The sequence below is a fragment of the Triturus cristatus genome, chromosome 5_1 (assembly GCF_964204655.1).
Source record: "Triturus cristatus chromosome 5_1, aTriCri1.1, whole genome shotgun sequence".
Classification (NCBI taxonomy): Eukaryota; Metazoa; Chordata; class Amphibia; order Caudata; family Salamandridae; genus Triturus; species Triturus cristatus.
The window spans coordinates 989645614-989789792 of NC_140587.1; the positions used below are offsets into that span (position 1 = coordinate 989645614).

The following is a 144179-nucleotide window of genomic DNA, read 5'->3' on the forward strand; positions in this document are numbered from 1 at the left end:
AGACTTCTATCCCCTTGGACACATCCCCAATGTTGTTGGTGCTATTGATTGCACCCATGTCGGGCTTGTGCCACCACAAGCCAGTGAGCACATTTTCAGGAATCGCAAGCATTACCACTCCATAAATGTGCAGGTGATGTGCCTGGCAGATATGTTCATCTCCCACGTGGCTGCCAAATTCCCAGGCTTGGCCCATGACTCCTACATCCTGCGGAACAGCATAGTGCCCCAGCTGATGGCTAATCTGCTTCCCGGGCGTGCATGGATTGTGGGTGAGTATGCCTATTCGTATTGCATGCTGGGTGTGTGGGTTGCTACCCTCAGCCTCAGCGACATTGCAATGTCTATTTGTGTTTGTCATACATACCTAGGTGACTCTGCATATCCAACCGTCCTTGGTTGCTGAGCCCACTGAGGAATCTCAGGACCCCAGCTGACATCCGCTACAATAAGGCACATGGGAGGTCCACCGAGCTGGCGCGGTCAGAGGGTAGGAACGAAGGCATTCGGAACCACGGATTGCCAACACTGCACTTTTCAGTGTTTTTCTCAACGCCATCTCGTTGACACCAGAGACCTGGGACACCAGGGCGTATGATTTTATAGCTTAAATTAACCACTTATTAGGGTGCTGTATCGGTGGTAAGTATTAGTTGCTACCACTACCAATAAGTGTGTGAACTTTCTGGTCCTGAAGAATTGCGGTCAACCTGACCGATGCAAGAAACATGTTGACCATTATTCACTAGAGCGTAATTCAGACACCCTCACTGTAAGATTGCGCATGTTATTGTTCTTAATTAAGAGTGGGACCTTTCTTATTAAAACTTGTTTTCTAGGATCTCCACTACTTATTTTAAACACACCTAGTCTCACACGCACATCACAATAGGGCCCTCACTTGCACTCACCAACCGGCAATGAATGGAATAAAGATCTCCACTAAAAGGCGCCTCTAAGGTCGCCGATCGGGGATTGCAGCGCCGCCCCGATTCGGAGCAGACCTGATGATGATACTTGACATCTGGGCCACCTGCTGACGATACGTGACAGCTTGTTTGCCGGATGTGTGAGGGTCTTTTTCCAGAAGGAGAGACCTTCTCCTGACCTACTTCTTTCCCCAATCTTTAACAGCCTCTCTAGGAACAGCATACCTTCGTATTTTCATTCTCATTTCTGGGCTCAGTATGCTGGACCTGTCTTAAAATAGCCCCCTGTTGCTCCACTTTTGTTACATGGGAGGACACGTCATGTGGTGGAGCGTACTTTTGGTCTGCTCAAGTCACGTTTCTGCTACCTGGACAAGACCGGAGGTGCACTGGCATACTCGCCCGGGAAGGTGTGTCAGATTGTAGTGGCATGCTGCATGCTCCGCAACCTAGCCATTTGCAAGGAGATTCCCCTGCTCCTGGATAATGGTGAGGACCCAAGGCCCCAGCCTGCAAACCAACCTGTGTCCAGTGATGAGGACAGTGGAAAGGAGGAAAGTGTTGACCTGCATCAACAGCTCATCACACGCTACTTTACTTGAAGGTGGGTGACAATGTGCAACATACCCATTGTCTGCTGATATTGCTGTTGTCGTGAAGGGGCATGTGAGAATTGTAACAGCAGCCAGTTGTAGACCCAGCGGTGTTTGGCAAATTTTCTGGGACAGGTCATTTGGGAACATCTACAGGACGTGTATGTTGATACTTGTTGCACATTGTGACGTGTGCATGTTGGGTTATCCTGATGGTAGGGGTTGTGTGATGTCTGTGATGCCACACCCAGACCAGTGAAAGTAGTTCTGTTGTGTTTCCCTCGGTGCCTTCAACTTCTCCTTGCCTACATGCAGCCCATGCTCCTGGTACATTGTGATCATGTTGAAGGCTGTACATCCTGCAATAAAGACGGAGCAGACACGACAACATGTGTGTAAGGATATTTTATTTGCAATGGTGAGATGCGAGGGGGTGGACATTTCCATTGGGGTTCGGGTGGAGCAGTGAGTTGACAGTTGTGGTAGATGAGATAACCGAGTACTCACTACATTGATGTGGTGACCCAGTCCACCAGACAGATGCCATTCACAAGGCAGTGTGGGGAAGGACAGTCCAAAAAGTGAATGAAGTGGTGGAGAGGGTTACCATCATGGCTGGCTCCGTGACTGGCGTCTGGCAGATGCTTTGCCTCCAGATACTCCCAGGGTCTTCTTGGGATGGCCCCTTTGTCATTTGGCAGGGGGGGGCCTTGCTGCAGGGCCAGTGGGGTCTGAGGACTCACCCCTCTCTGTGGGTGCAGGGGAGAATTGTGAACTGTCATCCTGCGGCCCACCAGAGGGAGGTGGAGGTGTTGTCTGTGGTGCATGCCTGTCCCTCAGTACCGCCACTTGCTGGCCCAAGAGGTCTACGATTTGTCCCATACGGGTGTTGATGGACCTAATCAGCAGGATGAGTTCATGCGACAGTTCATCCGACCAGCCCGTTCGTCCCTGGGCCTGTTCATATGTGCCCAGGACTCTGGTGATGTGTTCCAGGGATTGGGTCCCAGCCTCCTGGTGTCCGTGGGTGACCCTGCCCCTCCCACCTGCCCTGCTGCCACGGACCTGTTGCCTCACCACTCTGGGCAGCCGCATCCTCTCACTGCCCTCCTTTGTTGGTGGTGTGTACTGGTCATCCTCTGGGACAGTGAGGGTGTTGCAGTGGTGGTGGTGGTGGCCGCACAGGCCATGACAGCAGGGATCTACTGTGAAGTTGTTGTTGCCGCAGATGTGGTGGGGGGCACGATGGGGTTCTGGGACCTGTTGCTCCCTGGCACACCAGATGGGCCAGCTTCAAGCTCATCGTTCATGGAATCCTGGGTGTCAACATCCGAGAGCCCATGTACCGGGGGGGGGGGAGACATGCTCTGCAGGTTGCTAGTGTTGTCCTCTGCAGTGAGTTCTTGGTCACCTGTGGGTCAGATGGGAAATGGTCATTGTAGTGCATCCTGCAAGCTTTGTGTTAGCTGTGTCTCATTCACTTTTTGTACACTGCACAATTGACAGATCATCACATTGTTTACTATGTGCACTACTGTGCAACCTGACATGATGCAGTGGTACATGCATTACTTGTCCATGGTGTGAGGTGTCAAGGCATACCATGCGACCTGTGCACAATTAAGGATTACAAGGACTTGTTGCCATCTAGGGCCTGGCACAACATGTGTGTAATTGAGAACTCATTGTTGATTTGTCTGACCTGGCAGAGGTCACATCTGGCTATGGACTGGCCATTGTCATCTCCTGCATAACTTTGTCCTGTCATGTGCATATCTTGATTAGTACCACCACACATGCTTTCAGGTTTTTTGAATGGTCCTTGCTGCACTTACCCCATGGCAATGCACATGTAAATAGGTGCTGTGCATGATTGTGCCCTGACTTTCTTCTACTGGTGCATTGGTGTGTCACACTTTGGTAGCTAGTGTTTCCCTAGATTACCTGTGTGCACACTGTGCTTGGCAATGGGTTAGGTGTGCCTCTTTGTGCAATGAGAGGTATGGTGTTGTCATATGGCACCATTTAATGTGTGACGAATGGGTGGGTGCACATACAGGCTATTTATCTGTAATGTGCCCACATTTGGGTTTGTTATGTCACACATGTGTGTGTGTGCATGGTGGTGGCTTACATCCTGTTCAGTGGAGTCACGGTCCAGAATCATATGTCTACCTACCTGTAAGTTTGTTTGGTGTACTGCAATGGCTTCCAACTGCTTCTGGGTGGGTGGGGGAGGGCTCCATCCTGCTGAGGTAGGGGGCAGGGGGCATGGTGGGAGTGGTAGTGCAAGCCTCCCACCCCCAAACACCCTCACTGTGAAGATGGCTACCTACCTGTTAGTTTGATGAGGGTAATGTGATGGATGCCACATGCTTCTGGGTGGGAACTATTGCTCCATCTTGCTAGGCTGTGGGACAGGGTGTATGGTGGGAGTAGGGGTACAGGCCTCCCACCCACAAAACCCCTCACTGTGAAGATGGCTACCTACCTGTAAATTTGATGTGGGTTGTGTAATGGCTGACACATGCTTCTGGGTGGGTTGGGGGAGGGATCCATCTTGCTAGGCTGTGGGACATTGGGAATGTTGGGAGTAGTGGTGCAGGCCTCCCACCCCCAGACAACCTCACTGTGAAGGTGGCTACCTACCTGTTAGTTTGATGAGGATGATGTAATGGCTTCCAACTGCTTCTGGGTGGGGTGGAAGGCTCCATCCTGCTGAGGGGGGGCAGGGTGCATGGTGGGAGTAGTGGTACAGGCATCCCACCCACAAACACCCTCACTGTGAAGATGGCTACCTACCTGTAAGTTTGATGTGTGTTGTGTAATTGCTGACACATGCTTCTGGGTGGAGTGGGGGGGATCCATTTTGCTAGCCTGTGGGACAGGGGGCATGGTGGGAGTAGTGGTGCAGGCCTCCCACCCCCAGACACCCTCCCAGTAAAGATGGCTACCTACCTGTAAATTTGTTTGGTGGACTGTGATGGCTTCTAACTGCTTCTGGGTGGGTATTGCTCTATCCTGATCAGGTGTGTGACAGAGGGTATGGTGGGAGTAGTAGTGCAGGCCTCCCACACCCAGACACCCTCACTGTGAAGATGGCTACCTACCTGTTAGTTTGATGAGGGTGATGTAATGGCTTCCAAATGCTTCTGGGTGGGTTGGGGGGAGGGCCACATCCTGCTGAGGTGGGGGCCAGGGTGCATGTGGGAGTAGTGGTACAAGCCTCCCACACCCAGACACCCTCACTGAGAAGATGGCCACCTACCTGCAATTTTGATGAGGGTGATGTAATGGCTTCCAACTGCTTCTAGGTGGGGTGGGGGGAGGGCTCCATCCTGCTGAGGGGGGCAGGGTGCATGGTGGGAGTAGTGGTACAGGATTCCCACACCCAGACATCCTCACTGTGAAGATGGCTGCCTACCTGTTAGTGTGATAAGGGTAATGTGATGGATGCCATATGCTTATGGGTGGGAGTGAGTGCTCCATCTTGCTAGGTTGTCGGACAGGGTGCATGGTGGGAGTAGTGGTACAGGCCTCTCACCCACAAACACCCTGACTGTGAAGATGGCTACCTACCTGTAAGTTTGTTTGGTGTACTGTGATGGCTTCCAACTGCTTCTGGGTGGTGGAGTGCTCCATCCTGCTCAGGTGTTGGACAGAGGGAATGTTGGGAGTAGTAGTGCAGGCCTCCCACACCCAGACACCCTCACTGTGAAGATCGCTATTCAGCTATTAGTTTGATGAGGGTGATGTAATGGCTTCCAACTCTTCTGGGTGGGGTGCAGGGAGGGCGCCATCCTGCTGTGGGGGTGGCAGGGTGCATGGTGGGAGTAGTGGTACAGGCCTCCCACCCACAAACACCCTCACTGTGAAGATGGCTACCTACCTGTAAGTTTGTTTGGTGTACTGTGATGGCTTCCAACTGCTTCTGGGTGGGGGAGTGCTCCATCCTGCTCAGATGTGGGACAGAGGGAATGGTGGGAGTAGTAGTGCTGGCCTCCCACCCACAAACACCCTCCCAGGAAAGATGGCTACCTACCTGTAAGTTTGATGAGAGTAATGTAATGGCTGAAACATGCTTCTGGGTGGGGTGGGTGGAGGGCTCTATCTTGCTGATGCTGTGGAACAAGGGGGCCTGGTAGGAGTTGTAGTGCTGTCTGCCTGTACACATGCCCCCATGGTAATGTTGTTAGCTATGTTTGCGGTGAATGGGAGTGGGTGAATGTTGGATCTGTTAGCCATGTTTTTGTGTGTGTGTGGTGCAGATGGATGGAATTTGTCCTAGGTGGTGTAGCTTTGTAGTTGTGCAAAACAGTACATAGCAAAGTGGTGGTAGTCATTTGTTTGTCCTTACCAGCCTCCACTCCCCCGGCTACTCCTGTGAGACTCTCTGGATGCAGTATGGCAAGCACCTTCTCCTCCCATGGTGTGAATGGTTTTTGTGGAATGGGAAGCCCACCGCCAGTCCTCTGAGCCAGCTCACTGTTCTTGCTCCTCCTCTCCTTGACCACCCTCTTCAGATCATGCCACCGCTTCATGATCTCCTTTTTTGATCTTGCGGTGATCCCTACTGCATTGACCCTTTGGACTATCTTTGCCTACATTTGTGTCCTTGTGGCTAATGGTGTCTGTTGGACCAGGCCACCAAAAAGCTGTGGTTCCACTCTATCTCATCTACCATGACTGTCAACTCACTGTCTGGGAATTTTGGCATTTTCTGTGTGGCCATGGTGTGTGGTGTGCAAAGTGGTTGTGGGTGCAGGAGTGTGAGTGGTGGTTGTGGTTGTGATGTGTATGGTGTGTGTTGTGCAGGGGGGGTAGTTGTGCAGGTGTGGAAGTGGTGGTGGTGCTGTGTGTGGTGTGGCTAGTGATGTTGTGTGCTTTGCCTCTCCTGTCAGCTGGGGTGTGTGTCCCTTCTCTCATGGAGTATTGCAAAGGATTGTGGTCAGGGAAGGGGCTGGTTTTATACTCAGCTATGTGGGTGTGTCCAATTGGGTATTGATGTCAGGTGTGTTGTCCTGGGATTTGTATGTTTCTTTTTGCCATGTAGTTGTGTCATTGGGGTGTGTTTTGTGCATTTGGGGGGCATGGCAAGTTTTCTGTGTGCACTTTTTGGCCTTCTTGTGGGTTTTTTGCTTCGTCCGCCATATTTTTTACGGATCGTCCGCAGAGGTGGCTGTGCTTCAGCTCCTCCGCTGGCTCTGCCATTCATCCCATTGTGCGACCGCAGCGGTCTGAGACGGCGGTACATACCGTGGGACCGTCGGGGATATCCTAATTTCCTGTGCCATGTCTCCGCTATACTTGCGGCGGGTTGGTGTTTTTCCACCGCGACTCCGACCGCCGCAAACTGATTTTGGGCATCTCCGCCCACTACGGGCGGTTTTTCTTGGCCCAGTTCCACCGCGGTCGGTGTTTTTTGGCGGGTGATCCTAATTTGTCCGCCAGTTTTCCCACGGTGCCAGCGGGTGGTTGTTTTCCGCTTCCGTGGCAGTCGGGGTGGTTTTCCAGCCACTATCCTAATAGGCACCTAAGTGTTATTTGACACCACTGTCTTTGGAACAGCAGACTTAAGGTGTGTGAGGGATGCCAAGAAGGGGCACACATGCTTAAGTGCCCATTCCCACTTTTAACACCACAACGTAGAAATGTGTGCTGCTCCTCTTGAATGGTGTGTGTCAAGTCACACATAGTCATTCAAGAAATGTTTTCAATTTTAATTCTTTAAAAATAATCTAACTGGCTACATTAGTCATAATTGTATATAGCGTCAAAATAACTTTTTTTGCGCCATTTGTGCATAGGCAATCCACGTATATTAGGTATTAAAGGGATCCTTTTGTGCATGCAAGGGCGACAAGAATACTCTAAAGATAACAAAAATAGCTCCATCATGCACACCAAGAAAATCTGGATCCTATTAAATGTCTGCCCCCGGCTCCACCCCCTATCCCTACCCCCTAGCCCCCAGCCTTACTTGATGAGTTCCTGCAATTATTTGTTTCCTTTTAAAGCACTGGGTAGTAGTGCAAATCAGCAATTGCTTTATGCTACCTAGCAGTTATGATAATCACTCAAATGTAACTTTAAAATGAAATAATTATTTGGCCATTATAGATGCAGAGATAGCACATTCATTATGCTCGTGTAATAGCCACTGGTTTACCCTGCTGTAAAGTGGCATTAGCAGTTAAAAATCTGGTAATAATGCCATTGTAATGCAGTAATATCTCATACCTTTAAACTGAATAACAGTGCTGTAAAACACTTGGCAGGGGTGTCACTGTGCTATTTGCAGACTGTGACCTGTAAGCGAAGAAGTTTATGATATTGCAACATGTTCAATTAAGTTTGCATATACATTCCAGTGAATGTGCTCTTCGCCAAGTGGCATTTTCCAATAATTATCTGTTTGTTACTTATCTGTGTGTTTTACCTGCGCGAATAGTATTGGTGCTAGGGAACACCACACTAAATAACTGCTGATGTTCGCTGAGAAATTCTCTCCAACTTTATCGAGCTGCTGAACTGCTGAAGAAAAAATCAATTGCAGTATTTATAATGGAGTAAACATTCAGAAAAAAAAGCAATCAAACATTTATTTTCTTTGAGAAGTATTGCCCCACAATATTGTGCAGACGAACAGAGTAAAAATGAAATCTCCGTATCATCCCCTGATTCAACAACACTTTTGTTTTAATGTTCTTTGATTTCCAGATATGTGCTTTATTCGTTATAGTGGAAGACATATTTTTTTGTGAGAGTATTCGAATCGGCTTTCCAGAGCTACACTGCGGTATACAGTAATACATTACAAAGCATTCTAAAACTAGGGTCTCTTAACAAATCAGTTGATATTAACAGTAAGGAAGGACAACTTGCCAAATCAATCTTACCTGACTTTTACTCTGCATGTTGTAGCAACTACATCATTATTTGGGGCCTGGTTTAGAAATTTGTAGTGACATAGGGCCTCATTACGACAGCGGTCAGACACGCGTCCGATAACCATTGCTGCGGGATGGAGACCCCCGACACCTAGTCACCGGTTCCACCCGCCATATTATGATACGACCACTGTGTAAGTGATTGGAAACATGCAGTTTACTATTGGGGCTTGTGCTACGACCTGGAAAAGGGCCACAACACAAGCCACAGTAGTAAAAGGCATGTGCATAAACATCCATGCACCATGTGCCAGGCACCATGTGGTGCCTTGCTCACGGTGCACAGAAGTTTTTGGGAGACACCACAAATGCCCCCCTGGCCATAAAGCAGAGTCCCACGGAGGAAGGGGGCCCTGCTAGAGGACCTCAAAGTCACTTACCAACAGTACGGTACCACCATGAAAAGTCTGTGGGAAATGTACATCGTTATCCATACAGGGGTGCCTGCGCAGGCATCACCTTGATTGTAGGGATTACCGTTCGACCGCTGCCCCAATGGGCTCCTTGAGCCTGTCAGAGTTGGTGGTCTGTCCCTCTGCCCGCTGTGGTCTGACCGACTATATCGTAATGCGGTAGTTGTACCGCTATCCTGGATGTCGGTGGGACCGCAATCAATGGCCTGTCATTATAATAAGGCCCATAATTCTTATACAATTTTCTAAAATCCTCATATAAAGAAACAGCCTACAAAAATGGTGCTGGTAAACTGCCTGCAAAAATCACATTGGTCCAATGTCTGGCAAATATAAAATTTACTACATCTTTCCAGAAAATACAGAATTATTTTCGTTATTTTGATCACATGGTTTCAGAACAAAAGCTTTGAATACATACCTGCAACCAGTGGCGTAACACAAAACGAAGGGGCCTACTTACAGAATGTGATGCAGGCCCCTGTGTCTTCCATATCTCAAAGTTATTCTTTGATCTTGGCCTCAATGTGGGCCCCTGAATGGTGGAGGACCCCCTGTGGGGCAGGGGCTGGAGGGGGTTGTGTTATGCCCTTGCAAGCAACTCCTAGCAAGTGTGAGTTAGTAACCTCTTGCTCAAAATGTTTTGCTGTATATTCATAGGAGCAATTTAAAGGACTTGGTGTGTCTGTGTGTTTGTGTCTGTGGGTGTGCATTGCATTGACACAGAACTGAGGAAAGAGCCATACATTGATCCACATTTAATGTTTGCCGAGTACAGACTAGTCAGTTCAGTTCATTTCAATTCATTTAACTTTATTTGATTTTATGATAAAAGTATAAAAGTGAACAGCACATACAACAGTAGATCTAAAAGTAGACAGCTCCATATATAGCAGCAAAAATATATAATAAAACCTCAGATAAATTACGTCAAATATAAAAAACAGTTTAGAAAACAGTTAAAATAAATAGATCAAATAAGATCCATATTAACCCAATGGTAACTAAATGCCTGTATTGCAGACTTATTGGCTAGTTGAAAGGACACTAGAAAGAAAACATGAACCAAAAAAACATACTTTTGGCGATGCTAGCAGTTGTAAATAAAGATATGCTAGTCTGATTTGTCTAAAGTGTGCCTGGACCAACAGAGGCTTGATATACTTGTGACGTAAGTAGGAAAACAGTTGAAACACAAGTACAATATACATGGAGTCACAGATCGAAATATTATCTCAACTACAAACACGCAGATTGGGTAATTTATACCAGGCCCCCTTTGGGAACAGTTAAAATATATAGATCCAATAGTACCCATATTAACCCACCGTCGACCAAATCCCTGCATTGCAAACTTATTGGATAGTCGAAAAGACACCAGAAAGAAAACAAGAACCAAAAAACATATTTTTGGTGAAGCTTGTAGCTGTAAATCAAGATATGCCGGTCTGATTTGCCTAAAGTGTGCCAGGACCAACAGAGGCCTGATATACTTGTGACGTAAGAAGGAAAACATTGGAAACACAAGTACAATATGCATGAAGTCACAGATCGAAATAACATCTCAACTACAAACATGCAGATTGGGCATCTTGTACCGGGCCCCCTTTGGGAACAAAAGCTGATGAAACATATATAGCCTTAAAAATGTTAAAATACATTGTTGCCTATTTGACATATTCAAAAGGAGATAGTGCTCTAATCTACTTACAGATCTAACCGGGACATACTTCTGAAAGGTCTGTTTTGTCAATGGAGAATTTTCCCTTTCAGTAGTCACCCTTTGGCAAAAAGTCTGTTGTGTCATGCAAGTTCCTTTTTTGTTATTCCACCAGGGTTAGAATATAGGCCTGGATTTCCTAATTCTTTAAACAATCTATTTAGGTATTGTAACCATGGAATCAGAACTGAGGGAATCAGAGAGAAGTAGGTGAACCCATAGCTGAAGAAGCCAGCCCGTTGTTGCAGAAAGATGTCCAATACATTAAGAAATCAGGTTATTAATTTTGAAGAATGTGAGTCCTGCACAAGTAGTACATCTGCAATTGCCTTTTTACTAGGACCCAAGCTCCTAATTGTAGCACTTGGTAACTCTCAGGGTATTTAAACAATGCAGTACAATGCCTACTTTGAGGAAGTGGTGTGGAACGGTGGTCCCAATTTTCTGGCAGACATCGGCAACACACAATAAGTAATTGTCCAGGCACTGCTTTTTCTTAAATGGAAAAGTACATGTATTGCACACATACTACTAAATACTATGCATTAAATTACTAATATGTATATCAGGTAGATGGAAATACCTTTGGTGACACCCTCATAACACATTCACCCCCAATGAGTGCTAAACCCCATAAACATAGTGCTTCCCACCAATATCGGGTGTAACAGCACTTTACAATGGGGTGTCATTATATCCGAGGCAGCCTATTGTCTTTGTCATGGGTCACCCCACCAATATATATATAAGGCAAGCCTATTGGTTTAATCAAGGGATCACCACATCAAGATACATAAGGCAGATCTACAGTCTTTGTCAAGGCATTACAGCTTTACTAAAACAATAATTCTAAGTTAAGTTTCAATATTAAAACCAATGGGAACAATTATCATAGTCAAATGCAGTCATTAAAGCATATGCATTGTGATGTTTATCAATAATATTTCAATAAAGAGTTAATGTTCTAAACAATCAAAGATATGTGTGGAGTCTTTATTTTACACCCCTCAGGTCACAATGTGCAGCCCACCACTCAGGAACCCTGCACTCCAGAGCTGAGGAGCGAAACCTTCAGCCCAGGAAGTACTTTGAAAAAATGAGCACCTTTACTAGGAGTTGTGAATTTCGTGTGCCTGATCATCTTTTTAAAAATAATTCTTGGGTTCTGGGGGGGGGGGCTGCTGCATTCCCTGCAACCCCCTACAACCCTTTTATCATTTGTTGGTGGTGCCTCTGCAGCTCCTTGGGGCACCACAAAGCACAAGGAATATTTAAATGAGTTCTTACATGGCATTGTAAGGGGATCAAAGCACAAATAATACATATTTAAATAGCAGGACCAGGTGGATGTAAGTGACTTCGCAATTAAATTCTTGTTTCTGTTTTCTCCCCTATTTTTGGCTGCCCCAGTCCCAGCCGGGGCACCGACAGCCCGCTGTTTTGTTGGGTCAGAAAAGAGACTGCAATGTCACCCTGCCCTGCTGGCTCCCCACCTGGCTGATATTGTCCCATGTCAGTGCGTGAGCCAGTGCGTTGGCCGGCGTGCTCATTTTCTCCTCTGTGGCATTATCCCTCTGCTCCTGCTGTGCCTCCCATCTCCACTCAGTTTTGGCCACCTTGAGGGGGAAGTGTGACACTCCCCTCCTCTTCTATGTCCCAGGTGACCGGGCTCCCGGGGCATTTTAGGTTTTCAATTCAAAATAGCTTTATTTCGACGGTTTTTGTCATAAAAAGCATTGCAACATAAAATACAATATTAACAATAAAAGATTTTTCTATAAGGCATGAATGTTCATTATAAAAAATATCAATTCATAGAAAAAGCAGTTTAAAAGTTGAATCATATGATTAAAACACCGGGGAAAAGCGAGTGTAGATGATAAGAACATTAACATAGAAAAGGGGCCACGACGGAAACAGCCAATGAGTCCTACAGATGTCAATATCAATTTAACAAGAAACCATTAATTAAAGCTGGGTCATGTGGATTAAAACACCAGAAAACATAACTAATGTAAACATTTCACATGAATGGACAGCACCAGGGTTCGGCAAAAGAGAAAACGTATAGCTAGCGCCCATAAGGAAGCAGAAGTAGAATCATAATACATACAATTTGAACACATCCATTAACTATGGAGAAGTCACATCCTATCATTGGTACAATAGCAGCCAGCGAGAATTAGTTAATGTGCAAATTGCAGTGGGTGTACAAGACCTGAACTCAGAGGAGACAATCTAGTAGCACCCCAGACAGGTAAATGTGATGCCGAAGTTGTTGTCAGCTGTCAGTTCAAGCCGTTGACTTTACATGCTTAGTTGGTCTAATTTGCAACAGATTTTGATCTTATGCACCACATCCACCTTAGAAATTTCTCTAGGGGGGTTGCGTAGCAGGAGGAGGGGTTCATCGACAAAAGTCTCAGGGCAACACTACTTTGTCTGGTACCCAAATTCTTGCAAGTCTGCGCTAGCCAGACCTTGCGGGGAGCTGCATAAGCAGGAATGACAGACAGAATATGAAAGTAGGTTTCTGCGTGCACGATGCATATGTGGCATTTATTATCTCCCCGTGGTGACCATTTAACTGTAAAAGTTTTTAGAGGCAGGATACCCAGTCTAAATTGAAAGTAAAGTCTGCGATCAAGGGGTTTTCTTATAATATCCCAATAGAGTTCAAAATGAGGACAGGGTGTTGTTGAAATAAAACTCCCAGTCGATGTAGTACTAGCACTTGTTTGAATAATATTTTGCCTCACCGTTTTCCAGTATCTTTTCTTCATAGCTTCTTTACATAAGGGCTGCGTACTAGATGGTTTATCTCACAGGTTACACAAGCCCATGACCATCAGTGCCCCTAATAAGGGCATGCCATAAATTTAGTTCAACAAGGAGATAATCAATTCGGCTGAAATGGTGGCCATTATTGAAGGTGCTAACCCTTTTCCTGTCGGAGATGGTTCTGCCATTAGCCACCCTAATACCGCTTTCTAGGCAGAATGCTTTCAGTTGTATCCCTGCTTCTGTCCTTCTTTTTATAAGGGATGTCTCTAGATTAGATATGTCCCATGCAACGTCTTTCTCAGCTGCCTGATCGCTGTCCTCACAGTCCAATGGCTAAAAGGTTACATTGAAATCTCCAGCTAATATAACTGAAGATTCACCTGCTCGTTTTTCCAAGAACTCGTCTACGGCCGCTATGATGTCAGATTTTCTCCCACCTCTGACGCCTCTTGCGTATATGTTATAGAAATCAATATTACTATGGGGTCTGTTCAACAGCTGAATGGCGATGATATCTGGACTCTCTATCGGGAGCTCCCGTATCTTAAGACCAATGTCCTGGCAAATCCAGATAGTTAGTCCCCCTGATGGACGACCCTTACTACCATGCCGGGGCATAGTAATTCATATAACCTAGGCTAAAAACTGGGACTAATGACCATGTTTCCTGGAATAGGCAAATATTATGTTGTTCTATAAAGGCATTCCAGTTCGAAGAGGCAGTCTTGGACCTTAGCCCTGCGATATTCCATGACAGTAGGGATATTGGTGCAAACCGTGGTGTGTTACTGATGAAGTGCCAACCCCAAAGTCTGAGTTCCCCGGTACGGATCTCGTCAGACTCCTCCTTGTATTAGCGCATGTTGTCACTGGGCTGGAAGATGCGAACACTAAATGAGTGGTGGGACTATCTATTTGTGCCAGTTTTGGGGCCTGATTGGTTTTGAAAGAGGGTGAATGTAGCTGTCAATCTATTTCCCTTAGAGGCAATGGCCTTTTAACAGATGGCAAAGGGAGGGAGGCGTTAGCCAGTGAGGTTATCTCAGGGAGCTTATGCTTGAGACGGATATTCGATTTTATTAGATGAATTGTACGTAGATCAAATGTCACCAGATTCTCTACTATGTCTTGTTGGTGAAATGTGAGTGCTAGTGTCCTAGGAAGCCCCCCTAAGGTGCATCTGCTAGCCCCTTTAACATCATCGCTTATGACCACCCTACAGCCCCTTATAAGGTTGAATCCATTGGATACTCTTGTTTATTAAAGAACCCTCATCTTCTCTGGATGAATTGGGCGGGGGTTTGGAACGCTGGTTTGATCTACTACCTTTCCCTTATCAAGAGCCCTAGCTGTATTTTTTAAGATGTGCGATGGGTTTATCGCCGGTTTAGGGGAATCTGTCAGGGCTGGTTGAGAAATGTTAAGATTGACACGATGCCGTTGGCCTACTTGTATATTTACAACCCTACTCGAGTGAGTAGGCAGCGAAGGGCCACCTTTGCTACATAATGTAGAATGATCTATACCCCCACCCTTAATGCCATGCCTAATATTCGCCTCTGCTAACACGCCCTTCTGTCCCAGGCAATCTCCGCCCGTGTGCCCATACAACACAGACAGGTTGTTTCCCCATCTGTTTTTTCATGTGGTGGATCTCCAAAAGTGCCATGGTTAAGGCGTTAGAAATACGACTGACAAGAACTTTGAGATCTTTGACTTCCTGAACCAAGTCCAAGATCCGAGATTTAAGGGGCTTTTGGGGCTATTCCCCAGCAGATAAATCTTCTGTTGGAGAGCTAGGGTGCTTGTCTTTATTTGCAGGTGGAATTATTCTTGGAGGGAAGGGTTTGGTTCCCAAATATAGCTTCTGACTTGTGTTAAGTGTGCTGGTTTCCCGACCCTCAACAACTACAAGGCTCCCTGGACTATTGGAAATATCCTGAGTACCAGGCTGGCCCTGAAGAGCTATGAACCTATTGCTGCAGGGAAAATCGTCAGAGAGCAATAGAGCAGTATTATCTTCATTGGTGGGGCTGACAGGTGGCGCATGCTAGGGTGTCGGCTGCTTTCCTCTGCTCTTAGCCTTCTTGTACATGGCCGGTATCTGCCTAGTGTTGACGGGACTGCAAGTGTCAGGTTTGGAATTAGGTTTTGAGGGTTTGCTCGTAATAACTGGGTCAAGGAGATCCTCGCATTCAGACAATAAGCTGTCTGTGTGATCCTGTACCCCTTCTCTAGCTACCCGGCTCAAAGTTTTCTTTTCAGATTTCTTTTTTGGAAGCGTCACTCAACCCAGCCTTAGTAACTTTCCGCTTCCCCATAGTGGCTAAAATGTTGCGGAACAAATTACATAAAAGTACCTTTTATTTTCACTGATCAATCAAAGTCCTCATTAAAATAAAATATCAGAGGGATGCAGGGGAGGCCATCCAACCAAGCCTCTTATGTGCTTTAAACTCAAGCTTCTCTAGCTCTGTTTTGCACTGGAATTGCAGAAAAGAGTACTTAGGAGTCCGTGTGTCATCAATTCATCACCAACGATTCAAGCCTTCTTGGTGCCCCCATTCAGATAACCAAGGGATGGTAAAAGATTCCAAGAGAGGCGCAAAAATATAACAAAAAAATTTACAAACTGCAGGCCAAACCCCTGACGGCTTCTGAGCAAGACTTTGTGAGTGAAAGCCACTGCCACTTCAGGCTCTCCAGCAGACTATTTCCAAGGTGAGGCTGGAGCCCTCCTGTGACCTTTGTTGATTCTGTGATTGCTCCCTCGATGCATTTTCTGGGCCCACCAACCAAGAGAATAGGCCCGGCCACAAACGGCCGCAGAATGGCCGCAGACCTGGCTGCGGGAGGATGCCGATGGCTTTGTGTGGGTAGGCTCCTCCCTCTGGAACAGTGGTAGCTGCAGTTACCGAAACCCACCCCAGCTGCAGGAGAGCAGGAGAACAAACAAAGCAGCACTAGCCCGGTAACCGCGTTTTAGGTTTTCGTCAGTCTCCTGTCTTCTTGTGGCTATTTTGTCTTCCCAGGGGATGGGGTCCCTAGGTTGTGTTAAACCTCATGATATGAGATTACCGGGGCCAAAGTTTATTTAGGAGATGAAACTCCACATGTCCCCCCTCTAGGGGATAGTTAAATAAATAAAGAATAACGGACACCTGGGAGCTTTCAAAGGTAATGCAGGGCGGAGAACTCTTCACCCGTTTTCTTCATCTTCATGTTTTAAAAGGGCAGCTTTTTAAAAATGTATAACTCTGGCACTGATGGGCCAACGCTGACAATCTTTGCTTCTTTTTCTCCAGCTGGCCAGACGTAGCCACCAGAAGCATTTTCAACAGGCGTCTTGGCCTCTTAAAGGCACACATTCTGTGGGCAGCTAGATTTACTGCTCCCAGTCCTCCTCTGTCTAGGTCCTGGTGCTCCTCATTTGCTTGTGGGGCAGCCAATCTGCTTCCAGCTAACAGAGCACCTTCGTGCCCACAATTCCCATGCCCCAGAGACTCCTGTCTGTCTTAAATGGCACTCGGGATGGCACTGGAGTTCAGGTCTTCACCAACTGGTACTCAGGGGGCATAAGGGGATCAGCGCCACTCTCCCTTTAGAGACCCATCCAAGTCCTGGTGTTAGCTGGATTCAATGTCCTTAGTTCAGCTTGGCAGAACACCAGGTGTCTTTTCTTTGCAGCTGGCCATTCTTCCACTGTGGTCATCTTCCAGGTCTTGGATCCTCTCCCCTGTCTCTCCCTTGTTCAGTGTTTTTTGAGTGGAGGTGGAAAGTTCTAGATTCCAGACACCCATGACCAATCCCAGGATGCCAAATCTTCTTCCCCCCCGCCGCAACTCTCCTGCACTGCATTCTGATACAATCAAATATTGCCCCGTACATTTTTCCCTGCAAAGAGCTCCTATGAGGACCTTATCTCTGTCCCTAGCTGACATCAATACCAGATCCCTTTCCACTAAAACCTTTAAGGCGAGCCCCTGCTGTGGTGGCTGTAGGTGTCTAAGATTCCTCCTTTGTTCAGTGTGCCTGGGCTGTCCTAGCCCAGGTGCAGAGTGACCAGTTAATTATCAAATGCAGATTTTCCTCCCCACCCTTCCTTCCAAGGAACTGAGCCAATCACTGATATTCTCTCCTTTTGTGTGAGGTGGCTTCTGTTTCCTCTGCTAGGGAGCAGAATAGTTAATTTGGCCTAGTAGGGGAAACAAAGGACTGGAATCTGATAATGAGCTGAACTAGACATATGACAATTCCCAAAGTCCCATACAATGTTGATTTAGTGTGTTGGGGACTTCAAAATCAAATCTGCCATGCATGCTTTATCTCAGTTTGACCCTTTGCTAGACGGTGTAGGCAAAATGGAGCCAAACTGCCCTTTAGGACAGATTTCGCATATATGTATAATACAGAGAAATCACTACAGGTTTTCCAGTTAACGCTACTGACCTATCTGTGAATGTTCACTAATATTACAAGGCCAACCTCAGGTCAGCACCAAACCTTTCAGAGTTCCTTCTGCACCAGACTACCTGTATGCAATTACTGGGCTTTGCACAACAGTAGTTTCATATGCGCAGGTGCACACATTTGCACATTTTCAGGTTTATCCAGCTGAGTGCCTTTAACCCTAACTGAGCTGCAACAGCTCCATCTAAAACAGCGGACAGGGGGTAGTAACCATGCTCAGTACAATTATAGTGAAATTGCTTTGAGTGAGACTCAGCTAGTGAGACTCACACACAGTAAAGTTCCAAAAACCAGGTAGTGAAAAGTGAAACATTCTAGTGGACTAAATGGAAAGAACCCAATTGCTACAACTGCCCACACTTCCAGGTCTGGGAATCATCTCACACATTTTTACAGCTGTTTGTGGTCATGTGAGGTGAACCAATCCACCTCTAAAGGGATCCATAGAGACTAAATTTTCATGAATAGTGGATGGTCTGTCCTGCATCCAAATGCTAGAGCCACATTGGTGATGAAAAAACTCCACACATCACAGGAGAGAACCACTAGGCTTCTCTACCTGATCACTAGCAGTTTGTCCATATAGAGGACTGCAGTGAACAGAACTGTTGAAGTTATTGTCACCCCTGATGTGAAGTAATGATTTTTTCTGGGACCAGACAACCCTGGTGGATTGGTCCTGAAGATTGGCTTAACAGACAAAGTTGCTCACATCCGAATGGATGAATAGATCTGGTGCAGAGCTAAAAATAACTTTCCATTCAAGACTACCAAACTGAATAGCCATCAGCACTAGATCACAAGCATTAATGATCGAGAGCGATGTATTTATATATGTATTTAAGCATGTATATGTATTTCTATAATGTGAACCTAGCCAAATTGTTGGGGAGCTCCACACAGGGCCAAACTCAGCATAAAGTCAACAAGTGATAGGTGAGGTAGCTGGGTTGCGCATAGTTAATACATTGTGATGTAGGGTCATTTAAAGAGGCCAGTCTTCAACTCGTTCCTAAACTGGACCAAAGTTGGGCAGTCCTGATGAATACAGGGATTATGTTCCAGATCCTTATACTTTCACTAAACACTTTATGGTTTAAAATGGTCATTCTGATTGAGGTTTGTCTGGATTTGGGTTGTCTCCGGTGGGGGGACTTCAGTGTCCAGTCTAGCAGTGGCCTGTGGCTATGGTGGTGTTGGTGAGATATGGCTCAGGATTTGGGAAAGATATGGTGGGGAAGGGAGGTATGTGGGGGCAGGGGCAGTGGGTGATTTGGGGTGGCGGGGTCAAAGTATTGGTGGTGGGATCACTAGGAAGACTGTAGAGACATTCAGAAATGGGAGAGAAAGACTGGGCATCAACAAAAAGTATGCACATCATACACAACTAGGGGTATATCCCACCGATGGTGGGTAGGAGGGTGTATGTGGCATCAAGTGTGGTTTAGATGAGGATGACGGCTGAGAGAGAGACTTGTAGTGTCCAGCAATTGCATACTTACCTGGAATATTAATGGTATGAAAACTATCAATAAGTGTAAACTGATAAAAGAGGAGCTGTGCACTCTTAAGCCACACATACTTTGTATGCAGGAAACACACCTGTCTGGGGGTCAAACCCAGTTGCTGAATGAGCTTGGTTATAGAGCACTGGGCTGTCTTGCTTTAATTCGGCTAGCAGGGGTATGGCAGTACTAGTCAGTGACTCCAGCTAGTCTGTAGTTAACATTAAGGCAAATACTGGGGTCCGACGGCGGATTACAGCAATGGAGAGAGGAGACTTACTGTATGAATAGTCTATTGGCCTAACAAGGATGATCCCTCTATGTTTGACTATCTAACTGGCTGAGCTGTATCATTGGCTGCAGCCTTTGGTCTATGTGGGGATTTTTAATGTTGCCCTTGTCCCAGGGGTAGATTCCATGTGTAGGGAGCCTGTGAATGCAACAATAGGGGGAGTAGGTAAGAAACACTTCAGAGGGGCATTGTCGCTATCATTAGCTCTTATTCTTTGGTGGATATTTGGGGGGCCGTGTAGGTTATCGGATCCAGGTTTTAGCTTTTATTCAATATCACAGCGGTCCCTGTCTGGAATCGATATATGTTTTTAGTGAGTCACTCACTTCAAGCTCATGCTAACATTCACATGAATCCACGAATAATATTGGATCATAACTCTCTGTCACTCTACATTGGCACAGACCTGCTATATCAACCTAGAGGGTCCGGCAGCTGGTCTTTTGATTGGAAACTGCGACTAGAGGAGGGATATTTCCCGGCTATGGGTAGGGCCCTTAGAGAATTTTAGATAGTAATACCGGTTCTGCACCCACAACTGTAGTGTGGGACTCTCTTAAAGCCTTCTGCAGGGGACAGACATCAACCTACTCAATACATCAGCCTAAGGAACAATGTTTCATCATGCTTCCCAATCCTATTAGGTTTTACCTAAGTTAAAACCAGCTATGTAAGAGCATGATTAATTAAGTTTAAATAATATGCTAATTTATTCAGTGCCTCACAGCACTCCTTATTGAGGCTTAATGCTTGAAGTTGGAACTTCATAGTTCTGCATCCCCTTCAGCAACCTGCCTGTATATATACCCCCACCCCTGCAGCAAAACCTTGCATTTTTTTCTATGCTTGGTGTTCTGTGGAGGGGGGTGGGTTGGTTCATGCTCAGCACCTGCACAATTATATTTCACCAGTGCCTCTTGTTCATGGAAGTTGCGCATGGAAAATTTACCGCTACTTTTCTACCCCCTTTCTGCTGATGGAACACACAAGGTCATCTTCCTATCGTTCAGCAGCCATGTTTACAATCAATATATGAATCTGAGAATGGACATTTTCCTTCTTGGTCCTGTTAGCATGAGTTAGGGAACACCATGACAATTTTTGCTCATATTTATGAGCTGAATAAACAAGCAAGCATTTTGCAATGCAATCGGTCTCACATTTGGGAGAGTTAAAGCTATTGGCATTGTTAATGACAATGTCTTTGTCCCATGTGTTTTAGCTTGGAATGGATGTATGTGGTTTGGAGTGGAATTCTATGGGTTGAATTGGAATTGTTAATTATGGGGTGGAATTGTGTGGTGTATAGTGTATTTGTGTAGTGAAATTATGTGGCATGGTGAATAGATCGGGGTAAGAGCTGCAAAGAATAGATAGAAAGGAAGATAGCGAGAGATAGGTAGTTTGTGCACTAAGTGGTGAATGAACTCCATACAGAAGAGCAGAAAGAGTGTGTGAGAAAGAAAAAGAAAGAGAAAGGAAAAGCAGGCCACAGATGCATAAAGAGGGTGCGCCTGTGTACGCAGAAGACATCCCAAGAAGAGGAGGAGAGCATAGGTTTGAGGGAGGGAAATCTTGAGAAGGCACAGACACAGGAAATAAACTTTGCTTGAAAACCTGAAGTGAACCTATGTGAGAGAGGCGAGAAGAAATGAGAGATGTGAGAGAGAGAGACAGTGGGTGGGAGGGACACCCAGAGCACGCCACAAGGAGGTATAGGACGGTAACATGTCTGTACCTCTCCATGGGTGTATTGCGCAATGTGAATTATGCGTGCTGAGAAGCAGAGAGCTGAGGAATGTCGGCATTTTACAGCCCCTTTAATCTCGGAGTAGGATCTCGCATTTTGACCATTGGGAGCCAAAAACAAAAAGACCTTAGTACAATTGAACGGCCCTATTAAAAAAAAAATTAAAAAAAGAATAATATTCTTGTAAAGTTCCTATATTGTCATACTTTTAGAGGGAGAAATTAACGTGTATAAGGATAAAGGCGAACACACTCCTCAAAAAGAAGTTAGATCAGAAATTGCAAAGACACACCATTGAGTATGGAACCACATACATGCGAGATGGAAACAGAGTTTTATCCTGCTTGAGCCAACAAAGGGTGCTGCTTCAGACCAGATACAGAGTAATGCGATTCACATGTGAAAAACAGATGGTGCAACTCCCAGTACGGAAGGCTATGAGAAGTTATTATTAGTGGCCAACTGGTGAAATGACGCACAAACCCAGGAACAGCGTAGGTGGTTGAATAAACCAAAAATAAAGTTGAAAGTGCTCGCTCCCGTTTATTGCATGCTCTAAACACAAAAATGGTGCGTGCGAATTACTTAACAAAGGGCATAGTTAGTCGATATTATATGCGCCACGTTGAAAGAACTGAAATGGCCATCATATAATGTGCTATTAATACGAAACCCGGCGTACTCATGCAATATGTATAATATAGTATGTTGTACTGCTGACTATGTCAAATTCACAATAGTTGAAATTAATAGTACGGCTGCAGCAAGGAATCGGTTAAAAATTAAATGGTAAGTGTGTCCAGATTTAGAATTGAGGTGGCAACTGTCGGAAATATTCAAGTACCGGCATGACAACATACCTGCTTAAAACTTTTTACTCCGTGTCTTATGTGTCCCCACCCCCCTTTAACAAAGGGCAGTTAGCAGTTCTCAGGTGGACTTCCTAAAAAGCCCCTCCTTGGTAAACCGATGCCTCTGAAAGACAAAGAAACGGTCACTGTTCATATATGCTCCTTCCTGGTCATCAACAATGGTTAGTTTACACATGCTATTTGTTGGTGCCAAAAAAGGCTATTTCAGGTGATGGGAAGACAGGTGAAGTGAGTTCAACAGTGAGTTAGGAGCTATGCTAATGGACAGGTACATGTGTAAATTGTAAAGTACAGAGGGGCAGATTTACAAGCCCCTTGCGCCACTGTTGCGTCATTTTTAACATGGGATAAGTGACGTAAGGGTGGCGCAAGGGGCTTGTAAATAAGCCCCCTAGATCGGTACCTTTAACATTTAGGGCAGGTGCTCATCCAATTTCTTTGTGATAAGTGGATGCTGAATGGGGAGAGGTGAAAGTAAAGTCACTGGGATGAAGTAAATGTTGGATAGATATGCAAATGTTGCTAAAGGACAATCTGATGCCGACATAGGGTTAATGGATAGCAAGGTGGGGGAAGGTAGGAGTCCTGTTGCTGTTTGGGGATGTGGCCTTGGTGTCTTTGCCAGAATTGTCTACAGTGCTTCATAATTGTGTTGCTCATGTGTGTATAAGATGCAGGCTATGTGTAGGAATGGGTTGTGTGGTATTGTGGGTATTGTGGGTACAAGTGTGCTTCGGGAAGATTTATATGTGAAACAGTCCGCTTACACAGGAGGGCACAAAAAATCATGACCCTGTGCCAAAGACCGACCATCACAGCCTAATGCCATCCGAACCAACCGAGTATAAAACATACTCTCCAAACTCTGTCCACAAGAGAGGATTTTATCCAAACAACCTCCTGAATTCCATTGTGGAGGAAACCTCAGAGGATTTCGCCATCAGGTGAACGTCCAACAGTGTAACTTGGCTAGTGCGTTGTAACCAAAGTAAAATAAAATACAATAATAAAAACTGAAACAACAGTGCTCGAATAATATCAGAATTCTCTCCTGCACCATGCGAGCGTTACTGAACAATCTTGGCCCTGCATGTTCATGCTCTCAACATGTCCGAACTGTTACTAGCGCTTTATAAACCCTTCTTCCTCCAAGATGAAGTATATAAGAGTCACACTGTAGTGATGGATGAATGATGAAGGTCCAAGTAGTTGCTTCAAGAAGTAATTTATTGGAAGTAAGATGGTACAAGGTACGATTAAGTATAAGTAATAGTCAGTAATTAAAACCCCACCAGGAGCAGGATCATCTCCGCTCAGCCCCCAGGTCTCAACTGAACTCAAATCTGAGACAGCATTCTATTACATCATGACAAGGTAACATTCCAATAAGCAAAGCAGAAGAGATTGCAATGAAGAAAGATGCAGAGGTCACTACACACACCTTATATTAAGACCTTGTTTTTTTTTAAACAACACATGGGTCTTTGAAAGTCCATAGTGGCAGAGTTCCTGCGGGTGGAGTTTGATACCTTTTCTTTAAATGTGCACCCCCTCGGGCCCCTAGCACCAAGCAATCCCTGCAGGAGCCGGGCACTGCAGCCAAAACTAAAAGCCTGAACAGGAAACTTCCTGCTGTCTGAACAAACACAAAGAACGCAGGGGGAGGGGACATAGAAAGGAGGAGGCTCAGGGCTTGAGTCGGGGTACCACGTGGGTGGACGGCGTCCCCCCACTTACATTACCAGGAGCTCAATAACTGGAGCAAATGGAGCCACACATTCACTCTTTGGCCTCTCTGGGGCAAGATCGAAGCTCATTCAGAACGCTGCTCACGTGCTGGCTTCTCTGATGCAATCGCATCTAAGGGGTGAGCGAGGGGAGGCAATGAGTCTGATAATAATAATAGTAATAATCCACATTTGTAAAGCGCAAACAAATCACTCGTAAGGGTCTCTAGGCGCTGGGGGCCATCGGGAAGATTAAGCAAGCTATTGCCCAGAGTCACATGGTGATGGGCTAATCTGCCGCCGGCGATTGAACCGTGATCCCCAGATTCCGGAGTCAGTCGCCCTTACCGCGGCGCCACACCTCTTCCTTGATGGTGCAAGCCACCTTTTGTGACGTCACTTCCTGTCGCGACGTCAGCGTCCCCCCACTTCTTTTTTTAGGACTTGTGCCCTGAGGAGGCTGGTGAGGAGGCCTGGGAGCAGACATGTATGGGCCAAGAGCGAGAGAGGGTGAGCACAGGGAGAGGGGAGGAGATATGCACAGGACCAGAAAAATAGGCACAATGAATATTGGAAGTGGAGTCCAGAATCGATTATTTTGCCAGGTGAGGTCCATGGGAGGGCTCAGCTGCTCAGGCGAATACATGTTATTGTAGAAACACAGGACTCCCTCTGCTCATACAGTCACCACTGTGCTGGGTGTTAAGGACACCCAGCTGATTACCAGCTGCTTGAGACGGAAGAAGGTCAGTATTGTATCAAGGCTTTTCTGTTATGCTTTTTAAGTGAACTGCACTAACTCTCAGATTCTTATCAAGATTGCTGCACTTTAATGGAACATTGGCTGAACTTCTTGGCACTCTTTCTATCAATTTACTGTCAGAAGCTGTTGTGTGTCGATTTAGATACCCTATATAGGTTTCCCGATTTATGTCCTTATATAGGCACAATTCGCATTGCCCATATTTAGGCATAGAAATCCTACCCTTATTCAGGCATTATCCATGCTAACCAAATACAGGCATTGCCACCTACATCCGTTCATCTACGTCACAACGAGTTCTTGGAAAACCAGACTCTTAAGCCTTTAGGACTTCCCCTTGCTTGGATATTGATTTCTCCAAGAACTCATTTATTATGCATGAACATCTATTCCTTAGGGGTTCATTCATGACGTTCTTCTGCCCGACCTTTACATCAATACTGGCATTCCTATAGGGGCACGGGTGGAAGGGGGGAAGCGGTGGAAAGGGGAGCACGGGTGGCGCTGCAAGGGGGAAAAATTCAAAAAAATATCCTAATTCTCAAAGAAATTTGGTAATAAGTAAGCAGTGTTCGGAACATCTGAATAAAGCTTTGATAAGGGGCAATTACAATGAATGGAAGTATTAACTTCATTTCGTGGAATGTTAACGGACTTAGATGCCCACAGAGGCTTAGATTGGTTATGAAATATCTTGAACAAACCGGAGCTCAGGTCTTCCTCCTCCAAGAGTCACACTTGAGTCTCTTGGAAAGTAGGGCTTCTTTTAGTAAATTCCGGTGGGTTGAGTCGTTCTATTCATCTGAACAAGTAGGCCATACTAAAGGGGTGGTAATTTTAATTAGAACGGGTACTGGAGTGAATATTAAATCAGTCTCTTCAGACCAGTCTGGTAGATGGATTACTGCACAGATTGAAATAGAAGGGAGGGAGCTAACTATAGCATCATTCTATGGCCCAAATCTTGATGACCCAGCGTTCATTTATAAACTACCGGCTAAGTTAACAGAAACTACCTCCCCAATCATCATTGGAGGTGATTTTAATGTTCTTCTTAACCCCACTCGGGATAGATCTAATAATAGCCACTATGTTGGAAACCCCAATATCCGCCGTGGGATGATTAATATGATGCATGAGCAGGGATTGGCCGACGTGTGGAGGGCAAAGCAAGGAGATAAGACAGGTTTTACCTTTTTTAGCAAGAAATATGGTCACTCTTCAAGCATTGACTATTTTAAAAGGAATCCAAACTGGCTAGCCAGTTTGGATTCCTTTTAAAATTTGGAGATCCCAAGTTCTTTAAAAAAATTAAATTGAAGATTCTATTGGGGATGGCAAGGACTTGGGCCCAGGTTCTAAAAGCTATTAAAAGAGGGTATTATGGCTGTAGGACTCCCTTATGGGATCTGCCCGATAATCCGCCCTGGTTGGGTGATTCACTTGCAATACCTATCAGAGAGGCAGGGTTGGAGGTTTGGGGAGACCTATTTGTTGAGGGGGAATTGCTTTCCTGGGAGTGTTTGAGTAGGAGGATTGGCCCTGGCCTAGCTAGGCTAAAATACCTGCAGATGTCCAGCTGGTCTCGATCTTATACTGCACGGCCCTCTCGGAGAAGCAAGTTCCCACTAGGTGGTTATAGTACCCTTATAACTTTGTTGATTGACAAACCCCCTGCCAAGAAGGAGATTTCGTCTTGGTATAATTTGATCTTGGAGGAGATGGATGGGGTATTCTTGTTACCAGATGAGCTTTGGGGGCCTGATATAAGCAATACTAACGTGCAAGAGCTATGGAGTACATCATGTAGAATGATGTGGGATGTTGTGAAACCGGCGTGGTTGCGCAGGAACCACCTTTATACTATTCACAGAGCTTACTACTCTCCCCTTCGACTTTCTAAATTTACTCAGGGGAATATGGTGGTGTGTGCTAGATGTGGACTCTTGGCAGCCTCGGATATCCACATGTTTTATGAGTGCCCTCTTTTGTTGCAGTTCTGGGAAGCTATTTGCAAGATTCTGTTGTCCTCAGTAGACTTCAACATAATATTAGATCCTCAGTTAGTGATTTTCGGAATCTTAGAGGGGGTTTCCACATTGGCGAAAAAGTTAGTCCTCTACGCTATACTACTTGCTAGAAGGGAGATATGCAAGAAGTGGAAGGACTCTTCACCCCCTTCTGTCAATGAATGGTTTGCTTCTGCCCTGCAGGTCTCCAAGCTGGACTTGGCCAGAATAGGGAATCCTGATAAAAGATCTTTTTGGCGCCTCTTGAAATGGGATCATTGAGAGACTGGGGTTTTTTTTTTTTCCCCAGGTCCAATGATTAAGCCATCGATTTCATTTCTGGGTAAAAGCAGTGCTTTGATACTCTTTCAGTATTCTGGCGGATTTCCAAAATCCCCCTTAAGGTTACGCTATGGTGATCGCAGGTATGTCAAGCTCTATCGCTGTGGGACGAGGTCCTCGCTCCATGTCTGTCCCTTCCAGTTGGCATGTACTGAGGCAGCATATCGCTTGCTAACCTATTGATCGCGCATATAGAACCTTGGTGGCATATGAGGACAAAAAAAATAAAAAAAGAATTGTCTATTTATTAATCGATAGGACTGTCCTGGAGAATGTTCTTGATATTTTGATTTTACCCACCATTCTCTCGGATCATGCTCCTATTTTTCTTTCATATGCAGGGGGAAGGTGTACCCCTAGTCCTAGATGGACCTTAAAAAGGGCAATGCTTTCCAACGTCGATATAATTAATGCTCTCAAACCTCCACAGCGGATTATTTCCTTCTTAGTTTGGGCTCCACTTCCTTGGATTTTGTCTGGGACGCTTTCAAAGCAAACCTACGAGGTCAGCTTCACAGTCTGATTTGCTCAAAAAATAGAGAAGAGACATTAGTCTTTAAAAACTTGGAAAATAATATAAGCAAATTGGAGGAGGAAAGGACAAATAATCCCCAGTATTCTAATGAAAAAATGACACAAGTCCATAAAGATCTTGAATACCTACGGCAGGTTTATAGAGGAAAATTAGAGACAAAAATTAAGGCACAGTGGTCGGTCCAAAACATGCAACACTTTGAATATGGCGAAAAGTCAGGGGCTATTTTAGCTTGGAAGGCAAGGACAGACCGAGCTAAAAATAACATCAGTGAATTAATAATAGATGAGAGTGGTGGGAGCTCAGGGAAATGGGGGGACATGCAGAGATGTCTTGTCTCCCTGTTTTCAGATCTATATAGAGAGGAGTCTATACCAAACTCAGAGAATATCCAAAAGTGGTTGCAGCTTAAAAAACTACCTGTTTTAACTGAAAGCAGCCGACTCTCTCTAGATGCCCATATAACAGAGTCAGAAATAAAATTATATATTAGCAAGGTTAAGAACAATAAAGCTGCAGGGACTGATGCCCTCCTGGGTGAAGTATATAAAATACTTCAGAATGAGTTAGTCCCAGGGATGTGTGAATTATTTAATTCTATATATTGTCCAGGAGGTAGAGTTCCAAACTCCTGGAAGGAAGCTACGATTGTTCTTGTTCTAAAACCAGGCAAAGATCCCCGTAAAGCTGATTCATATAGACCAATCTCCCTGCTAAATGCTGATTATAAGATCTTTATGAGTATATTGGCAGGGAGATTGGTCAAGGTAGTTCCCTATTTGATAAATGGGGACCAAAAGGGCTTTATCCCTGGCAGATTTATCCAGGAGCAGACTCTGCAGTTAATTGGCAGTATTGATCTAGCAATAGCAAAGCCGGAGCCCTTGGCCGTCGCAGCATTTGACGCAACTAAGGCCTTTGACCGCGTTTGTTGGATCTTTCTATGGGAACTTCTGAGAACAATGGGTTTGGGTTTAATCTTTATTCAGACTGTGACCAACTGCTACCAGGGTGCCTCTGCTACAATTCTGTTAAATGGCCTGTTAACATCTAGCTATGCAATAACTAGGGGGACAAGGCAGGGCTGTCCCATCTCGCCCCTGCTATTCGATCTGTATATAGAGCCTTTGCATCAAGCCATCAGATTAGACAAGTCAATCACCCCCTTTAGTGTTAATCTATATAGTAGCAAGGTAGGCCTCTATGCGGACGTCTTGTTGATATATACCAATAACCCCAGCGAGGCACTCCCTAGAGTAGAAATACTCTTGGAGCAATTTGGCGTACTTTCAGGCTATCTTGCCAACTCCTCCAAAACGGAGGTGATGTGCTGGAACATCGATAACTGGGTTGGTTCTATAAGTAAGGAATTTAGATACCTCGGGATTACTATAGTAAACAATCTAGATGATATCCCGAAGATTAATCTGAAGAAGGTGTCTAAAGAGATTGATCATTTATTTCTAAGATGGAAGAACTTAACCGTAACTATATATGGAAGGGTTAACTTGGTAAAAATGGTAATCTTGCCAAAATTAACCTACTTATTTAGCACCATCCCCCTTGGTTTTTCAAATAGAGACATTAGTAAAATCCAAGGCAAGATAGGCAGTTTTATCTGGTCCAATAAAACTACAAGGCTCTCCTGGAAGAAGTTAAGGCGAAAACTTCTGAAGGGAGGCCTTGCTCTTCCGGACCTGCTATGGTATTCCCTTTCGTTTCAATTCAAAAATGTCCGGGCGCTACTTATCTCCCCGGGGGATTCCAACTGGGGGATGATTTTGAAGGAAATGGCTATTTTCGAATGTGGAGGAGAGGGTTTCTTATATAAGTTTGGAGCCCCAAGGTTTTTTAAAAAGGTCCGTTTGAAGGTATTAAAAACAGCCCTGAATGGGTGGTATAAAATCAGGGGAATATGGGGGATCTGTTATTATTCAGAGTTTGCTCCTATTTGGGATTCCCCCAGTTTGCCCGCTTGTTTAGAGGACAGCCTTGCGAAGCCTATAAAAGACGCCGGTATTTTGATCTGGACTGATCTCATCTCCTCAGAAGGTGTCCATCCATGGGAGGTGTTAAGGTCCCGGATAGGTAGCTCATTCTCAAAGTTTAAATACCTCCAATTGGTTTCCTGGTTCACCGCAGAGAGAGAACATATAGGTGGAAATTGGGAAATAGAGCTCCTTCTTCAAAATACAAATCTTATAAAAAAAGAGGCAGGTCTTTGGTATAAAACGCTTCTGGAAATTGATGTGGCTGAGTTTCCCCCACAACAGACGGTTTGGAATCTGTCAGCTCTGGACAATGCTGCTGTAGAGCTATATGAACCTTCGCTCCTTACACTATATAAGTGTGTTAAACCAGCTTCATTAAAAAAGAACCATTTTTATGTTATTAACAGATTATACTACACTCCCAAGAAAATAGCTAAGTTTGCTCCCCTTGCATCCTCAAAATGCCCAAAATGTGAATTCTCCCCGGCTGATGATTTACATATTTTTTTCGATTGTGGGAGATTAAGGGCCTTTTGGCAGAAAGTGGAATGCGCATTTAATACCATCTTCAAAGTTAAGATCAATTCAAACCTCTCTCTAGTAATTTTTGGCATCAATAATGATTTGTTGAACTGGTTGTCAGTAACACAAAAAGGCTTGATTATGTATTTAATTTTTATTGCCAGAAGGGAGATTTGTACGATGTGGAAGGATCCATCACCCCCACTTTACGAGAAATGGTTGAGTGCCTCATTTAGTGCGGCCCGATTAGATCTTGGACACTTGGATGGTACGGAACTCAGCATTTGGTCACCACTCGTAATTTGGGGTAGAGACTTGAGATTGATCTAGTGCCCCCAGGTCCTATGATTACACCTAGCTTCATAAAGAAGTTGGCCTGGGTAGGCCTATAGCTAATGCAAAATGCAGAGGCCTGGGGGAGTTCAGGTCCAAAGGATGGCTTACTGCTCTTTATTGCAGGTGCTATATGGTGAAAAAAGGACAAAAAAACAAACAAAAAAAAGAATACTGGCATTCCTAATCACCTTCAAGGTATAAATATACCTTTACTTACCATGGCAAACCACAGTTCGGCTGCCTACTTGCACGACGCGGCTCGCCACGGCAAGTTCGGAAGGAAGTCAAGTCCCCGCCTGACGCACTGACCAGACGCTGTCATCCTCCTCGCAGAGATTCCAGCTCCAGTGTTTCTGACTCCCCTTGTGGGGTGTTAGAGATCACGACTTGGAAAGAGATTCCAACCTCACTCATTCTTAGGTATGGAGCGGACTAGAACCTAGAGGGACTTTTGGCAAACTTTGGCAAATCTTGGCAACTATAGCTAAACTAGACTATAGACAAACAGCACCTACTTCTTACCTCATACTACACTTAGGTTAGGTACACTGGGGTAGAACTAGCTAGAAGCATCAGATGAGTATTAACATGTTAGCCTGTTTTATTTATGTATGTATTTTTATGAATTTCTGGCATAGCTATAAACCATGCTATTGCAGTATTATTTTATCTTACTGCTTACGCTGTACCTGTTATACTTCGCATTCTGTCTTACGATTGTAGCAGTTCATATCTCTTGCACGAGAAATAAGACTGTTCAATAAACCATTTTTATTGAAACACCCATTTATCAATTTAAGTGTAACTCTGTAGAAACGAAGCATGCACGATTGACTGAGTGAAACTGTTATCTATTGTTTCCATGATTCTGAGATTGTTCCGATTCTAAGGGAAACAAAGTTGTCATGTTTATGCGGTTGTCAGAAACAAATTCCTTCTTGTTTATTCAAGAAGTTTCTAGTGACCTCTGAGTTAGCTGGCACACACAAGTAATTACGTTTATTGTACTCGATAGAGACATCCTGACCTCAGTCCTATGTCAAAACTATAGTGTATATTATTCCAAAGCGCAGAGCCTATCAGGAATATAGGAACTACACTACATGGCGCCCAACGGTTTGGTAAGGCACTAATTTAACGCTAGATACTGAAGTAACTTAGTCATGCTTTTGTCAGAGACCCCTACTCATAATACTCCATAAGACGTCTGGAGTGGGTAGAATAATATCCGCCATAGCTGAGTAGGACAAAAATCCTATGTATTAGCTATTTGGTTTGTTCAACGTTGAAGGATACAGTGTTCCAAAATATTGTGCACCTTACCTTTGTTCCCTTGAAACTTGCTCTGCAATTTTCATTAAACAATGTCCCAAAACGTGGATAATAACACCGGAACCGGTGGAGCTGTACCTGATGAAATCGCAGCAGCTTTTGATTACACAGGTTTTAATGAAACCGATGAGAATGCGAAAATCATCGCTCCAAATTTAAGGAGAGCCATCACTCCAAAACTTATAAAACATGGCCTAACACCAAGTGGTGGTAGAGCAGTTTTTGTGATAGAGGCACATGAATCTCACCAGACAAGAGGTATTCTATTCATGGATAGTATTCCCAGAATCAAATCCAGTAACTAAAACAATTCACTTCTACAAAGAAGATGAACCACCTGAGGAATATATTCCTTTCGAGGATATTGAAATTCTACTCACATACCAGGAGCATGATCTCTGGTTTAAAGGCACCCTAAAACATTACAATCACATTACCAGGCTCGGTCCACTAGGTAGACCAGGAGCAACATGGCCGATTTTAGCCGGCTACACACCTCATCCTGACATTGAAGCAATGTCTGAAGAGGAATTACTTAATCAGATACAAAATTTAATAGAATTGCACAGTTAAACCACAACTGTCTGAAAGTCCTGAAAAGTCCTTTACTAAAAAAAATCCTACCTCTTCTAAAAAGAAGTGGGAAAATAACAAACAACATTCAAAAGAGAAAGAATCTCAATCCCGAGGTAGGTCTCCTCAAAAGGAGCCATCTGAAAGGAAGTATAACCTCAGGAGTAGGGATAATTTGAGAAAACCTGACAGGTATCAAGATATTGATACACGTTCCTCTCGTACCTTTCAGATATCGTCACAGACATCTGAAAGAAGAGGATGGTCAGATCAAAAAGAAGAACGTGTGAAGTCCACAGACGATCAACACGTTCAGAAAAAAACAAAACCTCAATTCTCCAAGAAGAAAGTAGCAGGTCTGAAGATCAGATATGCTGAGGATTCTGAGAACACAACTCAAGAACGGAGAATGGGCTCAGACAATGTTGGAGAGCGCAGCAGAAGTAACAATAGCTCGCCAGAACCTGAAGGGACTTCTGGATACAGTGGACTTGAATGAGGACATTCAAGTTGAGACTGTAGACACCAGAGTTAGCTCTCCACATAGGTTATATGAAATAACACTCCGGAGGGAGGGAGACATACCGAGAAAAGTGAAAGCAATCTTTTAGGAGCATCTTTCAAGGGATTATGATATACTGCTAGCAGAACAGGACTGGCCACCAGAATTTTTCAGGAGAGTGCCCACATGGCAAAGACATCATTATGCCAGCCTTCTCTAACCAGTTCCAGTACATTTAAAATATACTTATGCCAGGAAATGGGTAGTGGTCCAAGCCCCAGCATTATACAACAATCATGTAGGATGGGATGAGGACTCACCTCATCATAAGACCCAGTTAAAAAATCAACCATCTGCACAAAGGCAGTATCCAATTAAGCAAGAAGCTAAAAAACAGGTCAGGGAGATCTTAGATCAACTTGAAAACCAAGGGGTGATTGAAACATGCACCTCATCAATGAACAATCCTTTGTTTCCTGTTTCCAAACCAGACAATACATATCGTCTAATTTTGGATTACAGACACTTAAACTCTTGTTGTAAAACATTTGCAGTGCAAAATGTATATAGTACAACATTAATGAATAACATTGTGCGTAAAAAATATAAAACCACATTAGACATTTCTAACGGTTTCTTTTGTCAAAACATAGCACCTGAAAGTAGGTATTTGACAGCTTTCTCAATAATGGGGACCCAGCGTCAATTCTGTCGTTTCCCTCAGGGATTCAAGAATAGTCCAGGGTTATTCTCAGCAAGGGTAACAGAGTTACTACAAATGTATGATGACGAGGCATTGTCATATGTTGATGATATCTATCTGACAGACGATGACCTGAACAGGCACTTGAACAGGGTGAATATCATTATACTGGGCTTCACCTCTGAGGGTTATAAATTCAATTTAAAAAAATGAAGAATTGCCCATCTCAACGTCCTTTTTTTAGGATATGAACTATCAAGTGAAGGAAAAAGCCTCGCAGCCAACTTTTTAGAAAAGTGTGCGCTGCTCCAACCTCCAAAAACAATGAAAAACCTTACAGTCGATTCTAGGTTTCCTAAATTTTGGAATAACATACATTCTAAGTTACGCAGAAAGGATTAAACCTCTCTATGAATTAATCAAACCTGATTTTAAAATCACACATTGGACACGGTAACACACAAATATCCTGCGTTCACTTCAAGCTGACATGTTAGCCACAAAACACTTACAAACATGCTTAAACATACGCAACTTAGTGATGCGAATCATTCCGGGTCAATGCGGATTCACCTACTTAACTTTCAACAAAAGTGAAAAAGTACCAATTGCATACAAATCACATTTGTATACGCAAGCAATTTACATCAACAAAAAAATTCTGACAGCAGTTCAAACCGCTGTAGCAAAAGAAAGAGCCCTAGCACAGGGAAAACGCAATATGGTCGTCACCCCTGTACCAGCCTTAGAGGCAGTTACAATAGCAAGTATTCCGAATGCTAAAGCTTTACATCCAAGATGGATACAGTGGGTTAATTCTCTTGCTGCAACTGATGTTGAATATGTTTCTGATCCTTATTTCAAAACACAAGCATTCCTGCAATACGAACACAAATTTCCTCTGCCTACTGAAATTCTCCCTCTTGTCCAGTACGAATTTATAATTTATACTGATAGATCTGCACAACCCGCTACGGGTGGTAAGCAAGATTATGGTGCAGCATGCACGATCGTTAAAGTTCGTATGCTCGATGACAAATTTAGACCAATGGTCACAAAAACACAATCTCTAGGAGATTTTACAGCTCAGCGAGCTGAACTACAAGCATTTCAAATGGCACTTGAAAATACGGATCGCGAATTCCCCACACTCAAAGTGTGCGATTCTTTTTATTGTGTTCAATCACACAATGAATATTTACAGAATTGGCTTCAAAATGGTTTTAAAGATGCAAAAGGTGGCACAATCAAGCATAAAACACTTTGGGAACAAGTAGTTCAGTTGCGAAACGGACTACAAAACACTCACATGATACACACACTGAGTCATTAACGTGATGGCGTTCACGTTGAAGGGAATTCATTGGCTGACGAAGCCGCGAAAGGGGCTGTGCAAACGGCTTCCGTAGCTGCAATCACTCGTTCAAAAACAAAAATAGACAGTGAAATAATACTGGCTGTCAATTCTTCAAGCAAAGGCAGCGGTGCAGCGTTACCTAAAAGGTTTCCACTCAAATACTTATATATATTTGATGCAAACAATGTTCTGTTTGCTCAAATCCCTGGAGTGGGGGATAGGGTACTACCAAACATGGAAAGAAGAGCAACTTTGATTTACGAAGCACATCTGGGAGAGGGTCTGACACATCAGGGAATCTCTAAAACAATTTTAAAACTAAAAGAGATGTACTGGTGGCCAGGAATGAATACACTGATTCATACTTTTATCAATGAACGCATAGACTGCAATAGAGATCACAGTACAGAACGCCACCAAGTACCTGTCTCCAACGTAGCCAGCCCAGTACAGACACCATTGTTAGATAGCATTAGACTATCTATATGCAGTCATCCCTGTGGACGAATGCAGTCCCACAAAAACTAAATCAAGGTTCCTTTGAATGGGACCTCAGCGCTCGGCTGACGCTCGAACTGTTATAAAAGATTTGCGAGTCTTTATCGGCACATACGCAATTGGCACACTACATTCTGACCAGGGTCCTGCGTTTAGCACTCGAGCTTACAAAGAAGCCATGGCCAGTTTGGGCGTAGCATTGCGGTATTCTTCTCCATTCCATCCTGAGGGAAATTCTGTTGTGAAAAGAAAAAAACGCAACATAGTCTATAACAACTAGGGTATTAGGTTCGGGTGATGGGTGGGTCAAACATCTTTATGGGGTCCAACGCTCATTAAACAATTTGCCAAGAAGTTCTCTAGGGGGTGTCACCCTATATGAAGTCCTATTTGGAACTAGAATGTTGATTCCGGACCTTGACATGAAAGGCACAGTGGTGGAAAATAAAACGTTTGATATCAAAGATCGTTTGGCTGTTGTACAGGACTTAACAGCACTAAGATCGAAACAAAGCAACGTGTTCCTGAAGCCAACCACCACTAGGGAAAAACCAACCGTCCCAGCAAGGCCTGTCTGGATCCCAAAGCTTGGTGATCTAGTCAGAGAAAAGATCCCAGACAAGAAGGAATTTGGGCCTTCTTACAGACAACCAGTACCTGTCCTAGCAATCCACGGATCAAGAACAGTACTACTGCCACCCCTTGCTGGTAAAAAGGAGAAAAGATTTGTGTCCATCAACCTGATCAAACCACACTATGTGGCCGATACTAAGCAGTAGTCCAAGTGGACTGCGACAATGTAGCAGAAACACTCCGCTGGCTACAATCCAAGAGGTTCAAACTGAGAGACTCATCACCTTTGGAGATTCTACAGTGAGAAATGAAGGACTAATCAACAAAGCTATGGAACTCGTCCCTCTTAAGCCCCAAATAACAGTTCGTCCTGATACACCTGTCTACAACGAAGTAACAAGTGATCAACTGGTTCCAGCGATTTCAACAAATCCTGATGCAATTCAAACCATTGACAGAACTACCTCTGGCTATTTCATTAACTTTGATACGTTTTCTGAGGATCCCAGCGAACCTGAAACGACGCCAGCACAAAGAACTTTCAAAGAACAAGCAACAGACTTTTTTCATCTCCTGAGAAAGACTTATCTGGTTTCACCATGGATTGAACTATGGATTCTTTTGGGAATATTCTTCTTTCTACTTTGGTTAGCTCTGGTAATAACTCTGGGTATGCTGATAAATGGAAGATATATTCAAATGGACTCAGCAAGTAAAAGAGTGAACTTACTTCTCCAGCCACACAAATCATCCCATCGTGAAGCAAGAGACTTGTCAGCAGTGAACATCACAGCCGTTCCTATACCAGATGGTATAGTTTGGGACAGAACTGAATATGAAATTTTTGGTCCGTCGGAACATTTGAAGATTCCGCACTTATTTAAAATTTCATTAAGTGACTTTATTGCCTCCAGTACCCTTTCTGATGATTGGGACTTCGAGACTGTTAATAACATGATGTCTGATCTAGAAATGTCTGCAGTATTCACAAATCATGAATATTTAGAGGGTTCATCAGACTATGAACAAATGTATTGTTATAACCACTATGGTCAGCATTTCTTGCATAAAACTGCATCACCTAGAAATGTATTTATGTATAACCAATGGGAATATTGTCCTAAACCTCCAAAGGGTAGCTCAAAAACTTTTGCAGTGAAATTTCCATATTTTTCAGGGTTCAACTTATCGAATCCAGAAACGTTTTATTTCAAGAATGTGAATAAGACAGGAACGAAAAATATGTTAACCAATATGAAACAGATTTATTCTGCAGCCGTTATTGCCCAACTGTCTAGACAGGGTTTCGACTTTTGGAAAGACTACATTGAGACAAAATCTGTCTGGGGTACAAAAGATTGGAAAGTGCAGGGGGTAGAAGCTTTGTGTATAGCCTGTATCATCCCTGGTTAAATTATGTTTTTGAATGACACTGTTCAACAAACGTCTTGCCTTGGGGTTAGCTAAGATCAAAGACATGAACACACCGACTATACCTATACCTGCAAGTAATAGCACTACACGGGGGGAGGTCGATGTACATAATATTTTGCATCACAACAGATCAGATCCAGAATGGAAAAAATGGTTGCTCTGGGACACAGACACAAACAACTATTAAGATCGATTCCTGAACAAAACACAGGGTTTCACAATCAATAGGCCAGACCCACGCTATGTTCATAGACAGCATCCAGGGGTAGTAACAACATACAATGTGGGGAAACTCTGCCTTGATTGGCTACAGAAAGCTACACTGCAGGATGTAAAACAACACTTATCTTTACTTAAAGAAGGCGCAGACCTTAGTTAATTCTTGCTAGGATCAAGAAAACCGAGTCAAAAACGTTTCATATATGCCGGTATCTACGCTGCTTATAATGAAATATGGAAGATTACCCAAGTAGAGACTGCAGAACGAATACGAGAAATTGATCGTATTAATTTAGAGAGATCTCTCTCTGTAGTAGACAATGGGTTAACGACTCTGTCGTCCAGGATATATTAATTGGACAGCATTGTGTCTTCTGCCATAGACATCTTGGAACAAGACTTAGTCATGTTACAACATGGTCAGTCTCAATTACGTTCTATAATGCTATTCGGTTGAACGCTCCAAAACTTGCGTTCAGGCTATGTGCCTTGGCGTTTAATCAACACTACGTCACTGTTTTAAGAATTCAATCTCACCGATAAACAGATCAAACAGGCACAAAGGGGAGCAGACTATACAGTGCTGAGCATTGAAAAACTGAGGAAATTATCATTCACGGTGGCAGAAAAACCAGCTACTGAGTTGATCATACATGGTAAAATTACTCTGCCTGTTACAACTTTCCATCTTCAGTATTGCCTAAAACATATACCAGCAGGCAAATATGAAAGGTTGGGTGAAGAATAAATCAAGACATCTTGGGATTTACCTTACACACATAGATGTTGGAGTGGGGGCGTGAAGTGTTTCTTAGCGGTACAAACTGTGAAAACGCACTAAGCGGTTCTCTCCTTTGTCAGGGTATTAATTTACACAGGGCCTGCGATGGTTCCACTACAAACTTATCCTGTCACCTGCAAGGCTCACCAGCTGAGTGATTCATCCATTTTTTGGACTACTTTCGAATGGAAGTTACCTCATGTTGAATGATCACAGCAGCTGTGGCATGTTGCCAGGTATGATATGACTGTATTTGAATATGTAGACCTGCACTCCTAAGTTTGGGTGTTGTAAATAGAATGCTTTTCAAAAGGAGAACCTAAAATTTACGTGCGTTCTGCGTGCTACTGTGGATTGGGGTATGGCCCAAGCCCCTGTGTATGAATTGAACTATAAGGAGGACACAGAAGAATCCTGTCCTGCACCGTGCACAGCACTTGTCCCTAAGGTTTTAATCAATTAACAATAGTGCAAACAAAGTAATACTGAAGAATCAAAACGTAATGCTATAACGATGAAAAACAAATATTTTATATCAATGCGTTATTATGATAATGTGCTCATAATATACTTTTGGATACATCAGATAAATCACTGTAACAACAAAATCATGTATTTTACAAGTTTCATTATATGAATTTGATGAATCTCAAAACCAAACAATCACAAAAGGACCCAATGCATTTCGGGTTTAAAAACCTTCGTCAGGGGTTCAAATTGATTGTCGAACAAACTATGACGATATTCGTGATGCTTTATGTTTAGCAGCCTGCAGTAGCAACTACAACAATAAAAAATAAAAACGAAAAAGACTGTTATAATCTTTTTTTAGCACGTTTTGAAGGTCTATACAAGTTATGGAATCTAGAATTTACACTCACATAGAGAACAATACTGCAAATATAGAAAAAAAGGAGAAAATAACCACTGAATGGTGAATATGTGGCGAAATCCGGTAGAGTTACCAAATTATGTGCGCAAATATTTAATATAGTGCACATCACGTGAACTGAAGTTTAGCTGAACACCATCTGTGTAATATAATAATTACCTTTATAAATGAAGGTCACAGCTAAAAGTAGCCTTATTGGTCTTTACTGTGCAACAAGGACCGTCGTTATTCTGTAAGTTAAAATACTTTGCATCAGTAAATGAAAGAATGCCGGTGCTCAAGCTGTGGTGACATGAATTCTTAGTGTACTCAAAACTTACCGTCTGTTATATTCAAGAAACACAATCTGTGTCCCGATAATCTAACTTCCAAGTTCTACAAAAACAAAAATCAATAAAAAATACTCAATATAGAGTCCAACGTTTTAAGTTAAACCTCCGATATTCGACTTCCTGCCCAACACACTCACCGCGTATATTTTGATAAGCGTCCTGAAGGAAAATCATGTGATCGCCTGTTTAAGCGTAAACACGTCATTGCGTATAGGATGTTTTTTTTATGCGAAAGTAAAAGCAATTCCAGCCACAATAAACTTTATTAACAAAAGACAAACGTCTTAATATGATGTGAACCGAATATGAAGTTGCAGAAAAAAAGTAATGTCAATAAACGAGAGGTCTTGTTTTAAAAGGACCGGAAAAATGGCAATGCAAAAAGTGCCAATGTACAGCGAAGTGGCTAATAACAATGGTTAATCATTTTATGAACGGGAAAGTCAGAAAAAAATGACGTATCGTTCCTAGTATGTGTGCAAAATAGGTACATGAAAAAAGAATACACAGTGAAAGGAAAACAGTGGAATACGAGAAACATTATCTGTTCATGAGAAAAGTATACAGTTTGAGGGAGCTTTAAAATTACAAGAAGCATAGTAGTTCATAATGATCGTTAAGACCTCGTGGCATGATAGTCCCTAGGTACTTTATTCAAAAGGTCTCCCTTTGTGCGAGTGAAGTATTAAAATCTACACCAGATGTCAAGTGTACCTTTTCAAGAATGGTGAATCTGATTTGAGGAATCAAATGTGGTGTGTTCACCCAATGTGCGGCCAAGCATGAATTGCAATTACGATTGTGAATCACACTTTTATGCTCGATGATTCTAGTTTTTATCTTACTAGAGGTCCTCCCAACATATGTCAGTACACAAAGACATTGTATGGTATAAATTACCCCCTCTGAATTACAATCCGATGTGTGTTTTAACTGAATTTTTTTGCCCGTTTTGGGATGTGCAAAAGTGTTACCTAAGATGACATTACTACATTGACTACAGTTCCAACACTTTCTCATCCCCTTATGTTCATGAGTAGTGAAAGTACGTGGTGTTTTTAACAAATCCTTCAGATTTTTGGCATGACTGTGGGCAAACATAGCTGTGCCCAACAGTATAGATTTTAACTCTTCCTCTTGTTCCAAGATTTCCCACCTATTTGATATTATTCTCTTGATCAATTTGTTTTAACACAAACACCTCACACAAGTTACTCTTCTTCATGGTGGATTGTAGTAAGTCTTCTCATTTCGTTTTGAAAACTGTTTCTTTTGCTGCTTGTAAAACTTCTTGGGGATACCCCCTTTCTTCATATCTTTCTATTTGTTCATCTATAAGAATTTTTGTATCTTCATTGTGTGATGAAATCCTCTTTATTCTGATCAGCTGAGAAACAAGCAGATGCTTCTTTAGAGAGATTGGGTGCGCGCTAGTATAATGTAACGCGTTATTCATGTCTATCGGTTTCCTATATACGGTGGTCTGTAATCCAGTGTTAGTCTTGATTATTTCGATGTCCAGAAAATTGATCTTATTAGGATGTATCTTGGATGTGAACTGTATGCGTGTATTACAGGTGTTCAATTCATGGATGCAATTCACCAATGTATTTTGGTTCCCTCTCCATATTACCAAGATGTCATCAATGTAACGCATGTATGCTATCAGGTTGGTACGTCATGCTTCCTTTTGTAGTATGTGAGTATCTTCAAAATATGCCATGTATGTGTTCGCATACGAAGGGGCTCCAGGAAAGCCCATGGACGTTCCAGTCTTCTGGAGGAAGCTAAACTAGACTATAGACAAACAGCACCTACTTCTTACCTCGTACTACACTTAGGTTAGGTACACTGGGGTAGAACTAGCTAGACGCATCAGATGAGTATTAACATTTTAGCCTGTGTTATTTATGTATGTATTTTTATGTATATCTGTCATAGCTATAAACCATGATATTGCAGTATTATTTTATCTTACTGCTAACGCTGTACGTATTATACTTCGCATTCTGTCTTACGATTGTAGTAGTTCATATCTCTTGCACGAGAAATAAGACTGTTCAATAAACCCTTTTTATTGAAACGCCCATCTATCTATTTCTGTGTAGCTCTGTAGAAACAAAGCATGCACGATTGACTGAGTGAACCTGTTATCTATTGTTTCCACGATTCTGAGATTGTTCCGATTCTAAGGGAAACAAAGTTGTCATGTTTATGCGGTTGTCAGAAACGAATTCCTTCTTGTTTATTCAAGAATTGTTTAGAGACCTCTGAGTTAGCTGGCACACAAAAGTAATTAAGTTTAATGTACTCGATAGAGACATACTGACCTCAGTCCTATGTCAAAACTATAGTGTATATTATTCCAATGCACAGAGCCTATCAGGAATATAGGAACTACACTACAAAGCGGTACTTTTTAGTTTGGGCATCATACACTTAATAAAAAACTAAGCATAATTCTGAGTAGAGTTGCTATACTTTTTCCTGTGACAATATTACCCCTTCTCAGTATAGACTCTATGAGCCCGATTCACAGAACTAACTTAAGACAAAATCCTAAACTTACTACTATTTTGGTATTCACAGAATGCACTTACTGCTTTTGGTATTCACAGAATGCACTTACTACTTTTGGTATTCACAGAATGGATTTACGACTACTAACTTTACGTCCGCACTCGGGCCGGAAATTCCGGCCCGGAGGCGGAGCTTCCGGCCCAGAGGCGGAGCTTCCGGCCCGGAGGCGGGGCTTCCGGGCCGGAGGCGGAGCTTCCGGCCCAGAGGTGGAGATTTTGGCCATGGCTAAATCTCCGCCACTGGCCGGAATCCCCACCTCCGGGCCGGAAGCTCCGCCTCCGTGCCGTAAGCTCCGCCTCCGGGCCGGAATTTCCGGCCCGAGGGCGGACGTAAAGTTAGTAGTCGTAAATCCATTCTGTGAATACCAAAAGTAGTAAGTGCATTCTGTGAATACCAAAAGTAGTAAGTTTAGGATTTTGTCTTAAGTTAATTCTGTGAATCGGGCCCCCTATGTTTAATGGGGACGCATCACTACTTACAAGTATTGTTGTTTACTGCACAAATCAAACTGTATGTTTTGCACTGCACCCACTGCCTGCTAGGCATGGACCACTAACTGCACATCAACGCAGCGCTAAGGGGCAATGACAGCATCCGTGTCAATGGCCAGACCCTCCACTGGCCACTATGGATAGAAGCGGGCATACAGACTGTGGACCAGGTGTTACTGGATGGCAAATTTAAATCTTTCGACCACCTAAGGGAGGAATTTGGGTTACACCCATGACAGGCCTGGCAGTACCTGCATTTATAGCACTGCCTGAGGCGCTGTCTTGGTCCTCGCCCTTGGTCTCTGCAGCCCTCACCAGTAGTGGAATATCTGTCCATGTGAGGCAGGCATAGGGGAGTGAAGTCAGGACTCTACAGCACGCTCACAAGCCACCTCTTCTCCCAACCTCTCTTGAGCTGCCTCCGCAATAAGTGGCTGGACTTCCTGCAGATCACCTTTGAACAGGAGAACTGGGCTGATGTGCTGGAGGCCTTTGACATTGGAAATTGGGAAGCCCGGACGAAATTCTGCCTTTTTAAGATACTCCACGTGTGGTACTGGACCCCGACGAAGCTGCAGAGGGCCGGCCTCCTACCCCACTTGAGGTGTTGAAGATGCCAGGACACCTGCTGCTATCTCTCCCACATTCTCTGTGACTGCCCCTCTGGTTCTATGTTGGAGACCCTTTGGGAGCGTCAATACCTCTCCGACTTCCCTCACCCTCGTTATCCTCATGCACAGCACTAGAGACTACCTGAACCTTTCTTGCCCACAATGCTGTCTTCTACACATGGCGCTGTCCACGGCCAAGCTGTGCATTCTTCGGCAGTGGGGTTCATCCAAGTCCCGCTCACAGGTGGACTGGATGGTACTGATGATGCAGACAGCATCCCAAAAGCACGTTATCTACGGAATGCAGGATCTAGCAGAGGTGTTTGGGCAGACCTGGGACCCCTTCCTGCATGATGCCTGTTAAAGGAGTCCTGCCACTGCCACGCCCCCTTTTTTTGCTGCCCATACTAAATGCTGTGCGTAACCCATTGGATAGCCAGGCCATTGATTCCTAGCATCCTCCTCCACCGCCATCAGCCTTAGCGCCCCGGAATGTGAACATGTTAGCTAGGCCTCCTCTCCCTACCTTCCTCCCTTGCGGATGCCCTCACCATCCCCTGCCCCTCACCTTTTCCCCCTCCCCCTCCCACTTCCACACCCACTTCTTCCTTCCCCTTTCCTCCCTCTTTTCACCCCCCTCCACCCACCCCCCTTCTCCTGCGCAGCCACCCCCCACCCCCTCTAGTGATCTTTCCCCGACCAACCATGCCTTCTTTCGACCATTCCCACACCTGTTGTGGGGTTTACTACTATGTTATTGTGCCCATTTGTGGCGTATAATTTCACAGTAATTAAAGCATTTACTTTATTAGGTATTGGTTTGTGTATACCAGGCCGGCATAAATGGAGTCATTTTCAGTCATAAACATACATTTGAGATCTAAAGTGAATCTGGGACGCAACTCGGAAGAATCCTACCTGGTGGATTTTCTGTTGTTATAAGTTCCTTTTTAGGCCATAAAAAGCCACAGTTTTTTTCATTTGAGGGTGCATTGACCCTTTTTAGGTTGATGCCTACCAGATGGCGCAGATGTCTGGTTTGCTAAAGACATCTTGGGTTGTTCAGAAAGCTGACCTAGGAATGCATTCCACCTGTTGCTTACTTTTGGGTTTTTGGTTTGTAACTCTTTTTCTGGTGTTGAATTTTCTGGCTTTATTTGCTTAAGATTGTCCATTATGAATTTGTCCCTCCCACTGCCCAAACCTTGTTTACTGTATTCATCCATAAACTCACTTTCTGTAAACAGACCTTTAATTCTTGTTCTTATCTTGTCACATTTGCTGTGCATACAAAGACGGTGGTCATATTTTAGGCTCTCTCTTCCAGAGAGAGTCGTGTTTATTATTCTTTCTCTGAGTACAAAATGAGAGAGTTTATGTGACAATCCTGCTGAATACCCATGTAAGAGCACAGGGTGAAAGATGTGTGTTTTTACTAGCACACAACAAAATAAAATTACCTTTGGTGATGTTCCAGAATATATCAGAATTAGTGCAAATAAAGCACAGTTTTTTGTAATTCTAAATTGTGGTGGAAACAAATATTTGAATATGATCAAAACACATCAATACACTAGGTGATGACATTTGCATACATTATCAGTTGTGTGAAATAAAACCATATTTTGATGAAAATGTAATATTCCTTTCAATTAAAATGTGTTTTCTGTAATAGCAGTACACTACCACACCATGCATCCAAGCCACTCCAATCTACACCACTCACTCCATGACACAACATGCCACTATATTCTTTGGCCCTCCACACCACATACCCCACCCCACTCCAATCTAACCCACTCCACACCAATCGATCACACTCCACTCCACAACAATGTACCCCACCCCACTGCTCAACAATATACCCCACCTCACCCTACTCTATCCCACACTACTCTAAATCCACTTCACTTTGATCCAACCTATCCCACTCCACTCCAATATACCCCACTCCAATCTACCCATTCCACTCTACCCCACTCCACTCCAATCAACCCTGCTCCAATCTCCTTCACTCCATTCCGATCTACTCCACTCCACTCAATCTAAACCAATAAACTCCACCCCACTCCGCCCCACTCCAATCTACCTTACTTTCCCAATCTACAGCTCTCCACTCAATTCTGCCCCACTCTGATCCAATCTACCACATTGTACCCCAATTCACTCCAATCTACCCCACTCCAATCTACCCCAATCCACCCCACTCCAATCTACCCCAGTCTCTCCCAGTCCACTCTTCCGGCTCCACTCCATTCTACCCCACTCCACTCTATTCCACTCCAATCTACCCCACTCGAAATTTTCCCACTCCAATCATTCCTCTCCAATCTTTTGTGTTTCTGCAGAGCAGTCGTTGAAGGAACTCTGGTGCAGCTGAATGATTTGCATTGGCGATATTTCTCTCCACATTTAAGTATATTTTTAAGCACTCTGGCTCTGAGTTTGACCATGTTTTCATCCAGTACGTTGTTGGGGAACATCTAGTATTTTAAAAATGAAATGCAGAAAGATATATTAAAAAAATAACACTTTTCTAAAGTTCTGCAATTTATCAATAGACACTTAGTGAAACTACATTTTTGTTACGTGCATTTGTGTCTTAAATGAGCTTTGCAATGTAAAATGTGCATTGTTCATAGTAGCATTATTAAAATGATAAGCAAGCTATTGAACAAATCAATTGCATAGCCCTCCCATGAGCAGAATTTATGTGGTGACTTGATTTTTGCTTTTCAAGTTCTCTCCACCCTGCCATGGTTAAAAATATAAGCTTCACTTGTTGTTGAGTTTTGCACACCAGATGTCTCCTGCATGTAAACGGCTACAACTTTTGGGTGGGCATGATGGAGTCAGTATTTCTGATCTTGAGGGCATTACCAGATCTTCAAACAGTATTCCTCTTAACATAACATACAACACCACACAATTCCTCACCACACAATTCACAGCCACACAATTCAGCACCACTCAACATAATTACACTCCACATAACACCACTCAATGCAACATGATGCAACTCCACATAATTACACTTACTTCAATACCAAATAGAAAACACCCCACATAAAACCACTCTATGCCACATAGCAACATTCCACAATAATACTCTGCACACCATGTCACATAATTCCAATCAGCATAATTTCACTCAATGCCACACAGTTCCACTCCACACAATTCATCTCTATACATATCAATGCCACACCACATAGTTCAACAACACACCACATAGTTCAGCTCCATAAGACACCACATACATCCAAACCACACAACAGAATTCCACATCATGCCAGAAAATTCAACAGCACATCACATAATTAAACTTCACTGTGTACCAAAAAATTACACTCCACACTCAATGCCACATAAATACTATCCACATAATTCCACTGCACACCATGCCACATAATTCTACTACACAAATCCACTCCACAGTATTCCATGCCACACAATTCCAATCCAACCCACCTAATTCCACTCTGCACAACATACAACCGCTCTACTCCGTAATACATGGGTAAAAGACATTGACATTTACGATGACAATGTTTAGTTCTAAGCAAAAGACACACAGATGATGGACGGAATGCAGAGCAAATCAAACATTCACCCCCAGTCAAGAGATCTGGGTTAAATCCATCATTCTTTTGCTCACTATGCCACCCTAGCTTAGACCCAGCCATATGCAAATCAGTCATGACCCTGTTCCTCATGGGAACAGTACAACCCGAGCTGCCAAGCCAGGTCCTCTCTAAACTAGAATGGTATGGGGAAGCAAAAAAAGATGGATTAAGGCCCAAATCTGTGTACTGGGGTGAATGCATGACATTGTTCAGCATTCTGTCCATCAATTGTTCTGTTTGCAATGTTTACTTTTAGGCACAGACAGCCCACATCCCACCCAGCTCCTCTGTTATTCCCCTAACTCCCTGGTGCTGCTGCAGCTCCTGTGTTCTTCATCTTAATTAATCTTTACAGCCCCCAACCCGTATCGATCCACCATGACACATAATTCCACTACACAAATCCACTCCATACCATCTAATTCCACCCCACTCAATTCCACAACTAACAATTCCAATCCAACCTGCATAATTCCATTGCAAACCACACACATCTACTCCACTTCAAACCTAAATACATGGGTAAAATACATTGTCATTACCAACACCAATAGCTCTAACTCTTGCAAATGCGAGACCTATTGGCATTGCCAATGCTTGTTTAAATAGAAATGGTTTTTGCAGAGTGGTGGAGAAAGGGGACAGGACCTCTGACCAGCTCTTAGGAACCCGACTGTGTAGAACTTACAGAAAGTACCAGAAGGGCTTCTTTGCGCCCAAGGTCCCTCAGGAGTAAAGTAGAATTCATCCCCCAAACAGTATCGCTCCAGGAGGTGCGTTTGCAGAGTGGTGAAGAAAGGGGGTGTGGCCTCCAATGACCTCTTAGCAATCCCACTGTGTGGGACTTACTGGAGGTAACAGGAGGGGTAGGTGGCCCTAAGGAATGGTCCGTGGAATACCCCGCATTTTTTAAATTGAAGCCCTGGGAGGTGGCTGCCCCGGAGCAGCATGGGAAGGACTGTGTGGCCCCCCGAAAATGTATTTACCAGGAAGCCCCAGGGAGGTGACGGCCCCCAGGGCTGCAGGGGGTTAACATGGCCTTCCCACATTTATTGGTTATAGTAACATCCCGGGAGGTGGTGGCCTCCTATAATTATAAATGGACCTGGGACCTGGCCCACCTAGGGACCAATAATAAACGAAGCGTGCTTTGTTTAAAAAAAAAAAGAAAAAATTGGCCGGATCTGCGTCGCCTGCTGAATATTTAAAAAAAGAAAATGCTTTTTTGGCCCTGGGGGGTCCCAATGGACCCACCCAAGAGGACTTGGGGGTCAGGGTGTTTCTACCCTGCCCCTTTTTCTTTTTTTTCAAATTTCTTGTGGGACTCGGCTCAACTGAGCCCCAAGATGGCCACCAACACTTCCTGGTTGAAGTGTTGGCAGGCAAAAAAATTTCAGTAGAGATTCAGTAGGCTGTTGGATTCCCAGATATCTATATTTCTTAAACTTGAATATCTCTGAATTTGGTGTAATTCGGTTCAGCGGTTCGGGCTGTAGTCGTGTGAGAAATCCCCATTGACAAAACACGGAGAAAACGTGTCATAGGACCCCCGTTTGTTCTCTGCCCTCACTTAACGGATCACCCCGAAACTTGTAACACAGCAGCTGAACCAAAAAAGGGGACGTTTTTTGAAAGTTTCGTGAAACTTCATCAAGCAGCGCCAAAGTGTTTGGCAAAACAAAAAACACTTTTCCTAAAGAAACTTTTATCCTAACTGTAACTACCTACTTGCGTAGGGGATTCTAAGGTTATTTTTAGGGTTTAGTGGTGGCTTGCGATAAAGGGAGTTCAGGCATACATTTTTAAAAAGGGGGGTTTGTGGAGGTCCACCTCAATAAAAGAAACACAAATGCATACACACATATATATCGAGGTTTAACTTACCTTATAATGCTTATAATGGCATGCATGTTAAAGGAATCTGTGTGGTATAGGATGTGTGGAAAGGCATGTATGTTAAAGGCATGCCTTGTATTGACATACCAGCAGAAAGATTGTGCATCACGCCTACAAAATGTGTAAAATATCTTTTACTTGGCCTTCTATTTTCTCAGAAGTGCAGATGAGTGCTATCTGTAACATGGTGAATGTTAAACAAATTTACATGCCCCACTTGAGTTGGATGTTTGCTGTAAGAAACAAAGAAACACCTCCCCATACAGTTGTGGTAGAAGTTCCGTTTGGCAGGTGGAAGCTTTCATAGAGCTTTCCAAGTTCTTAGAATCGTGTCATTCACGTGGTAATTCTGTTTTTGATGCTCTGCAGGGTGAAATGTGTTCGCCATCATTGAAAGGGATGGTTCGGTTTACGAGGACACTGCTGCTTGCGAGAGATTACATAGAAATACCATGTGTAAGCGGAGTACATGTGTTCGTTAGTTCCTGTTTTTTTGTGATTGGAAATCGGTCCCTTTCAGAGCTATCCTAAATCAACGCAAACACGTTCTGATATCTTGTATTCCTCTAATCCATCATGTAAATGACCTGTGCCAAAGAAGGTTTTAAGCTACCATTTGTGCAGTTCCTAACGGTGCAGCCGGCCATCCATAAGGTGTAAAGCTGCACGGTCTGACATCTTACTTTAAATGCTTTTGTCTTGTTATGAAAGATAAACGTGTGGAAAACAGCTGAGAGCTGTTTACTTTCTCCGTGCAACGAAAGAAAAAAATACAATGTTTGTGCTTTAAACTAAGGTTGATGCAGTTTTTAGATGAAACAGGTAGACAAACAATTATTTCATTTAAACAAGAGAAAGTAGATTACTTTTTATTTTTATGTTTAGGCTCTTGTTACAAGTTGGGCAGACGATGGCTGAGTAGTTACAACACCCGGTAAATGCATGACCTAATTGTCAGGTAACTACCGAATGAAATAAATAATGCTTATTATGAGTTTGACCAGGAAATAAGGCATAAAAAAGCAGAATAATGTTTTAACACACAGAATTTCACATTTTTGCCTTTTTCGGGAATTACACATATAAAATGTAAATCTATCCTGAATTGGACACAAAACAATTGACCTACTAGTGCTTGTCAGAATGCACTAACTATATTGTCTTGTTATGTGTTTTATTTATTAGTAATACATCATCACCGTAATTATTTTTTGGCAAGTTGACCATATCCAACAAACACCCTATTGTCATCATCTAAAAGGCTTCGATTTTGTTTATCCCTGCCTCACCACTGTCTGATACCACTCAAAGAAATTAAATGTAAAACATAGTACACATTTTAAGATGTATCTAAAATTTTTAAAAAAATGGATTTTACAATGTATTCCAGACCCTACGGTATAGTAGATCAGTGAAGTTGCTTTGCACAGCTTGATATCCGAAGAAATTCCATGGTCTGATTGGAATGTTTATTGATTCTCCTCCTCAATTCCCAGGAGGGTTTACAGATATTTTAGATGAAACTCCACCTCTGTGAGTGCTCGAGCCATTTTCAAGAGGGCAGGCTCTTTATTAGTTGTAATATAGGATATATCGCCCTTTAGCGAAAACGCATTTGCAACAGCGTCAACCAATTTAATCCGCCACCTGAGCATGATCAAAGGTCATAAAGGGCTTATAGTGGAGTGACTATGAGAGGGATTGGGCTATTATTGTGGCTCGTGTTTTAATATAGCTACTGTTCAGGCTTTGTCTCGTTCTTCCATTAGACTGCCTGCTTCTCATCTTTTACTATGTTATCTAAATTACTTTTTGATCCACAAGCAGTCTATAGATGGAGGCACGGTCTAGCCTAGAAATGACAGGTCACTGGGCCTTCACAGGACTACTCAGATCAGAGAGACTGAGGTAGTGCAAATCAACAAGGTGAGACTGCATTCTACTGCATCTTTTCCTAAGAATAGGCAAATCTTGCAACTGGGCGATACAGGTGCCTGGAGCAGACTGGGGAACTAATCTCTTTCGCTATCTCAGCATCTCCCCTCCTCTGTCACTGGCTGGGTACTACTGACACTGCCCGGTGACTGTCTCTTGCTGCCCCTTCCATTGTCTTGCAACCCCCATGCTCTTCTCTCCCTATCTTGCTATCTCTTCCTATCTTGTTGCTGTCACATCCATCTTGCTTGCTATCCCTCCCTACATCTCAGTATCCCTTCCTCCCTCCTCTCTTTCTCTGTCTCCGCACCTCCATTCCCTCGTCATAGCAAATGACAAGTAGTTACGACAGAGCACATCTCACACAAGAATCGGATGAACTATCTCTAGACTCTACTATTGCGCCTAATATGTACCGGTGATTGCAGGTGGTGGACGCTTAGCGCTGCCATTCTTTTAAGGTCCGGCATCCGGTTCGGGCGTATTTCTCATCATCGGCCTTCACCCCCAGAGCAAGAGAGAAAAGTCAGTTAACCGGGGAATAGAAAGAGAAGGAAACAGTGACATAAGGGAACGAGGGTGCAGAAAGGAACGTGTGAGAGTAACGGAGCTGACCTAATGCCCATTGCTTATATCATTACATAACGAAAGCAGAATGGTTTCAAAAGACCATGTTTGTGAATACAGAGCCGCAGTATGCATTTTGTTTTCCAGTGCACGCACCCAACAAGCAGGTATTTCAGTACCTCCAGGAATAGTGTGCTTTCCCACCCAGGGAAAACATGGTTGTTCAAAGAGCGAGGAGGTGCCAAAAGTAGGGCTTCACTGGCAAACACTGTAATGTGGCGCTAATGTGTTTAGGTGTGAATAAATCAATATGGCCACCTTGCTTTAGTTAGTTAGTTATTTTTCATATTTTGAATGTTTGATTTCTCTCTACCCTGAGGCTGCACTTAGAAATTGAAAAATGTCAGCAAAAGACTACGTTTCCAGCAAGTGTTTTTCTTTTTTAGATCCATTTCACAAGGAAGCAAATAAACGAAAGGAGGAAAGAGAAGGTAATACCTGTTTCTTGAAGTCTCGGACCAGTTTTTGCTACAGGAGGAGGAGCGAGACAGAGAGGGAAGAGGGGGAACAAAGGAGGGGGGGCAGCTGCCAGCAGCGGGAGAACTGGACACTGTCCTTGTCTTCTTTGTGCACAAAGGAAAAGACAGAGTTTTTTTCCTTCTCTGCCCGTTTCGCCCGTCCCCAAAGGCCGAGCCGTAAGTCACTGCTTGAGTCCGTTCCCCTACTTTCTTAAACATGCCTTCCCCACGGCGGAATTTGCCAAGGGGCAAGACCGATGGTTAAGGCTTTCTGGGTTTTTTCGGTGTTCTGTCGAAACACATGGAACATGAGGAAGAGCCACACTCAGCAGGTACTTCCATAAAATATGGATTTGAATGTGCGGCTTTACAAACATTGTAAAAAAAATCATCTTAGTTGTAGTCTTGCCAGTAAGGAAGGATCACAAACAGGTTTGTAGAGGAGACGTCACATGTGTATCACTGTCCTTCTCTCATTGTAGAATTGTCTGAAGACTACTGAAATTGTTATTCCTCAGAAGGTTTTTTTGCACATTCTGCTTCGTGTTCAGCTGCATTGGACTTATGCTTGGGAACCGAAAAACCCTTAGAGTCAGGCCGTCTTCCAGCACTATTTCAACTTGAGTGAGACAGCAAAGCAGCATTGACTCGAAATAAAAGGTATACATTGTGTGGATTTGTAGGTTCTTATTTGAAACTAAAGTATATGTTTTGGTGACCTCATCTTAAAAAAAATCCACATTTTTAGTCAGTGAGATAGAACAATTGAGCATCAGTAAGGACTTGGTAATGACAATACTTACAAAGATTATCACTGGAGTGGATTTCTGGATGATCATGAAATGAAGTGTAGTGTAGGGGGTGAGTGACCATAGGATACAGTGAATTATTGTGGGTGAGTGACCATAGGATGCTGTGCAGAATGGTGTGTTAGTGTCCATTGGAAACATTTGAGTGTTATGGGTTAGCAGTCATAGGATGCAATGAGCTGTTCTAGATAATTGGTATTAGGATGCAATCTAGAGTGGTGATTAGTATGCTTAGAATGTTGAGTTGTTTGTTTGCCCTTTGACGGCATGATGCAGTACAATGTGGTAGGCTAGAATCCTTAGGGTGTACTGTTTTGGGTTAATATCTTTTGGAAACAGCACAGTTTGATGGCCTAGTATCATTAATTGAGGGAAGAATGTGAACACTGATTCTACTGTCCCCATTGCTGTTGCTACCACACTAATGTCATGTAATATTTTTGTCCCGTCTCTGTGAACTAGAAGGAGAGGCCACATCCCACAAAGTAAGCTCTGTTGCTAAGTTTGCAATGAGGTGAAGTAATGACATGGACGCTCCCATTGTTGCCTCTTGTGCTATCAATAACAGGGCCAGCTTTAGGACAATGCGACCAGTGCAGCCACACTGGGCGCTGACATGTGAAGGGGGCGCTGACCTCAGGGGGCAGGGCACTGTTTTTAGCAATAACTTACGATTGGAGAGACGAGGGAAACTTTTGCCTGGTGCTAGTGAGAGAATCAGAGGAGGCGGTCATGGGGTTTGTGTGCACCAAAAATGACTGTCGCACCGGGCGCCACCAACGCTAAAGCCGGCCGTCGATCATTAAAACAAGACCGGAGGCTCCTATTATGCATTTTTCTTGCTTTAAGTAAATAGGACCAGTCAAGTAACTGAAATAACTGACAGTCCCCATATTGTGTAGAATTAAACTGGCCAATGGGAAACAATACACAGTACACCAATCAGAGGTAATCCTATATACATACACTTGACAGCAAGGTGTCCTTTCTTTTCTTGATTCTCACAGTCAGATTATTCCTATATTTATTTGGGCTTTGTAAAAGACTGGGTATTAGTTGAGAGGGATAAGTACCCACCACAAGTAATGATCACAATCCTTATGAAGGTGAATCACTTTCTAAGTCCCAGGGTTTAAGGTTAGGCGGTAGAAGTACACTTTGGGGGGTACTGGACCAGCACTTGGGGTGGGGGGCGAATTAACTTCAGCAGAGGCCAGCAGCAGGGTCCAGGTCAGATCCGGTTGAAACTAGTCATCTGGCGAGGCAGGATGATGGCCTTTTGATGCTTGTTGTCTCCATGTAGCTCAAACAGAAGGTCATTCATATGACCCTTGGAGTCACTTCCGGGGTTCTGAGTACAAGGAATTTGATCCATTCTTCTCAGGAATTCAGAAAGCAGGACAGTCCTCTTCTGAATTTTTCTGAGGTCCAGCAGTGTTCTGAGGAGGGTACTGGGAATATCAAATGCTTCCAGTGCCAGTCTGCACCTGGGGGAAACTCCTGGCCACTCCCTAATCAAAGTTGCCCAGGGCTGACCCTACCCACTGTTGTAGCACTTCCTGTGTATTTTATTGTAATTTCCCACAGTGATGCCGCCTACTCCTAAAACCAACATGGCAGACTCTCCGTTCCCCTGGTCCCACCCAGAGTTGTGGCTAGGGAAATGAGCTACCCCTCCCCTGAGTTCACTCTAAATCAGTTCTGGGGCAGCTCCCACCCCCACTGAGAAGGGTGCCAGCCTGACTGGGAGGACAGTACAGGGTGCATACTCGGGTGTGAGCTACATCTGCCTGTGACAGGATGGGCATCCTTTGAAGCTAATGATGGTCTTAGGCACAGCCCCATGCCATCCTGTCAAGGGAAGGACAACATCTCTCCACATCCAAGGCCCTTCGGCCTCGTCCTGGGAACAATTCACACCTCACTGCAGGGGAACCATCAACTGCCAGTTCACAGCTGAAAAACTTACAGAAAGGCTTCCAGAGGCATTAGGCGGGGAAAAGGTGGCTTTTAAAAAAGTTCCTTTTCCTTAATAGTTAGACAAAATCCGACTTTACACTTAAACTCGATTTTCTAAACACTATTAAAAAGAGTCCTTGAAATATTTTGCCTGCTGGTATCAACTCAAATGTAGCATTATTAAGTGTAATAATGTAATACTGTATTTTCCTGTGGAGGCAGCCAGCATTGATAAAGTAAAAATAGCTTGTAGGTTTTTTACTGCAAGTACATTTGAACCTTTAAACATTTGCATGTCCTGCCTTTAAATACGATGCACCTTGCCTTTTGGACACTAAGGTCTACCTTACGGGGTGACTTATTAACATTTGAAAGGAAGGTTTAGGCATGTCAAAAGAGTGTCCTTTGGCAGGTCCAAATGGCAGTTTTAAATCAGCACACCCGGGCTACAATGGTAGATGAGGGACAGGTTTACTGTGTTAGTGCAGTGGGTGCAGGAGTCCACTAGTGACATTTCACTTAGAGGACCTGGGTACACTTTGCAACATATAATAGATATTTATAAATAAGTTAAATATGCCAGTCAGGTGCAAACCAGTTTCTGCATGATTAAAGGGGGAGCACATCACTTTACCACTGTTTAGAAGTTCTAAAGCCAACAACAACACTGAAGAGAAACATCTGGAGGAACACCAAGGAAAACTTGACCATTTTCAACAGGCTTTCTCAATTGCAATTTATGAGCTGGAAAGGCCTCCTTTGAGAAATGTATACTATGTTATGAAATGTGGCAGATGTATACTCAAACTCACAGGCAAATAAAATAATTTTTGTGAACTTATTCATTAAGGACTTAAGCAAATATATTACAACCTTTGCTTCATTTGACAAGGCTCAACAGTCTTTAAGAAGAGCCTTATGTAGGAAAGTAGTATCTGCTTCTTATGGTTACCCCCAGTTTTTGCTGATGTCACACTGTTTTTGGCCTAATCTGACTGGGATCCTGCTATCCAGGACCCCAGTCTATCTGCTTTCTCCGATACATTAATATGCATGTGTTTTAGGTACACTCCAGATTGGATTCTTGGGTACCCTTATCAGTCCCTAGTATATGGTACACCATGTACCCAGGGCATAGGTACCCCAAAGGCCTCCCATGGGCTGAAGCATGTGTTATGCTACCCCTGAGAGGCCATCCAAAATGACACGACCAGCCTGCTACAGCAGACTGTGTAAGCTGGTGCTTGAACCACTTATTTAATATATAGGTTCACTATATCTATTTAAATCACTACACTTAAATACCTATCAGTCATCACTATGGCAGGCCTTAAGAATCCTGAAGGCAGGGTGCTGGGTTTTACGTGAGAGGGTGCCCCTGCATGAACAGAGCCCCTCTGCAGCCTTCGGAGACCATTCTCTGGGGTTGTCTGTGTTGCAGCCAGACATATATGTTTAAGTGCATTATAACCTCAAGGTAAATGCTAACTTTAAAACGGTTGCTTAGAAACATGTTGTGTTTGGTGTCAAACACCTTGGAATCATACCTCCATGCCAGTAACTGGTGTGGGATGTATGAGTCCACCCTTTCAAAGGGACATATGTGGGTCACCGGTATACCCGGTACCAGCTTTCTCGACCTGGGCAGCACAAAATGGATGCTGCCAGCCACAGACACGATTCTGCTCTCCTGCTGCTGAGCCAAGCTCACGCAGAGGAAGGCATGACAATAGGCATCCTGTCACAGGGAGGTGTAACCACCTCCCAGATAGGATTTAGTGTATTGGGGCTGGGTGGGTGCACTCTTAGAGTGCCGAAAAGTCTGCCCTGGATGCACATTTGGTGTTCCTGTGCATAGTCCAGCTCAAACCAGTTTGGGGAGCCTTTTTCTCCTGCTCTGGTGTGAAACTTGACAAAGGTCATGGGTGTAGCCACCCCTCTGTCCTGCACCTCCCCTAGGAGGGTCCACAGAATATTTCCAACACCTTCCCATGGGTATAAAGTGGGTTACCTAGCAACTGGACTTTAGATTTTACCTGGACAAGATTCTGCTAAGAAGAACCCAAGTACTTTGACTGCCTGCATGATGCTGGATGACTGAAGAATCTCCCTTGGAGTAAAGGAGTTACTCCCCTGCAAAAGCAGGCACCTAAACGCATCTGACCAGTTTGCTTCTCCCAAGCGCCTGAGGACTCTGAAGATTTCAGCAACACAGGAGGTAGGTTTACGAAGGTCCCTGAGGTTCATCTGCCATCTCAACAATTCTGAGACCAGTATCCCTCGTGGGAACCTTGCAACCCGAACCCCTGTGCACTGAGTACATTTGCAGTTGCATATGATTAGTGACAATTCCTGAGCCTGTGCTTCGGATTCTGTGTAATCCTGACCCCGAGCAGTATTTTCACTGAAGATTTCTGGCCTCCACCCCACGAGTGTTCTGTGGGCTGGTCCTTTGCTAATTTGCTTGAGGTCTCTTCGCGATCCCTGGTCCGTTGGCCTGTGGGTCCTGGCGAGGGTCACCTTGCTAATTCTTGGGCTTACCTGGTTGCTCCAGATGTGCCCTGACTCTCCATTGCTTGTGGAGTCCCCTGGACCTTGCTGGTCCTCACCATAATCTGTTTCCTCTGACCGTGTGGATTGCATTTGCCAAGACTTGTTGGTGCTCCAGCGGACATCGACCCCTCAGCTCTCGACATCCTTTGTGGGACAGCTCACCTCCAGATCTTGGTCATCCTCGACATCTCCTGGTCCTCGTGGCTGCAGAGTCAAGCAACCCCTCTTCACTCCTGAAGCACTAGACATCGGTGGGCATTCGACTACCGAGCCCCTGGTCACCTGAAGTGACCCAGACCATGTCCCCTCTGCTTTCAGGTTCTTCTCACCTCGAATCCAGGCTTGGATCTCACAGGACATTCTTCGCCTTCCTGGCAGCAGGACTTCTTTGCAGCTCTCCATTGAAAACGACAAAGGTTTCCGACACCACTTGACCCCTATGCACCCGGCTCCTCTGGGATAGGTAACATGGGTACTTCAGTACTCACTGGAGGGTTGGCCTTAGAACATCCTAAGTTCCAAAGGGTTTGCTCAAGGTCTTCTTAGAAGTGTCCTTAACTTGTGAATTTCCAACCGCGACTTTCCCATAGAGTTATACGGAGCACGTGTCTGTGTTTCCTCGCTGCACCCGTCCTCCGTGGTCTCCTTGTGTCACTCCTCTGGGTGGTTCCTTAGGGTCCCAGAGATTCTACGTGCTCTATGCACTGGGTCTAGTTAAGATGTTGTTGTTATACCATTTTTTTAGTATATGGTTCGGTCTCCCCCTGGAGCCCGCTGTGTGTTTTGCTATTAACGAATGTTCTCTTGAGTCAGCATTGTGTGCTTTGTGCCCTAGTCTCGTATAAAGACAAGTAGAGAGAGTTATATTAATAATTTTTATATAAACACTGTGTGGTTCTCCTTTCACTTAATCATTTAGGAAGTGATATTCTGGTAAAACAAGCTGCTTTACATTCCTTCAATATTAAGCCTGCAGGCTGCCCTCCATAGCTACCACTAGGATAGCTTTGAATAAGGTTATCTTTGACCTCAGACATCATAAGGGTCGTGTGGCCTGGTACAAGGTGCCCAATTTAACTAGTGGACAGCATATACCAATCCACCTTCTTACACCTTAGGCTTATGTATTTTTTACAAGGGCTAGCAGAGGAATACATTGTTTAGCTTGTAGTCACTCCATATTCCAATCTTTTAGAAGCTCAGTCTTTTCTTCCTAAGAGTTTTGATGAAACTACCCACAAAGGGTACAAATTTCAGACACCATGGAGCCTGTGCACTGAGAAGAGCTCACACAAACAGTAAGTTTAGTTTCTGGCCACAAAGCAAAAGGGGTCAATTAACAAATTGCCTTCCAAAGTGGCGTGGTTTTACAACAGTCTTGGATTTTGACTGCCATCTACAGCTATTTAACAACATCTTACACATAAAGGGTATTCCAGGAAACTTCACTGCATCCTTCAGGTTTCTTAAGAACAATTTTTTTTAATTCGGAAAAAGAACAATAAAATGCTTTCATCTGTAAATCATAAACAGTTTAACTGGTTTGTAGTTTACATTACTTTCAAGCTGAAAACAATTATTATTTTACAGGACTCCTTGTTTGGAAAGGAATTGCTTGGTCCATCTAGAACTTCAGGATGCTTAACCAACAGTCCCAATAGACAAAAAGTGCAGAAAATTCCTCCAGTTCCAATGTAATGATCACATTGACTAATTTACCTGTCTCCCCGTTAGTGTGTCTTTGACTTTGATTCACGAAACCTGTGGTTTTATGGCTGAGAAACCAAGGAATTTGATTAATTATTTATCTAGACAATCTTTTGATTATGGCTTAAGATCTTTTGACTCTTTAGCAACAGATTTTTGTAATAATCAATCAATCAATGAATCAGGGATTTTTGAAGCATGCTACTCACCCATGAGAGTCTCAAGGTGCTGGGGTGGGGGAGGGTGTGCAGCTCCGAAGCAGTCAAAGAGCCAGGTCTTTAGGCTCTTCCTGAAGGTGTGCGGATTAGGGGAACGTCTGATGGAGTTCGTTCCAGGTTTTTGTCGCCATGTAGGAGTAGGCTCTTCTACCCATCCTGGATCTGTAAATGTGCAGGGTTTTGGCAAAGGCGAGGTTGGAGGAGTGAAGGTTTCTCTTGGGTGCGTGGAAGGAGACTCTTTCATTGAGGTACTGGGGTCCGGTATTGTGGAGGGATTTGTGGGCATGAGTGAGTAGGTTGAAGTTTACTTTCTTCTCAACAGGGAGCCAGTGGAGGTCTCGTAGGTGCTGGGTGATGTGTTCATGTCATGGGATGCCAAGGACGAGCCTGGCAGCGGTGCTCTGGATGGTCTGGAGTTTCCGAAGCAGGGATTTGTTGTTTGCGGTGTAGAGGGTGTTTCCATAGTCCAGTCTGCTTGTTATGAGTGCCTGGGTGATGGTCTTGCTGAATTCTGGGGGGATCCACTTGCAGGTCTGGTGAAGGATGCAGAGGGCATTGAAGCACATGGAGGAGACGGCGTTGATCTGTTGGGTCATGGTGAGGGAGGAGTCGAGTATGATACTGAGGTTCTGTGCGTGGTCCATGATGGTGGGTGGGTTGCTGATGGAGGTGGGCCACCAGGTGTTGTCCCATACTGAGGGGGTGGGTCCAAGGACTTCTGTCTTCTCTGAGTTGAGCTTCAGACAGCTGCTGCTCATCCAGGATGTGACATCTTTCATTCCTTCCTGGAAGCTGAGTCTGGTGGTTTCGGGCTGCCTCGTGAGATAGAGGATGAGCTGGGTGTCGTCGGCGTAGGATACTAAGCTGAGCCCATGCTGTCTGACAATGGCGGCTATGTAGATGTTGAAGAGTGTGGGGCTCGAGCGAGGATACTTGGGGTATTCCACAGTTGATCTCTGTGGGTTTGGAGATGAAAGGCAGGAGTCTGATTGTTTGGGTTTGACTGGTGAGAAAAGAGCAGATCCAGTCGAGGACAGTTCCCTATATGCCTGCGTCGTGGAGTCTGGGGGTGAGAGTGTAGTGGGAGACGGTGTTGAAGGCTGCAGAGAGGTCTAGTAAGATGAGAGCCGCAGTGTGGAGAGTGCGGATGTCGTTTGTGGTGGCGAGGAGGGCGGTCTCAGTGCTGTGGTTGCTGCATGATCCGGATTGGGACAAGTGGAGGATGAAGTTTGCTTCGATGAAGTTTGTAAGCTGGATGTTGACGATCTTCTCGTTCACTTTGGCCGCGAAGGGGAGGAGAGAGATGGATCTTTCGTTTTTGAGGTCCATAGGGTGTTCGGAGGGCTTCTTGAGGAGGGCTTGACTTTTGCACGTTTCGAGTCAACAGGAATGTGCCAGATTCAAAGGTGGTGTTGATGGTGTGTTGTAATTCGGGTGCTATGGCCGCACTGGCTCTGTGGAAGATCTGTGGCAGGCAGGGGTATGTGGGGGCTCCTGAGTGAATGCTATTCATGATCATGGCGGTGTCATCGGTGCTGACCGGGGTCCAGGTGGAGCTGGTAGGCTGGCTGGTTTTGCCAGGGGTTGGTTTGGTTTCGGAGTCAGGTGTCTGTTCGCTGAAGTTGTCATAGAGGGATTTGATCTTGAAATGGAAGTAGGATCCGAGTTTGTTGCAGAGGTCCTGGGAAGGTGTGACGTCCAAGGCTTCACTGGGGCTTTTGTGAATTCTCGAATGATGCTGAAGAGTTCCCTCGAGCTGCTGGTGAGGATTTTGTCCTGGATGAAGGTCCTTTTGGTGGATCTGATGTGTTGGTGGTATTCAGTCATGGTGTTCTTGAAGGTGGTCTGAGCTTCTGGTGTTTCTCCAAACTTTCTTGCGATGTCTGCAGGTACGTTTGGATTCTCAAAGGTCTCGGAGTCTTCTTCAAGATTCAGGGTTTATTTTAGAAAATCTAAATCAAGGGGAGAGTGAGGAAGTTATGGGGAACGTCCCTATCCCCAGTTCAAATATATCCGAAACAATGTGGACGAACCCACTGAGAAAAGAGTTATGACTCACTGTTATGATGAACAGTGCCAGGAAACCATTAGGTTTTGTTAAAAGATCCCTCACACACCAACCTGGTTGGTGTCATGCTTCATCATTGGGGTCCCAACCGGGTGGCCGAATGCCTCCGGTTGTACTACGGCGCCTGATTACAGCGGAACTGATGTGGTGTATTTGTGTGAAGTAGTGTAGTGAAAATTTCAAAGTATCTCTGGGAGTCCTTGCCTGATGTATTTATTAGTGGCAGCCCAGGATACGGCTAAAAACAGATAGCGCAACTACTGGAGTGAATTGCACTCTTAGGGCCATATTCACAAGGAACTATAGCCGACTTAGCTGCACTTTATCGCAGCCAAAGTTGCTATAAACGTATCGCCCCAATCACAAGCTGGTGTTAACAGCCCATAGCACAAGTTTACCCGTGATAGCAGCCGCAAAAAACATTGCCACGGATGACCTATTGAGATGCAGAGTAGGCGTTCCCGTGCCAAAAGCCGCGACAACACTACTTCACAACATTCACAACGAACAGCCAGAACTGTGATAAGAACACAAAACAGGCGATAAGGTGCATTAGCAGTAGGAAAATAAACCTGCTCTGACCTGGTGCTAAGTCGGACCACTGCCTGCACCACAAAAGGGAGCCCAGCCCACAGCCACATCGGAAGGGCAGCAGATGCCATAGAGCCACTGGTCATGTGACCTGAACACCCCAGAGGGCTACAACACCCACCGCCACCACCCCAGGACCCCATATAGCACCCGGAACAACCCCACCAGACCACCACCCAGGCAGCGCTCACAAACACAGCGGAAACCCAGGAAACAAACCAGCCTCACAGACCCAACACCTGACCATGTCACTGCCCAATACAGGCTCAAAAGCACAATCATCGCACGCATCATGACCAACAATGTCCAACAGGCCAATGGCACCAACACAGCAGACAACCAACATCCCACCCCACACAAAGCTGCTGGCTGTGCTGCACCTGTTGGCACCTGGTACCCTCAACCAACACCCGCCACAGTCGGAGGAGTCACAAGCCAGCCACATCTCAGTCCCTCACACCTGTCCTGGACATGACCATCAGCCTGGTACCCCAGTCCCCATACGTCCAACTTAATGGGCAGGATCAGCTGGAGACCTAGCAAGGACCATACGCCATAGCTGGATGCACGTATGTGTTGGGGCAATCCACAGCACACATGTCTTTCCTGTGTCCCTTGGTGACCCAGCACACAGTCACTGCAACAGAAAGCACATGTCTCACATCAATGTGCAGGCAACAACTGAACACCGTGGAACCTCCACTGATGTCGCCTCCAAATTCCCCGCCAGTGTGCATGATACCTTCATCCTCTGACTGTCCATCAGCACCCAGCGTTACCAGGATGACACCAAGGGAAATGCAGACTCCCTTGGCAAGTACAAAATGAACACCCCACCCACCTGAAGGAACAGGTTGGTGGAGTGGTGCACCGCCTATTAAAACGTCAATGATGGTTAAAGAGTCAAATGGATGACCAAGTAATATCAAGGGAACTACATAAGGTAGTGCGGTCTCTGTGTCCGCCGTTGTCCGGTACCATAAACCCCACCCACCTGAACTCCACAACCATGCAACTCACAGCACCGGCAATGCAAACAACACAAAATCACAACCAACATGCAAAACAGCATGCCCACCCACCAAACACAACAGAATAACTTACAATGGTAACCTGGGCAAGCCATGAACATGAGCCATCAAGGGCATGGCACCCCAGCCACACAATAGCCGAAGGTGGGGAGAGGTGGCAGCCAGGCATGTGTGGAGGAGGCAAGTGACCCATGAATGGGAAAGTACACAATGCCAAGAGTGGCGGAGATGTGCTGGACAGACTGCAGCATGCGGAACACACCCATATCCATGGGGACATAAACCGCTGGTGCATGGAGTGTAGTGGACAGTGGACGCAACCATGTCACCCCAGCCAGTGGAGGAGTTTGTGGAAATGTTGCCTGTAAGCGTGAAAGGAGTGGGATGGCCTGACGTACTCCAGGCCAGCGTAGGGGTGTGAATAAAAAGCACGTAGCCCTGGGCGTGGTCCTTTTCCAGAAAGCCCAATGTCTCTGCCAGGGCGGCACCACTCACCACGCCACAAGGTTGACGCCGTCCTCATGAGCAGAGTTGCCTGCGATCCTGTGCGCCTGCCGTACCCCCGCCGGCCGGCCCTCAAAGCCGTCAGGCCCGCCCCTGCGCAGCCAGGCCACACTGATCACCTTCCGACACCGGCATGTGTCAAGGAGGGCCCACCACGTGCCTGCACAAGCTCCAAGCCCAAGTGTGCGTCCTTGGCAGCCTCTCAGACCATCATGGCCTCCACGACACAGGCCCGCTTTAGACCTTTCTCGTTGCCGTTCTCTACTGCCCCCTCCGGTCTACACTACGGTCAAGTAGGTCACACAATTGGAACTGAGTCTTGATTACACGATGGCAGAGTACATATGTTCATTGCAGAGTTTACCTCAGTGTACTCCCTTCGACGTGGTGCCACCAACTCTGTGCATAGCATCGCAACCACACGTGTCTGTGGGCCATCACGGATTATTGCCCTTGGCCTACGCTGCGCACGTGTAGGTCACAGAGCTGAACATAAATTGTTCAACGGCAGATTACATGTCTTCGCACGCAAGGAGAGGCGTGAGAGGATGACGCGTTGCAGCCCAGAGGGAATAAGATCATCGTTGCGGAGGTGATCGAACACTACCGACAACTGCCCTGTTGCCACTAACTCTGTGCTTCGCGAGCCAACGACAGGTGGCTGTGGGCCCTTGCTGACCGCTGCCCCTGGCCTACACTGCGGTCGAATAGGTCACACACACCTTCAAATTCAGCCTCGATTTGTTTATGGAAGACTTCCTGTCATTGTACAGGCCTAATCGCAGACTGCATCCCCTTTCAGGCCTGGTGCCAAGATGTCTATCTCCCGAGACCCATGGTCACTTTCTGGTTAGACTTTGGGGGCGACTGAGTCCATGGACTTAGGTTTTTCTTCACCATCATGGCGGTGATATAGACTTAGTGGCGAAAACGAGGCCATGGTATTCCACCCCACCATTTGCTGCTTCCCGATAACATCAGACCTTTCGCCTCATGCCCTGGAGGACACCTTCCACTGTCCTCCGCAACACTACGCAACATACACCTCGGACATTGTTGAGGACCTGCTCAGGTCGCATGGCCCATCTGACTACTCCGCCAGTCACCGTCCCGTGGCAGGGTGCCTGTGCCGGCCGCTGTGCATCCGGGGCCACTAACTCTGTGCAGCTCACGTCAGGGACCCTGTCTGAATGAATATTGGATGACCTCTGTGACGGTGGTCCTGGGGCCATTGACGCCATGTGCATGTGGCCCTGTGCTGTCCGCTGCCTCCGGCCTCAACTGCGGACCACCAGGGCTCACACATCAAATCGAGTCCTGACCAGCCCGGACGTCGCATCACCGCAGGAGGCACACGCCACCTCCGCCAGGACAACCTCTAACCGCCATCTGCCAGAGTCAAAACGGTGGTCCTGACAAACCTACTGAGTTGCAAAACACCTGTCGTGGATGCCATCATCAGACTGATACCCTGCTCAGCACTACAGGTGCCACTGACTCAGTGCCCCGCTAGCCATAGTCCATTACTGATTGTGTTTTGTGCTGTGGAGAGGCTGTGCAGCAATGTCATCTCAAGCAGTGTGGGAGAACTGGGACGTTGTTGAGGAAGCTGATGCAGATCTCACACACCACACTGCATCCGGAATATTTCGAAGGGACACAATCAAAGACTTTTTCTTCACATGAGCGTGCTCATCTCTAGTGCCCCAACCACAGTGCAATGCAACTCACGGACACTTCTGTTTGCATGTTGTGTGTCCTCTGGACTTTCTCCATCTCCCTCCATGTTGCTCAGCAGTTGACTCTGTTATGCAGGTGTTTTCAGTTCCCGTTGCACTGGTGTCCACTGTTCAAGTGGTTGCCAGCACCAAGCACTCCATGCGTTCTGGTTTACACTCACCCCATGAAAATCAAGAGTAGTGAGATGCACACCGACATGCTCCCAATTTTTGGCAAGGCTTGGTATCTTCAGAACTATAAAGGCGTGCATGCTTGATACGCGCTCCGCCCAATTGTGCAACAATGTTGGCAAGCACATTGGGACCTCATTTGGTACCCAGTCAAGCTGCACAGCCATATCGCTGAATGAATCCAATCAATCAAATACTTGCTCCATATTAATCTGCTAATCCATATTTCACTCAGTTTCTTTTTCATCAATTTTTCCAATGTTTCTTCAATTCATTTTACTCATTCCAATACAATGCAAAGTAATTCACTCCAGCACAGGAGATTAAATGATTTCCAAATATCAAGTTTATATTAAAAATTACCCCATGCATTTCGGAAATAATCCCTTCATCAGGGGTATCTAAAATACAAAAAATAAATGAAAATGCATGACCATTAGCGTGATTGTTACACTGTGATATTAATGTCAAACTCACTCCATGCATTCTACTCTTAATGTTTTCTGTATGGCAATTTATACATGCTAAGTTTATAACCCACTCCTTTTTTTAAAAAAAAAGCCAAAATCGTTCTTAGAACTAAAGCAGTAATCCCCTTTCAAATCCACCTTCATCTTTTCCAATTAACACAGAGATCCAGTAAGGCCTACTACACTGAACTTAACAGCTCTCCCATATTTGTAAAACACCTCTTCATCCTTTAAACAACTTTTGCTTTCCATACGCTTACCATGACATATGTTGATTTACGTTCATTGTAAAACAACCCAAACTCGCTTGGCACCAGCTCTTGCTACGCAAGTGTATAAAATCCATTTTATTGCGTTAACATTTGCAAGATTGCCAAAGCACACGTCACACACTTGATAATGATAACATCTACTGCTTGAAACAAACACAACTACTTAACCCCTCCCCAACTCCCCCAGGTGATTAATCACGTGTGCCTATGCTCTAAAATCACGTAAAAAAACGTAACGGACTGATACATTCCATGCTCACTCACGATCCTGCTATTTAAGAAAAAGGAAACTACATTTCCCAGAATCCCTCAAAACAAATCTTTCACGATTTTCTGTGCTTCCCTGCACCCCAGTTATCAATGCAGTATCCAGTATTATTAATGGTAAACCAGCACGATTTACAAACGCCTAAAATACAAATCTACATGGCTAGTTTTTATAAAAAACGATAAGTGTTCATGGTTATGGTAGCAACTTCACGATCCTCCGTGTGTCCATTCCATTCACGTATTGATGAAGGTCAGATGTGACCCGAAACCCGACTCCCGACTCCTGTGTGAATCATCATTGTGTCCATGTCCTTGTTAATCCCATTATTTCTTATTTTGCATTTATCCACGTGTAATCATGGGTGCAATCTCTAACTAACCATGTAGATTTGTATTTTAGGCGTTTGTAAATCGTGCTGGTTTACCATTAATAGTACTGGATACTGCATTGATAACTGGGGTGCAGGGAAGCACAGAAAATCCTGAAAGATTCGTTTTGAGGGATTCTGGGATATGTTGTATTCTATTTTTAAATAGCAGGATTGTGAGTGAGCACGGAATTTATCAGTCCGTTACCTTTTTTACGTGATTTTAGAGCATAGGCACACGTGATTAATCACCTGGGGGATTTGGCGAGGGGTTAAGTAGTTGTGTTGTGTCAAGCAGTATATGTTATCATTATCAAGTGTGAGACGTGTGCTTTGGCAACCATGGAAATGTTAACGCAATAAAATGGATTTTATACGCTTGCGTAGCAAGAGCTGGTGCCAAGCGAGTTTGGGTTGTTTTACAATGAACGTAAATCAACATATGTCATGGTAAGCGTATGGAAAGCAAAAGTTGTTTAAAGGATGAAGAGGTGTTTTACAAATATGGGAGAGCTGTTAAGTTCAGTGTAGTAGGCCTTACTGGATCTCTGTGTTAATTGGAAAAGATGAAGGTGGATTTGAAAGGGGATTACTGCTTTAGTTCTAAGAACGATTTTGGCTTTTTTTTAAAAAAAGGAGTGGGTTATAAACTTAGCATGTATAAATTGCCATACAGAAAACATTAACGGTAGAATGCATGGAGTGAGTTTGCCATTAATATCACAGTGTAACAATCACGCTAATGGTCATGCATATTCATTTATTTTTTGTATTTTAGATACCGCTGATGAAGGGATTATTCCCGAAATGCTTTGGGTAATTTTTTTATAAAAACGTGACATTTGGAAATCATTTCGCCTCCTGTGCTGGTGTGAATTACTTCGCATTGTATTGGAATGAGTAAAATGAATTGAAGAAACATTGGAAAAATTGATGAAAAAGAAACTGAGTAAAATATGGATTAATGAATAATATGGAGCAAGTATTTGATTGATTGGATTCATTCAGCGATATGGCTGTGCAGCTTGACTGGGTACCAAATGTGGTCCCAATGTGCTTTGTTACACTCACCCCACACACATCCAGCACAGGCGTCACTGTACATGTGGCCCTGCCAATAAAGGGGCCGGGCGCATGTGTCCGTGGACAGTTCAACATGATCTCTGCGTGTGTCCCTGTGGTCTTGTATGCAGGAGGGCCCTGGGCCCTAAGACATTACATTGTGATGTGCACAGCGGATGCAGACTTGTCACAGCAGGCAGCGTGTTGGAGCTTGGACATGTAGTTTTGTCGTCACCCACTCAATTCGTAAGGAGAGTGGGCTGTGCCGTCGTAGGCAGAGCTGACGTGGGTGTGTGACTGCTATTTGCGTGCCCCTTGGCGTGGTTCTGTACTGTGAATGTGCATCTGCATGTGTCTCTATGGCTGTGTGGGTCTCCTTTGTTGGGTGTGGGTGGTCCCTGAAGTGTTATGGACACCAACGTATGTGATCTAGTTCTCCTTCCATGGGTTCGGACCCCTACCACGCCTGTTTGGCCACCTCCTTTTGGCGTGCTGATACATGGCAACAGGGTGCCATGTGTGGGTGGGTGAAGTGTTGTGAGCCAGCTGTGCTTGCGGGTGCTTCCTGCTGTGTGGTCTGTTGTAGGATCTGTGTCCTCCTCTGAGTAGCTTTGCTGACCGGGTCCTGGTGGTGGGTTGTGTGGGATGTCCATGGACTGTTGTAGGGCGTTGTTTTCAAAAGTGTGGTGGTCCTCTCTGGCATCACAGATGTGTTGTCTTGTGTGATCTGCTGGATGTGTTGTGTGCCCCTCTGCAATGTGAAGGGGAGATGCATGTTGACATTGTGTTTACATGTATGTTTGCACATTGTTCTGGACTTCATGCAGACTGTATGACAATGTACATTGTGACTCTTCGTGAGGTGCTGAATTCTGCTGCGGGACAGTGTACATTTGAACTACATGACGTATGTGAGGTCCTACGCGTACATTTCCATTTCACAGTTTCTTGCTCTGTCAGATGTAGTTGGCATGTTTCTGTGCATGTGCGGAGCCAGTTGTGTCCTATGTTCTGCAGTGTCGGCTATACGCATTGTACCACATTGTCGTCAATGTGGGTGTGCTGTTCTTGCTATGTGTGTGTGCTGCAGTGTGCCAAGGCGATCAGGGACATGATCCTGGGTGATTGTGGGTGTGCTGTGTGCTACGCCTCATTGTACATGTGTGCCATTGTGCCCATCTCCCCAAGTCCCTGTTGGTTACTCTCCCTGTTGATGTTGTGTCAGGTCTTCTCAAGCTGTTTCCGTACTCCGTTTTCCTTGCACCGTCTCCACACTGATGACTGTGGCCTCGGTTTCCTCCAGCTCCTCCTGTGGCGCAGGACTGCCACATCCTTCTGCCTTCCTGTTGGCAGCGGGTTTGTGCCTGGTTTCAGTTGTCACGTCATGCCGGCGCCTCTTGGCCTCCTGGATTGGCCTCCTCGGCACTCCGAGTGCATTCCAGGTGGTCTGCTTGTGGGTCAGTTGCTGGTAGTGTTCTGTCGCCTCCGTGACACTGGTCTTGTTTTCCTGTGGTCTGCACCCCGTCTTCCTCTCCCTCTTCTCCTTGGCCTTCCCCGACCCTGTTGTTCCTTGCTGGTGGTCTGTGGGGGTTCTGGGGTTCGCGTTGGCCTCTGCGCTCGGTCAGGTTGCATCCATGTTGCTACGTGCTTTGGCTTGTTTCTGGTGTGTTGTTTGTGTTTTTTATGGTGCATTTTCCACGCGTGGTATTTGCAGGCCTGTGGCTGGTTTTTGTGACTTTTGTACCGCAATTGGCCACGTCGCATGTTTTTTTGCGTTCGCATTTCGCATTTTTGTGGCGTGGCATTGGATTTTGCACGGGCATTTGATGCGTTATCTGGTGACTATCGCATGATACCGCTGCCTTATGAATACTTGGTTGGCACGGCGTAATTTTCCCGTGTTGGGTTGCGATGTTGAGAGTTGCGTTAGGCTACTCTTGCGGTAGTTATCACACGTTCTTGTGAATATACCTCTTAGTTGTCTAAAATGTGGTCTACATGTCTCAACCTTGGATAGAAAATGTAAGGGCTTTCGTCAGGACCGGGTGAAGGGTGCGTAGGTGGCAAAAATCATGCCACGTGAAAAATGAATATTCAACCCACGTGCTAAGGTGTGTTGTAGTGCTCAGTGGTATCGGTATACTTACGGACCCACTGTCAAAACCTGTAGAAAATCAAAAGACCAGTCAAGACACATAAAGAGGAGAGAAAATGCGATATAAAATTCAATCTTTAGCGTATTCCTTAGTGCCTAGGTACTGGTCTCAGGTTACTTGGCACAAACAGTGAGTCAATCTGTAGTCTAAGCTGGGTGGGAGAAATGTGCTATTTATACACAAGTATCACTCAGCAAATATGCGGCTGTGACTGTACCACAGCATGCTAGTAATCCTTAATGGTGTGTCTATAGCGCCTTTGCATAATAGACTGATATGCGGCATGCTGGTTAGGTGCTATGAGTACCCCTAGGCGATTGGAATCAGGAGGTACTGAAGTGCCTGGTGGTCGGCACGGTAGTGGTCGTGTGTGTCAGCATTTTGCTGGAGCATACATGGCCACTGAATTATGTGCTTAAAAATGGATTGCAAACAGCATAGTTGTAAGAGAAAGAAGGGAAATAGTGTCTGTGCATTGTGTTGCTTCTAGCAGGCCTTCCCGGTTCTGGTTGCGTGCGTGTTTTCTCGCCTTGTCAGTTAGTCTTTTAGGGTAGCCACGGTGTTGCAATTTAGTGCTCAGGGCTTTGGCCTGGTCCTTGAAGTCTTGGACTTCACTGCAGTTTCTTCGCAGTCGTGGCCCTCATGCCCATTTTATAATGCCCTTCTTTATTAAATCACATTGAATATGGGACATAATTCACTCTACCCTATGCAGGAGTTTTGCCCCCTTCAATAGGACATTCCCATTTGCGTATCCTCGCTATTTCACAATCCCTTGCGATGGCGCCCATGCATGTGCAAACGCCTTTACATGACAGTGGGTCGGGTTCTGCTTCAGACGAGGTGGTTTCATGCTCAACATGTCTGCCACGCATGTGCAGTACTACCCTCAGACACGGGTCTAGTTGTTTCCCTTCTGCAGGCTCCACGCAAATGCCGAAGACGGTTTCCATTTATACTGGCTGACGGCAGGGACACACCAGCAGCCAGGATCATGGGGGACCACAGTAGGTTCCAGCGGGTTTCTCGTCTTGACGAAGTAAGGCTTCTCAGCTGTTTGCAATCTATTTTTAAGCACATAATTCAGTGGCCATGCATGCTCCAGCAAAACGCCGGCACACACGACCACTACCGTGCCGATCACCAGGCACTTCAGGTACCTCCCGATTCCAATCACCTAGGGGTACTCATAGCACCTAACCAGCATGCTGCATGTCAGTCTATTATGCAAAGGCGCTATAGACACACCATTAAGGATTTCTGGCATGCTGTGGTACAGTCACAGCCGCATATTTGCTGAGAGATACATGTGTATAAATAGCACAGTTCTCCAACCCCGCTTAGACTACAGATTGACTCACTGTTTGTGCCAACTCACCTGAGACCAGTACCTGGGCACTAAGGAATACGCTAAAGATTGCATTTTATGTTTCATTTCCTCTCCTCTTTATGTCTTGTCTTGTCTTTTTATTTTCTACAGGTTTTTACAGTCGGTACATAAGTATACCGATACCACTGAGCACTACAACACACCTTAGCACGCGTGTGTTGAATAATCACTTTTCACGTGGCACGATTTTTGCCACCCACACACTCTTCACCTGGTCTTGACGAAAGCCCTTACATTTTATATCCAGGGCTGAAACATGTAGACCACATTTTAGACAACTAAGAATACAATTCAGTCCAGTAGTTGCGCTATCTGTTTTTATGCGTATCCTGGGCCACCACTAATAAATACATCAGGCAAGGATTCCCAGAGATACTTTTACATTTTAACTATACTACTTCACACAAATACACCACACCAGCTCCACTGTAATCAGGCGTCGTAGCACAACCGGGGGGCTTTCGGCCACCTGGTTGGGACCCCAATGATGAAGCATGACACCAACCAGGTTGGTGTGTGAGGGGTCTTTTATCAAAACCTAATGGTTTCCTGGCACTGTTCATCATAACGGTGAGTCGTAACTCTTTTCAGTGGGTTCGTCCACATTGTTTCGGATTCATTTTAGAAAAGCCAAAGTTCATGTTAACTCCGACAAAAGTTTCTTGGTTGCTGATAAACCCAGAGGAATCTACTCTACAACTTCCCTAATCAAAAGTCAATACAATAAAAGCTAAGAATTCCCAAGTTCTTTGCAAGGCCTTAACCTCCCTAAAAGTTTTAGCAAGGATTGCCCGTCTGTTGTCCTTCTCAATGTGGGCTTTTTTTTCCAGGATTCTGAATTATCATGCTGTGCAAAGGTTAAAAAAAAATACCTCTTAAGGAAGGGTTTAGCTTACTCTGATGTGGTTGCATTATATCCAGATTCTTAATTAGAATTCCAATGGTGGATGAACAATTTGGGCACCTGGAACACAAGGGCAATTTTTGCTTCAGCCAAAGATTTAGTGTTAAAGTCAGGTGCAAGTCTTATTGCTTTGGTGCGTGATGGGGCAATCAATTCTTGAGTGAACGCAAAAGCTCAGAAAAGGGATCATGCATGCACATAAATTGTTTCAAGATGTTTGCCAGCTGCTTTACTATTTGCAGCTTCACAGAGGACAAAGTAGGTTGTTCCACCCTGCTCTGCATGGACAAGTTTACATTGGGCAGATATATAAACTACCTGGGGTATAAAGTCCAAACCATTGGCATATCTAGTGAGGAGCTTTTGGGAGATTTATATGAAGCTGACAGTTTCGGCAGAATACCTCGCTGACAAATTCAATTTAGTTGCAGAGTGGCATTGCAGATATGTCAAAGACTCTACTGAAGGGTTCATCCTTTAATTTTCAAAAAAGCTGTCTAAAAAGGGATCTTTTCTACATAGACCTGTTTGCCTCCTACCCCAACACACACCTTCCCTCTTTTTTCAGTTGGAGACCAGATCCACTGGCAATGGTAACAGATGCAATGCTCCAGGATAGGTTTCAGAGAATCAAATATTCTTTCCCTCCCTTTATAATGATCAACAGAGCATTAGCCCAGGCAGATGTCAGAATTTGATCCTAGTAAAAGTGCCTTGCTTTGGCAATCCCACGTTTTGTACCCAACACTTTCAGAATTGCTAATGTATTTCTCAATTCTCTTAACAACCTTGTACAATCTTCTCCTCCATCCTCAATGACAAAATTACAATCTGATCCTCAGTTGAACGCTGACCCTAATAGTTTCAAATTATTGGGCCAGCCTCAAGAAATTCACACATTTCCAAAGCGGCTGCAGAGCATTTGCACAAATATTGGGCTCCAAGAACTTCAAAGCCCTATCGTTCACAAGCATGGTCTGGTCTGGCTATTGTCTAGAAAAATCAGTTGCTACCTTTTCAGCAGATGTAACTTTGGTTGTGAACTTTTTAGCTTCTCTGGCTAGACTGGGAAAACGTACAGAATGGCGAACACATATCATTCAGCAATTTCAGCAGCCCATTTCTATGTAAATGGTAAACAAATTGGAAAACATCCATTGATTTGTCATCTGTTGAAGGGAGTGCATTTTTGAAATTCTCTTCTTGCCAAGTACAGATATGTGTGGGATGTTAATTGGTACTTTGTATGTTTTACACCTGTCAGATAATTAAGGTGTCTTTAAAAATGCTTTCAGAGAAATTGACAATAATATATTGTTTAATTTAAATGAATTATCTTTCTGATGTATGGTCACAACATCTGGCCACACAATTTACTCTCAATGGATCACAGGTCATTTCAACATATTTAGAAGGATGAAAACAAATATGGTACCTATTTTCTAGCCTTATTTTCCAAAACAACCAAAGTTGTGCATGGCAGGCTGTTTAAAAGTTTACAAACAGAATAGAAGTCATGCGAGATTGCTCTCCTATTACAATTTTTTGATTTCTTTTAAAACCCCTACCTACAAATTTCATCCCATACCCTGACAGGATGGATAAAATTAGTTATGTTCTTGGCTATGACCCCATGCACATAGGAGCACACCCCCTTCAGATAGCATCTGCGCAATATGTGTACCGGTGCTATCTGTATTACAGAAGGGGCGCAATAATGTCTGCGCCCCCCATAATACAGCAGAGCCCCAGAGGTGCAGAAAGCAGGCGCACATGACCATTGCACCACGAGGGCACTGCACTGTAGTATGGCCCCTGTTGTCCTCCAGTATCGTGTCTTTCTTACACACCTGTTAAGAAACATACAAGTGAAAATGTATATATTGCTATATGTACTTTAAATTTAAAAAACACCCCTCTCCTAACTTTGATATTTGCTTAAAGGATGGTTAAATACATAATCACAACCTCTGAATGCTTGTATAATCCTTGACAAATCACACATTCGTTCTAGCAGACCTATTTTAATCTGGAGGAACTATGTTTCGGACTAAGACAAAATCCGGGGCTGACAGAATCATCAGTGTACTGTATAAAAGCAAGCCTGAACAGTTGGAATTCTTTTAGCATGCGTCTCAATTTTCTTTAAAGAATGGTGGTAAATAACCTACATGAATTAATGTTGGCACTTTTATAGACACTGAAAATCTCCAACTCCTGCTGCTACTTAGATTACACTGTGCAAACAATAGTACTGAACTGTAACTATTTAGAAAATGCTCCAGGGAGAATTCAGTAATATCAGAACAAGCTTCACTGATGTAGAAATTATTTGGGCATTATTGTGACTGTTCTTGACTATATATTTACGCTTTAATTTAGTAAAGCATGCCATGATTCTTTTTATGTTCTGGCTTTGTTTTGTACAGATGAACTAAAGTATAACATTAGGGCTTAGAGAATGGCAGGAATATGTATATAACATTATGATACAGTTGAACCATAAATAAAAATCCCTTTGAATGATTATCTGACTTTAGCTAGGAATATATTAATTTTATGAAATCTTCACAGGACTAAAAAAGGGTATTACGTGCAATACATTTATAATTTCCTGCTGCCATTTTCACATTATGCAGAACAACTTTGTTGCAGGACATGATTTTAGATCAGGGGGTTGTGACTCAAAACCGTTTGGCGTCTGAATTCAATTTCTATTTTATGGTATAATATACTGTTGTTTAATAGTTTTTATGTCTGATTACTAAATTCTTTAGCAGTCTGAACGACCTCATTTCATCAGTTCTTCAAAAAAAGTACAAAAGGAAAAAATACAGAGAGAGTGTGGAGCTTGGGGCAGAACCATGAGCCACTGACTTGCTTGTATTTCTTCATGGTTTGCTATTGCTTGGATGATCTGCCAATCAAGGTCATGGCACATCATGAATGTTACTTTTTTCCATGTTTTTTCTCATTAAGCTTTTTTTGTGATAGGGTATCAAGTAGCACTTGTTCTGCTGCAGAAGTGACACAACATGTATATCCTTCTTCTCCAGTGGGAATATATATTGCTTTCCTTTACTTAGGGTCTGATTATGAGTTTGGTGGTGTGAGAGCGGGGCGGCACACCACCGCCCCACTCCCACACTGCCAAACTTGACCGCCAACCAAATTACAAGCTGTAATCCAAGTGGGTGGTACTGCGGCAGCTGGCACATGGCGCTGCCTTGGAAAGGCCCATAGGAAAGCCTTAGAAAGGCAGCATAGTGGGTCAGCCACAGTACATTCCAGCATGGAATGGACAGTAAAGTTTATGCCATGATGGAACTGGGAGTGCATACAGATAGGGGGGCATATCATGTACCCCCCTGCATGCACCCCTGTGCAGTGAGGCCCTCTAGGGCCCCCTACCTATCATCACCACCAGCAGTTTATTGCAGGCTCACTGCAATGAGGCAGCTGGCAGGGAGGAAACTGCAGCCCGGTCAGGCATATTGCGGCCTTACACCCCGCACCACTGTCAGAGATTGTGGTTCCCTGGTGGTTGCGTTGGTGCAATGGTGGCCTGATCATCCAACTTGTAATGGGGCGGTTGGACCACCAGAGTGGAGTTAGCTAGACACCGTGAGTCTGGTGGTCCATTTACCACCAGACTCCTAATCAGACCCTTAGTCTTTTGTCAGTATAAGTTAAAAAAATGTCCATGATACTTTTTGGTGTTTATTTTGCATTGTGTTGATTGCTTTTTATTCCCAAGTATATGTAGTGATGCATGCAGTTTCATTTCAAATTTTAGAGTAGGGACTTTATTGTCTTTTTGTTTTTTTTTCCCATTTGTAGCTTTGCGTTGACTGTGGCTTTTGAGTTTGGTGGTAATCTTGCACCACATCTGGGCTCTCCTGCTACTGATTCAGGTGTCCTATCAGCCATCCCACCAACATGTCCATCTTCCCAGCTTGAGGTCCAGAAGACAAAAATACATAGACACACTCCCTCAAGACCTATATTTCTTTGTTATTGGCTCTAAGGAGCTCAAATTCGGGGCATTAAAATGATTTTTCTCCAGTGTGGAGAAGAACATTTTTAATGCCCCGAATTTGAGCTCATAATAAGAGCCAATAACAAAGAAATATAGGTCTTGGGGGAGTGTGCCTTTGTACTTTTGGTTGTCTTTCCCCCCTTTCTCCCTGACCTTTAAATTAATCTTTTTCAGGGGGTCGCCTTGTCATCCCAACCAGAAGACAAAAATACCTGCAGGAGGAAGAAGAGGAAAAGAAGACAAACTACCTTCTCCAGCATCAATGCTAAGACAACCAGCTTTTCAAAGTCATGGGTGTGCAGTGGCGGCACCTCGAGGGAGTGCTGCAGAGGAGGGGCAGGTTGGGGGGTAGTAAACTTCGGCATATGGCCGAATGGAGTTAAGTGAATAAATAAAACAAATTATATTGTACGCGTTGCATCGCCATTTGGCGTTGCAGCGCGTGCAATATAATTTGATTTATTTATTTACTTAACTCCGTTCGGTCGTATGCAAGTTTACTACACCCCACCCTGCCCCTCCCCCTCCCCGCCCCACCACCCTGCAGTACTCCCTCGAAGAGCTGACACTGTGGTTGTGTGACCAATATGAGATGTCACCACTTGCCATGGGAACTTTTATAAAGTATATACACATTGGTGCTTTCAAGAGAATTCAGGGAGGTACTCCTTCCCCACCACTATCCTGGCAAAATACCTAAATAGGATATATTATCTTCACCTATTGACCCAGACAAGACAATCTGTTCCCTCTGCAGCTGAAAAACCCATGTCACTGCCTCCATCTGCTTGAGATGTGAAGACAGAAAGAGACAGAGGCTATTGGACTGTAGCTACTACACTAACATGTGCCTAAATCACTTGTATCAATCTTTTCAAAATCCTGCAGTTATCAGTTCTTCCTGACCTCTGGTTCCAAAGGGGCTCTTGCAGCTGTAAAGCATACTAACACACTCACACTCCAATTGCAATACCTCCCTCTCACCAAGATCCCTTTATGCTCCTTCCTTTCAGGTTCTTGAAGAACATCCTACTTTCAGCCTATTCCAGAACATTCTTCCCTCTATGCTTCTGTAGCATCCATCCTTTCATTCAGAGTTCACACCCTTCAGACTCCTTCTGTACCATTCTGACCCCTACAGTACTCCATCTCATTCTGGAGACAAATTTCTTTCCAGGTCCCTTCATGTGTTTGCTTGCAGCTTTGTCTCCTGTCAAATGTTTGTCTGCTGAATCTCTTGAGACTCCCACAGCAGATCCGCCTCCTTCCATGCTCCTTTCAAACTCTTTCTCTGAGTCTAGGATCCTGCAGCACTCTATCTCTCCTTTAAGCTCCCTGTAATGCTTTACCCCTCCCCTTGGCTCCTGCGTCCCCCCTGCTTAAAAGCATTGCTTCCCTTGTTGTTCTTCCCAGTGGCGTAACGAAACTTGAGTGGGCCCCCCTGCAAAGTACATACAGGGGGCCCTCGACGTTCCAGATCCAATTTGGATCTCTCAGGCCAGGGACTTGCTAGTGCCCCTCCTCTCCAGCAGCGCCCCGCAGGTCCTTTCTAACACTACTGCGTATTGGCAAAAATAAATGCTTCGTCGGGGGCGTTTGCAGCCACCGCTTCATGCGGTTCTACAAGCCAGTAAAATTGGGCTGTTTGTCCCTGGAAGACTGGGTGATACCGCTTTGACTGACTTGCAATAAGGGGGATTTTGGTGTCCCTCACCTTCCTAAAGTGTGACACAGTGTCTCCTCCACACATCACCTCCTCTGTGGCGCAGCCTGGTCACCATCCACGATGAATGATTAATGTGAGGTAGAAACACAAGCCCAGCCACACAGTGTTTGTCATCAATGGAATATCCCCTTTGTTCCCCCTCGTCTTCTCCCCAGCCTCACACCTAAAGCAACCCCAGTAAGAGACATTAATCACCGCTCAACACATATTCAACATATGAATATAAGCTAGAACACTTGGCGGTCTTGGCTGGGTTTTCTCTGTCTGTGAAGCACTCTGCCTACTGTCAGTGGCGGGAAGCTGCCTCCATTTCACCACAGAGCGTACACGTCACAAGCACCAGCAGTGCTAGCAGCGCAGCCCTCCCCACACTTCCCCCTCCAAAAGACCTATATAAGATAGGATACCTCACCGACACAGCAGGTGCAGATCAAACAATAGTGGTGAAAGCTTTGCCAGATACGCAATACGGCCAGCACAGGCAGTTGCATTTAAGAGTCCCTCACAGTCACAGCACATGCACATCAGAGCAGTGCAAGCTTCAGGACCCTGATGATGCAACCGCAGATAGGTTCCAGGCGGCTAACACTTACACAAAGCAGGCACAGCACAGGCAACAGAGGTGCAAGCTCAATCCCCACCGACCCCTCACCCCCACACAAAAGACATATAGTAGAGGCAGGTCTGTTCAGCCTTCACTCATACTGCCAGAACAGTCACATCTCTGACAGAAACGTGGCACGCTTCCCTCACTCACAGTGAAAAAGGGCAGCACAAACACAAGAGACCACAAAATTCCCTTATAAAGAAAAAGCAACAACAAGCTAGTAAAATGCAGTGCAAGCTTCCTCACGCACAACAGAGACATGATAAGAGGGTAGCAGTGTGAGCTCCCCCCCACACACAACTGGTGCACAATGTGCAATTTTCGTCCCGAAACACAAGCACAAACACAAAACAGGTATTGACGTCAGTGAAAGCAGCCCTTATGCACGCAGATCAGATCTAGTACGAGCGGCGCATGAGTGATATCTCTGCCCTGATGCTTTCTACAAGCTTCCTTCATAAGCCGGGAGCAGAGGGAACATTGCTAGAGGCAGTTCAAGTTACACGCGCACACAAACGAGGTAAGCCGATGCAGGGGATGTCTAGGCTCCCTCAGATATAATGAACGGGAACTACAGTAGCTGCAGCATGTCAAGCTTCCATTATAACCAGAAGAGGTACCTGGCGTAGCTTCCTTTAGTGCAGTGAGTTCAGTGACACTGGAGGCCAGCAGCATGAACACACTAGCCCTTTCAATTTGGCCCATCTGGCGGGGACAGACTGCCTGACTGCCCGAATAGTTAGTCCAGCATTAGCTACAGCATAGTACTACAAAGTGGTTCTAGAAACCAGTTCACCAAATCGGGTCATGACTCCTGAGACTGGTTGGACCAGCTGACGTCCAACTCTGGCTTAGTTCAGTGGCGGATGGTGACATTTGAAAGTGGCGAGTTATGTCAATACCTCCCCTCTGGAGTCCACTTTGTGGCCCCCTATGAAGTACAGTCCCCCCTCCCCCTCACACCCACCCCCCCAGGGGTGGAGTAACTCATTTTGCCCCTCAATACCTGCAGGCCACCGGTCGCACAAGACAGAAATTAATAAAGAATGCCTTATGTTTTCATAGTGTTTCTGCACGCATGAGTCCTTTCTACATGCTACAGTGCAGGTGTTACTATTATCAAATATAACAGTACTTAAATTATGAACCTCACAAGGCTGAGTTAACCTCACCAGAATACCACCTTCAAGACACTGGAGGTGTCAGTGGCGAGCACTTAACGTACTTAGAAATTCTGCAAACAGAGATAGTTTATTCTAAATGCGCTATTGGTGTGAATAAAAGGATCAATTCACTGGTGTTAGGAGTGCCTAGTGGGCCAATGGAGGGAACACGTGATTATTCAGAGGCATTGCTGCTTTTGCCAAATCGGGCATATATGTCCCAGTGGTGACGTCTAGTTATGGGTTCTGTAAGCTTCAGCTATGGCCACCAGGGCAAGGGACTGATGAAGGCCCCCGTGGGCCAAAGGCGAAGCAAGCACAACCTGGAAGTTGAAAAGCGCCTCCCGTCGGTTTAAGCTAACCAGGGCTCCCCATAGACCTTTTTTCAATAAAAAAGGTTGCATGTTCCTGGTTTTTATGGACTTAATGTCCGCTTTCGATAGGGTGAATAGATCCAAATTATGGCAACCACTGTTAGAAATAGGGAAGGACACAAATTCAGTATTTCTTTTACATTGGTCCCAACAAAATCTTGGAAAGTGAAAAGAGGAGTGAGGCAGGGATTCATTCTTGCACCGGTTCTATTTACTCTTTATATAAAAAAGTTAGGGGCCATGTTAGCCGATGCAAGCTTAGACATCACAAGAGTAGGCTCTAAACCAATCCCAGCCCCTTTATATACAGATGATGCAGTTTTACTCGCCAGGACTTTGATTGCTTTGAAATGTTTAGTTAACACTTTTATTGATTTTATGGTAGCTCTTTACCTTTTGGTCAATTTTACTAAATCCCATATAATGTCAACTGGTAAGCTAAAGCGGGGAAAAAACCTCATATGTAAAGGTGGGGTGCTGTCCAATGTAGCAACCTACCCATATTTGGGTGTGTTATTTGATGAAAATGGCACGTGGATGGCACAGCGTGCACTTAAGAACAACATTTTAGCAAGAGCCGCAGGAGCGAAATTGGATTTTGCCAGAAGATTAGGGAGTAAACCTCTATTACCACTACTGAAGATTTATAACGAGAAATGCGTCTCAGCGACAATGTATGGAAGTGTGGTATGGGGTTATAAGGAATGTAATGAATTTCAAGGGACTGAGAATAAACACCTTCGAAAACTTTTAGCTGCTCCCTCAAGCATACCAGCCTTTATGGTGCATGGGGAATTAAGGCAGGGCTACATCACAGATAATATTGCTGCGGCCCCTTTGATATGGTTGTTAAAAATATAGTCCAGACCTGAGCCTAACCTAAATCAAATTATTTTAGATGACCGTATGAAGCTATATAGAGCCGCAGATATTCCCTGGTTAAGTTATGTTTCTCGGCAACTTTCAGATCTAGGGCGTTCTGAGCTATTTAATCAACCAAGAAAGTTGTACCCTGATGAGTTGAAAGTTATAACAACTCAATTCCTAACCAGGAGATATCTGGAAAGGGAATCAAATTAACTTAAGAAACCTACATGCAGACATTTTATGATTATAAGTCCTGGGGTTTTAGATCAACCTTATTGGTCTTTTATTAATAATCTGCATCATCGTTTTCTTTTATCTAGATTTAGATTTAACTGTATTCACTGGTCCCTTACTATACCTAAAGGTTTCTCAAAGTTAGGAACCCTACAGCCTTGTGCATGTGATAATTTTTCTGACCATGATTTGCTGCACTTTATGTTTCTCTGTGTTTTTTATAGTGATGTGTGATCAAAATCTATTTTAACTGTTTTAAGAAATTGGTATTTTGCACAAGTAAGACCAGCCCTGATTTATCTGCAAATGCTGCCCTCCCTGCTGATTATCAGCAATACGTAGAAGGAAAAAAAGGGATTGTCCACAGTATTGACTTGGGTTTTATTGGTCTGATCTGGATTTTATTTAATTTTTATTATTCTGATTAATTTTATGCTCGTTCTCAGTCTCATTTGTACTGTAGTTTTAAACTTTACATGTATGGGTCTTTTTCTGTGTAATTTACTTTTATGGCCAGAATGTAGCTGAATAAAGTTTTACTGAACTGAATTGAAGGTATGGGATCCTGTGGAATGCCGAAATGTTCCAAAGGCAATTCATCGGACAAGCAGATGAGATAGTAATGCTCCACACAATCTTCGGTCCAGAGATACCCCTGCTCGGCATAGAGCTGGCTGCTGGGCTTTCTTTGCAACATAAATAACCACCACCCGAGGTAAATTACCAGCATGGCAGTTACCTTGCAAGCCGCAGGTAGCTCATCTCGCCTTCAAACCGACCTTCTGCCTCCCGAGGTCCATCGCAAACAACACCTGGCTGCATACAATACAGCAAAACCAAAGGAGATGATGGATGGAGTGTTGAACATTGCAAGCACTCACCCCCAGTCAATTGATCAGGGTTTAATCGATCATCATTCTCCGCCACCCCAGTTCAGAAATGGCCATATGCAAATCATTCTGAGCCTGTGCCTCATGGGAACAGTCCAGCCCGAACTGCCAAGCCATGTCTTCACTGGACCGGAAACAAGCATCCTGGGACCGGTTTCGGGTTCATAACCCTCATCAGCCAGGCTATCTTGAATCCAGTGGCAAAGTGAGCAAGGGACCCACTTCTGGGCATACCCTGCCAACCTAGGGCGAACAAAGCAAAACCAAAGGAGATGATGGATGGAGTGTTGAACATTGCAAGCACTCACCCCCAGTCAATTGATCTGGGTTTAATCCATCATCATTCTTTAGCTCACTCCGTCACCCCAGTTCAGACATGGCCATATGCAAATCAGTCTGAGCCTGTGCCTCATGGGAACAGTCCAACCCGAACTGCTAAGCCATGTCTTCCCTGGACCGGAAACAAGCATCCTGGGACCGGTTTCGGGTTCATAACCCTCATCAGCCAGGCTATTTTGAATCTTGAATGACATTGTTCTGCATTCTGTCCATCAATTGTTGTTTTTGCATTAGTCAACCCGAGTGGGACAGGTATGCCTAGACGTGGGTCCCGTGTGCTCCATGCCACTGGAATCAAGCTATCCTGGCTAAAGAGGGGTGAAACCCCGAAACCGGTCCTAGGATGCTTGTTTCCAGTCCAGGGAGGACCTGGCTTGGCAGTTCGGGCTGGACTGTTCCCATGAGGCACAGGGTCAAGACTGAATTGCATATGACTGGGTTCAAACTGGAATGGCACGGTGAGCAAAAAAATTATGGATTTAGGCCCAGATCTCTCTACTGGGGTGAATGTATGACATTGTTCTGCATTCTGTCCATCAATTGTTGTTTTTGCATTTGCATACAATACAGAACACATAAAAATCCACTTGCAATGGAGTAAGCTTTGAACTGTCTCTGTGCTGCTTCCTCCCTTCTCAGAGGAGCAGTGCCCTGTGGAGAATGCTCTCTCTGAGGGCATCCCCATCCCTTTTCCGGGCTGGGCTCTGACTGAAGAGAAACAATGTAACTTGTTACTTTGTTTCTCTTCAGTCCTGGGTCACCTCGAGGAGCTCAGAGTAGGCTGCACACTGCAGCTGCTTTAGAGCATGAGACATACAACTCTCTACAGATGAGTTAAGGGGGCTCCCGTCATGTACTGAAGACTTGGTCCCCCCGCGGTGGCTGCGGGGGTGTTTGTTACATCCCTGGTTTTTCCACCTGTGTGCCGTTGGGATCCCTGCATGTTCCTGCTTCATAACCCTTCTACCCTAAGTTCCCTTCAATATTTTCTTCATCTGTGGTCATAAAGCATACCCTGACTCCAGTTCCCTTGGCATTCTTTCACTATATCCAGCCTATATTTGTCCTATACAGCACCAAAAGTGTGACGCTTCAGCTATTACAGATTTTTCAGTCATCGCTAAGTACACTGTGACTTGTAGGTTCAGCCATCAAATGGAAAAAATGACACCACAATTGCTAAGCTTTGTTGGCTAAAAACAGGCCTGGCGGAAGTGAGAAGGATAGTTCTCAAGTTTGCTTGAGGTTTGTGCCGTAAACCCTCCGTTCTGACTGAAGATGCACACCATTGTGCTGAGCTCCGTACGCCCCTTTGCTACTAAGCAGAACTCTTGCACAAATAATTAATCATACCTGACTGGACTCTTCTAGTGTCTGCTGGGTAGGTCTGGGGAAATCTGTTAACAAGCGAAATAAACAGATAAAAGGCTTTTGCATCTGTGTAGCTGGGAACGACAGGCTGAACAAAAACTACACTGACTCACATTAACATACTATGTTTTTCCCACTGGTGTACTGCTACATGAAACCACTGATTTTCTCTCCTCAGGTCCCACATACTTGCATCCCATGCAACCGGAGGCAATAGCTTTTTTCAGAACTGTGGTGCTGGAGCTGCAGCTCTGTGTTGCCACTGAAATCTGTAAAGTCATTTCGAGTGACTTAAACAAGACTCTGTATTTTGGCCCACGGTCAAAGCAGAAGCAGAGCTCAGAGCAGGTTGGGGAAGCAACATGAGCTGGGCTGAAGAAGCAGACTCATTCACTTGTGTAAGTTGGGGGTTACTCCAAGGGTCAACTTGTGAAGAGGTTCTCCCTGGCTGCCACCACACAGTCATATGACTTAGGAACTAGGTCATAGGTAATGAGGTTGAGGGAGATTTTCTACATTAATTAAAATTGTGCGTTCTCAACAACTTGCAGAACAGTAATCTACACTTGTATTCACGTGTACACCAATATGAATGATTTGAAGCAATTTTGATATGATATTGACATGAATTTTACCGGCTTATGCTAACTAGGCCTTAGCTAGGCTTTGACACCATCTTGTTCAAAATAGATTTCTCATCATGTTTGTGTTCTGTTTATTATTTTGGCTGCAAGCAGTCAATCAATTAATTTTGTTCTTTTCCGAATTACACTGTTCTCAAAGAGCATTGGCTCACTATTGTTAAATTTCTTCATGGTTCTTCTGCCTATAAACAGTATTGCAATTATTCAGAATTATTCACTTTTGAGTTGAAGTTATTTTTTCTGACACTTTTGGATGCCCGTAGCACACAGGGGGCTGAAACAGTATTTATGGTAGTAGGATAGTGCCTAGGCGGTAAGGTTGTGTGACATTCTTTAATTAAATGTTCTAATTTGTTGGAAATGTATTTCTTTGTCCATTCCATAATGAATCTGCAGATTTTAATTTATTCCATGAAAGAATTTCCTATAGAAGCCCTCAAATTTGGGTGTGAGCCTTAATGACTTTCTGCTGCTACTAGGCATGCTTTTATATTTCTTACTGATTTTGCTGCTCTGTGTGCTATATACCATTTTTGATTTTGCGTCTTTTCTGTATTGTCCTATTACTAAGAGCCATAATGGCAATGATTTATGCATTAGCACTTCATAAGTTCTGTATTGTATCTTTAAAGTTTAGTAATAAATCTTTACAAAATTTCAAATTCCGCCCTACAACTCACTTACTGGGTCAATCCTTTCATACATAACTGTATTTTTGATCAGCTGATTTGTACCTTTTCTCTTGGACAAACTGCCTGAAATTGATGATTAACATTTCCACAATCCACCCACCCATGGGTGTACTATTGAGATTACTTTAGTGGTGAGATAAGGGGTGGTTTTAGAGTCCCTAGACTGGTTTCCTGTCTACAATCCAGAGTTGACTTTGGATAATTTCCTGAGTTCCTGACCGTGCAGAGCTGTTCCGAGCAAAAATATTGTGATCATTAGTAGGACACAAGGATTCTTGAGACGGAGAGTGTTTAGTGTGGTACTGATGGAATGTGGAATTTGTAGTTTGGAGCGTGTTTTGTGTCGAGTGATGGACTGTTATGCAGCACGCATAGTTTTAGTTATACGCTATTGATTCTTGGTTCCATCGGTAGTCCAATCAATGGGACCTGATTCCCAAAAGTAATCTGAGACAAATTCCTAACTTTACGACTTTCGGTATTCACAGAGGGCATTTAGGAGTAGTAAAGTTAGGAATCCTAACTTTTTAGAATTAGTAAAGTTAGGACTATTATTAGAGTGTGAATTGTGTTTGACATGTGCAGCAAGGTACTTGTCTTGTTTCTATTGATCGTAATTCTCTTTTTATCCAGCTTCCTGATTTTCTCCTTTTTATATTGAGCAGACAATACTTATTTTGTTTTTTTGTGTGTGTGTAGTGACAAAAGGCATCTGTGTTGATTTCCTATTACAGCTTCTTTCTCCCACTGCAATTGGTTAACTGACACTGAGAGTTGCACTGGGATTTGTGAGACGTCACCACAGAGTTGAACTGTCATTTTTTGGTTGCTGCTATATTTGCGCTGTGATTGATTGACCTCTGCCATAGCCATGCTGGGATCAACTGTTGTTCATTTACTTGTGAGAATAATGGGTGCAGTGTTGAAAAAGCCTAAAGATCATAGCATACCTACTATGGAGGTACAAAATATTCCTCCAGAGGGCTCTCCTGCAGACAAGATGTTGATGATCTTTGTGTTCTATGCCTGTACATGGGTTCGAGACCGGCATTAGTATGCCTCTGGTGACAAGGATCTGCAGTTTCCTTTCGCAAGCACCTTTTAGGATTACAAAACCAGATTTCTTAAGACATACAGTGTATAAGAAAAAGTTACTCACACATACACAATTTGAATCATTGAATAAATGGGATTGAATAGCCACAAAAAGATGAGAAAGAAAACAAATAAACAGTTTAATGGGTCATTGATACAATGGTTATAAACAAACTGGGATAATCAGTAGAGATTTTGGAGGAAGGATATGGTAGGAGTGAGACATTTTCTTTAATAGTTAATGATATAACAGACTAAAAGAAAACTGTTGGCTCCATAAATGTCAAAGAGAAACAAGATATGGGAAAAGATTCACATGAGGAGAATAACTTTTTAAATTACCTTTTGGAGTTTCGATCTTCTCCACACGCCGATGGCACAAACACATAGGCACAAGTTGTCTCTACGTTTGTACCGGGAGAAAAAGGTATGAATGACATGGACTAACAAAGCTTTCAGTGGCAAGTGCAAGTACAACAACCAGTGCAAACGATCCCTTTCCAAATGAGAATACATTGATAGTTTTACCTAGTCCTAGACGAGGTACTACTGCTGTCCCTACAGCTTTTTCTACTACTGGGCCTGTTGGTGTGTATGCCCTTGCGACTGCTGAGCCCACTGTATTTAATAGAGATAGGGAGATTCATGTTGCAAACTTAAAGACTGGATTTGGAAACATTTGAAAGGAATGATTGATTTAAAAAGAAAAATGTGATATAATATGGATGAAGTTAGATACCTGATCAGAGAAGCAGCAAGTTCTGCAAATGAACACATAATAAACTTGAAGATTTGATGAAGAATATGATGTTGATATAAGCAAGACAAAAGGATTACAGAGGAATTCAGAATAGATTTGAGTGAAGCAGAAATAGCAGTGATGGATGTAGCAAATTTGTGAGCCCACATTAAGGAATTGGTTGATCTTATTAAGGACTGAAGAGAAATTCAAGGAAAGGCAAAAAATAAAGTTGCTAATTAAAAGGAAAAAGAGAGACCGGGAAGAAAATGAAAGTAGTCATTAGTGATTCAGAACCAGAAGTATTAGCATCATTTCCTTTAGGGGAAGAGCATGGAGTGAATTATGTGAATGTGCCTGAGAGTAAGGGTGAGCTCTATACCTTTATGAAAAATGTTACAACACTAAGTGTGAAACCTGACAAGTGAATAATAATAACAAATACATTTTTATTCGGTTAAAATATAACCCTAAAAGCTTCGCAAGTTTCATAAGACATAACAACATTCCATTAAAACATGCTCACATTAATATAGCATATGAGGCATACAGTAAAACATCCAATAGTCATGGCAGGCAGTCTGAATCATTATATGCAACATACATCATGAGTCTAACAAGGGTATAGACCAGAAACATTTTGATAATCACAAAACAGTTATGCAAATCTCCAAAATCACAAGAAAACAATCATTATTATTACAAGCCTGGCAAATAAGATTAAACTGTAAACCCCCCAGAAGGGCACGCCGACCCTATTAATCCCAAGCCTCAAGCAACTTGGTTACACAATTTAGGAAATTAGCAACACACACACAAGTATGGCTATCCCTGAGTATCATCAGGTGCAACATGGCAGGTCTAACTAGCGTAAAAAAAATATTTTTTAAAAGAGGTAGTAAAAAATGTTTTCTTGGTAGAGAGAAATACGGAGAAAGAATAACAAAGTACTCAGGAGTTTGTGCTGACCAATTGTCACAAATGCAAGGGCACAAGGTGCCAGGAGCAGAACAGCCCTTCGGGAAACTAATGCACTGACAAATAAGATTGAAAATATTACTAGTTAACAACTGTCGGTGATAGAAATTGGTTACCCAAGTAAGATAACATTCGGTGAAAGTATCTGTTTTTATCATGCAATGGACACGGGCAGTCAGTTTCAATAATTAATCATTTTCACTAGAGAACTCAGCACAAAGATTTAAAGTGCATTTTACCCATTCATAGTTTCATAGATTGGTCATAATTTCAATGATCCTTCGGTTTGATTTGGAAACATTATTTGACATTTTTGTTCTTAGTAATTTATGGACAGAGTGGAAGACTGAAGTTGCTTGGCCAACTGAAGAACCAAATAGAGTTCCACCTAAGAATGTCTCAGCGGAGGTGGTTATCAAAAAATACAGAGTGGTGATAGAGCATTTGTAAAAGAAAGAGCAGAATCATTCAAAATACAAGTCACAGCAAATGCAGTTTATCCAAGAATTTGGCAATACAGACTTTCAAGAGAAGCAGAAATGAGAATGAAGCCCATTGCAGACAAAATGTTACAACAATGTTATTTTACAGGAGATGCTTAATAGTCATTGCAATTCTCCTGTGATAGACATTAACAAACTGAGTGCCACGTTTAGAATAAGGCACCTGGGCAACTAGACTGCCACTTGCCTTTGGCCTCCAGTTTCCTGCTTGTTCCAGCCTTCTCCAGTGACCCCATGCTGCCCCGGTGTTTCTGCCCAGGTTTTCTCACTCATCATTCTTGCCACTAACAGAGGCCCCACACACCCCAGGACCTAGTTAATGCAGGCTGCAGCTTGACCACAGCAGCAGGCACTCCAAGGGGACTCCAAATGTAAGACATTCTGCACCAGTCCATGCCTAGATCATGCCCAGCACCATAACCCCTGACTCACCCACCCCATAGATACACCATCACTGAGCTCTATTCCCTCAACACTGAATGCCACAACAAACATTGCCACTGTGCCGCCCCACACTTCATGCTAGCGCCTTTCACCTTACTTGCCACAGCACATACACCAGCCCATTGACCATCGCCCTTTGAACACACCACAGACACCACCTGAAAAAAAGCACAAACATGCATGCACCTTCTCAACACACGCTCACTATGTATGCATGTATTCAACACTTATAGAGCGCACTATCACCCTACGGGTACCCTGGCGCTTACTATGAAAACACAACACCGAGATTTGGGACCTCATCTCCAACTTTACACCCAATGTCCTCTTCCTCACTGAGACCTGGCTCAACCCCACTTGCAGGTCTGACAATGCCACCTCAATACCGGAAGGATACTAGATCGCCCACTACGACTGCATCAACAAGTTTCGTGCAGGGATCATTATCATATACAAGAAATCCATTCAATGCACCATCACAAATGACAATTTCACACCTCAGCTTCCTGCTCCAAACCGACAGCAAAACAACCATCAGGGGCACCCTTGCCTTCAGCCCTGCAGGACCACATCCAGCCTCCTGCAACTTAATTGCCAACTTAATTGCCCCCTCGCATTAGACTCCAACTACTACATTTTCCTCAGAGACCTCAACTTCCATCTTGACGAACACAATGGCATCAAAGTTACCGACCTCCTCAACAGCATGAACAAAATTGGACTCCCCTAACTCGTACACAATCCCACTGACACTGCAGGACACATGCTAGCCCCTATCTTTACTTCCAGTGACCGCATCAGGTACAACCACACCAGGGAACTAACCTGGACTGACCACTCCGTCATCCACTTCAACATCACCAACTGTGCTCACAGCATCGCTCCTATTGGCAATGACGCCTCAGAAGTCCACCAAGCAGGCTAGTTGGTACACTGACCCACACATACAAGTCCCCATACAACTGCGGACCCGTCTACTTGATCCACTGCCTGAACTTCAATCAGCCCACCAGACACCTCCACCTCCCTTTCTCTAAGCCTCTACCCCAGCTTCTGATGAAGCAAATGGGGAGGTTGCTCCTTCTCTTACCTGTCAGCAAAGACATGGAATGAGTTGCCCTTTCATCTACGGACCTCCCCATCTCTACCAGAGTTCCAAAAGTCCCTGAAAACCTGTCTAATCAACTGGACTTTGCCAGCGCCTGGATACCCTCACAGGTGACAAGAAGCAATCTACAAATCTGCCGATTGATTGATTAAGGATTATGCAGGAACTTAAAAAGGGTAATCAAATAGTAATTCCATGTTGTGCAGCGGTGCTAAATCCTGCTGTAATACTGTTTCAGATTCCTGAGTATGCAAAGTGATATACAGTCATTGACTTATGTCAAGCATTAGTTTCCATTCCATGAAAATAGTCAATATCATTTAGCATTCTGGTTCTAAAATAAAGTCCTTGTATGCTGTAGATGTCCACAATAGTATACTGAAAATCCCTAAATTTTTAGTCAGATTCTAAAGGAAGATTTGGAAGGTTTGTAGCTACCTTGTGTGTCAGTCCTGGTTCAATACATTGGTGACCTGTTGGTGGTATCAAAGACAAAAGGAAACTGAAAACTAGATCAAATTGCAGCCCTGAATCATTTTGTTGCCAATGATCACACAGATTCACCTACAAAGCTGCAGTATTGTAAGAGATGTGATTTATCTTGCCCATCAGATTGAGAAGGGGCAAGGATAGTCTTAAAACAACACATTTCTGCAATTCTTAAGATAAATCCTCCAACCACCCAGAGGGAGTTTAGAATGGTCTTGGGAGAAGTTGGCTACTGTCCCCAGTAGAGTCCAAACTTTCCATGACTACAACGCCTTTAATATGTAAATGTATTTGTACTTATATAGCACACTTCTACCCAGAGGTCTCGTAGCGCTGTATTCATACCACTATGGAACCCTTCCTGGTTTTCCTGTGAGTTGTCCACTCCTGGGCACCGCCCAAGGTGAAGCCAGGCATCCTAGCGCTGTGGGTGCCGTTGTGTTGATTAAGCAAGCTATTGCTCAGAGTTGCACAGTGGGACCCATGATTAGAATAGGCACCGAGGCGAGAATTATCAGGTCCGGGGAAATTGTATCCAAGAGCCGCCGAGGTGGGAATTGAACCCTGGTCCCGGGCCAGACCTCTGCATCAGGGTCTGCCGCTCTAACCATTGAGCCACACTTCTCCACCTGTACGCACAGTGATATCATGGCTCCGGTACCATTTGTTGACGATTGCATGAGGGCCTTCCATGAATTAAGAGAACACTTCTGTAGCACACCTGTCTAATTATGACAGGAAATTTGACATTTTCTGCTACAAGAAGAGTAGGTGTGTTTTGTCCATGTCAGCCCAAAAACACAGAGGAATAATGAGGTCTGTTGCTCACTTTTCTGCTAATTATATTCAGAAGCAGTAGCTCTTCCTGGTTGTCTGAAAGCAATTGCAGCTGTTTGCATTGCAATATATCAAAATTAAGAGATTGTTATGGGATGTACACTCATTTAGTTTGGTCCATATTCAGTTGAAATTTTGTTTACACACCAGAACTCATCATTTGACCAACATCAGCCTTACAAGGTATGTGCAATCATACTGGCAGCTGAAACTATTTCAATTAAAAGGTGCAATACCTTAAACGATGCATCAATGCCACCAATTTCACACAGCAAAGAAAGTGATGATGATCTTCAGAACCCTGACCACAATTCTAATTGTAAATGTAATTGCATTTATATAGAACTTACTACCCCTGACGAGGCAAAGAAGTGTTTTTTCGGAGAGTCGCTCGCTACTTTGGAACCCTTAAAGGATTAGTGGTGAATCTGTATAGTGAAATATGAGAATAATTTGAGTGGTGGATATGTTAGTCAGTTGTTTGGATTTAGAACTATAGTGGAGGCATAGAACAGGGAAAAAGGTTTTGCATTTATATAGCGCTTGCTACCCCGTATGCGGTGTTGAAGCGCTTTTTTAGCGAGTAGCATGCTACTCCAGAACCCATAAAGGACTAGTGGTGAATTAGTATAGTGAAATATGAAATTAATTTGAGAGGTGGACATGTTAGTCTGTTATTGGGATTGAAAAGGATAGTGGATGGATAGAAGAGGGAAGGATTTAAAATTTATTTTTTGTTTTGGAGCTCATAGCAGTAGGAGGAGGCATGGGATGAGTAAAAGGGAGGTGGATGGGGAAAAGTCAGAGGGAAGGGTTTAAAAAGGCTTGTTTTGGGAGATTGGAACAGTAAAAGAGGTAGAAGATGATGCAGGGAGGGGTAGAGGATGGAAGTGTCTAGAAAGTGTTATTTTGGGGATCATATAGTGGTGGGGTTTTGGGATGAATGAGAGAGTGGAGGTAGAGCATATATTGCTAGAGGTATAGGGTGAGAAATAGGGTGAGAAATAGGGTAGTGCATTGGAAAGAGTAGTAGAAAGACGTTTGAGATGAGCCAGAGAGTTGAGGTAGAGGATATATTGAGAGCAGTATAGGGTGAGAAATAGGGTAGTGTATTGGATATTCTGAATTAGAAGAAAAGTAATACATATATAGATCCATAAGTACATGGAAGATATATAGATCCATAAAGGAAAGTACTATATGTAGATAAAAGATGCATTAAATAGACTTCAACTTTCAAGTGTTGTTGTACTTTAAATTAATTGTATTTATTTATTGTAATTTCAATAGTGAAGCAATTCTAGATAAATAGTTATGATAAAAAAGATTTACTTATTTATGCAGTCACTTATATGCAACTTAAAAACATAGAATTATGTAACTGTCTGTAATGTGTACATTTGCTCATCACAACTACTGAATATCTATATATTTTTTTAAACATAATTATTATACATGTTTATACAAAGCAATACACATATATAGGTATATATCTATAGTACACATAAATGTTTATATACAGAGGGATATGCTGTATATTTCTGTTTGTGTATGGTGGTTATGTGGGGAAGAGCCAATTCTTGAGTAGTGAAGATAAGGTGGTTATCCGTAGTTCTTATGTTGAGAGGTGAGAGTTCCATAGTTTGGCTGCTTGACCAGAGAAGGATGTGCCACCTATGGTTTTTTTTCTTGTACGTTGGGATTTTGAGGAAAGGTGACACACTAGAGCAGAGGTTTCTTTGTTGAATGTGTTTGGTGATTTTATTCCTGATAAAGAGCAGCCCTGTTCCATGTATCGCTTTGTGGGTGATACAATACAGCTTGAATGCGATCTTCTGGCTACTGGCTAACCATAGCAGGGGTTTCAAGGCAGGGGAGATGTGGTTTTGTGGTTTTCTATGTAAGAGTAATCTGGCAGTCGAGTTCTGAATCCATTGTAGCCTTTTCATGGTCTTTATAGGTGATCCCTGGTAGAGACTATTGGCGTAATTGAGCTTGAACAGAACAGGATAGATGGTAGCCTGGACCTTGTGTGGAATTCCCAAATGGGGGAAGATTTGTCACAGAGTTCTTATACTAACAAAGCTTGATCTTGATAGTGTGTCCACTTCGCCATTCATTGATAGCTTGGGGTCCATGGTCATTCCGAGGTTTCTTACTTCCTTTGATAATTTAGGCGGTGTTCCCAGATCATCAGTCCACACGGCGAGTGGGTCATAATGTTTCTCATCCCCACATGTGAGTATTTTCATTTTGGAAGCATTCAATTTGAGATGGCTCCATGTCATGCATTGATCCACAGCTCTGAGACAACTGAAAAATGGCGTGTTTCCAATGTCTTCGGGGCATTCTAGGTGAAGGAGAATTTGTGTGTCATCTGCATAGTTATAGCACTTGTGGTGAAATTGATTGTTCAGTGCTGGTAATGACTTCCAGTAGGTGTTGAAAAGCATGGGTGAGATGATAGAGCCTTGAGGGGACCCCTGCTTATGTGAAGTAGAGTTTTGATGAGAATTGGGGGAATGGATGACATTAGTTCTATTGCAAAAGTTGGATGTGCTCCAGTCTACAGCAGTCCCCTCAAAGCCAACTTCATAGAGACTTTGTATCACAGTGTCATGGTCAACCATGTCAAACGCAACCGAGAGGTCCAAGAGAAGTAGCACAGCAACCCTGTTGTGGTCAGGTGTGTTTTTCAGGTCATCCCAGATGCAAGGAGGGGACATTCTGTGCATCTTCCTGGAGGGAATCCCGTTTGGAGGTCTGAAAGTATGGCATTATCTTCAATTAATTGTGACTTCTGGGCGAATGCTGTTCTTTTTTATCACTTTGCCCACTAAAGTTCCATTTGAAATCAGTCTGTAGTTATCAGGGTTTTGTGGGTCCAAGTTTATTTTCTTCAGTAATAGGCATATGCATGACTTTTTGAGTAATTCTGGAAATATTCCTGTAGTTAAGGAAATGTTGATGATTCTTCTTACTGGAGCGGCAGCAGAGGTTGTTAGAAGAATTGTTTGGAAGGTTTGCCGTGGACACGGGCCAGAAGGGTTGCCGGTAGGCCAGCTTGCTTTGACCAGGTCCATAAATTCATTGTGTGAAATGTGGTGGATGGAACGGAGAGGCTGAGTTTGAGTATTCTCGGATTGTTGTTTGGGAAAAGGGTCAGTGCTAGTGCTTTGTCTTTATTTTAAGTAGGAGTCCAACTTGTCTGCTTTGGCTGTGTAATGATTTGCCAGTTTGTGAAATCTTGAGTAATGGGATGAGCTCATTCTATGCAATTTGGTTTATGAAATTTATTGCAAATTTTATAGAATTCTTTATTTGCGCATTTAGCATTTTGAATTCTGTCTGAATAGTATCTTTTCTTAGCTTTTTTGATAGCTGACTTGTATAATCTGTTAATTTTATGTGGGCGAACTATGTCTTGATTGGTGTTTTTTTTTTTTGAGCCAGGCACGTTGCAGCTTTTTAATTTGATGTTTTATCTCTGTATTTCTCCAAGGCCCTTGTTTTCCTTTGTTCTGTTGTATTGAGTAAGCTTGATATTAGAGTTTGTTCATATGTGTAGTCTGAAAGGTGAGTGTATGTTTGTAGTTTGTGAGGGAAAGTATTATGAGGTGTAGCGCTTGAGAGATTTTGTTGTGTGGTGTGCGTTTTATGTTTTATTTTTGAGGAATAGTGCTTAGCCTGGCTGGGATCTAGGGTAGGCGAAACAGATAGATTATTTGCGGAGTTCAAAATAGTAAGAAGGGTAAGCTGGGTTGGAAGAGACACTAAAGTTTTGCCTGGTGATTGCGTGGTTTTGAATTTCAAGACACCGCAATTTGTTCACTGGATATTGAGCAGAATGGAATACTACTCAATGGTCCCAGGCAACATCAGCGTGGTTTCTCTGGGCTTTTTTTATAAGCCTGGTGTCCCGGAAAAAAAGGGCCCTAACTAAAGATTCTGGATATAAATACTCCGTACAAACATACAATCGCTACGAATCCCTACCTTGCTTAGAAGAAGTAGATTGACGCATTAGATCGGATAAGCTAGGGGGTAAATTGGTTCAAGACCCTGGGGAGGCGCCACAGGTTAAGAATAATGAATCTTGCCCGGCGGAGCCCGTAGATAATTTTACGCGACACAGTGATCATAACGCGACTTGGGCAAAAAGAAGCTGTAAGGCTCGTATTATGCCTTCCCTCCCTGTTATAATTGGTAGATCTAGTCCTGACCTTATGACCCCTAAAATCCCTCTTGAGATCAATAATATGACCCCGGGTTTGGAGTCTGTACCTGCTTCACAAACTCATTCGCCTTTACTGATACCTTTAACAACTTTGGGACTTGGTTGTGGGGGGATAATTTAAGAACTAGTTCTGAGGGACTTCAAATTGCTTATTGGAACATCGCAGGTTTAAAATCAAAGTTGTCAAATGACATATGGTTGGACTTCATTCGGAATTTTGACATTCTTTGTTTACAGGAAACCTGGTTAGTGGAGACTGCCCACTTGGTAGGATATAGAACTTTCTTCCCTCCAGCAGTTCCGTCTCCCTGTGGTAGAGCGAAGGGAGGCCTTTGTATTTATATTTCAAACCTGATGAACTATGATAAATGCAATTTTTTTGACGGCCCCCATTACCAAGTTATTTGTTTAACTCATTTACGAAGCTGATTATAGTCAATTTTTATAACAATGTCCCACAGCTATTGTTCGTAAGTACCCTGAAGTCTTTAATAGATAGACTAGTGTGGCTTCAGGATTCAACGGACAAGGACGTAGTCATATTGTGGGGGGAAGATTTTAATTGTTCACTATGTGAACATATAGGTAAAGGGATATGTGGCTTAACGCACGATAATAATGATGAAGACTGTCTTCCGCATTTTGCACATACTACCCAAGGGGATTTTTTTAATGACATATTATTAACATGGGCTTTTGCAATATGTTAACAACTCCTACGATAGCTTTTTCCCCAACTTTTAATGGTCGTGGTGCCTCCTCTATAATAGATTTTATCTTGCTGCATAACAGGCACTCCTCTAGGGTAATGAATTTTTACACACACAGTCTAGCTTTAAGCGATCATTTTCCACTAAGCATAGGCCTGATGATGCAATGTCAAACCACTAGAAAGAGGGGCAGAAACATTAACGATATCGATAACATCAAACTTAGTAGGCAGAACGGATAGGCACTAAGTTGGGAGCGTGTGAATCATGAAGAACTCCTGAGTAATATAGTCAGAGATTGCTATAGCAATATTGTGTACTGCTTAAACGAACAGGGTGATCATAGAGATATTGTGAAGAATTTTTCAATAATTGCAGCAACCATTAAGAAGGCCCTCTTTGTTGAAACTAATAGAAGCAAACCTATGAAGTCAGGATGGTTTGACCACTCGTGCACTCAAGCTTATTCAAAATTGAAGCATGCGCTCCATGCCGGAATTAAAAATTCATCTGACATTAGTAAAGCCAGAAGGGAGTATAAAATAGCACTGAAAATTAGGAAAAATGAGTTTAAAAGGTTAATGTGGTTAGCACTGCAGGAGGCAGCTTTGCTGAATGACTCGGCAGCTTTTTGGAAGGCTGTGAATGCTCCGTTTCTAATTACCATGGACAGAGCCAACATAGAGATTGCAATTTCTGAACATGACTGGATTAGTCATTACACAATCTCTATAATTGCTCAACCGTTGCCTCGGATGTTTTAGGGTCACCGGCAATTGAGCCGCTACCCCAGGGATTAGAAACTCAAAAGCATCTGGTTTTCGATCTTCAGGAAGTAAATGAGGCTATAATAGCTAGTCAATGGGGCAAGGCACCTGGCCCGGATGGCATTCCAGCAGATCTTTTTAAATGTAACCCCGAGCTATGGGGACCACTTTTAACTTTACTTTTTAATGCATCTAGTGTGTATAGTCTTCCTTCAACCTAGTTAGTTTCTATTTTAGTTCCCATTTTTAAGAAAGGAGATAGAGCTAACCCGGCATGTTATCGCCCCATCTCCCTGCTAGACTCTTCTATCAAAATCGTTGGTAGAGTCATATTAAACAGGTTGAGTTCTGCGCGTTATAAATTTATTTTCATTCATTCATTGATTCATTCAGGTTACAAGAATGGGCAGAGGACTTGGGAATAATATGTGATATTCAATACGGATTTCGCAAGGGAATGGGGACTGTGGATTAGAGCCTTAATTTAAACCTTTTAATTAATAAATACACAGAGGCAAAAAGGGGCAATTTATATTTAACTTTAGTTGATTTATCATCAGCTTTCGATTGCGTTGTCCACGCAAAGGTATGAAAAATTTTAGATGAGCTAGGTGTGGACACTGTTTTAGTTTCTTTTCTCAGACAGCTCTATGCACGGGCCAGGGCAAGCGTACGGTATGGGGCAGAGGGCCAATGTACCACTGATTTTAAGATAGGAAAATGAGTGAGACAGGGTTGTGTCCTCGCTCCTTTCCTTTTTAATTTATATATTAATGGCCTAGAAAAACATTTGGTACAAAATTGTAGTGATCTACCCCAGATAGAAACAAGAACCATTCCGGCACTGTTATACGCCGATGACGCCGTGTTAATAGCTCGTACCCCCCTGGCCCTGCAACGAGTAATTTCTTCATTTGAGAATTATATGTCCAATTTGGGGCTCTCTATGAATGTCTCTAAAACTTTTGCCATGATTAGTGGCAGTAGCAAGAACAAGAGCACAAAGACTATGTTTGTATATGATAAGCCTATAGAGTATACTAAAACGTTTGCTTATCTGGGCATTCGATTCGACAATAAATCAAGTTGGCAACAAGCCGTGAAAGCCAGGAGGATCCTGTTTGCTAGAACTGTGACGGCCCTTCATAACCTTAGAAAGAAATTGGGTAGGAGGCCCCCATCTGAACTGTTAAAAATGTATAACGCAAAATGTGTTTCTGTTGCTACTTATGGAGCTGGTGTTTGGGGGATTGTTGATGTTACCTCTTTGCAGACAGTGGAAAATAAATTTTTAAGGTTTTTACTGGCTGTTCCAGATTCCATCTCAACTTTTATATATGTCACGCAGAACTAGGAATTGGTTACCTGGAAGACACTATTAAAATACAACCGATACTTGAATGGCATAGGATTTGGACCTCGGAAAATTTGGCCTTGAATCGCATTATTATTATTGATCTTTTGAAGCTGGAAGGGGTGTCAAGGATTAGATGGCTAGCATATATTAAATCCTTTTTTTGTAATTTGGACCATCGCGAGTTTTTTGATGACCCTACCACCTTATGCCTGATTGTGAGAAAGGATTTGAAAAAATTGTGCTTGGACTATTTAAATGATCGCAGACTGGCAATAGAATTGAGGAAAACTTCTGTCCAGGCACATCAGTTGATTTCTACACACTTATCAATTCAACCGTACATAACAACTGTCGTTGGTGATTTTCTGATAGTTCGCTTCCGTTTGGGAATTATTCATAGGTTATTAAGTTTTCCTGAACGGAACGATTGGTCCAAATTTCTATGTAATTGTCCATGTGATGATGTATCGATTCAATCTACACTACATGTTATATTTTTATGTAAATTTTATACCATTCCTAGGAAAAGATGGATTCTGCCAGTATTGAAATCTTTTGGACTTAGGCACTGTCGATCTGCACTTATAGCCTTGCAAACGTTAGACTCAGTCCATGTCATAGCTTCTGTTAATGCTTTTTTTAAAATCTATTTTTAAATAAAGGAATCAACTTTTAATGTAGTTTTGTTTACTGTCTTTCTATATATTGTGTATCTTTGCTTTTATGATTAACTATTTTAATCGAATAAAGCTGTATTGAATTGAAGTGAATTGAGTGGAAGTTGTAAGGTAAAGGGGTTGGTGATGTGTTTGTGAGTAGAGTGTATGTTGTGTATAAAAGGGGATGAAGTAGAGTTAATAGTGTTTGTCTTAGATTTGGTTGCTGCAAGAGGTAATATGCGTAGTGTGGTGGAGTGTAAGTGTTGTGTTGTTGTGTTATTGTGGTAGAAGGAAGAGGAGAGTGTTGGTCAGAGGAATTATGGAAGGCTGAGTATAGGTTTGTTAGTGGCGAAAAGGGGTCTGTTGGGAATAACAAGAGCAGGGAGTGTGTGTCTGTATGGGATATAGTTGGGTACGGTGTGGTTTTGGGTTGTGTTAGTGATGAGTGGATTGGTTAGTTGTGTAGGATAGAGTTGTGTAATGTTTTTAGGTGATCGTAGAAATGTGTGGCAGTTGGGATAGAGGGGTGTACATGTGTTGTTTCTGGAGTTTGTGGTGGGTGCTGAGACATTTAAGTTTGTCTTGGATTATTTTATAATAAATGAGCAGAGTACCTGTGCTGTGAGTGTGTTACTCTGGTTGTGGATAGGGTAGGTTGGGCGCTGGTGTATATAAAATGGCACAGCATTTCTGGCCCTAGTCCTGACCAGTCTCAAACAGGCTCAAACAGGCAACATCCAGGCTGTGACGCCCTGAGACCAGGCCTTAAATAGCCCTAGTAATCAGGTGACCCCTTCGGCCAATGGGAACCCTATTCCTAACCTCAACCCATCACAATACTAGTCGTAGTTCCAATAGGACAGCAGCTTCTTATAGCCAATCACAGCCCTAGTCCCAGCATCCAATCAGGTGCAAAACCCTAGGCCCTATAGCCAATAGAAAGCCTAAACCCAGCCCTAGTCAACAAGCCTAGTCCCAGCAGCCAATCATGCAGGAAACCCTAAACCGTACGTCCAAAAGTAAGCCCAGTCCCAGGAACCAATCCAAAACTCAAAACCTATCCACCAATCTGATCGCTGGCCCTAAGCCCTTCATCAATAGAATCGCTGACCCAGAAACCAATCAGTAACCTCAAATACCCAACCAATGAGAACACTCACCCTAATCCAATAGACACACCAGAGGCAACCACCAATCAGTGCGCGTATGTAGCATCCAATAGTGACATCAGGCAATGTTTGCCGGCCAGGGGGCTGGAAGCTGCTCCTCAATCCTGAATCTCCTAAGAGACAGACCGGCTCAATCCACACTTTGGAGTTCTGTAGGTAAGGGCATAACAAACTTTGACCTCTAACAATACTAGTTGTACTAAACCTTACTCACTCCCCTAGCCCAAAACAATGCATGCACAATCCTGAATAACACAGCTTAAACAGCTAACAGCCAATTACTGCTGTCTCAGAGCACCCTCTGTTTAGTCTCTGATGTATAATATATCTGTTGCTAAGGGGGGGTATTCAGGTTTCACTCACTTGCTAAGACAAAATGGGAGCTGGGGGTGGATTGCTTAACACACAGGTCTGAGCACAGATCAATGGAGAAACTAGGTGGGAAAATCAGGTAGTCAAAGGCAATGTGGAAAAAATAACAGGTTTTGGACTGCAAAGCCCACAATACCTGCCTAACGTTGCTTCAACACAAATGCAGACCTGATTGCTCTGACAAGAATTTACTACCTAGCCAATAACTTGAGAGTGCTGATATATGTTCCACTTTAAATGGCTGCTCTGACTTTGTTTGTTGATGGTTCTTATTTGAGAGACCATCAAGGAACATTAAAAGCTGCTTTTGCTGTCTGTTCTATTTTTGAAATCATTGTAGAATCAGACCTGCGTAATGTTGATTCAGCACAAATGACATAGCTGATTGCTCCGACAAGTACTTTCTTCCTAGCAAAAAACGTGAGAGTGATAATTGACACACAAAGCCGATATGGATTTGGAGTGTGTTAAGATACAGAGTCAGTATAAGTATAAGTAGAAGCACATTTATTAAAGTAAATGTGAATCAATAAAGCCCACAGGCAATGGAAGGGAAAGGTCAGCTGGAGACCGAAGTCGCCAACATTCCATGACATCATATAAATAGCACACGAAGATTCTATGATGACATATCATGACAAGGAGATAATGATAGGCTAAACAGTTAGGAATGCAAATGGGGAAGAGAAAACTACAATAGAAATGATATATACTGAAGGTATAACAGAGTGGTACATGATTTTGGCCATCTGTGGTCACAAAAGGTGGTTTATGACATACTCTGACATGACATACTCTGGTACTTCCATCAGGAATGGTTCCTATATTCTTGATCTTTTTGGGGGCAATACAAGAACCCATAGAAGTGGTAGTGGTCAAATACATAGCCCATAATGCTGGTGACAACATAGTCACAATGGAAAATAGTCACAATAACTAGCTGGTAAAGTACTGTGCCTTTGAAAATGCAACTGTACAATTTAATTAGCAAACCCCAGTGCAAGAATCAGAGCAAATTGAACTCGATTTAGGAACTGCTGAAAATTCGAGTTCTGACAACTGTTTTCTGTTAAATCCAATACAGATCCCTATTAAGTGAATTGAGGGCTCTCCATGAGGAAGTACCAGAGAATGAAAGACAGAAGTGAAAATTGTCCGGTTGTGAGAAAAACTTTAACGAGTTATGGGTTACTCCTGAAAAGCAATATGTACTCCCAGACTTCTTATTATATTCAATGGCTCATTATTTGCAAACACACGTAGGTAGGGATCCCATGACCAGGATTTTCAGAAAGTACTGGTATGATACAAAGTTCAAAGGCATAACAGAAGATGTATGTCCGAGGTGTGTCATGTACCGGAGAAACAATCAGGGCACGACAACATGGGTACTTCATTTAGATATCTGTTTACAATGGCTTAAATATATTCTTGTGATTGTCTGCTTGTTTTCAAAATGGGTGGAGGCCTATCCAACATGGAGAAGCGATAGTATGACAATTGCCAAACTCTTATTAAGAGAGTTGATAACAAGATTTGGCCCGTCTAACTCTATTGAGGCAGACCCTAGATTTCACTTTAAAAATGAGATCCTAAAGTTGTGATGTACTGCTGTTCTGATTGAGCAGAGGTTTCCATTTACTTATCACCCATAAAATGTGGAATAGTGGATGAGATGAATAGCCATATCAAATATAAGCTGACTAAGGTGTGTGCCATAATGAATCTTAAGCGGCCAGATGCACTTCCTCTTGTTCTCATGAGCATCGGATGCACTCCAGAAAAGAAATAGTGGACTCTCGCCCCAATTAAGTTTTGATGAACAGAACTATCAGTCTGCATAAATCCTTTCAGCAGAGCGCATACAGTACAGGTTTAGCTGATGTGAAGTTTGTCTCTCATCAAATACATTTGGCAACAGTACCATCAAAAGAAAGTCAGTGACATTCATTGCCACCAGGAAACTGGATCATGATAAACAAGCATATTCGCAAGAGCTGCCTCAAGCCCAGGTGGAAAGGGCTACACCAAGTTGTGCTTGTGACTCACACTGCTTTAAAGTGTGAAGGAATCCCACATTGTTCACATAAGAAGAATGAATAAGGGTGGATGAAAAAGTGTTGACAGCAACCACTGATTTACCGAGCAAAGCTCAAGTCCACAGCGTGGCTCCAGTAGGGGAGATAAAAATACTCCTGGTGAAGTTGGGATACTGATGAAGTTGATGATCCTGGTGAAGCTACCAATAGTCAGTATCATTTTGGAAATCAGAGTGAAGAACGTCTGCAAAGTCATGAGCAGCAGCAAGAAACAGATTGTGATCCAGTTTCTGAAAAATTCTAGCTGAAAATTGGAGTCTCGAGAACCTTTAAGAGATAGAAGCTGCTTTCAGTGAGTGAAGTTACTGATGCTGGTAAAAGCACAAGTTTGACTGTGAGTGAAAAAGATTTACCAGTAGTCACAAGAGAAAATACAGGCGTCCAGAAGGTGCATCAAGGAGATAAGTGGCCTAAGGCAGCTAAAAGAAACTGCAAAAGAAGACACTGGGGAGTTGAATGATCGGAATCAATTGGAGAAGAAGAAGAAGAAGTGTTTGAAATTGATTCTGAGAATAGTGACAGTGAATCACCAGTTGCCAAGAGACCAACAAAAAAGAGAATCTCAAACAGAAAGTACGCTTCACCTGAGTGGGCATATCTTGCATCTTTATGTGAAGAAGAAGAACAGTTAGATGTTGAAGACCACTGTCCAGCAACCTGTTAATTCATATTTGCAGAAGAACCACCTTGAACTTTTGCAAATCATGATGGTCATGAAATTTTGAAACTTAGATTTTAAACCTTGGAAGAGCATTAATGTTTTGTTTCTTACTAAATAATCCAATCCAGTTAAAGAAATAGAATGTTGAATCTATCAATTGAAAAAAAGAAACACTGAAGTTTAATTTCTGATTGTTGTTTAAAAAATAGAAACATGAAGATTTATTGTTGTTTTGAAATAGAAATCTTGAAGACTGTTTTTGGTGTCCTGAATTTTCCTTTATTTGCTCTGCTTTTATTTCAATAGAAATAGGCATGCATCGGATGCTGTAAAATTATTAGCATGGATTCACTAATAGTGATACTAATAGCTTTATTTGCCTTATTGATGTGCCTAATTATTCCGGTTGAATATGCTTCTTCACAGGGTGAATTAACAAAAGTTCATACTGAAATTGGACATAACACACAGACACATAGAGAAAGCACACTTCTTAATTTTAAAGATAATATTTATACAAATTGAATGAGGGAGTATGTCAAAATGATCGGCGTTAAGAACTGTTTAGTATGCACATTTCTTCCTTCCTCTGCAGATGAATGTTCCACCTCTCATCAGCTACCAATGCCATAGTCTTTCTTGCAGTGATATCAATGCTTCGCTGGAAGGCCTTCCTGTTTCCGAAGATACTAGGCATTTGGCAAATTATTTTAAATATTTTAATCCAGTTGCAAAAAGTAATCAGAATACTAAGAGGACTAGAGGGGAGTATGTGTGCAGTTTGTGTAATGAAGAGTGTGAGTTTGTTATAAAATAATGAGAGGAAAGTACATATTGGGAAATATTGGAAAGATTAAATGAATATTAGACAGCAGGTTAAGGCTGAAGAGGAATTTAGGACTTAGAATTAGCATCTAAAATTTAGAATGGAGCATGAAATAAAGGGTGAATTTTATGGTGCCTCATGATCCTACATCAGTTAGATCAGTATAGCATGAGGGAAAGAGTGAGTACAATAGGTGTCATATTGTCAGTGGTGAGTTTCTGGTTGACGGAGAACAAATATTTAGAGGAGTTTAGCGAGGGTGACAAGACTGCCAGTTTCAACATACCTCATAATTGGGAGGATTCCTGCTATCTTGCTTTGCTATTCTATAAAGTTTAGCATATAAATGAGATGTGTAATGCTGTTGGTTTGAAGAGACTGAAGCAAGGTTTTGGGAAAATTGTGCTGGATGTATTAGGAGTTATATTTCCATCTATTGAAGTAGCTATGATAGAAGTGTAGGTTTGTAGATTAGCTACACTTGTTAATTGGCTTTCTTCTAATACTTCTGATGCACTAATGCAAATAAAAAAATAATTATTTGCTATATGTGCAATGATCATGCACAGCCGTCTAGTGCTAGATATCCTTTTTGCAAAGTAAGGAGGAGTTTGCAGGGTTTTGAAGGTTAAAGAATGTTGCAACTTCATCCCAGACAAGAGTGGGGTTATTAATGCCTATGTCCAAAATATTACTAACATTTCTTGTGAAATCAAAGCTTTTAAAAAGTATGTGGAAATCTGTAGTTTTCTGGGTTGGTGAGATTGGAAAGGATTTTAGAAAGGATGGTGAAGGGATTGATAGCTTGTGTGGGGGTAGGCGTAGGACAATACTAACACCAGTAATTATTGTGTTAATGTGTGTGATTGATTTGGTTATCTTGTTCAGATTTTCTGAGTTAATATTTCTAAAATGTGGGTGTAAGGAGAAAATGGTGTCATTCAAATGAAAGAGGGTGAACCAAAGATGGAAAATGTTGGAGATTGAATATGTAATTTACTCAAGATGTTGGAAGAATCAAAACACACGAAGCACAAAGTGATACAGACTGTATTATAATAGTTGGGGCTTTTTGTGATGAGAAAATAATCAGATGGGGAGGATGACAGAGCGTTTGTGCTATAACTACAATTGTGCATTATTTGCAATGTGCAGAACATTTTCTACACTTGAATTCACATGTGTACACCAATATGATGTTATTGCCTTTAAAAAAAGGTTTGATATGACCTGTCAAAGTCCATTTTCCTGGCTAATGCTAAATAGGCCTTAACTTTGCCTCTTCACCATCTTGCTCAAAATGGATATCTCATCATGTTGGTGCTCTGTTTAATTATTTCTTCTGCAAGTAGTCAAGCAAATTATGTTTATTTAATTCCAAATTACACTGTTCTTGAAGAAGACTCTTAAGAATGAGTTCATTAAAGCTACATTTCTTCAAAGTTATTCCGCCTGCATACCATATTGCATTCACTCACAAATGTTCACTGTTGTTTTGTACCAATTTTGTTCTATCTCCGAATGACATTAGCACAGAGGCAGCTCCATCAATATTCATGTGGTGTGATAGTGCTTAGGTGGTAAGTCTGTATGATGCTCTCTAATTCGATGTTCTGATTTGCTGAAAATATTTTTTTGCTCACACCACGGTTTTCAATTTATTCTGAGAAGATTGCCTGTATAAACTCCCAGATTTGGGGGTGAGCCATGATGACTTTTAGATCCTACTAGGCATATTTTGACTTTATGCATCTGCACTTCACAATTTCTGTAGTATACCTTTAAATTTTAGTCACAAATGTTGATAAAATTTCGATTTCAGCACTAGGACTCACTAATTTTGTCAGTTCTTTCTTAATTAACTGTATTTTTTATGTGCTGATTTGTACTTCGTCTCTAGTACACAGTGCCTCATCAAAATGTGGTTTAACGTGGTAACCGAACCACCCATCCAAGGATGTGCCGGTAAGGTGTTATTAGTGTAAGATTTAGAGGTGCACATTACTCATAACCTCAACAAGCTCTGCAGCTCGGAAAGCCATGTTGCTCTGGTTTGGTACATTATATATGTGCAATACAGCAGTGGCTAACACTGCCAAACAAGTCTCAGACCAGTTTCACCAAACATAGCAACCTCACTTTCTTCAGGAGCATGATAGGCATGCCTCTATTATAGAACCTTTGGAAACTAGAGACCTCAGGATTGAACAGACAGCCAAGGGTAAGGCAATATCTTGACAGAGGCCCAACACAGAGGAATACTGAAATTCTAGGAATAAGCAGCTACAAGGTGAGTTAAATTATGCATGATACATTTTGGAAGTTGGGGTAATGAAGAGATGTAATCAAAATTCATTATTACAACCCCAGATATGTGAACTTGACCTTGTTACGTAGGTCGCTCCCCCACCACACAGCTCCGCCTTTGTGTCCTTACCCTGCCCCAGCTGCCGCTGCTGTAGAAGTTGAGGCCCTCCTCCACCCACAGGCTACCACCTGCGCCTCATCCCTGGTGGCCCCTGGTAAGCCTTAGGTTTGTATCACTGTCGCTGTCTTTTCCTGTACTGCCCATACTGTCTTCTGGTGTCTGTCACCGCTGTTGTCTGTCTCCCCCCTGTGCCTGCATTCTTTTCTGTGCCAGTTTTTCTTGCCTTCTGTTCCCCCTCGTTGCCCCCTGATTTGTGTCCGGTTGCCTTCGGTGCCCTTCGCCGCTCCTGTTCCTGCCACTGCGTCCCCTGTGGCCCTGCCCCCTCACTGCCCATTCGCTGCCCCTGCCTCCCACCTCCCAGCTGCTCCACCCACCCACCACCCCATATATGGCGGCTGCTGCATCTGAACCGCGCCGAGCTCCAGAACCCCTGGTCCCCGCACCCGCCATGACAACCGCCGCCGCTATGATGCCAGCACACTCCGCACTCTCAACTCCGGACGGACCCACACCTGCTTCAAAACCACCCCGAAATGCACACAGGGTCCATTCACCTGCCGGAATTGCAGCTACAGCAGCCTCAGAGCCGCCGAACCACCCGCCAAGAAAGGCCACAATCCCCTCCGATGCAGCCTACTGAATACCGGCTCCGCACGCAATCATGCCGTCGAGCTCTGGGACCTGCTCGACACTTCATCCCTGGACGTCGCCTTCCTGACAGAGACCTGGATGAACAACTCCTCCGCACCGACATCGCCATTGCCATCTCAGACGGCTACAAGATTACTCTGAGAGACTGCACCAACGGAGTCGGTGGAGGAATTGCCATCGTCCACTAGAACAGCATCAGGGTCTCGACCAGCACCAACGACACTCTCAGCACCGCCGAACATGTGCATTTCCAGATCCACACAGACCCCAACTCCACCCTCAGAGGCACCCTCGTCTACAGACCCCGAGCCCAGTTCAGCGACTCCATTGCCGACTTCATCAGCACGCACGCCCTGACCTCCACAGACTACATCCTCCTCAGAGACCTGAACTTTCACCTGGAGAACAACAACGACAGCAACTCCACCACCCTCGCCAACCTCGGACTGAGGCAACTCATCACAACGCCTACCCACTCCACCGGCCACATGCTCGACCCAGTCTTCTCCTCAAGCTCCCACGTCTCCTTCAGCCACACCACTGAACTCCTCTGGACCGACCACCACTGCATCCACTTCACCTACCAGATACCCACCACGCCCAACAGATCCCTCGCCGCTGCTGGAGCAAAATCACTGAAGACCAACTAAACGCAAACCTCGCTCTCAGCCCACCCACCGAACCCTCCAACACCGACGATGCTGCCCACAGTCTCAGATGCTGGATTGACAACTGCACCAACACCCTCACCCACTGAAGAAAACCTCCTAAAGAGATACCAGCAAGAGGGCCAGCTGGTTAACCCCAGAACTCCTAGCCCCCAAGCAAGCCTGCTGGAAACTAGAGAAGAAATGGCACAGTGAGCAGACTCCGGACAGCCACGCTGCCCACAAGGACGCCATCCGCAACGACCATCACCTCATCAGGACTGCCAAGAGGACCTCCTTCAAAGACTGCCTCGAAACCAACGCAAACAATAGCAATGAGCTCTTCAACATTGTGAAGGAACTTTCCAACCCCAGCTCCAACACCAACGACATCCCGCCGTCGCAAGCCCTGTGTGACTCACTCGCCACATTTTCCACCGCAAGATAGCAGACATCCACGACAGCTTCAACACCCAGACAGCCCCAACAGATATCAACACAATTGACTCTCCGCACACCATCGACCACGACCCCCTGCTAGCCTGGGCCAATGTGAGCATCGATGACACCATCAAGACTATGAGCACAATCCACTCCGGCTCCCCGTCAGACCCATTCTCGCACCACATCTTCAACAAAGCCAGCAGCTCCATTGCACCCCATTTGTGCAATGTCATCAATCTCTCCATCGAGACCGCGACCTTCCCAGAGAGCTGGAAACACGCCAAGATCAACGCCCTTCTCAAAAAACCCAAGGCGGACCCAAGAGACCTCAAGAACTTCCGGCCCATCTCTCTGCTTCTTCCCGGTCAAGGTCATTGAGAAGATCGTCAACAGACCGCTAACCCGATACCTCGAAGAAAACAGAATCCTGGACCATTCCCAGTCAGGGTTCAGCAGCAACCACAGCAACGAGACTGCCCTCATCGCCGCCACCGACAACATCAGGACCCTGCTGGACAATGGTGAGACTGCGGCCCTCATTCTCCTGGACATCTCCGCCACCTTCGATGCTGTCTGCCTCTGCACACTACACGCATGCCTCCACGCTGTGGGGATCCGAGACAAGGCTCTGGAATGGACCACCTCATTCCTCTCCGGCAGAAACCAGAGCATCCGCCTCTCCCCATTCCAATCCGAAGCCTCTGAGATCATCTGCAGTGTACCCCAGGTATCTTCCCTGAGCCCGATACTGTTCAAGATCTACATGGCCCCGCTCGCACACTTCGCCCGACAGCATGACCTCAACATAGTCTCCTATGCTGATGACACTCAACTGATCCTCTCCCTCACTAAAGACCCCATCATCGCCAAATCCAACCTCCACGAAGGAAAAGGCCGTCGCCGACTGGATGAAGATCAGCTGACTGAAGTTGAACACGGACAAGACAGAGGTCCTCATCCTCGGCTCCAACCCTTCAGCCCGGGATGACTCCTGGTAGCCGACGGCACTGGGGGCAGCCCGACACCCACTGACCAAGCACGCAGCCTGGGAATCATCCTCGACTTAATGCTCTCCATGACCAAGCAAGTCAACGCCGTCTCTTCCTCCTGCTTCAACACCCTCTGCATGCTCTGCAAGATCTACAAGTGGATCCCAACAGATACAAGAAAGACAGTCACCCAGGCCCTCGCCAGCAGCAGACTCGACTATGGAAACGCCCTCTGCGGGATCCCCGACCAAGCTCTTCAAACGACTGCAACGCATCCAAAACGCATCTGCACAACTGATCCTCGACATACCTCGCCACAGCCACATCACCCCCCACCAGAGAAACCTGCACTGGCTCCCCGTCAACCAGAGGATATCCTTCAAGCTCCTCATCCACGCACACAAGGCACTCCACAAGACCGGCCCAGCCTACGTCAACAGATGACTTTCCTTCTACATACCCAACCGCCAGCTCCGCTCTGCCGACCTCGCACTCGCCGCCGTCTCTCGCATCCGAAGAACAACCACCGGCAGGAGATCCTTCTCCCACCTCACCTCCAAGACCTGGAACTCCCTCCCACTGATCCTAAGGCAGACCCAAGACTGCTGACCTTCAGGAGGCTACTCAAGACCTGGCTGTTTGACCAGTAGTGGCCCCCCCTCCCAGCGTCTTGAGACCCTCGTGGGTATGTAGTGCGCTCTACAAATGATTGATTGATTGATTGATTGATTGATTGATCCGTGACATAGAGAGGAGTTGGGGTAGAGATGGCTCGGGCATGAGAGATACAGTTGTCTGTATCACAGTGGTTGGATGCAGGGCTAGGCCTGCTGTCTGACCTTGCATTCCAGTAATTGGGTGCAGGGTTTAAGGAAGGTTGTGCATAAGAATGTTCCTCCATCCCAGTAAATGGATACAGCTCTTGCACTATATGCATTCCAGCAGTTGGATAAAGAGCCTGCCCTACGAAAGATGCTTCATTCAACCATTGCACTTTTGTGCACACCTTTAACCATATGTAGCAGAGGTTTAATGCATTATTGCCTACCTTCCTGTGTGTCCAGTCACCACTGCCGGCTTTGGACTGAGGGCCATCAGACAATAAGGCCAAGCACTGATCAACCGGCCATCCAGTCACTGCGATTAAAACTCTCCAGCTGTGGTTATCATTCCAGTTGGCTCTTCCCAAACAGTCTCAATTCCTAACCATTTGCAATTTTTAAAATGTTTTTTTAAATGTATTTAAACTTATTTTCGTCATGTTGAACCTGATGGGTGTAACACTCTTAGACCTCTCTGCTAACATCAATGCGGTTCATCTTACAATCGTCCGCTAATGATTACAGAGATTGTTATAGAAGAATTAAAGAAGGGCGTGTTTGCTTCTTTGTTGGTAAATCAATTCCATTTGCTCACTCTTCTTTTATTCAAATTACTGCCTTCACCTGTTTTGTGAGGGGTTTCCCAGGGTTTCTCCCTGTGACAGATATTGTTTAACATCTGTTTATGACCAAATTTACCTTTCTTCATGTGGAATCTACAAAATAGTTCATGCAGGCACATATGCATTTATATGCATTTTACATGCATTTGGTGGACCAAGTTAATTACTTTGCTCACCAGCAGGGGGAACCAAGGCCTCTCCATACAAAGGAGTAATTAACTTCTGAACTCATCTCCTGAGGAGGAAGGGGTGAGAAAGAAAATCTGCATCTGGTAATCAGCGGTTACACTGCACCAGGGTTGGGACAGCACCGTCCCACTGAACAATGGAGGAAGTCCTGACCTCTGGATCAAACATAGGAGGGAGCACTCCTAATAAATTTTGAGAAGTGAATAGTGACTTTTTGATGATACCACCCTGATCTGTTCCAGCATGTTGTGCAGGAGGGTAGGGATGAAGTGGAGGGGTGATGTGACACCTTAGGATTGGTTGGGGTGCTGGCTTCTAGAACCTTCCACCCCTCTTAAAAACCCTTGCCCATGGGAGAGAAAGAGCTGTTTTTGTTGGACTCTGGACCTGGAATTGGAGAACAGTATCACTATGGACAATTGGAAGGACAAGCCCCTGATGCGCTAAAGGACTGTCTATAGTTGATCCCAGAACAAGTGGGGAAGGATCAGGGAAGCTGGTTCCTTTAAACCCCAAGGACCAAATGGGGGAAGATCTGGACTTCTGCACCCAAGCAAGAGGAGAAAAGCACAAAAGAAAAAGGAAAATTAGAAAGATTGGTGCAGGGAGCCAGTGGAACCAGCTCCCTGCAACATGTGCCACCGTGCAGGCCAGGAGGCTAAGGCTCACCACCAGGTCCAAAATGAGTTCAAGATTGTGAAGGGAAAATGATTTGACCTTTGACCCCCAGCCTAGAAAACAATATAGGAATTGCTCCATCGATATAGAAACATGCCATGGTGAAAGCACTTTTAATAAAGCACTTAAAAAAATTTAAATCTGGATCTTCATGATCTAAGAAATTATAGATCCATTTATGCTCTCCCAGATAGAAGCAAGTTCCTGGAGAAGCATGTTTTCTCCACCCAAGCTGAGTTCCTGTAGAGTCATGACATCTTACATTGTACCCAAACTGGATTCTGCCATCACTATGGCACAGAGACCCTGTAATGAGCTGCTACCCCTACGGAAACTTTGGATTCGACCGGTCTGGCACATTTTAAATGCCAGGCCTTGCAGAGGTGCCGTAGAAGTGTGCTTGAGAGGTGAATCCGCACACCTAGCCACTCACTTTGTGAAATTTATGAAAAGTACAGTTGCTTTACTAGCCTCTCTGCAGGCTCCTGAGTTTGCTCTTGTTCCGAGTTTCACACCTGTGCTTTGATTAATCTGGCCAGTGCTCTTAAGGATTGCTAATTAATCCTCTTCCCCATTTGGCTTATAACAAATCTGAAAGGGGGCAAAGGGAAGCCCTTTTAGTCTATGGAGGAACAGCTCACTTACTATTAATGCTCTCTCAATGTAATTTGATATTGATATGTAATTTCTTTTTATTATCGTCTTGGTCAGAGCCTTTTATAAATGTATTTATTTGATGTTTGGTGATGTTCTTCCCTCTTTCAGGAGACCCAGATTGTAATAAGTTTAGTTAATTGTGCAATAAAGTATTCTATTCTATTCTATTCTATTCTATGGCAGCACATGAGGGGTTAGCTTCTGCCCACACTAGTATGGCAGTTACAGTTACACTACTACAGCAACACTATTGGTGGCCAGGTCTATCTAAACAGACTAAGGGCCATATGCATGAACACATTTCCCATAGACACAGAATAGGCAAATCCCTTTAATGGATCTGGCCCTAAATACTATGTGCTTAAATGTGACAAAAGTTTACATCACAGCATGCCCACCGCAGACACCTTTCTTGATTCCAAACAAGCCTCTAGCCTGTGTGCATCTGGACCACTGTGGGCCACTAAATAATGATGGCTCCTTTAAATACATTCTATTAGTAGTTGATTAATGTTCTTGATTTCTATGAGAATGGCCACAGCGATCGGCTGATGCTTGAACTGTTATAAAAGATTTGCAAGTCTTCATCTGGACATGTGCAGTCTCTGAATTCCGTTCGAACCAGGGCTCAGCGTTTGCGTTTAAGGCTTAAGAGGATACCAGGGATATCTTGGGTGTGGTTGTTCTCCATTCCTCCCTCTACCATCCTGAGGAAAAATCGATAGCAAAGAGAAAAAACTGTGACTTAAAGCTGTGGTTAGCGACTAGATTATTAGGTTCAGGTCATAGTTGGGTCCACCACCTGTATGGGGTCCAGAGAGCTTTAAACAATATCCCTAGAAGAACCTTGGGTGGTCAGACTCCCTATGAGGTCCTGTTCAGTGTCTATATGTGAATTACGGGTCTTCGCAAACCTTGTACAGTGGCGGCGAGAACACCTTTTGATATCAGTGAATGTTTTTTGTTCTTACAGGAACTGAGAGTCTTCTGAGATGAGCATAGCAACAAGTTCGAGGAACGTTCTCCCACTGCAGAACTGAAGGTGCAACCAGCAACTCCTGGCTGGATTCCAAAGGTCGGGGATATGGCCTGAGAGAAGATTGCGGACAAGAAGGAGTTTGGCCATCTTACACAGCGGCTGTGCCAGTCCTGGCAATTGCAGGTACCAGAACTGTACTTTCACCGCCCCTTGCTGGCTGTAAAAACAAACAAATTGCATCAATTTGCTTGTCAAACCAAACTGTACATTAGGCCATGAGGGATCCTAGGTAGATACCTGCCTCCTCTTACTACCACAGGGGAAATACTATTGCAAGCATTAACCAACACATAGGTTTCTGTACCCAGGCTGGGGATATCTGACACTGAAGGTTTGCTACTTCCAGTTACATCTACCAATACCATACCAACACTGTATACACGTTCACAGCCTTGAACAACACATGCCAACAACAAAGTTGTTTATTAGGAGCCACCATTGGAGTTAACTACCAGTTCTACACCATCACGTGAGGTTTCTATTTTTGCACAGACAGTCTCCGGCTATTTTGTCTACAATGTCCACTTTTCCTTGGATTCGTCAGACCCACCTTTGCATGGAATTTGGATATTATTATGGTTAGATCTATACTATCTGAGCTAGAACATTATGCTGTGTTTGAAAAAGAAGATACGTATAGTGGTACATGTAATTGTGAGGAAATTTTGGTTACCATCACGATGCACACCATTACTTATACAGAGCTAGTACTCCATGTGCAGTATTCAATTACAGGCAATAGGAAAATTGCCTTACACCACCTTTGGGTAGCTCCACAACATGGGCACAGACGTTTGCATATTTTTCCAGCAATAACCCCGTAGACCCAGTGTCTTATTATTATAAACTCCTCCCTTCCCAGGCAAAGAAAAATAGGCTGACTAAAACAAAATTAATTTATTTGGCCTCCTTTATTTCCCAGTTCTTGATTCAAGGGTACAGTTTTTGAAAGAAACTATTGATTAAAGATCTGTTTGGGTAATGAACAATTGACAAGTTCAAGGCAATGAGGTTTTGTTTAGAGCATGTCTAATACCAAGAAACATTGGGCTTGATTAACTTTATGACTTTTGGTATTCACAGAGTTCTTTTATGAGTCGTACCTTTACATCGGCAGTCGGGCCAGAATCTGGGCTCAAGGTGGAATCTCCGGCCGGATGAAGTGTAATCAATGGGCTGGAATACAATTTTCATAAAAAGGAACATTTGGAACATGAGATAAATGGTAGAGGAGGCCATGAAGGTCAGTTTGGGCAGGGAAAAGGGTGGCGAGACACATCACATCCCAGAAATGTTTGCTCCTTTTCATCATGGTACAAGCAGTCCACAATTTGCGCTCCCCTCAGTGTTGAATGTAGTGTTACATAAAAGTTTGGTGTAACACTGTAGTCAACACTGAGTATGGTGTAACACTATAGTCAACACTCAGAGTAGCACAAATTGTGGACTGCATGTACCATGATGCAAAGAAGAAACTTTTCTTGCATGTGATGCAGTGTCTGCCACACCCTTCTCCCTGATTTTCATGACCTCCTCTACCATTTTTCTCACGCTCCTGAAGTTCCTCTTTGTAAAAATTGACTTCCGGGCCATTGATTACACTTCATACGGCCCGAGCCGAAGATTCCAGACCAAGCTGGATAGTACGACCGGAGACTGCGACTTCAGCCGTAGTGTACAGCTTGAGCCAGAGATTCCAATGCAACACATATATGACCTATGTGAATACCAAAAGTCGTAAAGTTAGACTTTTGTCTCAGATTGCCTGAATCTGGCTCATTATTTTTCTGAAAGAAACAGTACAACAAACATCCTGCCTGGGCTTGGCTAAGATAAAGAATTTGAATACACCAAACATTGCCACATTTACACATGGTGAGAATTGGCAACAATTTGAAAACTATACAGAGTAAAAGCTCAATAGTATGCTTAAGAATGGTACATGCAGCTCTTCACATTCTATTCCAATGGCATGGCTAGTGTGGCTATTAGATACTAATGGTTGTCATGCACCGTTTTTGAACAACAAGAAGGGTTTTAGAATAAAAGACCCATGTTACGTGCAAACACAACACTCTGTAGTGGTGACAAGGTACAGCGTGAGAAAGTTATGCCTTCAATGGTTAAACCATTCCACATTAGATGAGGTGAAAGAACACTTGTCTCTCCTTTGAGATGACATGGATGTACAGGATTTTTTGTTAAGTCCTAGAAAGCCATGTCATAATTGCTTTTTACATGCTGTGTACAACGAGTTTTGGAAGGTGTCACAGCAAGAAGCTGTTGAACTGATAAGTGAGGTTTACAAAGTGAATTTAGAAAAGGCTTTAGCAGTAGTTGACAATGGAATTACTACTTTATCCACTAGCATTTACCCTCTGAGTAACATTGTGCCATCAGTTATTGACATCATACAGAGTGAAATGTCCATCTTACAACAAGGATAAAGTCAGCATAGATCTAGCATGCTATTAAGCTGGACTTTACAGACTCTGAGGAATGGTCGCATAGCTTGGAAGCACTTAAATGTTACTAATTTCTTCATGCCCTATAATTTGACCAGAGAGCAGAAAGTAATGGCAAAAAAGGATGCAACATGCCCAATGTTAAATGTAGAACATCTAGAGAAATTACCATTTACTGTGGCAAAAATACCACTAGCTGATTGGATAATTCATGGGTTTATTTCTCTGGCAATTTCAACATTTCATTTCAAGCCCTGTTTAAAACACTTTCAGGTGGAAAGATAAAAAGCATTAGCGGAGTGTTTTGTACGTGAGACATGGATCCTACATTTCTTTTTCAGGTGTAGAAATGGGGAAAAGGAGGTCTTTCTTAGCAGTAATATCTGCGAGAACAATATCGTCCATTCTTTAACTTGCCAGTAGGCCACACTTCAAGGGGTTTGCAATGCTTCAAAAGCAAACGTGCAGAGTTATCTGAAGGGTTTCTGAGCTGCTGTGATTAGTCTGGCCTTCAGACTACTTTTCAGTGGAAGTTATTTGATGTTGAGTGACCAAGGTTGCTGTGGGAGCATACTGGGAGCACCTTTTGTGGTAACGGTTTCCAGGATAGTGACCTGCTGTACAAATGTGTTTTTTTCACAGGCCGGCACAATTAGAGGAGTGATAATTTGGCCTTCAATTTCTATTTCTAATGTAAACTTTGGTATTCCGTGCAGACTGAAAACCTTATTGCTTCAGAAGGAAGTTGCTTTACCATCTGTAGGGGAGGGGTTTGATCTTCAAGTTGCAAGGTCCTCTTCTGAAATACAATCTCTACTATGCACTTACCTACCACAACACTTCGGAAAACTTGTGCACCGCATATTTAATACTTCAAATGCTGCACGAGTAGTAAAATTGAGTGAGTGAGTGGGTCTGGGTTTGTTAGCACTTTCCAAATTGTCTTTCGAGTGATAACATCTTTTGTACACTCCATGGTTACTAGCGTCTTTGGAGGCTTACCGCTTATTCTATTTCTAATTGACTTGATCCTGATTCTATTTTTTCTGATCTGCAATGGAAGTTCTGCCATGTGGCAAAATGGGACTGGCACTACCACAACCACACATGTTTTGTTGCATGATGCAGTATTTTGGCGCACCTTTATTGTAGGAACTAAATGATAGCTGGTCCTTGTCATTTTAATCTATATGTTTCCATTGCATATAGCCTGTGTCCCACTGCTGTGCACTTTTGAGTGTGCCTTTGAAATATGTCTTGGAATGCAATTGGTCTAATCTACTTATGTGGAACTGCTGATGGGTCCCTCATGAATCCATTTGCAAAGATGTCCTATGCGATTGTTGCAAAATGCATATGATGACCCTTATATGGATGCCTCAGCTCCTGGATTTTTGGATTCTGGCTCTTCTGCTGCAGAAGCATTACTGGCTGCCACACCTTTGGTGGCTGCTGATTGGGTTGGATACAACCATGTTTGCACTTTGTAACATGTGATTGGGATGCCAATGGAAACATCGCCTGTGAAAGCTGGAAAAAACATTTATTTCTTCTGACTATCGGAACATTTAGACATTCATGCAGGTTTGAGAACTTTTCAATATGGCAACTTTTTAATGGAAACATTTTTTTTTATTAGGTGGAATTTATTTGCTCATTCTTTATTGACTTTTGATGCAGGTTGGCTTTATTTATGCTTTGGCATTAAAGTGAAAATATTCTTTTGACTTTTCGGTTTCATGATAAATTTACACTTTGATTTTAGGATATATTTCCATGAAGATGTTAGTCACCTTACAGACAAGGAGAGGGTGTTGTGAGGGTAATAGGCCCATTCACAGACACTTCCATTTTATATGTTTACATTTAAAGTGGACATATTTTTAGAGAATGACTTTTAGCATATATTTTCTTGCGTACCTGTATGAGATAATGTACTCAAAAAAGGGTTGCTTACAAATACATTTCTTTGCAGACACATTATCATACTTTAAAATATTCTGTTAAGAACCTAGGTACACTGCTCAAACTGTCCTTGTTTGCTGTTGCCTGTTCAAAAGAGCTCAGCACAGAATTAATAAGTCCAGTTTTATTAAATAAACTGCACCAAGCCTTTGATCGAGAGAGGAGATTTTTGATTGTCACAGTTGCCTCATACCTGAAATCTAGCCCAGCTTAATCCCATCACTATCCTGAGAGGGATGGCGACCTGTTCTACCCCAGACTGGCTACCAGATGACACAGGCACGCAGGTAAATGGGGAGTTAGAGCACTCTAAGGTATTCTGGCAAAAACGCACACCCTACGCTTTATGGACTAGGCAGTACTAGGTAGGAGTACAATTATATGTATTCATATAATCATTGCAAATATACAAGGATTGAATTAGTCATCTTTATCGCCATTCTTGTAAGGTTGATTACAATGCGTTTTTTCCTTCTATTAAACATTGCAGCACCTGTATTTTACACAAGAATCCAACTGCTTCAACAAATGTTTAAAATGCCAATTTGTGTATTTCTATTTCTTGTGTCTCCTTTTGGGAATACCTGAGTGAACAACAAAAGGGTAGATCTGTTTTCATGTTTTCCTTGGGGGAATTTGGGCCATTAGCTAGGCACGAACTAGGTCAACATATTCCGATATTATGAGCGGACACAGTCCCCATAGGTTTGATGCTTATGTTGCCCAAACACACTGCCTTACTGAATTAGTAGGAACCATATGACAGAACACTGCAATCATTTTTTCCCTATCTCATTAGTTAAGACTATAGCATTTTTCTGAGGTTCTGGCAGTACATATTGATCCTCTAACTCTGAATGTATTAAGTAAAGAATTGACAGGTTTTGTTAAGAGTCATGAGATGTCCGACAATTCTAGGATGTTTTTTAAAATACTATTGATAAGTCCCAATGTAAACCTTTTCTTTTAGATGCAGTTACATTAGACGTGGGATAGACTTTTGGCAGACTGAAGTGAAAGCTTTTGTTTTCAACTCTTAAATGGTTTGGCCCTAAATTATTTAGTCATAATTCATTAGCCTATTCTGCTCCTCAGGCCTTTTTATTTTTTAACAGAATATGTTCTCCAGCTTTTTCTTTATTTAAGGGGGCTAGACAGGGGTGCCCTCTTTCCCCACTATTAATTAACTTAGCGTTAGAAGCATTTCTTCTAGGATTTGCCAGAATGTAGATATTAAGAGTTTATTCACAATGATTTTCACATCAAAATGTCAGTTCACACAGATGGCATTCTCCTTTATGTTGCTAATCCAGAACCTACCATTCCAGCTTTCCTGCAAGAAAGTACCTCCTATTCTCAACTTTGACTATAAACTCAGCATTGATAAATGTGAAATTTTCCCCTTGGATAAATTCTGTTTTTATGGAATCCCACTAAAATTAAATATTTAGGTCCGTAGCTTGTTGCATCTATTAAAGACACTGTGGAATTGTACACTTCTTTACTAGAAGAGGTCAAAACTAAATTTAATAGATGAAATCTCTTTTTTTTATCTTGGTGGGGTTGACTAGATGCTATTAAAATTATGTTTACTCCTTCAATCTTATTTTCGTTATCCATGATACCTGTTTATTTTCCTGTTACTTTTTTAAACTCACTTCTACTTAATTTTTTATGTAAACAGCAGAAGATCAAAATCTCCCCTGCAAGATTAAAGAAATCGGAAGGAAGAGTGAATTTCCAAGATTCTGGAAATATGCAGCTGCTTTTTTGCTTAAACATTGTGCTTATTGGTTACCAGTTGAAGGCTCTCCTATTTCTCCTCTTTGTGCTGAATTGGAATAATCAATTGTTCACCCCTTTTCATATAAGGAATTTCTAACTTTTTCACAAACACCTGTGTCAAATACATCTCTACTAAAACAAAGCTATTAAATTCCACAATTTGGCATAATAAAAATATTAAAAAGAAAAGGGAAACAATTTACTGGTCCACGTGGAGTCTCATTTGGGGTCATCAATTATTTCATGATAGTCTCATACTGTCATTTGCAGATCTACATACTATACTACCACTGCCCTTTTCTTTTAATAAGATATATCAGATTTTATGTTCTGCTTTCATGAAGACTTTTTCTTCATTGTCTGACATTTCGCATCAGCTTACAACAAATAACATGGTTGCTTCACTTTTACCTTCTGGTCCTAAAGCATCCCATATACATAAGTTACTTCATACAAATATTTCTTCATGTATGAAAAACAAATTGATTTATCTTGGAAATGGATTTGAAGGTTTCATGGTCAGTAGACTTATGAAATAAATCATATTTCTCTCTTACTACCAGTGTTGCACAAACATTATGTTATCTATAATAGAATGTTTTTCTCTCCTACTTCTCTTCTCAAATTTAATACCAATGGTGAAGCAAAATGTTGGCCATGTAGTCATCATAATGCTGATCTTAAGCATATGCCTTTTCTATGTCCAAGTATTAAATATATTTGGCATAAGATTTGGAATCAGTTGAATCGTATATATTCATAATTACAGAACTTTTAATATTTTACATATATTTTTACGCAGTTTAGCTGGTGTTCTATTGATACTCATTTGATAGATTTATTAATAGCTGTTGCCTTTTAACAAATTACTAAAATAGGAAAAATGCTTCACATGTTTCTTTTAAAGCTTGGTGGTATAATGTTTGTTAAAATATTCATCTTGATAAAGCTTGAGTCTCAATAACCTCTTTAGCCATTTCAAGGCATATTTTAAGTTATGTAGTCTTTGAAACAGATCTCACAATGCCTAAGTATTATACGTTTGAAATCTACTGAGGAGCACAAGCCACCATGAAGGTTTTTTCTTGTTATCCTCTTTATTAACATTTTATACCTTTGTATTCTCATTCTGTTCTGCTAGCTCTCCAAGATCACAATTTGTGTTTTTCACTGTTTATGCTTAATTGTATGACTTACTATTCTAATTTTATTCTCAAAATGATCTTTCCTTGACAGTTTTTTTCTTTTCCTCTCTCACTAATCAATGGATTTAACCTGGATCTCTTGATTGGTGGTGAACGATTGATTTGTTCAGCATTCCTGCCATCATTTATTTGAGCAGCACAATATATAATAAAGTGATATTGAATAAGGTATTGGGAGTGTTTACCTAATTTCTGCAAAGTGTGGACGAGAGAGTAAAGTGCAACAGACTCACGGGCGGAGCGTTGCAGAGAGGTGTAAAAATGGGCGTGGCCTCTGAACACCTCTCTGCAACGCAGCTCCCTGGCGCATACTTGCAACTTACAACTCGCCAGGGGGCTCGTTTGCACAATGGTGAAGGAAGGGGGCAGGGCTTGAGGTGGCATGTCTTCAAACACAGCCCTGTAGCGCGGTTTAAGTTGGGGAATGAATTCCTCGTCAATCCTGAGGGTCCCTGGGGGCCAACTAGCCCACCAGGTACCTCCAGTATGTGCCAAGGAGCTGCGTTGCAGAGAGGTGTTCAGAGGCCACGCTTCTTTTTACACCTTTCTGCAAGGCAGCTCTGTGGCGCTTAACATTTATGGCCCAGGGGACCCCATCCCCCGAGGCCGGCCTTTGTTTTATTTATTTTCTCATTTTTGAGGAGGGGGCCGCGTGGCCCCCCTCCCGGGCAACTTCTAGCCCATAGAGGGGGTCCCCAATCCCCCCACGGTCCCACCGGCTCCCCGCCTCCTGCGGGAGCTGGCATTGCTTTTCCACATGGGGAGCTGCTAAGATGCAGTTCCCCGTGTGGAAAAGCAATCGGCTTTGCTTTTTGGAAGAGAGAGCAGGTTTCCTGCTCTCTCTTCCAAAAACCAAAGCAGAGTTTGCCATGGCAGGGCGGGAGCCGCGAGCCTCCCACCCTGCCATAGCAAACAGTGTCCCGGGGTGGGCACCCAGGGACACTGCAGGAGCTGGCCCTGGGGGGTGGCAGTCCCCAGGGCCATCATGGGCTCCAGGAGGTTGGGCCGCGCACCCCCCCCCAAAATTTGCAAACGGGTGTGGTCCCTTGGGCTTGGGGTCCATCATGGACCCCCCACTTTTAATAATTAGAGCCCCGGGGAGGTGGCGGTCCCAGGGACATGTGTGGGGGTTTCAGCCCCCCCACATAGGTAATTATTTTTTCTTTAAAAACAAGCCCCGGGGGTGGTGGTCCCCAGGGCTGCGAGGGCCGTGATCCCACCGCAAATACTTTTGAAAAGCCCCGGTGGTGGTGGCCCCTGGGGCTGGGGGGCCGCTTTGGGCCCCCCATTATAACCTAAACATTGCCCCCAGTGCTTGGCCCACACAGGGGCTAATTAAAAACCATAGACACTCCAACACCAATAACTACATACCTACTCACTGATTTATAGGTCTACACACACATTCACTCACTCACCCGTTATGTCACTCATACTTACGGTCACTCAGTACAGGACTATCATATGCACTCATACACCTATATAGACACTCACACACGACCACTCATCCATAGAGGTACTCACACACCTTGTCAGTCATGCAAATAATTAATCACACTGCCATTTACTCACCTATACAGTTATACACACACCAGCTTACTTACTCATACAAATACTACCACATTCTTACCCTCTTATACAATCACTGATACAAGCACACACTCATCCATACAGCCACTCTCACAATCGCACACTCTCACTGATAGCTATTTATATACTCCAACACACGTATATACTGCCTTTCACATATATAGTTACTCACACATGTACCACTGAGATATACATTCACTCACTAACACACCCATACGCACACTCACCCACGCATACAGTCCATCACAGATGTACTCTTGAAACCATGCACCCAGGGAATCACCCACTCACACATCTATGGACAGAGTCACAGACACTCCACCCACACAAACACTCAGGCACCCCTAGAGATACTCAGACAACCAATCAACCCATGTAGACACTCATGTAGCTATTCACAAACCCATGTAACCGCTTACACTCCAAAAGACAGACGGATACAGGAATTTATGGAAAAAGTACATCAGAGAGATGATCAATTAGAATCTCAACTGATACAGACATTAACACAGTTTAGTCACTGACCCATGCATTCAGTAAGATATGTTTAATCACTCACTTACAGAGTCAGTCACGCACTAAATCATCCATTCAGACACTTATACACCCACTCATTCTTCAATACACCTTTCCCTATATATATTAAAGATATTTAAACTTTACAAAAACACAGTCACTGGATGATGTCATCAGTGATGTCACTGACCATGGGCGGAGGAACAGGATGTTAAAAGTGTCCTCCAATATGTGTTCCGTAAGGTCCTGGGCACAGTCGAACAGGGTCTTAATTTACATATTTTATTGGATAAATATACAAGGGCCAAAAAGGAAAGACTATTTATGATTTTTGTCGACCTAACGGCAGCTTTTGATTGTGTCATACATGACAAATTGTGGTCAATTTTAGAAAGCTTGGGGGTAGATGTTTTAATAATAACTTTTTTAAGGCAGCTCTACTCAGGGGCAAAGGCTAAAATCCGTTATGGGTTGGGTGGAGAATGCACTAGCCACTTTAATGTGAGGAGAGGTGTGAGGCAAGGCTGCGTCATTGCCCCATTTCTCTTCACCCTATATATAAACAACCTGGAAACTATTTTAGTTAAAGAGTGCAGGGATTTACCCATGGTAGCAAAGCGCCCAATCCCTGCACTCTTATATGCAGACGATGCAGTTCTAATGGCCCATACACCGATTGGTCTCCAAAGGGTTGTGAATTCGTTTTCTAATTTAATGTCACAGCTTGGGCTCTCAATCAATTGCTCAAAAACATTCACAATGAATTTTGGGGCAGGGTCAAATAAGAGGTTCAAATCTATCGTTATAGACTCTAGGCTGATTTAATGTACAAAAACATTCTCTTATTTGGGGATAGTATTTGATGGGTCAGGCTCATGGTGTGAGGCAGTTTAGATCAGACGCCTACTGTTTGTTTAGTCACTAATGGCACTTTCAAATTTTAGCTGTAAATTAGGCAGACGCCCAACGGGGGAACTACTACATATTTATAGAGCCAAATGTGTGGCAATCACCACCTATGGAGCGGCCATATGGGGCTATGCAGAGGTACACACACTGTGGACTGTGGAAAACACATTTTTTAAATTTCTACTGTCCCTTCCTGAAAGTACCTCAAATTACATCTGCCATCAGGAATTGGGTATGCCATACTTGGAGGACACGATCAAGATCCAACCTGTCCTCCTCTGGCATAGAATTTGGACATCAGAAGAGACTGGTTTTAACCACGACATATTGACAGATGCGCTGGGGATAGATGGTGCCAAACAAATGAGATGGCTAGAATACGTGAAAATTTTCCTTTTAAAATTAGGATACTTGGAATATTTCACTGAGCCACATTTAATGCTCACTGTTTCAAGAAAAGCCCTGAAGGCCGACTGCATGAGTTTTTTGGGCGAACTCAGAGCGACTACCGAAATTAGGAAATCTACGGTACAAGCCCATCAGTTACCCTGCTTACCCCAATGATACAGCCGTACTTATTACTTATAGTCTGCGATTTTGACCGTCTCCTGCTGACACGTTTTAGGGTAAGTATATTATATAGACTTTTAAGTTTCCCCAAGGTAAATGACTGGGCTAGAGTTTTGTGTAAGTGCCCGTGCAACTACATATCTGTACAATCAACTATTCATATTTTGCTATTATGTAAGTATTATGATATACAAAGAAGGAGCTCGATTATCCCCGTCCTAAAGAAGTTAGGACTGAAACAGTGCCGACCTGCATTTTTAGCAATACAATACCTCGAGAATGAATATGTTATTGCTTCTGTTACTGCGTTTTAAAAAAATGCTTTTAAGTTGCGGAAAACTATAATATTGTGATTTGTAAATACGCATGCACGTGCCACTGATATTCCTTTACCGTATGAATTGTATTGTGCTTTTATGAATATTTCTTGCAACCATCATGTATTTAAGTAGCAAAGATTTGTGTGAATTTCATTGTGCTTTTATGGTTATTTGTACAGTAACCGAATAAAGATACTTGACTTGACACTGACCATGTCATGAGTGATGTAATATGTGACATCATCAGCAATGCATTGCGGGGGCACGAGTTATAGTTACCTGAACTAACTATAATGGGGGAATTTCTATGGTTTTGTGCGAGTGAAATGTCCAGCTAAATATAACGCCCCTGAAACCTATGTTTTTTTTCAATGAATTTCTAAGGTTTTTTGAAAGATAATTCCTAACTATAACGGGCCTGAAACCTATGGTTTTTTCAGTGAATTTCAAAGGTTTTTTAAATGCTAATTCCTAACTATAACGGGCCTGAAACCTGTGTTTTTTTCAGTGAATATATATATATATATATATATATATATATATATTAAAAAAATTGTGAATCATTTCATTTTATATTACACAATAGTCGTGCACCCTTCACGCATCCTGCATGATGGCTACTCGCATTCCGGTAGCCATTTTGAAAAATCGCGCTGGGGCCGCAGCTTTGCCGGAATTTGTTAATTATAAATAAAACTTTTCGTTTGAGTGTTTGTCTAAAATGTATTATAAATTATTTTTAAAGTATTTTTTGTAATATCATTTTGACGAATGTAAAGTTACGAAATTTGCAGTGTAGACGCGTACTGTGCACAAACTCTCCACGCAGGTGTTTCCGGGTCGCGCCGCGATCGTGCCGACATTGCGCCAAAGTCAGGAATTCAGCATAATTTGAAAGTTAAAAAAATGACTATAGAAAGTTAGAATATGTTATTATACTGAACAGTTTTGCTAATATACTTATTAAAGGTTTATAGAAATTTCTGTTTATAGTTTATAACGATAAATATGTTTCGCGGGTCCATGACGGGTACGTGACGGGTGCGTGCACTGTATGCGACGTCATGTCAGCAAGAGAAGAAAGGAATCTGATTGGTTTAAATCAATTCAATTATGAGAGAGGGAGGATCCGTCCTTCTGATATTTCCCTTATTCTTTGAACTTCATAGAGAGAAGACCTGTTTGTTTATTCTCTATATAATAATAGTTTTTTTGTGTGTTTCTTTATTTTTGAATGAACTATGGCTTCAAATTTTGTAGAAATGGATGCACTTGCAGTGCAGGAGGAGGAACAGAGACTGCAGCAGAAGAGGAATAGAAGAGAGAGTATTGTTTGGGCGTTTTTTAGTGTTCTGGAGGGACAGAAGAAAGTCAATGCTACTAAAGTAACATGCAGAGTGCTGTCCAGACGGTCTGATAAAAAGTACTCTTGTGGTACAAGTAGCATGAAGAAATACATGGAAACCATCTATCCAGTGCACCTTGCAAGAGAGGAAATGAGGAGAAAGTTGGATGCTGATAGTCAACAGGACCCCGGTACACCCTCAACTTCTGCGACTCCACCTGCAGCAAGGCCTCAGGACCCCAGTACACCTTCAACTTCTACGACTCCACCTGCAGCAAGGCCTCATATTATGCCAAAGTTTTTAAATGCATCTGTCAGCTGCGTTAAGTGCGCCACTGAGCTCTGCTTTGGTGAACAATGTACAGACATGATCTCTGCTGCTCTGAAAGCACACAAATGTTAATTTTCTTTTTTTATAACGCACCTTTTTTTCTTCTTCAAGAAACCATTTTTGGTTCGGTTTTCATAGTTGTTTTTAAAATAAAAAACACAAAAAAAATTTAAAAGGTTTAAAATTGTTCTAAAAAAAACTCGGTTCTTACGGAACCACATCTACTGGTTAAAAAAAGAAAAATTATCAGAGTGATTGCATGAGAGTATGGACTGCATGGATAGTGCACATGTTATTGTAGCAGTGCATGTGTTAGGGCGTGAGGCATTGTATGAGTACATGTGGAGTGACTGGATGATTAGAGTACTGCAAGGAGAGTGTATGGTGAATTTGCAAGTGCTTGGGTTTTGGCGGAGTGATTGGATAAGTATAGGGTACTGGCTGGGTGACTGGAGGTGTGCATGGGGAGTGACAGTGTGTTTGCTGGACTGCATGGGTAGTACCTGGTAAATGAAGGTGTGAGTGAGTAGCGTGTAGCTGGTTAGAGGACTGCATGGATAGTGCACATGTTATTGTAGCAGTGCATGTGTTAGGGCGTGAGGCATTGCATGAGTACATGGGTAGTGACCGGATGATTAGGGTACTGCAAGGAGAGTGTACGTTGAATTTGCAAGTTCTTGGGTTTTGGCGGAGTGAATGGATAAATATAGGGTACTGGCTGGGTGACTGGAGGTGTGCATGGGGTGTAACAGTGTGCTTGCTGGACTGCATGGGTAGTACCTGGGAAAATGAAGGTGTGACTGAGTAGCGTGTGGATAGTTAGAGGACTGCATGGATAGTGCACATGTTATTGTAGCAGTGCATGTGTTAGGGCGTGAGGCATTGCATGAGTACATGGGTAGTGACTTGATAATTAGATTTCATCAATGTGAGTGCATGGTGAATTTAAAAGTCCTTCGGTATTGGCACAGTGATTACATGAGGACATGGTACTGGCTGGATGATTGGAGGAGTGCACGGAAAGTGACAGTGTGATTGCTGCTCTACATGGCTACTACCTGAGTTATTGCAGGAGTGAATTAGTAGTGTGGAGAGGGTTAAGGTACAACATAAATTGTACACATTTGACTGTAGCAGTGCTTGGGACAGACTGGAGAATTTCTAGACTGCATAGGTACTAACTGGGTATTTAGAAGACTGTATCAATAGTATGTAACTAGTTAGAGGTTATAGATATATACTTTTTTTGAGACATCTAAGGAAATGTATAAGTGCTTGGGTATTGACAGAGGTATTGAATTAGTACATGCTACTGGTAGATGACTCAAGAACTGCATTGTGAGTGACAGAGTGATTGGTGGACTGTATGGTTAGTACCTGAGGTATTTAAGACATTAATGAGCAGTGAGTAGGTGGTTACAGGTTTGTATGGATAGTGCACAGGTGAATGTACTAGTGGATGGATAGTGTTTGGATTACTTAATCTTACCTTTACAGTAGTAGATATCAAAATATTCTTTAACAAATTTGCAGTTGTTTTTTATAATTTAAAGTTAAAAAACTTTCAAACTTTAGAATTAGGATCTGTAAAATAGAAGAAAAAATACACTTATAATATATAATATTATAATTTTTAAAACACAACATAATTTTAGCATTATATAAAGTATTTAGTTTGCCTTTTTTGCTGTTCTCAGAATATATTGAATTTCACTATAGATAGTGATTTCAATGTTACTCATCACATAACAGCGGACAAACAAAACAATCAATAAGATTGTTTAAAAAAAAAAAAAATCTGTGTCAAAAACATTTTCAACATAGTCAACTATCTCTGTACATTGCACAAAAACAACATCCTCAATAACTTAGCATATAATACAAATCTCAAGTATATAAAATGCTTCTTTCTAAGATAATGTTTTTACTACAATATGAAAGAACAGAAACAATAATTCAATCAACAATTCTTTATAATTTCCATATACTCTAAATGATGTTCTTTAAAATATTTTCTGTCAGAATATCCCCAAAAAACGGCTTAATTCATATTAATATCTTTCCTTTAGGCCAAATGATATTCCTGAAATCCTTCATACTGAAATTGTCCAAAATAATCGTTTTAATACATATTAAGATAGTCCTAATAGGCCGCATTATGTTCTTAGAACTTTGGCTTTAAAAATATTAGGTATGAATTTGGTAATTTGTTAGGTAAACGATATCTAAAAACCGAATGAGTGTCATTACAATATGTCCATCCTTTATTTCATTTTAAATAGACGGTGTAATGTCTAGATGTTGTAGAAGGACCATTGTTGAAAATAATTGCTACTGCTACAAAAGTTCTTCCTGATATTGATAGTTGACTTGCTACAAATATTTTAATTAAAGTTTCCAATTTTCTTCCATCAGCTGTACAGCGTTGTATCATTAAAATCATATATTGTCCAAATCTTTGTATAAATAATGTTGACAACATTTCTGATTTGCATTGGCTACACTCCATGTTTTCATTTGCTGCTTTAACTAATTTATTGAAAGACATTTGTTTTACAGTCTGGTACTGTCAAATATATGAATCTTTCAGTGTCTATGTTGGTGGCAGAAGTAAATCTTCAATTTTCAAATTCATGTTCCCATTAATAACGAAGTCCAAACAGATTTTCAATTTGTATTCCTTCATCTTTCAATACTGCAAGCATATACAGTAGAAATTCCTGAGCATCTTGTTGCACATTCTGTGTAAATTGCATAGAACCAGAACATATATCCAGAAGATTCTGAATATCAGAAACACTTTGGATTTAACTTTTATCAGTTTTCAATTTTTCAAAAATAGAATGCAACAAAGAACAAAACCTTTTCCTCTGCTCCATAATTTGCTGTTGCAGATAGTCTAGAAAGAATACAACATTTTCCACTACAATTAGCATAGCAGTTGATACCTAAACTATTTTTTAACTGATATCCAACAATCTCTTCAATAGTCTCCTTTTTCTTATTGCTTGGAATCTCAACATCATCTTGATTTGTTTTCTTCTCTCGAACTTCACTACAGATATTCTCATATCTCCGTTTTCGACCTACAACACGCTTTTCATATACAGGATATTCACCTACATTGGGAGCATACAGTCTTCTTAGCCGATTATAATCTCTTACACAATTTGCATCTGCACTAAACTTTCTCTCATCAAAATCAATCAAATGCAATCCAGATAAACTTCTAACTCGAACAAAGCAACATATGCCATACCCTCTTTAAATACTGTACTTCCAATGTTTACCAAAGCACTGTTTACACTTAAACCTTGAGATTTATGAATAGTCACCGCACATGCCAAAGAAAGAGGAAACATACAAATCTTTAACAAGCAAAAAACGAACAGAACAACAAGCAATTTGTTTTACTTCAATCTGATCAAATTTGATTTTCAAACATTCAATTCCATCTCGTTTTTGATATTTAACAAAATCAACAACTTTTCCCATTGCTCCATTTACTAAACCTTTTTCCACATCCAAATTATGCCGTGAAATAACCCGACAGTTGACACATACATATAAATTATTTTCTAAACCAGCAGCTTTAGATGTAGATTTTTCTAAAGAATCCAATTTTGTTTTTAATTTCTCCGTCAAAATAATAGTAATTCCTTAATGTTCTTTTTTTTATCAATAGCTTCCATTTTTATTATTCGTTAATTTTCCAGCTTTAAAAGTTCTTCTTTGAATGTAGAACACTCTTGCAGTGTTGGCATTAGGCAGATTATAGATTTATTTTCTGCAATTTTTTTGCATATTTTTCAGGAACTATATTTTCATTTGGAAATAAGTTTGTAAGTAGACGACTTTGCAAATCTTGTTTGCCATGTTCTGTCAATACTCCAATTCTTATATCTTGAAGAATGGTGGCATAATCAACATAATTTGCCTGTTGCATATTTTTTATGAGTTCTTTGTATTCAAAATATGACCAAATGTTAATGTTTCCAGCACTTCCCAAAGCCTTTCTGGTGTCTTCATTAACAAGCGTTTTAAATACTGGTTGCCCTTTTACAGGTGTCAGTTGCAGTAGATCACCAAAAACTATCACATGTTTTCCTCCAAATAAGACATCGTATTCTGTTTTTAGAATTTGCTGCATTCTTAAATGCACAAAGGCCAGCATTACGTTTGAGACCATGCTCACCTCATCAATAATCAGAAGTTTCATTGTTTTTAGTACTCTTGAAACTTCATAACAAGCTTCTCCAGATAGCTTGTGATTTTCCAATTTATTTTCATGCTCTATAGGTAGCATTAGTAAACGATGTAATGTAATTCCTTTAATGTTGTGTGCTGCCAACCCAGTTGGAGCAGTTACAACACAAGGCAAATGTGAGTCAGTTGTTTTCTGTAGATAACTGGTCAAAACTTTAAGAAACTTTTTTCTGTACCAGCTTGACCACTGATATACATTCGGATAGGTTGAAATGATGTACATGTATATTCTTTTCTTTCATGAAGAAAACCATGGTCGATCCTTTGTTTCACTTGCTCATATATTTCTTTCTGTTCAATTTTCAGTTGTTCTTCCAAGTTTCCTAAGTCCATAATGTCTTCTTGAGCTTGATGCATTGCTGTTTCCACTTCAGTCATAGCAATTGCTGCTTCATTTTCAAGAATTGGTTGTCCTTGTGGATCTTGACTCAGTGAAGCAGAACTTTGACTGTCTTGAGAACTGTCTCTAGCAATCTCAGCTGCAATAGTAGCTTCTTGATCAATTTCTTTATTCAACAGGTGTATGGACAGTGACTAGATAGTGAGAGTGTTGGTGGTTGACAGGAGGGTGAGTTTATAAATGCTTGTGTTTCTGCACAGTGATTAGCGAAGGTCATTGCTCTGTCAGGATGATAGAAGGAGTGGACAGAGAGTGACATTGCGATTGCTGATCTGCATGGCTACTACGTGGATGCTTCTAGATGTGAATCGGTAGTCTGCATATGGTTAGGGGACTGCATATATTTTGTACATTTGACTGCAGCACTGCATGTCTTAATGCCTGAGGCATTGTATAGGTGCATGGACAGTGACTGGATAGTGAGAGTGCTGGTGGTTGACAGGAGAGTGAGGTTATAAGTGCTTGTGTTTCTGCACAGTGATTAGATAAGGACATGGTTCTGCCAGGACCATTGCAGGACTGGACAGAGAGTGACAGTGTGATTGGGGAACTGCATGGCTACTACCTGGATTTTTGAAGGTGTGAATCAGTAGTTTGCATGGGGTTACGGGACTACATATATATTGTACATTAGACTGTAGTGCTTGTGTCTTAATGCCTGAGTCATTGTACAGGTGTATGGACACTGACTGGATAGTGAGAGTGCTTGTAGTTGACAGGAGGGTGAGTTTATAAGTGCTTGTGTTTTGGCACAGAGTAGATACGGACATGATTCTGTCAGAATTATAGGAGGAGTGGACAGAGAGTGACACGGTGATTGCTGATTTGCCTGGCTGCTATCTGAATTTTTGCACGACTGATTTAGTAGTCTGCAAGGGGTGAGGGGACTGCATATATTTTGTACATTTGACTGCAGAACTGCGTGTCTTAATGCCTGAGGCTTTGTACAGGTGTATGGACAGTGACTGAATAGTGAGAGTGCTGGTAGTTGACAGGAGGGTGAGTTTATAAGTGCTCCTGTTTCTGCACAGTGGTTAGATAAGGTCATTGTTCTTCAGGATGATGGGAGGAGTGGGCAGTGAGTGACACTGTGATTGCTGATCTGCATGGCTACTACCTGGATGTTTCTGGGTTTGAATCAGTAGTCTGCATGGGGTTAGGGGACTGCATATATTTTGTACATTCGACTGCAGCACTGCGTGTCTTAATGCCTGAGGCATTGTACAGGTGCATGGACAGTGAGTGGATAGTGAGTGTGCTGGTAGTTGACAGGAGAGTGAGGTGGTTATAAGTGCTTGTGTTTCTACACAGTGATTAGATAAGGACATGGTTCTGTCTGGACGATTGCAGGACTGGACACAGAGTGACAGTGTGATTGGGGCACTGCATGGCTACTACATGGATTTTTGAAGGTGTGAATCTGTAGTCTGCATGGGGTAACAGGACTACATATATTTTGCACATTTGACTGTAGCGCTTGTCTCTTTGTGCCTGAGGCATTGTATAGGTGTATGGACAAAGACTGGATAGTGAGAATGCTTGTAGTTGACAGGAGGGTGAGTTTATAAGTGCTTGTGTTTTGGCACAGAGTAGATACGGACCTGATTCTGTCAGAATGATAGGAGGAGCGGACAGAGAGTGACACAGTGATTGCTGATTTGCATGGCTACTATCTGGATGTTTCTAGATGTGAATCAGTAGCCTGCATAGGGTTAGGGGACTGCATATATTTTGTACATTTAACTGCTGCACTGCTTGTCTTACTGCCTCAGGCATTGTACAGGTGCATGGACAGTGAGTGCATAGTGAGAGTGCCGGTAGTTGACAGGAGAGTGAGGTTGTAAGTACTTTTGTTTCTGCACAGTGATTAGATAAGGACATCATTCTGTTAGGACGATTGCAGGACTGGACATAGAGTGACAGTGTGTTTGGGGCACTGCATGGCTACTACATGGATTCTTGAAGGTGTGAATTAGTAGTCTGCATGGGGTTACGAGACTACATATATTTTGTACAGTAGACTGTAGCGCTGCGTGTCTTTTTTGCCTGAGGCATTGTACAGGTGCATGGACCCTGATTGGATAGTGAGAGTGCTTTTAGTTGACAGGAGGGTGAGTTTATAAGTGCTTGTGTTTTGGCACAGAGAAGAAATGGACATGGTTCTGTCAGGATGATAGTAGGAGTGGACAGAGTGTGACACTGTGATTGCTGATCTGCATGGCTACTACCTGGATTTTTGCAGGAGTGAATCAGTAGTCTGCATGGTGTTAGGGGACTGCATATGTTTTGTACATTTGACTGCAGCACTGGGTGTCTTAATGCCTGAGGCATTGTACAGGTAAATGTGCAGTCACTGGATAGTGAGAGTGCTGGTAATTGACAGGAGGGTTAATTTTTAAGTGCTTGTGTGTTGGCACAGAGAGCAGATATGGACATGCTTCTGTCAGGACGATTGCAGGACTGGACAGAGAGTGACAGTGTGATTGGGGCACTGCATGGCTACTACCTGGATTTTTGAAGGTGTGAATCAGTAGTTTGCATGGGGTTACGGGACTACATATATATTGTACATTAGACTGTAGTGCTTGTGTCTTAATGCCTGAGTCATTGTACAGGTGTATGGACACTGACTGGATAGTGAGAGTGCTTGTAGTTGACAGGAGGGTGAGTTTATAAGTGCTTGTGTTTTGGCACAGAGTAGATACGGACATGATTCTGTCAGAATTATAGGAGGAGTGGACAGAGAGTGACACGGTGATTGCTGATTTGCCTGGCTGCTATCTGAATTTTTTCACGACTGATTTAGTAGTCTGCAAGGGGTGAGGGGACTGCATATATTTTGTACATTTGACTGCAGAACTGCGTGTCTTAATGCCTGAGGCTTTGTACAGGTGTATGGACAGTGACTGAATAGTGAGAGTGCTGGTAGTTGACAGGAGGGTGAGTTTATAAGTGCTCCTGTTTCTGCACAGTGGTTAGATAAGGTCATTGTTCTTCAGGATGATGGGAGGAGTGGGCAGTGAGTGACACTGTGATTGCTGATCTGCATGGCTACTACCTGGATGTTTCTGGGTTTGAATCAGTAGTCTGCATGGGGTTAGGGGACTGCATATATTTTGTACATTCGACTGCAGCACTGCGTGTCTTAATGCCTGAGGCATTGTACAGGTGCATGGACAGTGAGTGGATAGTGAGTGTGCTGGTAGTTGACAGGAGAGTGAGGTGGTTATAAGTGCTTGTGTTTCTACACAGTGATTAGATAAGGACATGGTTCTGTCTGGACGATTGCAGGACTGGACACAGAGTGACAGTGTGATTGGGGCACTGCATGGCTACTACATGGATTTTTGAAGGTGTGAATCTGTAGTATGCATGGGGTAACAGGACTACATATATTTTGCACATTTGACTGTAGCGCTTGTCTCTTTGTGCCTGAGGCATTGTATAGGTGTATGGACAAAGACTGGATAGTGAGAATGCTTGTAGTTGACAGGAGGGTGAGTTTATAAGTGCTTGTGTTTTGGCACAGAGTAGATACGGACCTGATTCTGTCAGAATGATAGGAGGAGTGGACAGAGAGTGACACAGTGATTGCTGATTTGCATGGCTACTATCTGGATGTTTCTAGATGTGAATCAGTAGCCTGCATAGGGTTAGGGGACTGCATATATTTTGTACATTTAACTGCTGCACTGCTTGTCTTACTGCCTCAGGCATTGTACAGGTGCATGGACAGTGAGTGCATAGTGAGAGTGCCGGTAGTTGACAGGAGAGTGAGGTTGTAAGTACTTTTGTTTCTGCACAGTGATTAGATAAGGACATCATTCTGTTAGGACGATTGCAGGACTGGACATAGAGTGACAGTGTGTTTGGGGCACTGCATGGCTACTACATGGATTCTTGAAGGTGTGAATTAGTAGTCTGCATGGGGTTACAAGACTACATATATTTTGTACAGTAGACTGTAGCGCTGCGTGTCTTTTTTGCCTGAGGCATTGTACAGGTGCATGGACCCTGATTGGATAGTGAGAGTGCTTTTAGTTGACAGGAGGGTGAGTTTATAAGTGCTTGTGTTTTGGCACAGAGAAGAAATGGACATGGTTCTGTCAGGATGATAGTAGGAGTGGACAGAGCGTGACACTGTGATTGCTGATCTGCATGGCTACTACCTGGATTTTTGCAGGAGTGAATCAGTAGTCTGCATGGTGTTAGGGGACTGCATATGTTTTGTACATTTGACTGCAGCACTGGGTGTCTTAATGCCTGAGGCATTGTACAGGTAAATGTGCAGTCACTGGATAGTGAGAGTGCTGGTAATTGACAGGAGGGTTAATTTTTAAGTGCTTGTGTGTTGGCACAGAGAGCAGATATGGACATGCTTCTGTCAGGACGATTGCAGGACTGGACAGAGAGTGACAGTGTGATTGGGGCACTGCATGGCTACTACCTGGATTTTTGAAGGTGTGAATCAGTAGTCTGAATGGGGTTACGGGACTACATATATTTTGTACATATTACTGTAGCGCTGTGCGTCTTAATGCCTAAGGCATTCTACAGGTGTATGGACACTGACTTTGTAGTTAGAGTGCAGGTAGTTGACAGCAGGGTGAGTTTATAAGTGCTTGTGTTTCTGCACAGTGATTAGATAATATCATTGTTCTGTCTGGATGATAGGAGGAGTGAACAGAGAGTAACACTGTGATTCCTGATCCCCATGGCTACTACCTGGAGTTTTGCAGGAGTAAATCAGTAGTCTGCATGGGTTTAGGGGACTGTATATATTGTGTACATTTGACTGTAACACTGTATGTCTTAATGCCTAACTACAACATTGGACAATATAGAACCACTAAATCGCTACTTACGTAGATACAAAATCACATATTCACTACCTTTGCAATCCTCTAATCTGTCTATCGCCTCTCATTAATTTAGTAAATATACATACAACTATATGTCCGGTTGATAGCAGGAGTGGACTGAGAGTGACGGTGTGATTGGGGCACTCCATAAGTACTATCTGGATTATTGCAGGAGTGAATCAGTAGGCTGCAGGGCGTTATGGGACTGTATAGATTGTGCACATTTACCTACATAATAACTACGAAATTAGACATTATAGAACCACAAAAACACTTCTCTTGCACTTATAAAATCACATATTCACTATATTTGCATTCCTGTAATCTATCAGGTACCTCTCAATAATTCAGTAAATATAGATACAACTATATAAATATAATCTAAACAAATACATGACTCATGACATACTATCTACTTAAAGAGATAACTACTACATACCATAAAGAGTAAATTGTAGTGGTTTTCTTTTGAACTGCATATTGCCAATTAAATCTAGAAATATGCAACATTATCAAACTGAACCTCTCAACAGACTTAATTAAGAAGAGTAATCAGCAACACCTTTTGTATGAGGATTTCTAAAACCACACAAACTATACAAACTAATAACATAATTGTAATCATTAACACCTTATATGATCATCTTGCAAACAGCACAGTTGTTCCTCATTTTACCAAACTATCTGTAATAATGCCATTTTATTAAACTATACCTTTTTACTGCCAAGAAATATGCATGCCTATTAAACTGCACCTTATATGAACATTTTTGAAAATACACATTCTTTGTGCATATTTAACCAATTAATAATAAATAGGAAGCATCATTCAACTATACCTTTCAAGACACTTTATATATATATTAGTGCACACACTATGTTTTAAACAAAGTTCAAATACAATAGAAATTATCCCAATATATGTCTGTTCATTTAATACATTAATTTAACCAGCAGAGTTTCATAAGAATGTCAAAACTATATTACATAAATCTCTTAAAAATATAACTCACCTTTTAAATAAATGTGTTGAATGAAAAATCTCACACTCTCAGTCAGAATTTTCTTTTAGTCACAGAGAATGTAGATGAGCACACTCTCCAATGTAAAAACAGTAATGGGAAACTTTCCCTCTAATTTTCCATACATATACACATAACCCACAAATGACATTGCTTCCCAGTATTTTTCAAATTGAAAAACGAATTTCCATTGGTCATAGAGAATAATACTTTTCAACTGACATCTTCACCCCTTGTCCTTTTGAAAATCTCGCAACAAAAGACGAGTTTCCTATGGAAACTAGGTCCTAACTATAACTACCTACTGGCGACCACCAGTAGGTAATAAATATATATAAAAAAAATATATATCTATATATATATTCACTGAAAAAACCATAGGTTTCACACATGTTATAGTTAGCGGAAATTTTACTGATAAAAAACCAATGAAATTCCCCCGTTATAGTTAGTGCAGGAAACTATAACTCACGCGACCGCAATCCTCTGCTGATGCTAATACTGTATTTAGACACTTATTTGCCCATGTCTTCTTCCATAAATTTTTAGCTATACATATATTACAAATATTCTTTTTTCATAAAGACACATATGTCATCAGCAGAAGATTGCGGTCGCGTGAGTTATAGTTTCCTGCACTAACTATAACGGGGGAATTTCATTGGTTTTTTATCAGTAAAATTTCCGCTAACTATAACATGTGTGAAACCTATGGTTTTTTCAGTGAATTTGCAAGGTTTTTTAAATGCTAATTCCTAACTATAACGTGTGTGAAACCTATGGTTTTTTCAGTGAATTTGTACGGTTTTTTAAATGCTAAGTTACTTTACGCCATTCGTGGCGTGCGCGCCCACTTAACGCAGTTCTTTCCGTGCGCGCATGGTGCGCTTCGCGCACCGTGCGCGCACAGTGAGCACGTGGTGCGCTTTGCGCACCGCGCGCCCACTTTACGCAGTTAGTGCCATGCACGCACGGTGGGCACGCGGTGCGCTACGCGCAGCGCGTGCCCACGTTACACTAGATGGGCCATGTACGCACGATGCACTTCGCGCACCGTGCGCGCATGGAGGACATATGATGCACTTCGTTGTGAAAGGTAATATTTTAATTTTTCTAATAATTTCATAAGCCATGCAAAAATGGTGCACATGGGGGGGGGGGAAGAGTGTGGATAGTTTTTTTTTTGTTTTTTTTATTTTTTACCGTACGCGTACGGTAAGCGTAATCGGCGAAATTATCGGAAAAAATAAAATTCCGTTTTTGGCCTTGGGGGATCTTTGGGGACTCCCTAAACATGGCTAGGTGCTTTGGAGCGGTCTAATCAGCCGGTTTACATGTTTTTGTCCTTTGTTTTTTAATCCACACTCTGAGTGCGAGAGAGAAAATGGCGGCCGCCGCTTCCTGGTTTCGACCGATTCGAATGTTTACTAAGATCTAAGAGCCAATCAGAATCGCGCTCGCGCACGTCACCGTACGCGTACGGTAAGCACACCGTAAGCGCACCGTAAGCTGGCTCAGATATATATATTGATTTAAAGGCTATTTTCTCAGAATCTACTGAACAGATTTACACCAAACCTACAAAAGGCACTTCCTTGACCTGAGGACTACCTCTCTGCCAAATTTCAAGTAATTCTGTTCAGCTGTTCGGGCTGTAGCTGTGTCTAAAGGTCCTATGGAAAAATGCATGGGAAAAACGTGTTTTGGGACCCCCCTTTTATCTCAGCCCCCGCTTGACGAATCCCCCCGAGACTTTCAGGGTAGGAGCGGAGTGTAGCGCCCCACCTATTTTGAAAAATTCGCAAGGATTCGTCGACCGGCGCAAAAGTTATTCAAAATAGAATGTTGCGGATTTCCTATGGAAACGTGGTCCTAACTATAACTACCTACTGGAGACCGCCAGTAGGTAATATATATATATATATATATATATATTCACAAAAAAAACGCAGGTTTCAGGGATATCATGGTTGGAAATTATCATTTAAAAAAACCTTTGAAATTCACAAAAAAAAACAGCTTTCAGGAACGTTATAGTTAGAAATTAGCATTTCAAAAACCTTTGAAATTCACTGAAAAGAACATAGATTTCAGGGACGTTCTAGTTAGTTGGACATTTCACTCGTACAAAACCAGAGAAATTTGGCTGTTATAGTTAGTTAAGCTAACTTTAACTCGCAACCCACAATGCAATGCTGATGATATCACATATACATCCCTCATGACATGGTCAGTGACATCACTGATGACATTTCAAATGACAACACTGATGAAATCACTGATGACATCATCCAGTGACTATGAGTGTTTCTCAAAAGTTTAAGAAGGTGATATTTATATGTACGCTAAAGTGTATTGAACAATGAGTGGGTGTATGAGTGTCTGAATGGATGATTTAGTTGGTGCCTGACTGGCTGTATAAGTGAGTGATTAAATGTGTCTTAGTGAATGCATGGGTGAGTGACTAATCTGTGTGAATGTTTGTATCAGTCTATCAGTTGGTATGTAAGTGGATGCATGGGTTGGTGAGTAGCTACATGAGTGTCTATATGGGTTAATGATTGGTTGACTGAGTACCTGTATAGGTGCCCGAGTGTCTGTGTGGGTGCGAGGGGGGTATAACTCCCTGCATGGATGTGTGAGTGGGTGATTCAGTGGATGTATAGGTTCATGAGTACATCTGCGAGGGACTCTATTGGTGAGTAAATATGCATACGGCTGTGTTGGAGAATAAATAGATGTCTCAGTGATATATGTGTGAGTAACTACATATGTGAAAGGAAGTATATGTGAGTGTTCAAGTATGTAAGTGACTATATGTGAGAGTGAGTGATTGTGAGAGTGGCTGTATGAATGAGTGTAGGCTTGTGTCAATGATTGTAGAAGAGAGTAAGTATGTTTCAGTATCTGTATGAATAAGAGAGGTGGTGTGTGTATAACTGTACAGGTGTGTAAATGGGAGTGTGATTCTTTGCATGACTGACTAAGTGTGTGAGCAGTTCAATGGGTAAGTGGCGATGTGTGAGTGTCTGTATAGGTATATGAGTACACATGATAGTGCTGTATTGATAAGTGACTGCATATAGGAATGATTGTATGGGTAAATGAGAAGATGTGTGTGTAGACCTATGAATCAGTGAGTGGGTATGTAGTAACTGATATTGTTGTGTCTATGGTTTAGAAAATGTTAGTGTGAATTTTAGAGTGGTTGTATCAAAGGTTATATTACGGTATGAAGAGATGCATCAGATTATCACATGGATAATGTCATCAGTGATGTCATTTGAGATGTTATCAGTGATGGAATCAGTGATGTCACTGATCATCTCATGAGGGATGAAATATATGACGTCATCAGCAGTGCATTGCGGGGCCGCGAGTTATAGTTAGCTAAACTAACTATAACGGACGAATTTCTCTGGTTTTGTATGAGTGAAATGTCCAACTAACTATAACCTCCCTGAAACCTTTGGTTTTTTCAGTGAATTTCAAAGTTTTTTTAAATGCTAATTTCTAACTATAACGTCCCTGAAACCTGTGGTTTTTTCAGTGAATTTCAAAGGTTTTTTAAATGCTAATTTGTAAGTATAATGTCCCAAAAATATTCCTAAAGTTTTTTAATTGTTATAAAAATAAAATGTTTTCTCTTTTTAAAAATATAAATATACATTTTTTTCTTTTCATTAAAAGTAGATTTGCGTACCGATCGTGTACCTGTCTCGGTGGGTGCCTGAATCCAAGAAATTTGCCGCCATTAGGTTAAGTCGAGTAGGATGCGCATTTGGTATGAGATGGGTTTGCGTATTTTGGCCATGCGTAACGTCAAGTACATAGTTCCAGGGGTTGTGCCGGGTGTGCGAATCCATCGCAAATCTTTAAGTTTTATAAGTATATGTATATAAATAACTTTATTATTTATTATACCAAGACATTATTTAAGATAATTGTAAATATCATATATTTATAACTGGAATACAGATATATTATTGTTAAATATATATTTTTGGGGAATCGCGCTGGGTGCGCGAATCTCATGCGAGTTCAAAAGAAAGTATTTCATTGGTTAAGAACCTTTTAATTCTAGAACTTGAAAGACCCCATCCATTTTTTTTCTCATTCCTTGAAGAGCATCTTAGGAAACACACCTATTGTCTTCTGGTCCTGCTTGCCTTTTTGGTGTTATTTTTTAAACAGAACTGAAAATAGCAGCTGGTGGTGCACCTGTACAGCTTCCCCCGAAGAAGAAGAAGACGTAGAAGAACCTGTAAAGAAGTATGAAGGTGTCGTGGGGCATTTTTCTCTATTCCTTCAGGAGAAAAGAAAGTAAATGCCCATAAAGTTATGTGCACTATTTGCCAAAATGTCCTCCTATGAGGTTCTGATGAAAAATATTTGTGTGGGACATAAAATACATGCATAAAATACAAAAATATTCTCTGCTTTGGTGAGCAATCACTGGACAGTGTCCTGTTTGCTATAAGAAATCACCACTGTTAATTTTCATCTATGCAATTAGTTTAGAATTTGATATTTTTTTCATCATGTTCACTGTTTGTTTGTTTTTTGTTTTTTTTAAAACACCCAAAAAATCAAAAAAGGGTTAAAAAAAATACCCAAAAAATTATGAAACAAAAAAACAAGAAATAAATGGTTCTTTTCAGAACTGCCGAAGTGTTTAAAAATAGACAAACTTGTATGTGTTCTATAAACGACTGTTATGGTAAGATAAGAGTCTTTGTATGAGTGAATAAGTACTGCCTCAGTGAATGAATGAGTGCAGCAGTATTGCCTGAGTCATTGAATGAGTGCATTGATAGTGTTTGAGGGAATAAATGAGTGCTGTTGTAGTCCCTGCCTGATTGCATGTGTGAATTGGTAGTACATGACTTATTGCATGAGTGCATGGATAGTACCTGGATGATGGGAGGAGTGCAAGGGTAGTGTCTGTGTTATTCCATGAGTGCATAAGTAGTGCCTGGGTGATTGTGTGACTGCAGGGGTAGTGCCTGAGTGATTGAAGGAGTGTATGGCTAATGTCTGTGTGATTGTATGAGTGTAGGAGTAATGTCTGGGTGATTAGAGTGCATGGGTAATACCTGGGTGCATGGAAGAGTGCACGGGTAGTGCCTGACTGCATGTTGGACTGCCTGGGTAGTTGGGTGATTAGATGAGTGCATAAGTAGTAGCAGGGTGATTGCATGAGTGCAGGAGTACTGCCTGAGTGATTACATGAGTGTATAGGTAGTCCCTTGGTGATTTTGCAAGTGCATAGGTAGTGCCTGGGTGATTGGAGAAGTGCATGGATATTGCCTGAATGGCTGGAGGAGTGCAGGGGTAGTGCCTGGATTATTGCATGAGTGCATAAGTAGTGCCTGCATGGTTGCATGACTACAGAAGTAGTACATAACTAGTGCCTGGGTAATTGCATGACTGCAGGGGTAGTGCCTGAGTGATTGAAGGAGTGAATGGCTAATGTCTGTGTGATTATATGAGTGCAGGAGTAATGTCTGGGTGATTCAATGACTGCATGGGTAGTGACTGGGTGCATGGAAGAGTGCATGGGTAGTGCCTGGCTGCATGTAGGACTGTCTAGGTAGTTTGTGGATGATTAGAGGAGTGCATAAGTAGTAGCAGGGTGATTGCATGAATGCAGGAGTAATGTCTGGGTGAATAAAGGAGTGGCTGGGCAGTGCCCGAGTGATTAGATGAGTTTATAGGTAGTGCCTTGGTGATTTTATAAGTGCATAGGTAGTGCCTGGGTGATTGGAGGAGTGCATGGATAGTGCCCTGGATGACTGGAGGAGTGCAAGGGTAGTGTCTGGGTTATTCCATGAGTGCATAAGTAGTGCCTGGCTGCATATAGGCCTGCCTGGGTAGTTGGGTGATTGGAGGAGTGCATAAGTAGTAGCAGGGTGATTGCATGAGTGTAGGAGTAGTGCGTGGATGATTGGAAGACTGCAAGGGTAGTGCTTGGTTGATTGCATGAGTGCTGAAGAAGTGCCTTAGCACATGTATGACTGCATAGGCAGTGCCTGAGTGATTGAAGTAGTGCATGGGTAATACCTGGGTGATTGCATGAATGCAGGGGTAATGTCTGGGTGAATAAAGGAGTGCATGAGCAGTGCCTGAGTGATTAGATGAGTGTATAGGTAGTGCCTTGGTGATTTCATAAGTGCAGAGGTAGTGGTGCCTGGTTGATTAGAAGAGTGAAAGGATAGTGCCTGGATGGCTGTAGGAGTGCAAGGGTAGTGTCTGGGTCATTCCATGAGTGCAGGAGTAGTACGTGGATGATTGGAAGACTGCATGGGTAGTGCTTGGGTGATTGGAAGAGTACATAAGTAGCCTCTAGTATTTGAAAAAATGGATCAGTGCAATAAAAATAATTGTAAACCTTACTTCATTTTATTGTGCTTATTACGTTATTTCATCTCACCTTCTTTATTCAAATATATACCAAACTCAGTGAAACTATTTTGCAGTTGTTTTGTTGTAAACTGAATTTCTGTAATAAAAAAGAAGGAACATTGTTATTACATATAATATTATGGTTTTTAGAACACAGCATAAATTTACAATTACATAACCTATTCAGTTTCCCTTTTTTTTGCTGTTTTCAGATTCTAGTGAATTTCACCATGCACAGTGATTTCAATGTAGATCATCATATAACAGTGGAGAAAAAATGCAATCAATGTAATAGTAAAATAAACCAAATCTGTGTTGAAAATATTTACAACAAATTCAACTATCTGAGTGTATAGGTAGTGCCTTGGTGATTTTAAAGTGCATAGATAGTGCCTGGGTGATTAGAGGAGTGCAAGGATAGTGTCTGGATGGCTAGAGGAGTTCAAGGGTAGTGTCTGGGATATTCCATGAGTGCAGGAGTAGTGCGTGGATGATTGGAAGACTGCATGGGTAGTGCTTGGGTGATTGGAAGAGTACATAAGTAGCCTCTGGGTGATATTATAAGTATATAGATTCAGGCTAGGTGAATGGGGAAATGCTTGGATAGTGCATGGGTGATGGTAGGAGTATGAGAATAGTGTCTAGTTATATAGCTCAGTGCATGTGTAGTATTTGAAAAAATGGATCAGTGCAATAAAAATGACTGTAAACATTACTTCATACTATTATGCTTATTACATTATTTCATCTTACCTTCTTTATTCAAATACATACCAAACTCAGTAAAACTATTTTACAGTTGCTTTGTTGTAAACTGAATTCAAAATCTTTTCAAGATTTACTATTACTTTCTGTAATAAAAAAGAAGGAAAACTGTTATTACATATAATATTATG

General features: G+C 43.0%; 1 long non-coding RNA gene across 1 annotated transcript; it reads left to right on the forward strand.

Annotated features, from left to right (window-relative positions):
* The first annotated feature begins 66964 nt into the window (after positions 1-66964).
* Positions 66965-119914, forward strand: LOC146832756 (uncharacterized). Its single transcript, XR_014961334.1, has 3 exons — positions 66965-67103; positions 113262-113450; positions 119442-119914. It is a non-coding gene; the product is annotated as an uncharacterized LOC146832756 (long non-coding RNA).
* Positions 119915-144179: the final 24265 nt, after the last annotated feature.